A 144,179-nucleotide genomic window follows, 5' to 3' on the forward strand; every position below is an offset into this window, starting at 1 on the left:
TATGAAGTTAATTATTACTGTAGTATTGTTCTTTATTGTGTTGTTGTGCTTATTAATATGATTATTACACATCCTCCAGATGTGATATTTTAAAGGCACATGGGTGGGGCCCCAAAAGAAGGATTTTGCTGATCTCTGTTTATGAGGTTTCTACTAAAACATGCAAGCCAGGCTGTTATTGTTTATAAGCCTTACTCAGCTCTGAATGACCTTGTAGCAGATTAGCTTTCTATGTTTATTGCAATGTTATGTAATAGATTGCTTTCTATCTACTGCTCTGTATCTCTATGGAACTTGTGAGCAATGGCTGGTAGGTTGCATTGTGTAGATGCAGAAATTATAGCCACAACTGTAACCTCCGCTGCAGCATGGAACTTTCTACAGCAGCACCGACCTGATTTTAGTTATAGAATGAGGGGTGGAGGAGATAGACACTTACACTCTCTGTGATGCAATGTGATTTATCTCCTAGTCACTGTATAGTGCTATTTTATCATTCCTCCCACTCATGTGCACACCTGACTCATATAAGCAATGATCTTGGAAATATATGATCAGCATTCTCAAAATTAACATGACTGAGTATGTTCCATAGGGACATCCACCCTTTTCTGCATTTCACACTTCTGACATTATCAGAAGTAAACATTTATCAATCAAAATAAAAAAATCCATAACCTGCAGTTCATGAGATAAGAAAAACAAAGTTGCGTTAAGATATCTCTAGAGATTGTCTGTAATTGAAGCAGTTAAAATGTGGTTATTCTCTTGCGTTTGGTTAGGTTAAAAAGTATGCAGACATCTGGAGACCACACCCATATGTGATTATTGAATATTCATTTTAAAACCACACACTGTACAATAAATAAATAATACAACTTAAATGGTTATACATCTTGAATGTTTGAAGCACAGACTTAAGATTGGCCTCTTTTTAAAGAACAGACTTAAAAGTTCAAAGGTTATATAAGTTTATGTAAATTGTAAATATATACTTTTTTATATTTTATATAAAATATATACAGTCATGGCCAGAATTATTGGCACCCATGGTAAATATGATCAAAGATGGCTGTAAAAATAAATCTGCATTGTTTATCCTTTTCATCTTTCATTCAAAAAAATCGCAAAATGCAAACCTTTCATTGAAGTAAAAGAATTGAAAGTGGGGGGAGACTCACATTACGAAATACATGTTTTTCTCTAAAACACATTGGACACAATTATTGGCACCCCTAAAATTGTTTATATGTAAAATATATCTGAAGTGTATTCCCATTAATATTTAAATTTTTTAGCACATCGGGGTGAACATGAAATTGTCTAGCTATGACGTCTTGTTTCACAGGAGTATAAATAAAAAAAGAGCTTTTTGGCAGCAAACCCACCATATGGGTTTGGTGCAAACAGGGATAAAAAGTACCCCATACCTACGGTTAAAAATACCACTGGATCTGTGAAATTTTTGGCCTATTTTTTTGTTGGAGCTCCTGGACATCTTGTTCAGATACTTGGCATCATGGATTCTAGTAAATTCCAGCAGATAAAAAATCAAAACCTGACGGCCTCTGCTAGAAATCTTGGGCCGTGGTTGTATTGTCCATCAGGCCAATGTTCCAAAACAAACATCAAAATCAACACAAAAATGTGTCACTGAGCACAAAATGAAGCTTCTGCCATGGCCGCCCCAGTCCCCTAACCTGAACCCTATAGAAAATGAGTGGGGTGAACTGAAGAGAAGAAACACCAACATGGATCTGGGAATCTGAAGGATGTGGAGAGATTCTGTATGAAGGAATGGTCTCTATTCTCTTGCAGGTGTTCTCCAAACTCATCAGGCATTCGAAGATTTAGAGCTGTTATTTTGGCAAAAGGAGGTTGCAAAAAGTATTTAATAAAAGGGTGCCAATAATTATGCCAACATGTTTTCAAGAAAAACATTTATTTCATAATGCGACCCCCCCCCCAACACACACACACACACTTTCAATTCTTTTACTTCAATGAAAGGTTAGAATGTTGCGAATTTTTGGAATGAAAGATCAAAAGGATAAACAATGCAGATTTAATTTACAGCTATCTTTGATCACATTTACCAGGGGTGCCAATAATTCTGGCCATGACTGTATATATTTTACAAAACATGTCTGAAACTGCAAAACATTTCAAACCCAAAAATCTGAACAAGTTGTGTTCCAAATTTTAGGTTGATATCTCAAAAAAATTCGTTTTCAGTAAGATTTTGTTTGGGTGCGTATATTGGGCTTTTCCCCTAGATGATGTCCAGACTCCATTGGTAACCATAGGACTCTTCCATTTCCATACATGGTTTGAGTCATCTGAACCATATATTTCTATAGTTAGCATATCATTTATGAAGCAGACATCCTATTCAGAAGTATATGGACAGTTTGTCAGTATTTGTTTTGAATTAGACCTACATTTTTCAGTTGGCCAAATTGAATTTCTGTGAATTGATGCAATTTAATTCACAGAAATTCAATTTGGCCAATTAAAAAAATTTGATGTGATCAGTCATTAGAAAATTTTCAATTGGAGAACTGATTTTCTTTTACATTGCATAGCTCAAAATACTGTTAAATGTACAGTTTTTGAAAATACAAGTCATCGTATATAGGCTTTAATTTATAGTGACGAAAATCATAAATTGATATTTACAGAATTCCCTGTGTGACACTACACATTTGATTGTATTTCATTTATTTCTTATTATTAAAAGTATTTCTTATCAGTTGTGTACTGTGTGTTACCATAGTGGTGTTTGTATTTGTGCGCATGACAGTGTGCACCTTCTATATATTATTTTTTAACTCAGTTCGTGGAACAGCTACTTGTGTTGAACTTTGATACTTCGTGCAGCTTTATCTTTTTCACCTGTGTTATTATGGTATTTGTAAGTAGCCTATATGTTAAAGGTACGAGTATGTTTTAGTAGCAGCATGGTCAATTTTGTTGAATATTGACAAGGAGATAACATATGCTTTTATTTAGGCTATTTATTTATTTATTTTTTATTTGATGTGTGTATGTGCTTGGTTTTATACACCTGTTAGTAATTAGTGGCAAACCTGTAAATTAGAATATGTCAATACTTTTGGCCATGCAGTGTATTTTTTTTTACCAAGTTTTCATTTCATTAGATGTTGAGTATTTAATATCATAAGAAATATAATGTACTAGATGATTAAAAGCTTTGGACCATCCTTTAAAGGGACATCAACTGCAAAAGTGGAGCCCCAACATTAGATAATGCGCCCCTGAAAGATAATGACTTTCCTCACTGTAATCAATGGTCATCACCACTACAGCCTTTCCTGTCACACTGTCATGCCAACCAGATAAGGACTGGCTGGTTAGTGTTTTTTGCATTTGGCTAATCAATCATACAGCAATGTGATATCAAAGGGCACAATAGGTGCTGATGTACTGCAAGAATAGGAAAGATTTCTAAAGCTGCTCTTTCTTACTTTAAACTTCAAACCATTACACAGGAGCTCTTTGATCATTGTAAAAGGATGGTTCCACCAATACAAGCAATGGTATTGTACAGATTTGTACTGTCAGCCATCTCTTGGTTTAATGGATAACAATATCAAAGTGACATGCTATTCCTTCTCTTGCTTTAGTACACACATAAATTCAAGAGCAAAGTGTTGTTTGGATATTTTTTATAGCTTACTTGGAAGACTGTTCAACGATTGCTCTTTAAACTGTATGCAAGTAAAATAATGATACCCTGAAGGTGCACCTTACATTTAATCAAGCATAGAGGTTTTTAAAAACGGTCTAACTTACAGATAATTTTGAATCATTTTTAATGTGTATTTTGATTCAGATATGAAAAAGTAATGATGAGTTGTTTACTTGTTAGTCACCAGTTTGAGGACCATTTGCTGATATGAGGTGGGCATTATCTCTATGACAGAGTATTCAGCCAATCAAAGTGCAGTAAGGGCATTGACTCTTGTCAGGTGAGTTTTTGCCTGTATTTCACAGCTCCTCCCTCACATTTACACCCCTCTTTAGAACAGGGATGGGCAACTCTGGCCCTCAAGATCCACTTTCTTGCAGAGTTAGAAACACACCTGAACAAGCTAACTATGGTCGTCTAGAAAGCTACAACCAGGTGTGTTTTATCAGAGTTGGGGCTAAACTCTGCAGGGAAGTGGATCATGAGGTCAGGAGTTGCCCAGCCCTGCTTTAGAAGCTCAATGAAAATACAATGAGCTTTACGGAGGAAAAAGAGAAATCCAGTAATGTCACTGTTGGACAGACTGTTACAGATTACAGAATTTTTTTATATATATATATTTTTTTATAAATTTATTCAGAATTTTACATATATTTTTTGTTCTTAATTATTTTCTTATCTATTTTTTCATCTGCAAAACACCCTGGATATATAGCAGAGGATGAGAACACAACATGAGGGGCAAAAATAGAAAAAGAAAAAAAAGACACACACACACACACACACACACACACACACACACACACACACACACACACACACACACACACACACACACACACACACACACACACACACACACACACACACACACACACACACACACACACACACACACACACACACACACATGTTGGGTTTTCATGTTTTATGGGGACTTTCCATAGGCGTAATGGTTTTTATACTGTATAAACTGTATATTCTATCCCCCTACACTGCCCCTGCCCCTAAACCTAGCCATCACAGGAGACATTCTGCATTTTTACATTTTCAAAAAACATCACTTAGTCTGATTTATAAGATGTTTTCCTCATGGGGACCAGCAAATGTCCCCACAAGGACGAGGATTTTGGATATTGCCATCTTTGTGGGGACATTTTGTCCCCATAACGTAGGGATTACCAGTCCACACACACACACACACACACACACACACACACACACACACACACACACACACACACACACACACACACACACACACACACACACACACACACACACACACACACACACACACACACACACACACACACACACACATTGTAACTAGCCAGAAGCGTTCTTACGAGCAGGTGAGGGATATTTGGGGAAGAAGGTCAAGCAGTTTAGCAGATGTTGGAATAAGGCTAACACATAGAGATACGTGTGTGCATGTGTGGTGCTCTGTATAAACCCTTTAGCTGTGCAATGATACTCTGTTTACATGGAACACATTTCAGTCTCAGTTTAGAGGCAAAACGAGGTCACTGTATAAATCGCTGTGTAATAGGTACAGCAATACCCAGCCTTTAAAGGGATGCATCTTCCCTGGAACACAGAAGATGTTTTGAAGAAAGTTTCACCAGCTTTTGTACAATATTACCAGTGACTTTCACTGCATGTTTGTACTGTATGTAACACAGTGTCTAGTGTTTAACTGTAAATAGACATTTTTCTAAATATATTATTTTGTGTTCAACAAGAAGAAACAAGTGATTGAAGTTTTACAATGACATGAGGGTGAGTATGACACAATGTTTTGTTTTATTTTTGAGCAACCAGTCCCTTTAGCACTTAGGGCCACAAGAAAGTAGAAGTATTAATTTTCCTGGTCATAGTTGGAGAAAGAGAGATAGCTGGAGTTAGGTTATGGTCCTACACCATTATATAAAGGATACCTTTAGACAAATAGAAAATAATTCCACAACAGCATCATTGTGATTAGTGGGAGGGATATCAGATATCAAGAAAATTGCTTAAAATTAGTATGTCAAATAAACTTTTGATCCCTTATTGCAGGTTAGAGACTTCAGAATAGCAATTTCTAAATAGCCTCTTGCTTGCATGGTCATGGTGATGCCTCCCCCTGGCCTCTAAAAGAACTCTATGACTTATGTGAAGTGTTAGGCTGTGGTTCAGTAAAAGTTATTTGATGTGCAGTGCATTGAGTAATCCTATGAAGATTAAAACAGCAATAGCCTCACAGGCAACAGCTGGGAATACATGAATGTGTGTAGGCCTAATGTGTGTGGGTAAAAGCGAGAGAGAAAGAGAAGGACATGGTGATTTTTTTCACATCAGCTGACCTGAAGTATCCCTGACAACAGAGCATTGTCCATGCACTAAACCCTTTACACACACACACACACACACACACACACACACACACACACGCACGCACGCACGCACGCACGCACGCACACACACACGCACACACACACACACACACACACACACACTGTTCGGTTCGACTTGAAAATGGACTCCTCACCACAAATGCTTACGTCACTTGTTTACCATTTTCCAGCTCAGTACACTCTCTCTAGCTCGGTTACCTTAGCACACACACATGTATATCTGCACAATCACACATGTGAAGTGTTATGTAATGAACAGTTTCTTACTGCGTGATGTGCCTTATTGTCATGCATGTAATTGTGTTTGATGTGACATGTAGTGTCTAGCCATTGGTAGCACTGATGTTGTCGTTCTGAGGGATGGAATAAAAGAGATTGGGAGGGTTGGCGGGGGAGGCACTGTCCCTTCAATGGTCCCTTCTACTGCTGCGGGACTGATGTAAACAAGCCAGGGTGGCTATGACACAGTTCCAGCAGTGCAGTTTCATCTCTGTGTTTTTAGGGAAAGTACTCCCCTCTAGTGGGGAATAAATAAGTTGCAAATGTAAAATTCCACTGCTGGCATGTTGACATATTTGCATTCTGCCTACCTCAGCCCATATTCCAGTGTTTGAGGTCATGGGTTTATTTTCGCACATGCCATTATTTCGTTATTTTAAGGGCACAGGATTTTTTTTTTCTTCTCAAAATATATTCCCTGAGCAAAGCAGGATTCCTGAAAGCATGGAAACAATGCTTGAATAGGCAAGGACATGAGCGATTTCTCTCTTTTTGATTATTTGTTTTAGTAAAACACTTTTTATTATCTATCTGTGTCTAAAACGCATATCAAACTTTGGTTGTTTATGTGGAATATATTCATAAAAAAAGCTGCATCATATTTTGTAATAGACCTTAATTAGCTGTTCTGGTATGTTTAAATGGGATTGGAACTAAACTCTGGAGGAAAGTGTCCCTTCAGAAGCAAGATTGGACACCCCTGTTTTACCCCCCCCCCCCCCCCCAAGAGTAACATTGGAAAAATTTGCAGACCATGTGCTTAGGTGTGCTTTGGGAGAAGAATATTAGCATCTCCTACTCTCATAGAATTTGTCATGGTTTAGCAATGCCATAATATTTACATGCCAAAAGACTAATGTCCAGGTTACTAGAACATTCCAACCTTATTAGTGCATTTGACTGTTTAGGAAACTATTGATAGACATGCACTCAGAGGTTCTGACGCCACTGCTAGCAAAGCAGTACACAGCATGCTGAAAACAACAAGTGTAATCTTTTTTGGATTTGTGTATTTTTAGCTAGTGATGATCCAGTTATCCAGTCACTCTCCCTCTTTCCCCCGGTTTCACAGACGAGACTTAAGCCCAGTCCCATTGCCATTTATTTGTCTCAAGAGATGCACACCAGTAATGTTTTTTTTCTTAGGCACGTTTATAAAAACTACTTAAATGTCTTAATTGAACTAAAGCCTAATCTTGGCTTAATCTAAATCCTGTCTGTGAAACCAAGATTTTGTGTTTTAGATACAAAGTGTAGCTGCTGTCTAGTTTTATGAAATCAAAAGCATCAGATCTTAAAATAGATGTGGGTACAGGAGCTGTTGAAAAACACCAATAAAACTGTCACTGTTTGAGAGTGTGAATGTGTGAGAGGGCTTTGGAATGTGGGATTAAGGCACCATTCCACTAGGCGGCTCGATAGAGCTCGATTTTGCTCACACCTCTCTGATTTCCATCATGATAATGCCGAAAAAAGATCAGGATCGCTGTGCAAACATATAGTAATGGATTGGATTAGGATGCAATTCAATAAAGGCATGCATAATTGGTTTAGGTCATTAGTTAAAATAAACCATACGGTTTTGTCATTCCAGTCACGTACTATTAAAAAAAAAAAAAAATTGTATTAACTTGTTTCATTCTTACTGCACAAAACTAAACTAATTGTGTGGTTTTCCTTAATTGTATTAGGTTCATTAAACACACACAAAGAATTGGTTCTTCAGCGGTTCTTCAGTTGTTCTTTGGGGTGGTTGAGGTGATAGCACCACTACTGTATAAAGAACCTGTTAAGCCCCCGTATAGTTCTTTAATGGATCTCTAACTCTCTCTACGTTTAGTAGGGGAAAGGATTAAAACAACATTAAAATACAGTGTATTTCCTGAAGTTAAAGGTGCACTATGTAAAAATTGTTTCAGTAAAATATCCAAAAAACACTAGGCCAGTGTTATATATTTTGTTCAGTTGAGTACTTACAATATCCCAAACATTTCCTACTATTTGTAAATTGTGAGAAATTGCTATTTTAACCAAGGAAACAGGACGTGTGAGGGAGTCGCCTGTCAATTGCGTCATATCTGCGTTACCCTCGGTTTCCGGTTTTATTTTGCAGAAACGCTTTACTATTACTGCAGTGTGCAACAAGTGTCATCAGGCGCCGAGCGAACGCACAGAGTAACGTCATAACTTAATTTTCAACACACTCAGATGTATATAAAATGATAAACAGAGCTGCGTTACCTCAGGAAAAGCGGAAGTGGCGCTGGCGACTGTGTCATAATAAAAGTCCCGGTGCTCGTGAGGCGTGTGTTGCCTTCATCTTATTAACAATCGCTCCAGCGGCCTTCAGCTCCACAACATTCAGTCCTGCTCTGCTTCATACTACAGTGACGTTAATAATCGCATCCATGGAAATGATTTCTGCCCGAGTCCTATCCTGATTCTTTTCCATTGGCTGTGAGGTGAAGACCACATCTCCCAAGATTCTGCGCTCAAACGTGGCGTCATCGAACTACGCCTTTGTTTTGAACAGGCGACCTCAAGTGGATGGAAAAGTTACATAGTACACCTTTAAGGGTGTTCTTAACCTTTTTGCCCCCAAGGCCCCCCTATAAGGAAATATTCCAGTGCCCCCACACAAGACTTTTTGACCACAGAAAAGCATAAAAGTGATTCAAAACAGCTTTTGCCATTGTTGTAAATTACCATTCTAGCAAACATATGATAGTGGAGTAACAGATTTAAAATCTAATGAGGAGAATGGGGTGGTGGTGGGATGCAACAAGAAATTATTTGGAAGAAGGAATACAATTGGAGGATGAGAGAAAGATAAGACATGGTGATTGACTGTATTCTTTGAATGAATGTACCTCTTATAGTTCTACATAGCACCATTTGACAAAGGTTCTGTATAGTCCCTTTAAAGATAGGTGCTGGTTCCCCTATGATTACAAGCCAATTAACCACTTTTAGTGCTATTTAGCAGCATTTTTATTTAGAGTGTCTGGTCTCAGAACTGACATAAGTTTAGTCATTATTAAGTGAGTGAAGTAGCATACTTTGACTGGCTCCTACGAATCTACACCCCCACTAGAAGCCTTCGCTCAGCTAAGTCTAGTCTCAATGTCCAACATAACTGAACATTAAACACTAACATCTCCTTTCCTTTACTGAAAAACACATAAAATAACACATAATATCTAAATTTACTTTCCCATTGCAGTCACGCAAAGCATATGCTAAACACTACAGATACACTGTCTAGCTAGTTATATCAACAAATTGAAAGCTCTGTAGACAAGGCACACATAGCAAGTAAACATGCATTTCACATGGCTCTTAGGAGCAGCAACAGTTTGTCTTGGCGATAGATCTACATTTTGGGGGACTGTATATTATATTTTGCTCATGCTTGTTTTGACATCTGCATTCTGAGGGCATGTTATGTATGTATATTGGTTCAGCCACAGCATTAGCATGTCTTATGAAGTTTCTATATTTGCTCTGCAGCATCAGCAATATCTCAATGCTGACATTTCACTGCAAGTGAAAACACGTCATGTAAACAGATACAGAAAATGTATCCACATGGAATTGTCCAAGCAAACCATGGGAGTATATAAATGTACATTTGGCTGGGCCATGTGAGGGGCATATGTACCTGGTTTATGGTAGATGCACATTCAAAGTGCCCAGAGGTGCAGTTAATGATATTAACAACACATCGACTCAGCTCCACATCACCCAGTGACCAATGGGCAGGCTGAAAGGTTTGTTGAGACATTGAAACAAACACTGAAGACCTGCAGGGGGTCATTTACTCTTCAGAGACAGCTTGAAACATTATTACTGACATTTTGCAACACACTACACCCAACAACAAAAGACCCCCCCTTCCCTCTTGGCTTTGAGGGTCTTTAGAAGTGCAGTCATTGGTGTACAGGGAGAAGAGCAGTGGGGAGAGAACACACCCCTGGGGGGCGCCAGTGCTGATAGTGAGAGTCCTGGATGTGAGTTTCCCCAGTGAAGACTGGGGCCAGGTGGTCAGCGTAGGCTTTCAAACAAGCAGATGAGATGCCGTCTGGGCCTGAAGCTTTCCTAGTCTTCTGTTTTTTGAAGACTTGGCTCACATCCTCCACACAGACCTTAAGCTCAGGATAGATTGCAGGAGAGGGGAGGAGAGGGGGTGCAGGAGGTGATGGTGAATGTGTGAGGTGCAGATCAGAGCAGGTGTGTGGTGTGAGACTGGGCTTTTCAAACCTGCAGGAGAATGCATTCAGATCCTCAGCCAGTTGTTGATTGTCTACAGAACGGGGGAATGGTGACTTGTAGTTGGTAATGTTCCTCAAGCCTGTCCAGACTGATGCCGAGTTGTTTGCTGTAACATTGATCAAACAATATTACCATTGATTATTTTTGTTAATTTCAGTGTTGATTCAACATCAGTGATGTAGAATCCATCATAGCGCAACATTGATTCAACAATATTACCAAAGATTATTTTTGACCATTTCAGTGTTGATTCAACATCAGTGATGTAGAATCAACATCGTAGTGTAACACTGATTCAACAATATTACCAAAGATTATTTTTGTTAATTTCAGTGTTGATTCAACATCAGTGATGTAGAATCCATCATAGCGCAACATTGATTCAACAATATTACCAAAGATTATTTTTGTTAATTTCAATATTAATTCAACATCAGTGATGTAGAATCCATCATAGTGTAACGTTGATACAATAGCATTACCATTACCATTTTTATATCACCATGGATTCAACATTAAATGCGGGTGCAAACGCGATATTGAACAGATATTGATCAGTTCCTAATGTTGATTCAATGATACAATTGATTTTTTGTTGAAATCTCAACATTGTTTCAACAGTAACTGCAAAAGTGATGTTTAAAAAATATTATGTAATGTTGAATCAATGATATTATCATTGATTTGTGGTTGAAATCTCAACATTGCTTCAACATTATCTGAGGGTGCAAAAGTGATGTTAAAAAATATCACTTTGTAATGTTGAATCTACGGTATTATCATTGATTTGTAGTTGAAATCTCACCATTGGTTCAACAGTGCTAAAGAGCTCTTGAAAAAAAAATCACTTTGTAATGTTGAATCAATGCTATTACCGTTGATTTACGGTTTAAATCTCAACATTATTTCAATATTATCTGAGGGTGCAAAAGTGATGTTGAAAAAATATCACTTTGTAATGTTGAATAAATATTATTAGGCCTACCATTGATTTGTGGTTAAAATATCAGTATTGCTTCAACATTAACTGAGGGTGCAAGAGTGATGCTAAAGCAACATCACTTCGTAACGTTAATTCAATGTAATTGCCATTGACGCATCAACACTGACTCAACATTGTTTCAATGATAACATGCTATCTGGGGACGGTTATAACATTTTTGACCTTTCTGTCTATATCTTGGAGTACTTTTTAGCCAGTGTTTTGCTGTTTTTAAAATGTGATGAAAACTAGTGTCTATTAAATGACATAGCCTAGCTATTTTTTCAAGGTAAATGTGCATAAAGTTTTCTGTGAGGGTTGTGTTTAGGGGTGGGTTAGGTGATAGAATATACAGTTTGTAGGCTACTGTATAAAAATATTTATTTATGGAAAGTCCCCATAAAACATGGAAACCCAATAACTTCAAGACCCTCAAGTAGGCCTAGCAAGCAAATATTTTTTTATGTGAGATGTAAACTATTTAGCCTACTGTGTGAAAAAAATAGTGTGATAGGCCTACCAGCCTACATTTTGTTGTTGTTTAAAAACTGTATCTTTAAGATCCTAGTTTTGTGTCTCGCTTGTTCAGGTTATGTTCAATAGGTGGCGGTAAAGTCCTAAAGGAGCGAGTGTCCATTAGATCAGAAGAAGTAACTTGCTTGTGTTACATCAAAAAACTTCCTGATAGTCGCTGTAGTTGGAATTTATTAGATTCGCTGCATTCATAATATTAACATTGCATGAACGAATAGCTAATTAAATCGCATTATATGTTAATAAAACTGGAATTGATTATCAAATAAACGGATGTCTCGGACACGGTTTAAACGTCCTGTAAATAACACGGAAGTTGACTTGAACTGACTCCCGTTTCAGAATTCTTCGTACACAGGTTAACCAAATTTTTTTGTATATTATGTTGTCTACTATGTAAATATTATGTTTATTTGCCAAACAATGCGCTTTACAAACTGTAGTAGAAATCCTTTAATAATTATTTTAGGAACAACAACAAAAAACACTGTTTGTTACTGTAACACATAATTTTAATAAATTACATCAGTAAAAGTGGTGTGTGTATCTAACCTACTATTGGCTATGATGTTTGTAATAGGCAAATGGTTGCATTTTGAGATTCTGTATAAATTGATTTGATTAATGTTCAGTATTGAATGAGTGTAATGATTTGCTCATGTTCTTAGGTTAGAAGGTTGCGTTACTGTTCCTCAAGGAAAATGCATATACATTAACATTACATATGCTTCAAATAATGTTTTACTAGCCCTAGTAAAAAAGGACATGAATTAAAACACCCTTGTATAAACTCTGATATTTCTTTTTTTCCCCCTCAAAGGTGTCCTCTGCAATGATGGAAGGTGCATCAAAAAGTGATGCCACATCACAGAGCTCTGTTGCTGCACAAGTTCCTTTCATACACCTCTGCACAGTTCTGGAGAAGATTCAAAAGACCAAACTCCGACCAGACAAAAGCAAAATCCTAAAGGAGTTTATAGATTCATGGAGGAATTTTCACACAGCGCTTCACAAGGACAATTCTGACACCACAGATTCATTTTATGCAGCAATGCGTCTTATTGTGCCTTCATTTGAGCGAGAGCGAATGGCTTACGGTATAAAAGAGAACATGCTTGCCAAACTGTATATTGAGGTTTTAGGCTTACCTAAAAATGGACCTGAGGCAAACAAACTTCTAAATTACAGAGCTCCAACCACATCTCAAGGAGAAACAGGTGACTTTGCCCTTACAGCCTACTTTGTCCTAAAAAAAAGATGTACAAGTCAGGGGAATTTAAGCATTAAAGAAGTCAATGACTTCTTGGATTCTGTAGCTATCAACAATGCCAGCAAACAGAAAGATCAAGTGAAGAAAAGCCTTCTGCATCTTATAACTCAGAGCTCAGCTTTGGAACAGAAGTGGCTCATTCGAATGATTCTAAAGGACATGAAACTTGGCATCAGCAAGGAGACAATTCTTCATGTTTTCCATCCAGATGCATCCGAACTCTACAATGTCACCACAGATCTGAATAAAGTGTGCCTAAAACTTCATGATCCATCTGTGTCCCTCAGTGAGGTCTCCATTGAAATGTTTTCTGCATTTAAACCAATGCTGGCAGCTGTTGCCAACATCAGACAGATAGAGAAGCAAATGGGCAACCGTCCATTCTATATTGAAACAAAGCTGGATGGTGAACGCATTCAGCTGCACAAAGCTGGAGATGTTTACAAATACTATACAAGGAACTCTTATGAGTACACGCAACAGTTTGGAGCCTCTCCACTAGAGGGCTCCCTCACACCATACATTCACAATGTCTTCAAACCTCATGTGGTGAACTGCATACTGGATGGAGAGATGATGGCTTATAACCCTACAACTGAGATTTTCATGCAGAAGGGCAGTAAGTTTGATATTAAAAAGCTGATGGATGACTCTGATTTGCAAACCTGCTTTTGTGTATTTGATGTCTTGTTAGTAAACAATCAGAAGTTTGGAAATGAACCTCTCAAGAAGCGCTACGAAACTCTTGAGACTGTCTTCACCCCCATAAAAGGACGCATCCAGCTGGTCACTAAATCTGAAGGCAAAACCATGCAAGAAGTAGTGAATTTCCTCAATGAAGCCATTGACAATCTGGAAGAGGGGATTATGGTTAAGGATCCCATGTCCATCTACAAACCGGATAAACGTGGTGAAGGATGGCTGAAAATTAAGCCTGAATATGTGGACGGTCTGATGGATGAACTCGATCTGCTGATAGTGGGAGGCTACTGGGGTAAAGGCAGGAGAAGCGGGATGCTCTCTCATTTTCTGTGTGCAGTAGCAGAGGTGCCAAGTCCCGGGGAGAAGCCCACAGTATTCCACACACTCTGCCGCATTGGATCAGGATACACTTTGAAAGAACTGTACGATCTTGGTCTGAAGTTAGCCAAACATTGGAAAGTTTACAACAAAAATAATCCTCCAGCAGCCATCTTGTGTGGAACAGAAAAACCAGAGGTTTACATAGAACCACGCAACTCAGTGATCTTACAAGTCAAAGCGGCAGAGATCGTTTCTAGTGAAATGTATAAAACCAACTGCACATTGCGTTTCCCCAGAATCGAAAGAATCAGAGAAGACAAAGAGTGGCATCAGTGCATGACCTTGACAGAACTGAGCCAGTTCCGCTCCAGAGCTTCTGGAAAGCTGGCATCCAAACATCTGCACATCCAAGAGGACCAACCTGAAAAAAAGAAGCGCAAATTCGTAGCCAAGCCCAAGAAGACAATCGGAGTCATTAGCCACTTTAAATCTCAGGATTTATCAGCAGTAGCCAAAGAGACCGATATGTTTGAAGATGTTGAGTTTTGCGTGATAAATGGCAATGACGAGCATCCCAAGGCAGAGCTTGAGAAAGGTGTGGCCCGTTGCGGAGGCATTGTTGTGCAGAACCCTGGAAAAGACACATACTGTGTGATTGCAGCTGTGCAGAACATGAGAGTGAAGAACCTCATCTCTTCAGACCAGCACGATGTGGTGTGGGCTGCTTGGCTTCTGGAGTGTCTGGAAAATAAGCAGGTTATACCATGGCAACCACGTCACATGATCCATATGTCACCCTCCACAAGGGACCACTTTGCTAAAGAGTATGATCAGTATGGAGACAGTTATTACGTTGACACGGATGAACAGCAGTTGATGGAAATCTTTGAAAGGATTGGCCCCTCAAAAGCTAAATGTCCTTCTGTGGCTCAGATAGAAACAGAGAATGCCTGGGATGACTTGCCCACTAGCATTTTTAGGCCTTACAGTGCATACTTTGAACGGTGTGCTGACTTAGAAGATCCAAAATCCATCATCTGGGGTACATGTTTGGACACGCGTGTCTTAGAATTCCGATTCCATGGTGGTACAGTTGTGGAAAAACTGAAGGAAGGAATCTCTCATGTCATAGTAGAAGGCGAGAGAAGGGCTCTGGACTTAAAGACACTGAGGCGACTTTATACTAAGAAGTTCAAAATTGTTCGGGAATCTTGGGTGACCGATTCCATCAAAGCAGGCCATGTAGAGGATGAGATCGGCTACCTAATATAATGATGAAGGCACAAAATGTTAAAACACTGAAAGATTACAGAATTTTAAGGTGTCATAACCATTACTGTGGCATTAAAGGTAACCATTAAAAAATTCAACTAATGATGGGACTGGAAGCATCACAATTTGAATTATGAGAAGTTTGTTATGAGCAGTGTAATTTTGCTGCTGAAAAATGCGTCTGTTGGTGCTTTTTAAAGTTTGTCAAATGTCTCTGGTTTAAAGCACTATGTAAGACTGAGAAAAAGCACTGAGAAAATGTTTACAGGTGAAAACAAGAATAAACCTTTTTGGAGGTAAATTAAATTTTTCTTATGCTGTTTTGTATTTTTTTTTTAAAAGGGCAATGTAACGTCATAGAATTTAGTGTACTTAATGGGGTGGTGATAACTTGCTTAGGAATGTTGGCCTTTATATTTTTCCCTTTAAATTACATTTGTGTTGCTGTTGCATAAGATGGAAATGTTATGCAAAATAAAGTGTAATTAAATTTAATTCTTAAAGAAGCATTCCGAATTTTAATTGAACCTGTCAAAAGTGTTTTTCTTGTACATTAACTTGACATGTTACAGTCAGACAAATTGAGCTTCTGACAAGCTTGAAGTTCCATTTGAACAGCTTGTCAAGCACACCAAATTTATTGTGCGAGAGCTGTAGCTCTCTAATTGTTTGGAATGTGAGTTACTGTAATGCTTTTAGAGAACTAATTTCCAGAGTGCTAATAGAATGATTCAGGCTTTACGCACAAACACAGTCGACTGTGTGTCTAGTTATTGTAAAGATAGATTTGCATTTGTATAATGTCGATATTACACTAGGTTATTGGCGTGAGTTTGTGATGAAGTGTGAGTGACGAAGCCATCCTTCTTTGAAAATGAAAGCGGAATGTGCTTGCGCTGAGTATGGAAGGTGCTTTGATGTGGAAATTTATGTTGCATAGCCATTCTAATGACAAAAATAGACAATATTGTGTTTTAGGGAGGACATCGTTTACTGTTTCACAGATGTGTAAAATTTTTGTGACATTGTGTTGTATGTATAGTCTTAAGGCCTGTTCACAGCAAGGGCGATAACAATAAAAATCATTCTAAATATAAAAGAATAACAGAGTCCACACCACAACAGCACAGAGAAACAATACTGTAGGAAATATATATATATATATATATATATATATATATATATATATATATATATATATATATATATATATATATATATATATATATATATATATTATTATTTTTTTTTTACAGCTCATGAACAATAACTACATTGACAGCCAATCAGAATCCATCCTGCTTTAAAGAGCTCAGGAAGCAGCAGACGGCATACCTGCAGGGTGCGAAAGGAATAAACAATACAGTATAGTCTGTTGGTGTGGATGCTAATATTGTTATCATTCTTGGTGTGAACAGGCCTTTACTGTCTCTCTTAGTGATGCTCTTTGTCTTATAGTTTAGACAAGAATCACTTGTCATATTGGATTGATATTACTCATTTTCATTATTAATATTAATCTTAACAAATGGACAAAATGTACACATACAGAAGTCATAACACACTTAGCGAAATATAAAGTGGGAATTCCTGGTTTATGTTATAGCCATTGAAAGACTGTGATAACTTGCATAACTCCAGATTGTCTGGTGAAAGACAATTACTCACTGAGAGGACACTTTTCGCAGACGACGTCCCACTAAGTGAATCAACTGGGAATGGCCTTAATTTGCATGTATTTACCTTTGCCCTGAATTTCCCCCATCATTTGGTTTCTCTTCAAGACAGACAGATGGGAGTGCGATTCAGTTTAAATTCCCTTTGTTATCATGTGTTTCCATTTGAAAGAGGTTTCGGTCTGGTCTGACTTACTTAAAGCGATGTAGCAGAAAGTTCGGGGTGCAATACTGTAACGAGGTTGGCCCGTACGTAATATACGTAATATTCAAAAGTCAGGTATCAATATCTTATTCTTTGCTACAGAGTATTTGATGATGTGTATGGATTATCTTTGAATTGAATTGGTAATTGGCATTATACATTTACCTGACTGTTAATAAATTGTTACATTTTTCTACATAATTCTCAAGTAGATTATGGCAACGAAGGGTTAAACGGAATGATTAAATGTGTGACTACTATTAAATATAAATGACCAACAACCAATTGGCATTCTATCCTAAATTCGAGATTATGATATAATGGAGTCCGATAAAGAATATTATAATTAAATCCATTCTGCTCAGCTGAAAAACACAGAACGCGCAGCGACCTTCAACCGCAGTTCGTGACCGCCCTTGGAACAAAATTTTAGCAGGCCTTACACCATAAACATCAATAACATTTAATGGGATGGTTCACTCAAAAAAGGAACATTGTCATCTAGTAGAACGTTTAAATAAAATTTGTTTTTCTGCAAGTATTGACTGGTTCTCTCAGGCTCAAAAATAATGACTGAGAAATATGACTTAGTTATATTTCTGCTTTTCACACAAACCAATTGCATAGCTTTAGAATAACCTACACAGATGACTATTGTCCTTTTTTTTTGTTTGATCATGCTATAATCACCTGCCTTTTTTATTGTGTGTAAAAAAGCATCCCAGATATTTTGCAGTATAACTGCTTCTGTGTTCAATTAAAAAAAAAGGTTTCAAGGGTGAGGAGACGGTTCTCCTTTTAAGATTAACTGTATGTTTAAGTCCTGTGATACATGGTCACAAATACTGGCTCAGGGGCGATGGGGTGAGGGGTGGGGAGTGAGAGCTAAAAATTGGCTTCTTTTGAAAATTAAAAACTCCCATGCAGACAGGACAGGGCTTAGATTAAACAGTAGGCCTTAGTTAAACAAGGACATTTAATAGCTTTTATAAACATGATGTATTATTAACAAAGTTCGAGGAGGAGCACATTCAGATAATTAACCTCGTTTACACGAGAGGAGCACATTCAGTTAATCAACTCAATTAACAAGATTAGAGGGATATATACAGCAGACTTACTTCTGTTCCATGACCGTTTTCTATCATCCCTCCACCACACCATCTCCTCACTTCGATTTATTCCTATCCCAACCTGGGACGGGGGAGTATTCTGGTTTTGGGCCAAATTCTGAGCTCAGAACCCTTACCTCGGACAGCACGCCAAATACGCACCTTTACTCGATTTAATTATATGCAAGTGTGAAATTGTGAAGTGCTGTAGAAAAAAAAAAGACTGGGGATCAAAAACAATGGCACTGGCATTTTATAAGATATGTGAGTGCAAGTTGCTTTCAGTTAAGACAGTTCAAACATGCATTTTAGTCTAGGACTAGCTTAAGCCTCGTCTGTGAAACTGGGCAGCAGTGTTTTAATGGCATAGTTATTGTTTAAATGGAGGGACGTTACCTCGATAATTAAAAAGGTACAGAATTTAGACTGACATAGTGTGTGATTTAAATAAAGACAAACTCTGATAAGCACTGAGAAAAAGAACTTTGTGGTTGCCAATGTTCAAATTAAAATTATTATTTTTATTTTTGTGTGTGTGTGTGTGTGTGTTTTGTCTTTCACACATATCCCGGGCTTCTAGTGTGAAATCACCCTGCTGTGATGATCTAGGGAGAGTGATGCACCCTATCGCAAGAAGGTTTGGACAAGGAAAGCAAGGACATTAGAAGGCAATATGAATCTGACCAAAGATGTGTCCCAGAGTGCCTGTAAGATGGTGTGCCCACAGTTGAAAGCTTCCTGTATGGAAAAGGTCAGGGAAGGTCAGGAAATTATCGTGGGTTTATAACAGCCTGCAGTAACTTTGACTGCGATGATAGAAGTTGGTCACTGATATTGATAAGATACAGGCGTAGCAATATAATTGTATTGAAATCAGGGTTTTTGGTAAGATTCATTCACCTTGGATTTGTGTTTTTGTTGTTGTTTATGATGTCCATATTCCGTTCTTCAAGACTGAAGCAACTCACGTTTTCTTACTGATGGCTAATCTCTCTTTGAGCAGCGAAATTAGTCAGTTAGCAGCAGTAATTGGATGTACTAGGTAGAAAAGAAAGGATCCATTACCCTGGGGCTTGCTGGAAATAAAGCGGTGGGAAATGGCATTATGCATTTTACAGAAATGCATTCCCCCCCATTGAGAGCCAGAAGACTTTACTCAAAAATGGTAGATTTGCCTTGCAAATGAGTGTGCTTTTTCTCTGGTGGCATGTTAGTTTAGAGCCAGTGGTCCAGAAAATTCTGCATGCCCAATGCTTCAAAATCTTTTAGTATACAGAAAATACTACAATGTCAAAATACATTTTACAGAGTTATTGGTCTGTTGCTTATCATACATGGAGTGACAAAACATTTTTTTTAGCCAACTCTCATTACCCACCGTTCTAATTTCTCCTGAATTAATTGGTGTGCTTGGACACGTCATGCCATGTGTATTTCCAACTGGCTTAATACACCTCTGTGTCCTGCCAGTTGTTTTTGTAAATACAATTTATCCTGTTGTCTGGAGCCATTTGTTTTTTTCAGAGAAAAGAGTAATTATTGGTTGTTTTTGTGATGAGAATATAGTTATGATGATGATGATGATGATGATGATGATAAATTATTGTTGTTGGTAGGCTAATAATGATGACTTTATAATAATAAGGAAATGGAACAGGAAACAAGCATAATACAGTGAGAAAGTAGGCCTACCGTTGTAAATTCTGCCATCATAACATATTCTTACACATGAGTCATACTGTATAATTTGAGGTCCTGGTGAATTATAGCCTTGCTTAGTGTGTTTTCTCAGCTTGAATACTATGGTTGTTTTAATGTCATGATCTCAGCACACATACGCACACCTGCTGTGGAAGTGACTTTTTCTAATGTATGAATGAAGTTTCTTAGATTCCCAGCCTAACATCCTCTAGATGAGTGTGATACTGCTCATTTTCAGATAAGGCGATCATTCAGAGTATTTTTCTCTGTCTGTTTCCTGTCTCAGGAGAAGGGAGGATAAATCAACATACTGAGGGATTATGTGTTGTCTTTGACCTGCTTCTGAATCTTCGCTTTGAAGTGATGAAACATTTTGAAAAGGGTTGTGGAGAAGAGAGAGGATTTACCTTGTACCTCTGTAAGGGCATGTTTTGATCTAAATGGCTTCGTATCAAATCCTTGTTCAGCTGTGTGTTTCTAGACCAGGATTGAAAACCACTGCAAAATATAACATAAACAGGGCAAAACCTGGCGCAAAGCACATTGAAAGCAGTTGTTAGCGTATGGTCATATGTCCTGTAGCTGACAAAATACTGCTGGACTGAGGAAGAGATAATTGCTACTTTAAAGTGAAATGCAGGTCTTAATTGTAGCTTGACTAATAATAGTTAATGACCAGAAATAAAAAACAAAATAACAGTGGAGTCAAATAAACCAAAAACAGTGTTCACAAGAAGCATTTTGAGAAGGTTTTTTTCCAACTTCCTTGTATACCTCCTTTTCCATTTTTTGAGATTAAACAGACTTGTTTCTGTCATCGAATTTTTAACATCTGGAAAACATTCAAACCACGTGACTCTGGACCACAAAACCAGTCATAAGTAGCACGGGTATATTTGTGGCAATAGCCAACAATATATAATTGTATGGTTCAAAATGATCGCCAATTATGCCAAAAATCATTAGGATATAAAAGCCCCGTTTCCACCGAAATTACCCGGAACAATTTGTACCAGGAACTTTTTTTACTGGAACTTTTTTCCCCCAGACCTGCTACTGTCTGCGTTTCCAATTAGTCCAGAGACGTGGGACTGCGCGCGACTGTTCCTCCCAGTCACCGATGGACAGTAGCCTAATCATTTTTGTGCTATACTGTCTGCAACAAAATAACAAGTATGCAGGAGATGCAATCAGCGCTGCTTTTGCTAGTTATGTATTGATTTACTAAAGAGGTAATTAACAAAATGGCGGAAAAGAGACAAGCACTGATACTAAAGCGTATTCTGAAAGCTTGTAAAGCTAGATTTAAAATAAGACAACGTATGTTATTATCAGCTATTACGGACATTGACTGTGCGATTGCTGAGACGAACGCGCGCCATCGGACAGAAAGAGCAAGACTGATATTTACTGAACGCAGAACGAACCTCGCAAAATACTTTTAAAAATACCGGTTGAAATAAAATGCTGCGTGAACTCAACCAATCAGCATGTTCAGCGCCCAAGTCCCACCCCCGAAAGTTCCTGAACTTTGAAAAAGTACTACCTTGCGAGCAGGGCCGTTTGGAGGGGGAAATATTTACCCGGAACTTCATTTAGACCCTGGTTCCTGCGGTCGAAACACACCGAGTACCACCCCAAAGTCCCTAATTCCTTGGGAAAGTTCCTGCGGTCTAAACGCGGCTAAAGATAATGAAGATGTTTTGTAAATGTCCTACCGTAAATATATCAAAATGTATTATTAGTAGTAATATGTATTGCTATCAGGCTTCATTTGGACAAATTTAAAGGTGATTTTCTCCAGATTCCAGATTTTCAAATTGCATCTCAGCCAAATATTGTCCTATTCTAACAAACCATACATCAATGGAAAGCTTATTTATTCAACTTTCATATGATTTATAAACCTTATGGTCCAGGGTCACATATAATAATGTATATTGAAAAAATGTGTACATTAGGCACATATTTTTCTGTCTTGCCTTTAGCACTTGAGGCTCAAACCGGCAAGAGCTGGCATGAATGTCACATGCCTGTCGTGTCTCGTGTGCACATGTGGTGTTTTGTTATTTTGGGCCATGTGCTCCTGTCTCTGTCTAGATCCCACCCCCCTTATCTCGTTATTGGTTTCATTTGCCCCACCTGTGTTCCCTCATTACCTGCTTGATTTGTCCCTTTTATAAGTCCCTTTGTGTTTGCAGTCTTTGTCGGATCGTTGTCTTGTCCATGTCTCCTGATTCCCTGTGGTTTTGAGTTTGTTTCTGTTGCTTTGTTTGTGTTTTGCCCCATCATGGGTTTTTCTTTGTATTTCTGTTTATTTTGTAAATAAATTCCCATTTCCTCTGCACATGAGTCCTTATCTAAGTTTCTCCAAGTGATACGTGTCAAAGAAATGCAAGCACACTAACAAGAAAGCTAAAGCAATGTGTATTATACAGGTTTTTACAGCGGATGCCATTGAAATCACGGTAAGTCTATCCCTCACAACCCATCATGGCGCTGCTCTGAATAAGGTCTATTAGTCTATTCTCATCACAACATGAAAGCTCATGCTGCTGATTAGAGAATAAAGGAGATGAAGGGACAAATGCATTTTGCAAACATGAACACATATCCCGTTGATTAGACAGCTCAAATCTATCAAACTTCAGGTCATTACATGCTGTGTGAGTGTTTGTCACTTTATGCAAATGTGACCGGTTCACACGTTACCATATGGCTGTCCACATAGAGACATAAAAAAAGGCTAACCACTAAGTAAAAATGAGAAGATTATTTATAGAGGTCCATGCATTTCACATAGAATAAATAGTTAATTGGGGGGGCTGTTTACAAACAAGCAATTTGGTTTATTTTATTTTTTTATTATATTAACTTTTTTTTATTCATGTTGCAAATTGAACTGAATTTAAAGATATAGTTCACACCTACCATCCTAAACATCATTATATCCCATTGACGCTCATAGTATAGACAAAGTAAAACAAACACTGACCCGTTTTTCAAGATACATTTTTTTGTTTTTTGTTTGTTTCACAGATCGAAAGAAAGTCTTACAGGTTTGCAATGACATTGGGTGACATTCATTTTTTGGGTGATCTATCCCTTAAAGAAAATAATATATTATTGCTCACATTCTTTTAAAACATTTTTTTTAAATTATTATTATTATTTTCATAAACATACTGGTTTCTTAGACCAGGAGTAGGCCTTATTTCAACTAAGACATTTAAGTAGCTTATGAAAAAAAATTGAAACCAAAGCATTGTTTTATCCTAAATATCCTAAAATGAAACTGGCATTTATCCATTATGTTGTTATTAATTACAAGAGTTCGTCCATTGTGTTTGGTCATTTCCGAGAATGTTCTTCATGTGGTAACATCTGGTTTTACAGTACAAAAGCTTATGTGCAGCTGTTCAACCTGTTGATGTAAACGTATTATACAGTATTCTAAGACGATGATTATGAGGTCTTATTTTCTTATACACCAACCATATATCTCTTGCGATGCTTTATCAGTTCAGCCTATGAACAGTTTGCAAATTGGCCGGGTCGCTATGATGGATCAATCACATTGCTTGAGCTGACGCAAATGACCCTGCTCTCTTTCAAGAACTCTTTCAAAACGAACATGGCGGCAACTTAACATTTGGCCAAAATGACTGTGGATCATTTCGCGAGAAAAGATCCCACCTTGTCGGACCGAAGAGGCGAAATTCGGCGTGTTAAAACGAGGAGTCCTTGCGCTTTTCACCAGAGAGCCCGGAATCAGAGCGAGCGGCCAGACAGTGGCTTTTCCGTCTTGTAGCGGCTCTGCGCAAAAGGGGAGAGCGGAACCCATGACAGACGAGCAGGGAGAGACATGTTGCTACAGATAGCTGGGGTTTTCTCCGGAGAAGCACGGGGAGAGGGGATTCGACAATGAAAGCAGTGAACACCGCAAATGATCGGGAATTGCAGTTAATCGCGGAGGTGAGCCATGACCGCTCGTTAGCCGTCGTTTAGTGGTCAAAACTCAAGACAGACCTCCCGTCAATGACTATTGTGGCAGAAAAGCCCCCACGGCGGAGTCAGCCAGCGCTGCGCTTTCCCAAAATATGACCAGCGGTGCTTGGAAGTGTCGGCAGCGAGATGACGGCTTAAAAATTTGGTGTGCTCCCCGCGAGAACGAGAAGCCATTCACCGACTCCGAGAGGGCCCAGCGATGGCGATTGTCCTTAGCGTCCCTCTTATTTCTAACCGTTTTGCTTTCTGATCATTTGTGGTTCTGCGCCGAGGCCAAACTGACAAGGACCCGAGACAAGTTAGCATCAATGGACATGAGCGCAAACCACAGACCCGACCTCCATTCAACACACAAAATACGCCTCAGAAGAAACGAAGATGCTATTTTTGTAGTCAATTCTACCAAACCTTTGTGGCAACTAGAAACTTGCCACCCTGATAGTTTGTCTGAAAGCTGCTTCACTTTTGTCGACGCTGACCACTTGTGCAGGGGCCTTTCGGAAACGGAGGGGACTCGGTGGATGAACATAAGCGATTTGTACCTTTCCTTTTGTAATTCGTATTCTCTTATGGATTTGCTTAACGGATCATTAAGTCCGGACAATTTGAACTGCAGCCTTGACGCGATTATGGACGGCGACCAAAACAGATGCAGTCTGTGCGTTCAGGCATACCAGCGTTATGACCTGCACGCGCAGGAGAAATATGAGGAATTTGAGATGATGGCAGACAAATACGAGACGGATGTGTACTCAGTAAGGACGTGCATGGAAGAATGCAAGGTAGGGTTTTATTATCTGGATCTCTCGCTTTTCATTGAATAGAGTTGGGTCTTCTTTCTCAGTCGTCATGGTAACTGGTGACAGTAACATGGTGATGTTTTAGTGAGGGAAAAGTGCATTTCGTATTGTACTCTATTTTTTTCCCGCATTTCGCATCAGCTGGTGATGCCAACTTTGCATTTAGGGGAGTGGGAATACAGGCTTTTAAACTTTACCTTCCTTCGTGCCTCCTTTTTATTCTTTGCTGGGCAGCGTGATCAACGTAAAACCCATTGTTCTGGTCTAATCTTACGGAGGAAATTAAATGTTGCTGCTGATCCAAGGTTACTGTGTCAAAGCACAAAACGCTGCAAAGCCAACCTTTCAACGTGTGTGCGTCATTCTACAGCGCGCAGGTGCGCTCGCGGAGCGGCGTCTCTGAACTGAATCGAACTGAATAGAGCTGCTCCGCCAGGTGTTCATTCACGTCCACCACACTGAGTACATTTAAATAACGCTATTAGGGCACCGGTGTTTTTTCAGATAACCTATCACAAGAGTCTTTTCCCTTGCTCATTCATTGGTCTTGTTTGCACAGCACTCTGCGCGCGCTGCAACAGGGTGCCCTCTTAACCGCCATAAACTTGACATTAAGGTTAATTTTCGAGCTCCCGCTGTCATCTTAAACGGATTACTCCTGGGCGACGGAGAAAAACCCACACATATAGCTCCTGTGTGCTGATAAGGAAGCGATCTTTTCCCGTTTTTTTTACGTTTGTGTTGCAGCGTGTAATTAATGGTCAAACATTTACCGAGAGCTTGTAAGCTGACGTTTAAATGAAGGATACACCGATAAGCTGATGAATAAGTGGGTGGCGTGTTTTGCTTATTCTCTGGTTCATTTGGCAAAGGACTCGATTCTTGCTCTCAGCACCGACGCACTTGAAGTCTGTGTTGCTGGGCTTTTCGCTGTCCGTGGTGCTGAAACACCAACTATAACGAAGGGGACAGACAGGCCCTTTGATGCAGGGGACATATTTATTACACTAGCAGTTTGCATTTTACTACATCATTATGCCAATGACGATGATGACAGACGTTTGCATCTGTTACAGCTGCTGCACTTACAAAAGGCATTCACTTCTGTATCTCAAAAGTTGCTCATTAATTATAATAAAGAATACTCAGGCTGTTTTAACTGTTAGACAAAATAATAATAATAATAATAATAATGTAGCCACTATCAACACAATTTGATAAAGGCTGCCAGAGAGACTGTGTGCTACCTTTTGACGAGTTACATTTGAACACAACAACTTACACCGCAACCTGTGTGTGCTGTTGTTTATTTATTAATTAGTCTATTTTTTTTAATTTTTACATTCTCCATTTCTCACCAAAGTGACAACCACTGAATTGCTATTCAGATTCCATATGCATAATCTCTCTGCAACAGCCTCTTTACAGAACAATTTTTTCTACTAAATGCTTGCAAAGTATTGTTTGAGGATATCAATTCTGGCCAGTAACCACAAATTACTCTTTTGTTTTTGTATTGTTTCTCTTCTGTGCACGTGAAGTAAGTGTTCATAATTTCTGGCCTTGCTGAAGATATTGAGTCATCATAGTGCATTTATTTTGAATGCATTTTAAACAAATCAATGGCTTCTGAAATGGAAATGTTATGGGAAACGTGGTATAATATTTTGACTGTTCTTTTTCTTACACTCAGACAACAGACATTTTAAGCGTTAACATAACTGTCGAACCATGTTACCGTAGCCTGATAAACTACTAGCGAGTGTGAATGAAGGCCGTAATGCAGAGGGAGGTGGCAGGAGTCAGTCAGAGCCTCTGGCAAGCAGCTGCAAGGGATAGCCAGTCCCAGCTGTGATTAAACAGCGAGAGATAGAGACAGAAAGATAGACAGCTCGAGACTGAGAGGATGGGTAATCACTGTGACACGGCGTCTCTGACAGCCGGATCAGCCTTCAGGTTGATTTAATTCGGCATCTTCCTTGTACTGCACTAGAGTGTGGGAGACACTGTTGAATTTGTCTGTGTCTAAATGTGCTAAAGATTCAGGACAATTGCTATGAACGTACTAGACATTATAAATAGGTATCAAACAAATGAATGGATGGAGGAGGTACCGATTAGAGAAATAAACTTAGAAGGTTTTACTCAATAGTGTGCTATTCTTAGCTACTGCATTGAGCTCTACACAGTTGCACTGGTGTTACAGGTTGGCTGTTCTGTGACAAAGAAATCACATCAATGATAACATGGACAACATTTAGTGTCCCGAAGAACAAAAGTGGACAGTATTTTTCTTCAAAGGTGCCTTTAATATTAGGACATATTCTTTTTTTCACTGCAGTGTGTTCACTTAGGTAAAGTATTCAATTAATCATTAAAAATGTTAAAGGGATAGTTCACCCAAAAATGAAAATTATCCCATAATTTACTCACCCTCAAGCCATCCTATACATTGTAAAAAAAAAAAAAATCAGGTCTCCAATTGAACATTTTCTATCTACATTTTTTAGTTGGCCAAATTGAATTTCTGTGAATTAAATTGCATCAATTCACAGAAATTCAATTTGGCCAACTGAAAAATTTAGATGTGATCGGTCACTAGAAAAATTTCAATTGGAAACCTGCTTTTTTTTTTTTTACAGTGTAGGTGTTTATGACATTCTTCTTCAGAATGCCTAGTAAATCATGGGGTAATTTACATTTTTGGGTGAACTATCCCTTTAAGTACGAGTAATACTAAAAGTTAATTTTATTACTTGCCTTGACTTTTCCACTCACAATGATTCAAAATAATTTGATTCAAGTTAATATCTGCTGTTTCTTGCCATAGCGCGTAAAAATGTGCTAGCTTCATTACATTTCAATTGGAAATGTGGATGAAAACCTCTTAATAGAGGCTGTGAATGTTTGATGTAGAGCTTTGATTTTCTCTGATTGGCTCTTATGCGCAATGGAAGAGCTTGTGGTATGGAATTGATAGCTATTTGGATTTATGAAACCCTATTTACTGAGAATAGATAAGACAAGTCTTACATTCCTCCAAGAGCATAGATAGTGTATTTGGCAGGGTTTGATCCCACAAGGGTTTAGTACAATTGCTTGTTCATCTCTTCCATAGATATCTCAGTTTTGGGACACGTCTTTATCACCCCTCTGTCTCTTTCACACACTTTTCTTTTATCTCTGATTGACCCGCCATTAATATATTGGTCTCTCCTCAAATAGATTTCCACATTTCCCTTTGTGTATATCGTCTATCCAGTATTGCTGAATTAAAGGAATAGTTTTCCTGTCATCATTTACTCACAGTCATGTTGTTACAAACACATCTGGCTTTCCTATTATTTTGAAGATATTTTAAAGAATGTTGACAGAATCAAAGGCCAACAACATTTTCATTTTTAGGGAGGACTATTCCTTCATCAGGGTGCTTTGCTATAACTCATTTGTCTCAACCAACTGTAAGTGGATTTAACATTTGCTTGTCACAGAATCTGAAATGCAAATGATACAAAACAGAAGCCCCTATGCTGTTATCATGTTTATGAATGGATGTTGTTTTTCCCCGCTTTCCCTGTCTTTTTATTTTAGAAAAAGCAGACAATGCTCCTCTGTGTCTCATTAATGCTATCACTGCTCACTGTGAATTGAAGAGCCACTGCACTCCTCTCTGTGTTGTTTAAACAGGGCTTTTATTAGTGTTGGCCAACAGAAGATGACTATCAGAAGGCTGTTTCTAGGAGTGTTTTTTTATCCAAATCCTGGCATGAAACACCAAAACTGATATAAAACAAGAGTTACAGAGGACTGGCTCTGTGGATGGATCAAATTCGTAAGATGTAATATTTTTGTCACTTAGAGGAGATAATTATTTGTGCCCAAAAATAAATAGCAATTGTGTAATGTTACAGATAGGACAACTTTATGTCTGAACCTTGTGTTGTTTTAAGTTCTGGAAAACTAAACCACTAAGACAGTTAAACCCTAAAAAACAACTTGTTGATTACATAACCTAATAATCAGGTGTTAATACCGTTCAAATCAGAATATAATACACTGCATCACAGTATTTTAAATAATAATGCATTAATGTTAAGGACAGACACATAATTAATTACAGATCTGTTACTATTATAATGCACATTAATCATTACACTAGAATCTTAATACCTAAAAGCTTAATAAAGAGACAAAGGCCTTTACACTTTAAACTTTACATTTCATTGATCTTTTGAAGTCAGGTCCTTTTAAAATCTTTTAATATTAAAATAACTAGGATGTTCAATCCCTCATTCCCGCATGAATAAATCTGTACATTCTGCAAAAAAGAAAAAAGCTGAACATTCTGAGAGTAAAAACTGTATAACTAGAACTAAAATTAACAAGATATAGAATACTAGATCTTTTTGCAAATAAAGAAAGGGAAATTGTGATTGTGAATGTTTGTAGTCTTTAAGCTAAGCACACAAATTGCCAGACACAAAGGATTCAACCTCCCATTCATTTCAAGCTTTGCATAATCAGACACTTTTTTTTTTAATCACCCTAATGGGTGGCGTCCAGCTTTTCAGGCTGGATAGTTATCCCCGTTCTAAAGATACACCTCACCATGGTGTTTGCAACCTTGAGTTCATGATAAAGTATAGTGAATATTAATTAATATAACAGTATGATTTAAATTTCTCCCATCAATGCGTTTTTTCTCTCTCTCCCTGTAACGCCAGTAACCAGGACAATTGTTTTGGTAGCAGTCACACACAGTATTTGAGTTCTTTACATGTCATAGCTAGTGTAATGCATTAATGTATATATCATTCAGATGAACTCATAGGCTGGAGATCAGACCTCCTGACACTCCAATTCATTAAAATAAAGCAGTGGATTGGCTGGGATTAGAGTGAGGGGAGGAGCCAAGAGGTTGAAGCTGTGGCTAGGGTCAGGTCTCCATGGTAGCATTAGAATTCTGAGCATGTTTGCTTATTCATAAAAGCCAGCCGTGGGCTGCTGCAGCCTTAGTGAGGGACACAACCGCAATCAAGGTCAGTGTCCCAGAGCTCCATTACTTCACTGCCACTGCAAAGACCAACACGCACATGCCAACACCAATGGAGACATTTTTTTTTTTTAGATTATTTGAATCATTTTGACAGACTAAGATATATATATTTACTATAGTAATTTAAAAGGATTTCTTGAAATAAAGGAAGACTGATTGTAGCACATGCTCGCTTCTTGGGTTTTGTGAGGAAGGTCAGGACACCTCTGTATGGGTCATCATTTCCTTTGAGGATAGGTTGTCAAGGAGACTGTACAGTGACTTAATGAGTGTCAACGTGAGTTTGACATCATTCAACAATAAGAGTCTTTGAGAATTCATGCAGATTCACCTTCTTTAATCCCCAAGGAAGGACTGTAAAGTACCACAGGGAAGCCACACTTCCACATGTCCATCCCAGGCTGTGGTTCCTCATTGGGTATCCATAACACGTAATCAGTACAGTGTTTCCGAGGACACAAAAACATTTAGAGTGATATAGACTGACAGTATAGTTCAACAAAAAATGAAAATTCTGTCATCCTTTTACTCACCGTGATCTCTTTCCAAACCTGTATGACTTTATTACTTCTGCAGAACACAAACAAGATTTGTTTCAACTGTTTTTGTCCATACAATAAAAGTCAGTGGGGTCCAAAATAACACTGGCCACTTTAACTCTGTAAAACACATTATTAACATGATGACAACTTTGCTGAAACAAATCTTCTACATTCCTAAATTCTGCACTCTGACTGATAGTTCATACTTTTTTTGAGGCCAGCAGGGGGTGCTCACCCTGTGGTCTGTGTGGTGTCCTAACACCCAAGTATAGTGATGGGGACACTATACTGTAACAGGCACCTTCTTTCGGATGAGACGTTAAACCGAGGTCCTGACTCTCTGTGGTCATTAAAAAAAATCCCAGGATGTCTTTCGATAAAGAGTAGGAGTGTAACCCCGGCATCCTGGCCAAATTTGCCCATTGGCCCCTGTCCATCATGGCCTCCTAATCATCCCCATATATATATATATATATATATATATATGATTGGCTTGGTGTGTGTTGGGCGTTCTGGCGCAATATGGCTGCTGCATCCAGGTGGATGCTGCACATTGGGGGTGGATGAGGAAATTTCCCCCTTCTATGTAAAGTGCTTTGAGTGCCTAGAAAAGCGCTATATAAATGTAACAAATTATGAATTATTATTATTATTTAAAGGTGCAGTGTGTAGTATTTATGAAGATCTATTGAAATAAATGCAATATATTATACATAACTATCGTCGCTGTCCGATGAAAACCACGTATGTCCATTTTGCCGATTTTGAGTTTTTTTGACGGATTGAATGTCCAGGTTCATTTCCGTATACAGTATGCTTCACATATCTAAATGGCCAATGAAAAGTTGTGAAATCATGTCATCTGATTTTCACGTATATCTATTTGGTGTCAAAGCTGTCAATCACGCCGCGTATCTCCCGCCCTGTGGAAGCATCTCGCCGGTCTCGCCGGTCTCGTGAATTTTCATTGAAGCTCAGCACTGGATAGCCGAAAGTACGACATTGAAGCTCTCCACAGTTTAGTTCTAATCTAGTTCTTCACAGATTAGTTTGCTTGCTAGTATGTAAATAAACTCGGTCTCATTGATAAGAATCAAACTTTTTTTTTCTTAGTCAAACTGATCAAATTATAGCCTGTAATGCTACTGTCATGATTGTCACTAGAACATGCCTCACTCATACTGCGATCAGCGCTTGCCAGAGGCTGAGAATGTCCAGCACGTATTCCTCTGTCAATATGAAACGCGACTTGGCCATTCTAATTAATGATCGGAAGAACTCGTATCGACCACCGTTACTGTAAAATATGCACGTATGTCCATTTAAACTCAATTTTGGTGTCAATTTTATACACCACTGAATGTTTTCAGTGGTGTATAAAGACCTTACATAATGTACAGTTATGTTTTTATTACCTTAGAATGAGCCATTTCTATCTACATGCACCGTGGATCCCCTTACAGTTAAATCCCCATTTTGCACCACAATGTTTCTACAGTAGCCCTAAACGGACAAACTTCTCTACAGAGCGCTAGTCACTCTCTAACATTCTCACGACATTTTTGTCTTGTGTCGGCCCCCGTAGCTTCTCTATGTGCTTTGAAAGAGAGGGGGGAGCGCTGAGTTTGCGATTGCAAATCACAACCTCACCTCAACATGCCGCTAAAATTCACACACTGTACCTTTGAAAAAAAATATTTTACTGACTATTATTTCCAATGTAAGGCTTTACAGGGTTAACTGGTCAAAAACAGATTCCTCTCATATACAATAGAGCTACATTGCCCTGCAAAAGCCTTATGATCTTTTAAAGTATCAGCAATGCTTTTTCACATCCTAAACTCTTCAAAGTCCCCCAGTGTGAAGTGTACAGGCACATGGTAAAGAAAAAGCGCATTAAACATCATGGTTCATAATGCTGTGAAAGCTATAAGCAACGTGTGTACTGTACATTTCCTGAAAAGGTGACATTGACATTATATTTTATAGAATATTATAGTATTGGTGACTATACAACTGCTGTAAACATCATCCATGGAGGCTTGACAACCTCCAACAGAGCTCACATTTATTAGATAATGATCAATTTCACACTTTCCATCCACTACACAGTGATGACTCATAGAACCTCACTGCATGATCATCCAGCTGGGGCTAAAACAGGGTGAGATATATTTAAGTCTACTTAACTATTATAGTGGCTTGTACTTTAATGGAGAGCTCAATATAGGTTTCCAGACCACGTGTTTTGTCTAGAGACTAAGGAAAAGGTGTGGAAGACGAAGCCAGTATGGTACAGTGTGATAATTCCTGGATCTATCTATGAGATTATTCAAGAGCAAATGTGTACATGTGCATCTCAACTGTCCTCAGAGGGCATTAATGGAAAGCTTATTTATTGATTGGAAAGATTAAAGAGTGCAAAGGAGAGATGAGAGATGTGTTAGAAACATCTAGATGGGGCACAACAGAACTAAACACGTGATCAGAAAGAGGCTTGAGGGGGACCTGAATCTGTGCTTAATAACCAGCAATAATTAACCAGATAATTAACCAATAAGCAATAATTAACCAGATTTTAGGGTAGGAATAGATATAGGAGTGGATACTCCTTTAATGCACAGTTGCATTTTAGTTGAGTAGAGCACTGGTCAGTGTTAAATTTGTGAAAGCCAATGGTATTTCACATTCTTGGCTCCCTAAAAGACATTTAATTTGGTGCAGACATGCTTTGAAAGAAACAGTATATATGGCGCCTCCCGGGTGAAGGGAACATGATTCACGCTCCTCCCTCCATTGATCTTTTCACTGACAGGAGACACCCATAATAAAGATGAAGTCAACCAGTCTGGGAATCTTTTGGCCTTGCGCTAATCAAGTAGTTAATCAATAGTCAACCTTAATCTTCATATGTTTCCAGTGTATTGGGGCAGGGGAGTCAATTGGCATGGCAGGGTATGGCGGTTGCACTTACAATGGATTTAAATGTGAAGATTGTTTTATTAGTTTATTTGCATTATTTGCATGCATTTTTAACTTCATTTTAGCTGTATTGTTGGTCTTTTTAAAGCTACTTTCCATAGGAGAAAATCATTTAAAGTGCCCCTATTATGCTTTTCCAAATATTATGCAATGTGTAATATAGCTGTCTGTGAATGTAAACGATCCCAATTTGTTACGACTACACTTCACTGGGTAACACATTTGCATACTGCCCACCTATGGTCTTCTGCATACAATGCTTACTTTGACCCGCCCTCAAATGCTGTAGCTGTGTTGTGTCGAGAAGTAGCTGTTTTCTGCTCTGCAAAAGCAAATTCTCTTTGTAAACATTTCCAAAGGATGAGGATGTGAAGAGTCAGTGGTTAAAATTACTACAGCGATACAACAGCAGTATAATCTTTTGATGTTTTCTTCTCAAATCTCTGTGAGGTCCAAATGGGATTTACAAAGGGCTTATCCATTAAAGATGGGACAGTACCCACTTTATTTGGATCAACTTGTTCCTCAGAATCACAATCTATAAGTATGATTAATTGTTGATGTTTATACAATATTTTCTACCAGGTGTTCAAAATACGTAGTTTTGTGTTTTATATTGTGTAGGTCTCTGGCTAACCGGCTGACATTATTACTATCTTAGTGAAATACTTCTGCTTCTTCAGCTGCTATATACATCATCTATTACCTAAAATTGTGTCAATTAATGCAGATTGCCTGTTGTTCTTACTAATTTGAGTAAAGATAAAGATTGGAGCAAGATTTCTTGTACAATCTTTAATGTTACGTCATTCATGCTAGTACTCGACTAATGTTAGCACCATTATTGATAAGGTTAATAATACAGTTCCCACTTGTGCACCGCAATACATTAGAAATATACACATTGGTTTGTTGATGGACGTGCCCTTGTTAATGCTGATGGTTTGAATTACAGCTGCAAAATCTCATATTGTACATCAAACTGAGTAGCGTATCACTAAGAAACCTCCTGCTGAGCTTTAGGAAGCCTCCGGAGCTGATATTCAGTCATGGTATTTGCCATCGAACAGACTGGGCCATCTGACCAATCAGAGCTCGGAAAGGAGGGATTTAGAGAGACTGAATCATCAGACGAGTACTTTCAGAATAATCAAAAAAATGTGGTGATGTGCAATGTATATTATGAGAAAAGGAACGTTTTTTTTGTTTTTTTTTACCTTTGATACATGTAAACCTGTTTTAGGAGACTCCAAAACAAAATGAGGAGCCTTTAAAATAGCGTAATAGGGGCACTTTCCTTGTGTGGAGTCAATAGTGCTTTATGAATAGCTCATCCTGTCTATTCCACATCTCTTCCTGCAATCATCCAGATTTATTTTTAGCATTGTGAATGCATCCTAATTATTTTACAATAAGAATTCAATTAGAATTAATGCATCACAAATCATATACATTAAAAACAGTATGACAAAGGTGGTAAGGATTTTTGAAGTGTGCATCCATATAATTTTTCAGCAAATGTTTCATGAAAATCTCCACCGTTTTGATTGCATCAGTAAAATTCAGAAAAACATTTAATTTAGTATAGAACTTAGTACTTACAACACAAGTATTAATAAATGGACAGCTTTTTTACTTTTACTCTTTTACTTTTAAATTTGTGGTTCGAGTAAAATGCCTTACAGTAACCATAATTTAACTTATCTACAATTTCTCTGTACTTTTAACTGTACAGAAAAATTATATTTCTCCGTCAATGGTCATTCAAAATGAAGTGTGATGATCCCACTAATCAATGTTTCTCATCATGATCACCAATACTGAAACAAAAGCACCATAAGAGAAGCTACCTGAATCTCATATCAAAGCTCTAATAATCTTAAGAAATCATGGCTTCTGCTGTGTTGTTTCGTGTCATTATTTTACAGAGGGTTTAGAGCCTCTAATGGTTGGTATTGTGGAGTTCAATGAGAAAATATGTGACAGACGTAGAACAGGTCCATACTGATTTATGAGAAGTAATAACTGATCATGCACCCCCAGTACAGACTCTTAAGCAGGTTTACAGGATATTGCTGGTAATGCTGAGGGCAGCTGTTATGGGATATTGGTACACATTTCTCATAGGTACATCTGAATGATTTCAGTTGTGTTTAGCCTAACCACTGCTTCAAACAAACTAATTATATACACATTCAGAGACAGAGTGAGAGCTAAGAACCAGCCATGAGTATGTGTGCACCTGGTTATGTTGCACCAGCCAATCCTTTGTATAAAAATGTTTCCACCTTAATTTGCCTCATGTAACTGTAACTGAGAATTGTATTTTCCTTTTAGCATAACAGGAAATGTAAATGTTAACCTTAAATTTGTTTAATCATTATTTCACTATTTGTTAATACATTTTTTTAATTTGAAAAAAGGATGTTAAAACACTAATAATATATTCAGAAATGTTTTATATATATTTTTATTCATCTTGAGAAATGTATATTGTGCCCTTGCCCCTTTAGGCAGGACATGTAGGGGGAAAATAAAAAATAAAAAGACAAGAAAGTTTTATGTAGATATGTCACAATACCAAAATTCCAGTAGTCAGTACCAGTACCATTAACATTTTACGGTTCTCTGTACCAATTTCGGTACCAAAGCAAAATCTGTTGGAAATATTTTCATATTTTATTTAACTATTTGATAAAAATATTAAATTCAATTCAATGAGTTTATTATTTATGATGGTGATCATTATAAGTAAATAATTCATATAAACATTTGAAGATGTTTAAAAGTAAACATTGTTAATAAAAAGATCAAGTGAAAAGGAAGCAACCCTCTACACACGCCTAATAATAATAATAATAATAATAATAAATAGTATTTGGTCAAATGTGGATTATATCATTACACTGGCAAGAATATGGTTACATGTAAAGATGCCGTACCAAGTATGACAACGCTACATTCAACTGCTTTTGAAATACAGTGTTTTTTTCACTTCCTGAAAAGTAACCGTTTTGGACATACGTGAGTTTCATCGGGCAGCGACGCTATGTTTTCAGTGGTATATATAGTATTATTATCATTATTATTATTGGTGTTAGTATTATTATTACATTGAGTTGTAGCTAAATCTACTGTACAACAATAACCTAATATATTTCTGTCAATTTCTTCAAGTTAAATGTGAAGTTCCTAAACGTAATTTAGGGAGGAGCGAGCCCATCTAATCTTCAAATCAACAGCCAACAAACTGAGTATATAAACAGCAGCTTACCTCTCCTCAGTCTCAGCTGTTCCAGCTTCCACCACCTCCCCAAACTCCACCTTTATCTTAGTTAATTTGCCCTACATAATCATATCCTATATTTAGTCACTGTGAGGGGTTTATCAGAGCTCGAGTTGAAGCTGCTTCATCGAGCCCCTCATCAGTGGACAGCAGTGTTAATTTTGACAGCAAATTTTGTTTTTAGTTTTAGTCGACTAAATATCATAAGAATCTAATGAGTTTAGTTAAATTGTAATACATTAAGCATTTAAGCATTACATAACCGACTGTCATTTGAACTGACATTTTGACATAATTTTGTTTTTTACATTAAAAATACACGAAAGAGAGCACAATTCACTTTTTTGTTTGTTTTTTAAAAACATCTATATAGTTTTTATAACTTTGTATTTCTGTTTTAGTTAGTAGGCCATATCAGGTTAAGCTAAAGCTTCAAATAAGTTTGTTTATTTATTTTTTTAATTTCAGTTAACATTTATTTAATTTCAAGTAATGAAGATTTTTTTTAATGGTTTTAGTTAACTATTATAACTCTGATACCTTATTGAATATGTGTCAAATACTGGTCTTTCCTCATGACTATGAATTAAATTGAATACAGTTTATTGTGCAAGCAAAAACGAATATATAATGCGTGACTTTTAATTATAAACAAGCTCGAAATACACATTGACTCTTATTTTGAAATGTCTGCGCCTTACTATTGCAGTTGCAGGAGCTCATTCAAGTTCAGATGAGGGAGATAAAATATGCATTGTTACAACCGTCTAAAACATATTACTATATAAACATCGTAAACTAAACATTGTCATCAGCTTTAGTTCATAAACAATTGCCTGGCATAAATGTGTGTAATTCATTGATTGTGAACCGCTCTGGAGCGCTGTATTGGGGATGCGTGAGCCTGTAGAAGCGCAACAGCACCATGTTTTCCAGCGGTTAGATCAGCACGTTCAAATCAAATGTGCGCATCTGTTACACAGGATTTCAGTTCTGACTGGATTTCTTCCCTAATCGTCCCTCCCTAACATTTTCGTCTCGTTTTTATTTGTTGACGAAAATGACAGTTGATTTTCGTAACAGTTTTTGTCATCCAACACTAGTTTTTATTTAGTTATCGTCTCGTTTTCGTCAGTGAAAAAAGGTTGTTGACGAAAATTATGACGAAAATGATTCGTCAACAAAATTAACACTGGTGGACAGAAAGCCAAATAAGTTTAACCTAATATTTCAAGATTATATGGGCAAACAATGAACTTGTTAAACCAAACTATTATTTTGATGGGTTGCCTTGAAGACCTTTGAGTTTTTGTGGGTGGGGTGTATGACATATGATATGACGATAGTTTTTCTCAAATGAAAAGGTAAAATGCTCATGAAGATACTTCCAAAGCAGGTTTGGATACAGTGAGTCGGCAGAGGCTGAAACTGCGCTGTGCCATTCACTCACACAGAGACACGCAGAACATGCAGGAGGATTCATATTTAAATTGTCTTTTTGCTGTTAGTTAGTCTGGGGCCCTGCACTTAGATAAACACAGAAGCAACTGAAAGCAGCTGCCTATTAGTAGGTAACGAATATACCTAGTACTACCGGTACTACAGAAATGCTGGTATCGTCACATTTTCAAAATTTCAGTACCGACTTGGTACCCGTTCTTTTGACCTGTACTCTCAGCTGTTCATGCTGTTATGCCGATGCTTCCAACTTTTGTAACCAAAGTTTTATTTAGGTTACCCACGGTGAAGAGATTAGTGTTTGGCAAACGGCATCAAGAAATAAGGGTGACTGGTGACTGCGGGTTTAAGAGTTTCTGGAAATTTTGCGGCAGTAGCATTTAACTAAGACGGCACAGTTTTTAATGCACCGCAATGCGTAGGGGTGAGTGAACCTTGATAAGACATTTTTGGTCTGTTTAAAGAGACAATTTCATCATTCGCTCTGTTCGAAATTGAACAGTATCCAAATCAACGGTAAAAATGTGTGAATAGTGATGACGAATTAGACATTCGGCTAATCACTCTACAAAGATGCTGCACTTTAAATTCGATCTTCCACCTTGTTTTCATGGGGACTGCAGGGATTAGAGCCCTGCATTTTAGCCTGAGCCCGACCTGGGTGCCTCTAGGGCTGGGCTTCGAGCCAATTTTCACGTCATAGCTCACACGCAGGCCGGGCATTGGGCCTGTTTTAGGCTCATGGGCGTCACTAGGCTATAAAAAATGTGTGATTAACCTTTATAACATATAAAACTTGCGGGAGGCTTTGCCTTCGTTCCCGTCTTTTAATCAGCGTTAATCAGCGTGTTCTTCAATCCACAGCGGCGTCGAATAGAGCACACATCAGAAGCAGAGGTGTGTGCGTTGATCTGAGCCTCATTGGTCTGTCACCGCTTGTCAATGTCAAAATATTTGAGAAAACCAATCAAATCAGAGTAACGTTAGGCGGGCTTTATGTACGCACAGAATCTGCTGAGGCTGAGCGCAAATTTTTAGCAGCACGACTCGACGTCAAGTGCAAGATATGTAAGTAGCTAAACTAAACATTTCATATTTGACAGCTGCTTCTTTAAGTCAGAAATGTTAAACAAATGACAAAACTATTCAGGCAAATTAATAAACTTTGGTCTAATTTTGCCATTTTGAATTGAAATAGGCCTATGTAATGTCATTTATGAACAAGAAATATTAACAAAGCCGTTTTCTTCAGATTATAGGCATAAGATTAATAGTAATGAATGTTTGCATATTGTAAATTAATATAATTCCATTTGTAGCATTCAGTAAATAAAAAAGCTCAGCTTTTTTCAGCCTGTTTTGGGCATACGATTATAATAAATGTGTGCATATTGTGAATTAATTTAATACATTTAGTTACCTAGCTTTCCTGTTAGCCTTCAGTAAATTAACATGTCTACAAAAATGATTCATAAAACATATAAATGTCAGTTAAACATATGTTTTACTGTCTTCACTGACTAAAATGGAAAAAACTTTATTTATTTATTAAATTAGTCATATCTGCCCACTGACATGGTTTTCAAGCTATTGTTATCAAATTTTTTGGCGGTCAGACCATCTTAAAATGCACATATGTAGATCATGGAAATCAACATTTTCTCGGGGGAGCAAGCCCCCGAACCCCCCTAACTACTGCACATAGCCTATGGGATCTCAGTGATTATATTATTTTACGGTCTGTTATAAACATGTAATCATACATTGTATGATTAAGGGATGTACAATATGGTCATGCAGAATAAGGCGTTTTAATATTTGCTTTATAAGTAATAATAAACAGCCAATATCCTAATATGCATACTAATAAGCTACTAGTTAAAGGTGAACTATGTAGGATTTTTGCAGTAAAATATCCAGAAACCACTAGGCCAGTGTTATATATTTTGTTCAGTTGAGTACTTAGAATATCCCAAATGTTTTAAACTATTTGTAAATCGTGAGAAAATTGCTATTTTAACCAAGGAGCCGGGACGTGTGAGCTATGGGTGTGAGGGAGTCGCCTGTCGATTGCGTCATATCTGCGTCACCCTCGGTCTCCGGTTTTATTCAGTGAAACACTTTACTCTCACTGCAGTGTGAACAAGTGTCATAGCAGCCGCCGAGCGAACGTCATAACTTCCTTTTCAACACACTCAGATATATCTAATACGATAAACAGAGTTGGGTTACCTCAGACTCATGACTGGAAAAGAGGAAGTAGCGCCGGCAACCGTGTCATAATAAAAGTCCCGCCAGCGACTATGCCATAATAACAGTCCCGCTCTTCAATCGCTCCTGCAGCCTTGCTCAGCTCCACAACACTCGCTCCTGCTCTGCTTCAGACTACAGTAATGTTAATAATCGCATCCATGAACATGATTTCTGCCCGAGTCCTGTCCTGACTGTTTTCCACCGGCTGTGAGGTGAAGACCACATGTCCCGAGATTCTGCGCTCAAACGTGGCGTCATCAAACTACGCCTTTGTTTTGAACAGGCGACCTCTAGTGGACGGAAAAGTTACATAGTGTAGCTTTAATAGTGAGAATTGGACCCTAAACTTAAGTGTTACCATTTTTTCCCCATACCCTCACTGGGGGCTGAGCCCCCCTAAAATGAAAATCCTAGAAACGCCCCTGTTTAGGCTTCTCCTTCTTTTTAATATTTTAGACATTAATTAAAAGAAACTATGAGATATGCTGCGCTGGTGGAAACAACACGAGACCATGATATCGCGACTGTCAAGACCTGCTTGCACAGTCTTTAATGTCCCCGCCTGCCCTGTAAGAGACGGCTCATCAGGCTGTAGCCATGTTAGGAATCTGTCTCATTTTTTATTTGGGATTGGGCTTTTTTTTCATTAGTCTAACTGTTGGAAACTAGTGTCAAGTGTTGATTTACCAACTTCAAAGATTTAGACGATTCATAGCCGGTCTTGACCATGTTCTCCAAGCAAAATGTCATGAAAATGGTACTACTAACCTAGAAGACGCTTTAGCCATTGCTTGTAATTGCGAACGGGCACAAGAAGTTCTTAGGCTTGCACCCCTTTCCTATCTCAGTCAAAAGACCAGCCTGACACCACACTCATTTACAACCTTATCCAGTGCAGAATTGCTTTGAGATATGGTGTCCTCAAAGACAGCATCACCTGGGGACATTTCTTCTGAAATCATGACTACGGTAAAGTAACTAACTGCTGATGTTAAGACTCTCAGGATGGAAGTCAGTCAATTAAAGAGACAGCATGAGCACAGTTTTCAACATACGACCTCCAGACAGAGGCTACTCACCTGAATGTGGTAGAGATAAGCATTGTTACTCTCCACTCTCATCTCCAAGGAGATACCCATCGTCACCTGCATAATCTACACATCGTCGAGATAAGCCTTACTCCTTCATCCACCAAAATGGTGACAGACATCTATGAAGATTGTCTAGTCAGCCCATCTCCACATCATCAAGATCATCACGTCAGCCTGCCTCCACATTATGGTACTCAACATGCCAGCCCTACTTCTCTTCGTCGTAACCAACATGTCAGTCCAACTGTACATCATCGTGATTGTTATGTCAGCCCAACTTGTGATCATCAAGATTATCACTTACATCATGCTTCCCATCATCAGGATCATCATACAACAGAATGGCCCTCCAACAAGTTCTCTGGTGAGAGATATGGCCTATGATCTTCGAGTGACCATCTACCCTCATCTGGTGGTCATCATGTCAGTTTCGTTGATGGGGATGTTGGCCAGGGATCTGCTATGAGTGGACCAAAACAAACTGAACTGGTAACTTCTGTCATTCCCACACCTTTTTGCTATCGTTGACATTGCCATGCAAGCTTTTGTAGACACAGGCTCGGAAATATCTTTGATCAGTGAAACACTGAGATCGTCATTTCCCTCTCTCATGAAAAAGCCTATTCAGAAATCCTCCAGTCAAAAAGTGACTGGTGACTATCTTTGCACTCTTGATATGTTGCCTATTACTATTAGGCTGGGTGAGGAAGTGTTCTCCCATAAAGTGTGGTTAGAAATCCTACACAGCCAGTTATCCTTGGTTGGGATTTTCTTCACAAACATCACACTGCAATTGACCTAAGAGAGAATAATTTAAAATGATGGAACTATACTGTTCCTCTCTTTTGTTCACAGCACATAGTGCTGTTACTTCAGAGCCCATTCTGATCCCTGCAGGTCAAAGGTGAACATTTTGGCAAAAATTCAGCCCATTATTGGGGAAAAAGAGTTCACATGCAATTATGTTGGACTTTCAGACCCTGAAATTGTGTAGCACATACAATAACCTTTGTAAAAAACTGATTTTCAAATAATTCAGATGTCTTCAGTGCAAATGATTATGATTATGGTTGTACAGATTTGCTAAAGCATACCATCCATACTAGGGATGCACAGCCCATCAGGCAGAGGGCTTACTGAACATTGTCACACAATCAAACTGAGATAGACAGGCAGGTTCAGCAGCTCCATTCCCATGATGTCATTGAAGAAAGTTGTAGTCCCTGGGCTTCCCCTGTCATTTTAGTAAAAAAGACAGATGGCAGTTACAGATTATGCATTGATTTCGGAAAGTTTAATGCAGGCAGTGCTTTATATCAATATCACTATATATGTCTGTTATATCCTGTTTTTATGATGAGAAATGGTTACTGGTAGGGTTTGGTAGGTGTTAAGAAATTCTCTGAATAGAGTATAATGACAAAATTATACCCCAATATATCACTTCATGATGCAAAAATTCCCATGCCCTTTGCATCTGTGTATTGAAGCCAAATATTTGTCATTAAAAGTAATGGAGCTCTTAGTTTGTCGATATAGCAGCATAGGAGGTACCTTTAGTGTCTTAAAAGTGATGAGCAAGTAACTTGCTTCAGTTTTGAATGCCCTTGGAGTGAGCATAGGTTGCAACCTGGCATGTACAAGTTAATGAGATACTGAAATCTCTGGCACTGCTCTACATATAGTAGATTAGTAATTTTCTATACTGTCACACATTAAATTCTGCATGTAGCCGGTGGCAGTGTGACACACGAATAGGAGGCTCTGTAAAAAAATGTATGACTTATACTGCATCCAGTTACTGGATGGGGCGATCAAATGCTTTGGCTTCACTTTTCAGGACTTGTGTGGTACGCTTGTTCCACTCAATATTAATGGCTAGAGGTTCATGAAAAAAAGTCTCCTAGTTCTTTTGAGTTTAATGTGAGACCAAATATTAACTGTATGTTCAAATTTGGACTCTGACCAGGCCAAAACATGAGCGTGACAGACTTGTTCTCAAGCCACTTATTGGTTGTCTTTGCAATTTGGGCAGGAGCATCTGATCATTAATTTTTAGATAACAAATTTTCATTTGTGCTCAAATACCAACAGCTAAAAAGGCTACCCACACAATGACACCTCTTCCTCCGTGCTTCACTGTGATAGAGATGAATTTATTGTTATATTTCTTACCAGATTTTCGAAGACTCCGCTCTGAAGCATCACCATGCAACTCGTGTTTCATTGTGTTTTACCACTCCAAACACATCTTCCCATATTCTGCCAAAAACTTTTTATTAAACAGCAATGGCTTTTTAAGTAGTGCATTTGCTTACATTTAGCTAATTTTCTGAACAAAAAATTGTGATTAAGACAATTAAAAGCTTTGGTCAAGCTTAAAAGCCATTTTGGGCTTGGCCCATTTTTATTTGCCCATGAGTGTATATTACACTTTCCCCACCAGTACTGACAGAATTTTCCATAATTTATGAGACAACGCTCCACCATTGATGGAATTTTCCAGCTTTTTGTGTTTTCACTGTTATACGGTAAGGTGATTATTACGCAACTTCTGAAAGAGTAATGAATCTCTGGGCCAAAACACATTCAAAAAAAGCATGTGGTTGTTTTTATATTTTTTTTAATGAAACTTTTCCACATTCAAGTGCTGATAAAAAAAGAATGCATGAAGCTTGAATAAAATAGGCTCTGTTCTTTATTTTGATGTTGCATGTTCAGATAGGCCTGTTCATTCAACAAATAGATCTAGCAACTTTTTTTTTTAAATGCTAGAGGAGAAAAAGTAAAAAAAAAAATGCTTTGTAATAATGTTTAATTAGCAGCTTTACTTTAAAGTACATTTTAAATCATTATGTTTTAATAATAATTTGTCATTCTTTTAAGAAGTATACTTTTTTAATGTGTTGACTAACATTGAAGCACACTTGATCATCATTTTGAGTGTAGTGTGTTATTTGATATTACATTTAGGGTTAATATTTTAAATGTTCTAAATTGCAACTTCATTGTCGGACTGTAGAAAGATTTGTGGAAGTGCTGATGCTCTGACGTAGATCGAACGCTTTAAACTTTATTTAAAGGGGCCAAAGCAAACAATCATGTTGATCTGCATTTGTGCTGACTGAGCACAATTAGGGTATAACCGTATAAGTTAACCTCATGAAATAATTTAAATGTGACAGTAAAAAACTAAAAACAGATCAATGGAAAGAATTTAACATTTATAATTACATGTTCGCTAACGAAATAAACCAATCACTGCCGGGTGGGGCACTGCCGTATGAGAAATATTTTGATGCAGTTGGTCATAGTCCAACACAGCAGAAATGCAATAAAAAAGCAAAACACTTTTTATTATTATTACTATTATTATATTAATCAGGCACGGCGCCAGGATTCCAGTTTTGGATGGGCCAGAGCCAGACGAATTGTGGGTGGGCCTTAAATTAAAAAAGTTATCAAATCAAATAGAGATTTTAATAGCTTGATGCTCTTTAAATATTTTGTTGCATTGTAAAAATTTTCGGTGCATAGGACAGACCTGTCCGCGATCGCTCTCCGTGGTTCTGACCAAAGAAGAGCACTTTGGAATCTCCATTACGCACCAGGCTGTGCTTTAGCGCATCTCTCTAGAAGGCCAATAGACTGTAAAAGTGGTCAGGAATCTACACTGTAAAAAAAAATCAGGTCTCCAATTGAAAATTTTCTAGTGACTGATCACATCTAAATTTTTTAGTTGGCCAGATTGAATTTCTGTGAATTAAATTGCATCAATTCACAGAAATTCAATTTGGCCAACTGAAAAATGTAGATGTGATCGGTCACTAGAAAATTTTCAATTGGAGACCTGATTTTTGTTACAGTGTAATATATCCCCAAAATAAAGTTTAGTTTTGCTCATATAACATGAGCCCGAATATTTGACAATTCTGTTTAATTGTGTTAAGGAAACAGGAAAACGTAGGCTACGCATGTCAATCCATTCCCGACGATCTTGGTTTGCTTCTTATTTATTGAATATACAGACAATTAGTTAATTAAAAAATAATGTTATATGCTAATATTTAAACATAGCCTAACTATGAAACTAAATAGACCCTCTGTTCGACGAAAGCGCCCGCGCATTTTTTCCGCGTTATTTTTAGCCATACAGGGGTGCATTTCCCGAAAGCATCGTTAGCCAACTATGGTCGCAAGTTACATCGTTATCAGCATGGTTCAATGAGGAGGTGTTTCCCGAAACCATCGTTCCAACGAACATTCGCAAATAGCATCGCAAAGTTGCGTGCTTGCAACGACAGCTCTCAACCTGTGGTTAGAAGCATAGTTTATTGTTTGCATAACGTGGACTTAAAAAATACTTATCTTGAGCAAAATAAGCAATCTGACATTCAGTGCAACCTATATATATTTTATTTAGAATACATACAAATGTCATTTACGTCTTTTAGTTTGTCAAGAGATTTAAAGCACTGTTTTTTAAGAGTGCGCATGTGCGTACGTGCTCTAGTATGTATGGACGAGCCAATGATTGAATCTGAAAATAAAGCAAAATAACTGAGAAAAATTTGAATTAGTCCTCAGATGCCATGTTCATAATTTATAGCAAAAAATCTAGCATTAATTCAACCTTAAACGGATTCATTAAAATACGTTATTACTCCACCATCTGAGTGACATCATTAACCAACGCGGTTGAATGACAAATTTGCAACAATGCGGTTTCGGGAAACAGTCGTGACTAGCTAGTTGATTTCTTCAACGATCCATCGTGCTATGGTAGTTAAGCAGTGAGTTACGTATAACTTATAACAGATAAGTGCAAGACATAATTATAAACTATAAACTGTCTACTTTTATTTGTGTACACTCACAACACCAACAAAGGCCGTGGACTCAGGGAACAGATTATTTTGCACTCCACTCCAAACGCTGTCTTCATTTCAAAAAAATATTTTGTTTATTAAACGCAAAGTTTTTCATTTCTAAAGCATTTCAAAATTAACTTCATATTTCAAACAAACGAAATTCTGAGCCAAAATAACGAAGTGGTAAAAAACCCCAAAAATCTTTGAGTTAGCCTACCACCATGCAAATGAAACATTTCGCCCTTCTCTCCTGGTGACTACCCGACAAGGGAACGGTAGCCTAATTAACTAAATGTTCTAAATAAATACTATGCACATAGCCTATTAATAATAATAACAAACAAATACACAACTTATAATAAATAAACTCAAATATTCTACAACACATTGCATACTACAATCTATACTACAATACCATAAATGACGGAAAAATCCAAACTTCACAGTCTATTTTAATGACATATCTCGTTATTACAACAAAATTGGGAAAAAATAATATATATGATGTGGCAGATGTGCATCACCGTATCGATCATTCCGACGCAGACAGAAGACAACGTGTTCGTTAATAAACTCATAAAAGACAACAGAATTACAGGAATACTGGATTCTAAACTAAGAAATGCCACAATTTATCAAGACCTTGAAGCAGATATGAGGGAGAAACACACAAACACCTCATACGTGCCGCTCAAGTGGCTATAAGGTGCTTTCCTTACAGCCTTAATGTGTCCGACGCAGTGGCTGGGATACATAAACCTACCAACATCCGTGGCATAATATTTGGAATGACTTCTTGCGAGAGGAAAAAAAAAGTTCCCTTTCGAAAGGGAACCCGCGCTGCGTCAGCTTGACGCTACGGGGAACGCCTCCAGCGTGACAGGTGTCTGAATCACAATCGAACCACGTCAATCCTATTGACCGGCGACAGCCCATGACGTCATCAAGATGCGACCAGGAAGTATATAAGGGCGCCTTACCAACATGACACCGCCTCTTCGTCTGAAGGGACTGTTCGGCAGGCAGGCCCTGAGGCATGGCAAAGCGACGCAGCGTCTCGTTCCCTGTTCTCAGGGAACCTACATACGTAACCGGAGACGTTTTAGTCGCATAACATCGTTTAATGGAAACTGTCATTTCACAATGATTTTTGTTGAAATTTAGAAAATAATCGCAAAAGTTTTTGCGCAAATCTGTAATGGAAACGCGGCTACTGTTATTAAAAGAATAACCAAAAGGGATATTTTTTGGGCCACATGCCATGGTCTGTGGTAGAAGGGGCATCAATGACCGCTAGGGGGGGCACTGCCCTCGAATGCCCAACCACAGCGCCGACACTGCCTCGACGCCCAAATTGTCCAAGACGCGCTGCGCTGCTCTCGCCAGAGCTCGCCGCCAGAGCTCGCCGCCAGCTCACATTGAAAATGAATGACTTCTGCCCACTTTGACGCTCTCGCCACCAGCGGTGTGAACGCACAGTAACAAGTTAACAGTAGCAGCCATTGACAGCATGCATAGAATTTGCCCCTCTAAAACAGTCCAGCTCTACAGGTCCATATGAGTAAAGCTTATAATATGCTGGCAAACCACCATCAGTGCCTGGCACCCCCTCAGTGAAGCGTATGCCACAGAAGACCAGTGCTGTGTACCCCCCTCTGGGTCAATGGGAAAACACATATGGTTATATTCTGGTGCTCAGCACTTTCCCCCGTACTGTGTATTATTGGTTGCTGAAACTTGGCATGGTCGATCAGCTAATCCGTGACTGGCTGCTTCCCAGAGCATTCAATAAGTATAGCCACCAGCTAGCCTGGGGGCAACAACGCTACTCACTGTTGTGGTCAAGTTTAATGTGAGCTCTTCCTTATGTTCTTACAAGTCAAATCATCAACCAGTCTTGAGACACAGCAAGTTTCTAAATTACCTCTTGTTTTTTTCCACCATGAAATAAAAGCCAAAGGGAGAAAATAGCAGATCACAGCAGTTTATTAACTAATCTTTCAGAAAAGATTGGAAAACCTTTTCTCCTCTTCACATTCTCAACTTTCCTTTTTTAAAATGTATCTTCTAACACATATTCAGAAGTTGTTTCAATAATTTGAAGGTTTAGGTGATTTGAAGGTTTAGGTGTTGCACAAGCTCTTTACATTAATTATATTGTTTTGTGTTGTTGTGAATGCTCATTAGATAAAAAACCTTCAGTATTCAATTTATCTAAAGCAAGTTAGACTCAAGCAAACTATTGTCCCAGTATAATGAGCACAAAACATACCACAACAAACTTTCATGAAAATACTATTACAGATACAATATGTCAGTCGTTTCCTCTTTTTTTATTTTGTACTTTTTTCTCCTTCCCTAACTCTTCCCTACCTCTTTTCTTGTATGACAGTAGATATTTAAAGTTTATCAGTTTATCATGCATCACAGTCTTCAATGTGATTTGGAGAATTAAAAAAGAAAGGCTCTTTTTGTTAACGCGTCACATTCACAAGATCTCTTCGTATACTGTTTGTCTTTATCCTTCACACTCTGTGGCAGTCAACAGAAAAAAAATATATATATATTACAAAATTCTGTAAAACCATTCTACAAAAAAGAAAACAAGAGCACAAATTAATCAATGTTGAAGTATGTGTTGGTGATCTATAGACACCATCTTTGAATGGATGTGAATGCAAACCAATGGGTCAAAGTTTGGTTGAAAACCAATAAATAGCTAAGATTTCACTATAATAGATGTTTTGCTAGGTTTTTTTTTAATTATTCGTTTTTCGCTCATGGTGCAGATGGACATTTTTCTCTTGTCTGTTTCCTTTTATGCCATAGCTCAGGCTAGTGGTTAGTCAAGGGCTTGGGACTGCATGCGCTGTTATGGTGTCATCAGCCATCAGCTTTGTCATGACATAAATTACTGTAGCATTTACAGTAAAAGTGACTCAATCAATCAATCTATATATATATATATATATATATATATATATATATATATATATATATATATATATATATATATATATATATATATATATATATATATATATATATATATACACACACAGTGCATGTGTGTTTGGATAAGTGTTCTGATCACTTTATGGTACTTTTTTATCTTTTTGTCTCAAATACATTTTCAGCATTTCCCCATTTGTGTTCCACAGCAAGTCATACAGGTGTGGGATGACATGAGGATGGGTAAATAATTACTTTTTGGGTGAATCGTTCCTTATAGTAATAGTTCCTAATTAATTCCTTCAAGTCAACAAAAATTGGCTAAAATGTGTGGTTAAAAAAAAGGAAATTAGCTACACCCCTTTCCTTTTAAATATGTGTCTCCTACCATAGAGAAGCTGCAAGAAGCTGTTTTTAAATTGATTTGAGGTAATGTTTGTGGTTTGGGTGAAATTTAATCCGGTGAATGAGGATGTGATGCAGATTAAATGCGGGGTATGAGAATTAACGTGCACATTGCACACAGCCTCTCTCAGTCTACTCAGTATCTTGGTGTCCCCAGCAAACAGAGATAATGTGGATTTGTAATTTACATTATCTTACCAGTATCTCACAAAATGGGGGATATTTTTGGTGTTGTGATACTGCCAGATTTGTTATTAACTGTGGAAGCAAAAGGCATTTCAACTCTCATTGTCAAATTACTTTTTGGCACTGGACTACAATTACTGTAGCCACACATCCACACACACACACTTATTGCCCTATTGCTTAATTTCCTGGACATTTGCGTCAATGCCTTAATGAAGCCTCGTGGACAAACTAAATGGGCCTCTACACCATGTTAAATCAAATATCTATTGTCACTACTCCAGAGAGCAAATCACTAACAGCCTCTTTGGAACAACAGAGGCCTTGGTTCAGTCAGGGAACCACCATACGGAAATGTAATATATGTGAATATATGAAATATCAATATATGCAATATATGTGAATATAAAGTAAAAACATATATGAAACATATTAGAAATTGGAACAATTCCATATATTGACATATACATTTATCCCATATATTATATATATGTTTATGTATGTATAGTTCATATTTTGACATAATGTCTCATAAGAAATATCCTTATATGCTCAATTAGAGTAAAAGCATAAATACACATATGTGCACAGCTATGAAACCTATCAGAAATTTTATTATAATTTTAACCTATCCATATATTATTGTTACTGGTGTATGGTGCAGCAGAGAAGAGCAGATTCTGGACTTCCACAAAGACAGGCTTTATTCAAATTAACGTCAGACAGCACACCAAACAGCATAAACATAACGTAGACCGGACAAAGCAAGGGTGAACAAGAGGGAACTAAATACAAACACTGATGACTGACGAGGGGCATAGGTGACACAGATGAGGAAAACTAAACACAGCTGAACAGAACTAGACTAACCAGGGAAACCATAGTAACAAAAAGGAGGCGGGAAACTGAGACAAATGAACATGTGATACATGAAAAGAAACGCAACTGAAACAGACCGACATATAACATAACTCCCCCCTCCCGGTAGGCGCGTCCTCGCGCCGTAGAAGTCCAAAAATCACCCTGGAGTCCTGGGAGCACTGGGGTCTGACAGGCTGGGAGGCCTCCAGGGTGGAGCCTTGGGCGGAGCAGGAGACCCGGGCGGGTCTGGAGCCTTGGGCGGAGCAGGAGACCCGGGCGGGTCTGGAGCCTTGGGCGGAGCAGGAGACCCGGGCGGGTCTGGAGCCTTGGGCGGAGCAGGAGACCTGGACGGGTCGGGAGCCATGGGCGGCCACATGTGCCCCACCCACATGTTCCCCACCCACTGGCTTATAGCCCCCCCCCCCCAACATTTATTTGGGGAATTCAGGGGTGGGGTGGAGAGCTCATGGAATGGGGTGGCCTCGTGGGTAGGAGTGGCCTCGTGAAAGCCTGGAGCGGCTTCGTGGAAGGCTGGAGCGGGCTCGTGAAGACATGGAGCGGGCACAGGAGATTCTGGAGCGGAAACCAGGAAACCCGAAGCGGGCACAGGAGAGTCTGGAGTGGAATCCAGGAGACACGGAGCGGGCACATGAGAGTCTGGAGCGGAATCCAGGAGACACGGAGCGAGCACATGAGAGTCTGGAGCGGAATCCAGGAGACACGGAGCTGTAGGATCGCTCCCAAAGTCTATTAACCACCGCTCCAGTGGATCTTCCGTGGTCGAGGCCATCACGACAGGAATCGATGGCTTTGCGGCAGACCTCCTCGTCCGCCTGGGCTTAGGGGCAGGTTGGACCTTACCGGCAGATTCACTGGAGGAATATGCGGAGGAAACTGGCTGAGGGTGAACTGACCAGGCAGCGTGCTTTTCTGAGGGGACTGGACGAGGAAGACATGTATTCTTAGGAACCTCTTCTACAATCTCGAAATCGGAACAATTTAGGAACAATATCAGATTGATTGTCTCGACTAGGGAAAAGGAACAGGCAGGTTCCAGGAAACGAATAGTGTCCTCGTCCAGGCCCATCAGAAAAAACGCATTAAGCGGTGCATCTGGTCAGTTCACCAGATAAGCAAGCTCAGAAAATTCCTCCACATACCTCTCCAGTGGGCGACCGTCCTGCCGAAGCACACACAGGCGATCCTCTGCAGATGCCTCAGTCCTTGGAGGCGTTGGAGAGACGGGGAAGAGGAAAAGGCCCATCTTTAATTAGAAGTCCTTTCTGTTTTGGGTCCGGTCTTCTGTTACAGGTGTATGGTGCAGCAGAGAAGAGCAGATTCTGGACTTCCACAACAGAAACAGACCGACATGTAACAATTATATATGTTCAAATTATATATATGACAAATTACTGTCACTGATAAATGTCGTATAGTCTTAGTACACTGTAAAAAAAAATCCGGTCTCCAATTGAAAATTTTCTAGTGACCGATCACATCTACATTTTTTTGTTGGCCAAATTGATTTTCTTGAATTTTAATTGAATTAAATTGCATCAAATTCACAGAAATTCAATTTGGCCAACTGAAAAATTTAGATGTGATCGGTCGCTAGAAAATTTTCAATTGGAGACCTGATTTTTTTTTACAGTGTATATATATTTTATGTATAAAACAAATTACATTTAAAGGAACTGTATGTAAGAAATGTATTTCAATTAATCATAAAATGACCCTGATATGTCACTAGACATTAAGAAATCATGTTAATTTCAAATATTTATATCACTGACAACGGTTGTCCGGCCAAGATATTGTCATTTTAAAAGTGAAGTTGCAGCCCTCAACTGATGTTGATGTTGACATGTTGTGTTTTGGCCTGAAGCGCCACCCTCCACCTATCTACCAATCACGAAGTCAGTAGTGTTTCTGCATTCGGGTTGCCAGCTCTGCTCTAGTTAACACAGCTGCAGCTACAAACTTTTTGGATAAACAATGTCTAACTTTACGAAACCTAAACGACCTCGTTATGAATCAGAAAAACGTTGTGACAGTGTCCGAAATAAAACAAGGATTTGAGATGCCTTTGAAAGATGGAGACGGCTGAAAACTGAGAATAATTTGAAGACTGATGCCAACGTTGCTAATTTTCTCCTGGACAGGTAACTTAAGGTTCATCTATGTTTGGCTAACTTGTACTTAATGTAAATGGACATTTCAAATATTCATGACAGTCGAACAAAGTTATGCATGTTCGTGCAAAGTAACGTTAGGTTAGCGCAGATGGAGGAGGTGGGTCATTGAATTGAAAAGGTAACGTTAAGGAATTGTTTGGTAAATAAAAACGGCGAGTCGTCATTGCTAACATTAGTAATGCATTATCAGAGCCCGTTTCTCTGTCATTATGCTGGGACGCTGAGGAAAACAACATTAGCACGCCTATTAGCACTGTGTAAACGTATTTGAGACAGTAGCCTAACGTTACCTCAGTAAAAATGATTCCTCATTCGTTCTTCGCATATATAGTGGACAAAACATGCTGCAAGTTGACCTGTATGACCATTGCTAATGTTATTTAGCTTTGCAGTAATTTTACTATAGTATTTTTTCATGTGGGAATGTACTGTCACATACGAGCGTTCATATTTACGATTATATTTGGCTAATCGCCATTAGTAAATTTTTGCGATTCATAATTACTTCACAAAACATCGCTCTTGAAGCATAAACATAATTAACAGAAAGAAAAAAAACTTACTGTGTACGACTCATCACTTGCCATTGAAAGCTCCGTGTAGCAGCCTACGTTCCTGCTGCCTCCTGCAGCCTATCTGGCAACCTCGAGTCAGGGGGAGGGGGAGAGGGGATACACCGGTCTACAGTAATTTGAAAGTGATTATAGTACCAGTTTTGGCCACAGTCCTACACTCAGCTCCTTTAAAATATAAAATAATGTTAATGTTACTTATTGTCTGGTGATGCACGGGATGAAGAAGTTGTCAAGGATGCAGAGGTTAATGGGCTTTTTGTTAGACTTAAAAAATAAACAAACAAAACACAAACAAACCCTTTCATATACACAGAACAAAACATGAAAGTACGCGGTTGATGATGAGCACGAGCTGTGGGCTAAACAAACACACAAGTGTATATTGCCCGAGCAAAACTACATGCTCACACGAGACCAAGCGAATGCTCATACTGTATGCTTACAATGGGGGGGACAACACATGGAGCATTAATGTCCGAAGCCTGAACCAAAACCCAACTAGAATGAAATGCCAGGATCCAAACACCACACAAAGCAATTCACACATACAGAAGAGCACATCTCTTGTTTCATGCAAGGTTGCAGTTTGTTTTCTTTGTTTCTAGTTCCAGTCATTTATTTCTTGTATTGATCTAGCTTCTCTTATTTGTTATAGTTTATTTAGAAAATCATATTTATTTCTCTTTTTCTTTTTTTTTAGATTCAAAATACTTTGTTTGCATTTTCCCTATTCATAGTTTTTTATTTTTGCTCTTGTTTATCTCTTGTTGTCTTGTCTAGAGTCTTGTCTTGTGGTGGTTCCTGTCCTGCATCCGGTTCCATCCTGGTCATTGAGTCTGGGTCTACGACTAGTCTCTAGTCTCTAGTATTGGACTAGTCTCCAATTTCAAACAAAATGAAAAACAATTTAACAGTGTAGACTGCCCAAAATTAATAAGAGAATTCTATGAGCATACAGTATGTTTGCATATATGTTTAAATAAACTTTTTACAAATAGAAATTATTACAAATATATATTGTTTACATATATAATCTTAACATTGCACAAGTACCATATAGAATTTCATTATATAAATATCTGTAATATATGCATATATACAAATTTTACTATAGATATTTTATATGTGGTATACAACTATATAAATCCATATAAAATCCTATATGAGCATACTGAATGTTTGCATATATATACAGTATATTGTTTAAATAAACTTATATATAAGCATATATAAATTATTATCTTTGTATATCGTGAGGATGTATATATGTGCTAATAACGACATCACTACTCGGATATAGGGACATATATGTACAAATATTACATTTCTGTATGGGCCGTGAGGATGGTAAACAAAGACAAGAAAGAGAACCTGGGATTTTTAGTATTAGGTATAATATTTTAGCTATATACAGGATTGCACTGGGGATAGATCTGTGTTTTTTTCTGGCATCTGTTGAAGATATTCTTACAGCTTTCTGTGTAACGTCACTGTGGTTGGTGCTGTGTTTTTACTTACTATCACTACAGTCTCGCATTTTACAGTTTGGATGTTGTCCATACTTAGCACAGGTGCCTTTTATGCTTTTCTTCTCTGTTTATTGCTGTATTGTCTCAGACTGATTGTACAGTCTGTACCTTAGCAGTTGTCAGCCGCCTCTGTTGTCATGATTACCCATGGTGGAGCTTGTTCTAGCAGTCACCTCATGTTATACTTCCTCCTCATCCATTCTTCCCATCTGCCATTGTCTATGGTATCTTTTGGCAGTTCGTCATTGGGAGTCATTTGTCTGATATATCATGTTTCATCCAGAATGGTAGTCAGAACTCAGTCTCAGTCTCGTCTCACCCTAATTCAGTTGTCGAGGCACTGACCAAGGAGTCTGCCATTTTAAGGGCTGTCTCAATTGTAATATTTTGTCATTTTTACTTTTTTGATAAATCATTACTATTGGTAACCCTTTACATATGTCTGTGCAAATATTTAACCAATGAAAAGCATTAAAAAGAGCTTGTGACTAAACCTTGTAACTCCATTGGATACTCAAACTGTTGGTAAAGCCTTATAGGACCCCCTTTATATTAGGTGGCCTACTATGTAATAACATTTAAATTAATAATTAAATTAATGTTTTTACATTGTACTTACATTTTAAAAATTACCATGTAATTACATCTGTAATTAATTTCTGTAGTTACACTTATAATTTCACTCTTGACACTTCCCTTACACCTAATCCTACCCTTAAACTTACCCATACCATCACACCCATCCCTAACTTTACCCATATCCCACCTCAATATCAGCAAAAGTGTTTTGCCATACAATATGAACACAATAAGTACATTGTACTTATTTTTTGATGTAATAAAACATAGTATAGTACATAGTAGTTAAGGCCACCTAATTAAAGTGGGACTGCAGTGCAGGGGTTGATGAAGAACTGATTCTTTGAATAAGTAAAGCGTTTTCTAGACTCAATAAACACATTTTTGGGGACGATCTTTCGCTCAGGCCCACGCTCTGGCACTGGTATCGTAGAAGAGTCAGGCTCTGTGTCTGCGGTGGGCTTAGGCTTGTCTATCTCTAAAGTTGTGGCTGTGGCTGCACTGTTCCTTTTCAAAAGCTACTTTCAATGCAGCGTACTCATACGCAATGGGAACCTTCTTTGTTCGACTGGTTGACTGGCTGGTCGACTCTTGTTTGGCTTCTTCCTCTTGTTCCTCTTCGTTTTCTTTCTTGCCACAGATGAATGAAGAAGGAATCCCATATCTTTTCTTTCTGTATTATGTATTAAAATAACTATCACTTGCGGATGCATGAGAGGATTGACTTCATGTATGGTATAACTTAAAGCATGACCTAAATGCGCCAAGATACTCACGCAGATGTCTAATGCAACGCCAGTTCTCGTGTGATTTTCACACAAAATACGCGCGAGAACGTAATGAAAGCTTGAAGCTTCACGTTGCTCTTTACTTATGCACATGCTGGTGACAGTTGTTTGGAAGTGAAAAGATGAGTAAATTATGAGAACATTTCTGGGTGTACTGTATTTTCTTTTAATACATAATACAGAATAGCAAAAGACATTGGATTCCTTCTTAAGATCCATCAGTGGAAAGAATGAAAAAGAAGAAGAGGAACAAGAGGAGGAGGAGAAGGAGCCAAGCAAGAGAAACAAAAAAAGGGACAAAACATGGTACTTTCTGTCAGGACTTTAGTATTTGAAATGTAAAAGTTGATTTAAAAAATCAATAAGAAGTGTTGTAAATATGTTTGGAATTAAGTTGTTTTTCAAATACATGTTTCCGAGTCAGTGATATCAGACTGTGTATGTATTTTCTTACCCTGAAACTTCATGAAACAAGAGGGTAACAAGCAACACTTTAATGTACAGCCTGCAGATGTCACACTTACACTGTAACTACATGGAACAAGAGTATATTTCCCCAGTATTTAAAAAAAGTTGCAATAGATATTTTCCCAGTAATTAAAAAAAAACCTTTTTGTATTACACTATTTGTACACTATTATTACAAAAAGGTAAGCAGTGCATGTTCTCGCTAAATTGTTCATAATAGTAGAATAAGTACCCCTTAGTTCTAAAATACTTACAGTATAAGTAAAATGTTAATTCTCCTGGTTGTTACCTCTTTATTCCCCAAATAAAGAGTTTTCCCCGAAGAGTTCAAGATAAATCTTTTCATTATTACTGGAGCTGCCAGTTTGCTACGTCTCAAATAATTATTAAACTGAAAGCAGAAACTATGCAAAATCAGCAGCCCTTCCGGCACTCAGTGTTCACGGCCCTTCCGAATTCACTCACTCACTCCTTCAAGTGGACTATATTAGTGGAGTAATGTAGGGAATAGTGAATGAGGGTATAGGGGGCGATTTCAAACACAGCACTTGTGTTCTCAGTCCTGTACCAGTTTGTTGTGGTTGTTTTCTGTTTTGGATGGTTTCCCAGTAGGTGCCATGTACTGTTCTGTACTGTTCTGCTGTGCCTTGCTATATGTGTTGCTTTACTGTGACTGTTTTTCCCCTTGGAGGTAGTTTTTGTTTGGATTTATTTTTGACATCTAATAAAAAGAGTCATATGTCACATAAACGATATACTACGCCATGTGTAATTTGCATATAACACATATAAAAACTTATACAGTATGTTATGTGTATGTTAAGTGACATTCATATATGAAATTAATAATTTCTGACTGGCATATAACTGAACAAGCCCAATGTAAGTCCATGGCTGCCCCTCATTGCTGCACTGGGGGCATGTCCAGATCGCTTCAGACAATGTGATAACCTGAAGGCACCCCTGTTTCACATCTATTTATAGCCTCACACAATAGTGCATTCCAATTACTTCAACGTCAGAGGTTATTTAAAGCCAAGTTCTTAGTGTGTTTGTTACACATGCTTCACCACCGGTCAAACAAAGAAGGTTCCCACTGCGCATAAGTACGTAGCATCTCGTTCCTGCTTTTTCAGGGAAAAGGGTTACAGTCAAGTAACCCGAGACGTTTTTCTCCTTACTCTCGCAGATGGTGAAGGGGGAACCGTTGTGGAGGAGTACCCGGTCCACATTCTTCTTAAATGTCCCTTGAGGTCCGTCTCCACTCTCATCTCAGTGTTCAGGCTGGCCCGGAAAAACACACGTAGGCTGTCATCATCATAGTGGACGAGGTGGTATAAGTCCAAGAACGCCTGCATGCGCCTCTCTAAGGACTGTTCCCTCTGCGAGAGGAGGAGAATTTTCACTGCTGCTAAATCCATTTAGTTGATCCATTCTTTTGTCACATTAGGTTGAAAACACAACAACACAATGGAATAAACTAAAACATGTTCAAAACACACCCAAAACAGCAAAGAACACAGATCAACCATGACACATAGCTACAGTAAATGTTATGTACTGTCAGTTGATGAAGAAGTAATGTGATGCACTTACTACCTCAGATACGGCCGTTCTGATGGCCAGAACACGTTTGTTCGAAATTCTCAGAATTTCACTGGTCAAAAACTTCACTTCAAGTCCATCTGAGCTTGATTTTGGAGATGCAAGGCTTCCGGCTAACAGCGATGACTAATAATTAATTTACGGCTGTAATTTTGCAGGAACAATCAAATAATTTATCATAATGTTCTTGAAATAGCATATAATTTCTGCTGTTGTTCATAAATACTAGTAGTGGCATTGTCTAATGAGGACGTTGTCATGTCACCATCAGTGTCCCAGCGTGTGATGATCCAGGGTCATTACTATCCATACCAGTGCCCCAAATAGTAACAATAGAATTGTCAAAAATATTACGATATGTATCAATACTGAAATATCTGAAACGATACCAATACTCCTTTCTACAGTATCGATACACCAATACCAGCTCTCCTACTGACAGCGATTTGATATGCACCCGCCTCCTCTCATTCAAATTAGCTCCTTTTCCCAGCTTATTAATGGTCAAATACACTCAAAAATAATGTCACAATGCCCATCTTGGTGAGTATTAACATAAACACAGTCGTAACAGTTCAGGAAGAATGTGTAACAGGGACAGTATTTTGTATCCATGTGTGCGTCAGGTCTTAAAGGGACAGCAGCCGAATAAACGTGCCAAACGTGCTCTCCATGTTGTTAATGTTATTCAAAGTACAAAAAGACAAACAATCACTTACTGCTCTTGACTGATTAACTTGTGTAACTTTAATGGATTCATCGGTGTTTAATTTTTTATAATTAAGATTTTCCAACATTATTTTAAATTTGATTACTTTTTTATTTTTATTTTTTATTCAGTTTCTTACCTTAATACGACCTACCTGAAAAAATAAAGCACTCTATTTCATTTGTATCTTTATTCTATTGTATTTATTTGTGCTATTGATAGTAATTAGTTTATTTGTTCTTATTTTATACTGTTAACTTCAATTTACCATTTGAAATTAAGCGTTCTTGTGTTGTGTGTAAGTTATTGCAACAAAATTACCCCATTGTAAAATATACATTGAGTTAGCAAATATTTGTGAGATATTTGTAATGGTAATTGATCGTTTATATATGAAAAAGCTTAAAAGCTTGATCCCATAAAGTGATCTCTTCATAAGAAATATTTGATTGCCTACTTGCAAGAGATGGACAAACAAATAAATATTATAAAAAAGTATCTATTTGACAGTATACGCAGCGTCTGGTATCGAAAATGGTATTGATAGTTTTCCAAGTAACTTATCGAAGTTAGAAATTCCAGTATCATGACAACACTAGCCCCAAATATACTGATTTTCGACCCAGGGAGCTACAGAGAGCTGATTGAGACGTACCTGTCTTTATGCTTATTAAGCACTGACAGGCTTTCTGACTTCAAATGAAATATAAAGCACTCAAAATGTATTATTATAATTGTGATGTTATGTTAGAAACTATTGTCAGAAAAAAATAAACTGATAAAAGTTTTAACCTATTTGGATGAGATATTTAATTATGCTGAAATATCTGATTAAATTTGATAACAAAATACACCTGTGCTCATTTCAAGTCCATCTGTTGCATCAGTTGCTTAATTACAAGATAAATATCACAGACTCACGCTGTGTCTACACTGGGCGCAACAGTTGTCGCATCGCATGCAAATCCATTTGTTCTGCGTGTCTGAAGTAGCACGAGCGCATGAAATAGGCCTATGTCAGAAATAGAACGGGGCATCAGTTTACTGTCAGGAATTTGTATCATGTCACACCGCATCCAGTGTAGACAGCATTACTGATTATAATGGGTTCTATTTGCTTTTGTCGCATCGTATTGCATCACTCACTTCCCGTGTAGACAGCAGGGATCAGTCCTATTTTTTTACTTTTAACAATGAAATCTTAAAATCGTCCTTGAAGCAAAATGAAGTTCAATGTAACAAAAGTGCAACACAACTAAGATCATGCTGTCCTATTAAAATTGAGAGAGCAATTGAGAGAGAGAGAGAGAGAGAGAGAGAGAGAGAGAGAGAGAGAGAGAGAGAGAGAGAGAGAGAGAATAGAGACAGAAGCCAGTTGCTGAGTTACAAAACTGAAATAGCAGAAGCTGTCCAGAAATTAACAATCTCTTCAGCGTCTCACAGACCGAGAATCAGAATGAAGTCACTTGAGTTGCTAGAAGTCATTTGGAAGAAAAAAAACTTTTGGAAGGGAAATTTTGTGGTCTGATCCTGATGTTAAGCTCTTAGAAAGCAAAGTGCTATGTTTGCTTTAAACTGTGTTCCAACGTCCATATACGTTATTGTGACAGATTGTTTTGGGCAATGATGGAAACATACCCACCTGGCATTGTGTTGGCTATACCTGTGATGCTGGCAAGCTCTTAAACTTCCAAAATATGTGAATATGTCCCCTTATGTTTTTTCTCTCTTCCTCTAATGCTGAGCAGAGTGTGTGAGCGGAGATGCAAAAACCATTTACAATATATCCTAGCCTACAATCGGTGCTGTACCAAGTGCATGTGATGCTGCTGCTAAGCTTTAATCTAAGTTAAGAAGATATACTTTTAATCAGAAGGATCTTTGTTGTGCCTCCTGTCCCATGCACTTGCCGCAAATGAGTTTCAATAATTATGTTTTAACATGCTGGTTGATGAAGGCCTCCTTATCCCAGTGGTATTTACAGTAAACACATTTAAGATGTCGATTATAATTTCCAAGCTGTTTGCTTCCTCATAGCCTTTTAGGTTTATAAAACTGTCTTTCTTTGCAGTTGAAACTTTGTAGTGATGTTGTTTTAAAATTATATTGTGACACCTTTAAGTGCATTTGAGGAGTTATAATTAGATTTAATATTTTTTAACTTTGCAAGGATGTTTTAAATAATATTGTGGCAGTTGCAGTGTATCCTTCTTTCACCTCGAATTTAGGTTGGTTGGAAACAGTGGTACAAGATTATTTTTTAATTTTAATTGATGTACAAATGCTTGTATGCACATTATTAATACCACCTATAGCTGGTGTGTGGTGAACGCACTGGCGCCGTTGTACGGTGTCTGCCGTCATACAAGTGGATTATGCACACTGGTGGTGGTTGAGAAGAGACCCCCTGATATGATTATAAGGCGTTTTAGGTGTACAGTAGTACATAGTACTAGTGCTATATAAATGCCTCATTAATTCATTCATTAATTTATTCATCATTTATTTCCACATTAATACGCAGACACTCATAAACCTCATCATTTAACACAAAACAGCTCCACGGGGTAAAATGCTCCTTTGATTTTATTTTCCTCCAAAACAAGTGCATCTCAAACCTGTCCTGGCAACCCACTACCACCACACTTTTTTGATGTCTCCTTCATATGACACACCTGATTCAACTCATCAGCTTATTAGTAGAGACTGCAAGCAAAACCACTAGATGACAAGCCTGCAACTATTAGCCAAAAAAGCGTAATGGCTAACGCTAATGCTGGTATGCAGGAAAGGAGACCAGAGACCAGTTTTTTTAATGGATTTCAATGGAGAAGAGCTTCACTACACTGAACAAACTGCTTTCGTGAGGAAACAGCTTATTGTTTAATGAATCAACTGCCTGTCTACTAATCTAAAACATGTTTTACGCTAAACAATATGTTTATTGGGAAAGATATGTAGATTTTACTATGATAAAAAGGTTATTTTATAAGAGAAAGCAGAGAAGGGAATGTCTCATTTACGGCATTACCATAGTATTTCATAGTAATATTGAGTGATAGTCTATATTGTCTAAAGAAAGTAGAAAATACAGATGGTTACTTTTTTATTTGGCTTTCATGTTTTACCAGTTGAATGGTGATGACATTATTATTATAACTGCATGTATGCACATGACGCTGATATTATGCATTTTAATGAATAAAGATTTTAATTATTGTGTTATATTGTATGTTGTTTAATGAAAATAACAAAAAATTAAGTATTCCTTCTATCAATGCCTGGTTAGTCTTGTGTTGTAATGATTTATGACTCTGCTGTGTGCCTAATGATGATGTAAAGTTTTTTTTAATGAATGAAGGTAAAACAATACATATAAATAATGAATTAAATATGTAATAAATTACAATTAAGTTTTTAGTGTACTCTTAAATGTGGTTTAATGCGCCCTGCAGTGAACTTTGCTGTTAATAGAGATTTGTGCTCTTTTTTCTGCTCAGTAAAGCACATTCCACAAACAATGCAGTCCTACTGTGCCTTTATGATATAACACCAAATATAGAACATTTATTCACAAGACCAGTGCACTAATCCAATCAGTTTTGTTCAAGGTAATTAAAGCAACAGTTTTTGAATAACAGAAGAATATGTAAAAGTATTGTATTTGGGGTAAAAGGCACCCCTGCTGTTTGGGCAAAAGGCACCATATTTAACATGATAATAAATAGTTCGCTGACTTTTCCATTTGTTGACTTGACATGGTTAGATTCAGATGGTAAATATAATATATTAAGTTGGGTGTCCATATTAGAGATAATCACCAAATCTATAATTAAACCATCATACAGTATTTAAAAATATGATATTAATCATATCTAATAATAAAATATAACTTGTTGTCACTACTGTAAATCTATATTAAATCACTATGGGATCTCCTTCAATGCTTTTAGAATCTTTACATTTTAAAATTATCATTGTTTCTATATTTTAAATATATATTTCTATATTAACACATTTATTTAATAGCATATTTATTGAACAAAAAATAATTATTGTATTTATCAAAATAAACTAGTTCAAACATTCACATTTAATATAACTTTTTATGTTGAATCACCATGTGACACCATACACTGTTTCTCGCTTACATTAACACATACACACACACACACACACACACACACACACACACACACACACACACACACACACACACACACACACACACACACACACACACACACACACACACACACACACACACACACACACACACACACACACACACACACACACACACACACACACACACACACACACACACACACACACACACACACACACACACACACACACACACACACACACACACACACACACACACACACCATCATTGTAATCGAGCATATCCGGGATTATTCCTACGTAATTATAATTGATTATTTCTGAATACAGGAATTTATTGCATGGCCAGACATAAGCAGTTGCCATTTAGCCAGCGCTTCTCTTCAGTAACTTACACAGTCCATTTATTTGTGTAAGGCACTCTAATGTATCAGAAGAGTATCCATGTTTTGTTACACCAAGTAATCAGGTACATTGTTGTGACTGTGAGAGGGGTTTCAGGACCCTTGCTTCCATACTCCCCCACAATCCTTTCTGTCATATTTACGTATAGTGAAGTATAGAAGTTTTAAATGGCACACGACAGCCTATGGAACCGCATGCTAGACTGGCATTAATAACAAATATGAAATGTTACCTGCTGACTTATGACATTAAAGCCCTCCTGCCCAGAACATTTGTCTCTCTCCACTCACCTAAGCAGCACTCACAAACTTTCATATGGATTTTTTGGCCACCTAGGGTGAGTGTGTAGATTTCTAATGTTGGGAAGCCTCATGAACAATTTTAATTTATGACTGGTATGACATACTCTTATGCGTGCAGTAATGTTGTTATAGCATAAGAGTGAAAGTTAAAAAACACAACATAAAGCTGTTTAGGGGTTTGGCAATTGTTTTCCAGAACATTCCAATCTTTGCATTATTATTACGTATATTATTTGTACAACAGTTACTTTCATTCCTTAGATTTGACTGTCTAAGCAATGAGTTCTGATATAGAGCACGATATCACTGCAATTTTTCACTTATCACTCCACTTGCCTGTGTTTGTGATGTTCTAGACAGGCTGTCAGTCCTCTGTACATTAGTGGTGGGGATTTTTCAGTGACTTCTGCAGGTTCTATCAATATGCCAGTAGTTGATGACAAGTGACTTGTCTTTACGAATCCTTCACTCATCCAAAAATACTGATTTAGAAAATAAATACTTACTATGTCCTTGTGGTTAGTAAAGAACTTACTTTCTGACCTTTAAAAAAGTATGTTCCATCGATTATGCGCTGTACTATATGTTGAATACTTTGTATTGACTACTCATTTCACACTTTGTGCATTCTACAATAAAATAAGTAACTAGGTATTCAGAGACTGGTACTGTGTCTGTATTCATGAGAGAGTTATTGAATCATTTACTCAACTGATTTGTTCAGAAGGACTAAATTCAGAACAACATACTAACATACTATTCTTACTATTGTACATAGGGCAGAAATACTTTAGTAAAAAATAGTATGCTAGTATGTGTACACAGTAGGGCCTACCTTTGCTGTGTGTTGCTCTGAGGTATGTAACGGTTCAGAGCCGGCCCAAAGCATAAGCGAACTAAGCGGCTGCTTAGGGCCCCCTTGCCCACCAGGGGCTCCCAAGAGCACATGAAATGCCTTTTTGCTGTATGTTATTTCATGATGATTGAAATCACGAAATGGCCTTAAAAAATGACTAAATAAACTACAAAATGTTAAGTTTTCTAATATATGCACGGATTGATTCTAACAGCACTGCACGAGCTCTCGGCGCCATCGGCCAGGCACTATTTGCTTGTTAGCCAGGGTTCAAAGTCCAAAGTGCGAGAAAACAGCGCTAAAACGTAACGTTACTCGTCAGTTGCCCGGTAACCTTTTTGTGAATGGATGGATTTGAGAATGCGCTATGGTTTAGTGCAAATAATATTTTGTCTGACGTGCTGCATGTCTTGGAGTACAGCATAGCGTCCAGTTTCTCAGTAAATGTTTTTCTGCAAGTGCTATATCGTCCCCTTGGAATTATAAATAGTGTAGCCTACATTTTGGAAGGTTTTATTTAGAAGATAAAAAGGTTTTTATACACAGTCAAATGGAATCCAAAAAATTATATTATTTCTGCCAAAATAAAAGCTCTGTTCAGTGTTAGTAAGAAATCAACATCTGAAAACATCAACAGCTGTTTTCTATGTGAATATATAGTAAAGTGTAATTTATTCCTGTGATCAAAGCTGAATTTATCATCATTACTCCTGTCTTCAGTGTCACATGATCCTTCACAAATCATTCGAATATGATGATTTGATGCTTAACAAACATTTATGATTATCAGTGTTGAAAACAGTTGTGTACAATATTTTTAGGATTTTTTTTGAAAGCTTTCTATTTCAGAGAAATGCTGTTCTTTTGAACCTTCTATTCATCAAAGAATCCTTGGGAAAAGTGAGCATGGAGATGACTTAAAAGAAGATAAATGACATATCCCAGTCTGAACTGTAGTAGGGCTTTGAATATTAACACCTGGACACTCATTGTGGGTTGCTACTGTTACAATTAAAAACCGTACAAGAGTAAAAACATGACAGGCAGACATGATGTAAGCAACACAGCTACAACTACTAACATTGATACTGGGTGTGCGCATTATCAAGAATTGCCAATAGTCAATCGTATTGGTGGCACAGAGGGGCCTCCAAATAAAATTCTGCTTAGGGCCCCATAAGGGCTTGGGCCGGCCCTGTAAGGGTTGATCCTGCTTTGCATTTAGTTTGGAACACACATTCAAAATCTTGCTGATGGTCTGAATATCAGCACAGATTATATTTGACTAGAGATTAAAACGGCTTGCTTGTGTGATATTACTTAAGTAATGTGTATTATAAGAAGATCCTAGAATTCAGAAGTCTAGCAGCTTACACTGGATATGTGATGTGAAGTGGATGAGGAATGCTCCTATCTGTCTTCACACTGTGCGCATGTGTGTGAAAAGATCCATAATTGAATACAGCTGATATCTCACTATCATGACTTGCCATCTTATAGTGGCAGAATACTTTTTTCTGAACCCTCACAACCAAAACACAAGGGCATTAAATGAAGAGGGAGATGCATTTCAGGCTAAATCTTTAACAAAAGAACTCTGATTTGTTGGCACAATAGAGCCTTGATCTGTCGGTTAGCCTTGATCTGTCAGAATTGCCATCTCTTATAAAGCAAAACTAGGATCCAAGCAGTTCATTTGAACCGTTTCTTATACTGCAGCTTTAAATGCTACATTTATTACACAGCCCTTTGCTTAAAAAAACACTACTGCAGAGAAAACCAGACTGGATATACGCCTCAATTCTTTATTTATTTGAATTGGTTCTCCTCTGTCTGCCATTGGATCTAAAATTATGATCTTTATTCTTCTTCTCTTTATACTATCTTCCTCAGGGAGTGTGTTCTGATTTTGTCTCTGCTGTCGTGTGACAGGCTGGAAAAAAGATGGGAGGAGAGAAAAAGTCTGTCAAATAAACATGTAAAACAGAATTGAGAAGGAGATGCTTTTGAAGAAGTGGATCTGTGGAAATAGGCTTAGATCTCAGGGTTGTCAGTCTACAGCAATGAGTCCCCTTTGATGTGGCAATGGGAAAGAGTCGCTGATGTGTTTGTTCAAATGGAGATATCCCCTCTGTCTGTCTGTCTGTCTGTCTGTCTGTCTGTCTGTCTGTCTGTCTGACTGAATGTATGTCTTTGTGCAGGAGTGTCACACCTGCTCATTGGAACAGCATGATTCTGGAACTCACAGTTTGTGGAACAGCATGTGCTATATAGCACATTCACATAAAGACAGACAGATGGATATACAGTATTGAATGTGCAGGAAACTTCACATACACTCCAGGTTTATATCATTCAGAATTGAATTTCCAATTCATATTCATAGTTTGCTACCTGTAGCTGAGGGGCAAAGGACTATAAGGTTCTAGTTTTTGCTAACGCTAAGGAGGTGGAGTTGGTCTGGGTGTGCCGGTTAGAACACCGAAGTCGGAGAAGGAATCCAGTTCAACCAATTTATTGGTACAAAGCATATGCAGAGGGGGAGCCAGGGTATAGTGGTTTGTATTAATCAGTGTTCTCTGTTCACATACAGGAGATGAACATGAATACTAGTGCAGAATGGTATCGTCTGTTGCTTTATGTCCATAGAATTGTATCAGCATATGTGTGGGGTCTGTAACAAACAAATAAATGATATGTTCTAACAAACAATGCTTCTTCTTATCACGATTACACTCATAACAACAACATAAATGGCATTAATAAGCTACTGGCTTCTCTCAAACATAAAGACAATGTGTCACTTGTATATAACAAAATAGGGCATTATCAAACATTATAAAAAGCTTGCGTTATTACCCTACACTGGATGAGCACAAGTGCTGCTATATTTCACATTAGCGTCCATTTTGTATCATTATTCCTTTAACATCTCTATTCAGAGAACAGCAATCAACTTAGCTTGAGTAACAGTGAAATCTACAATACTCACTTTCTCACTGGACGCACACAACTTTAAACACTCAAAGGTACCTAATGATGACCATATAACTGCCGTCTGTCACATCATCTGCATGTCTTGTTCTCGCTGAATACAGGCGATAGCGGATACGAGACTGATCGCCTGCGCACAGCGCTGTGAAGTCCCCCACAGAATGCGCTGCGTTCCACCAAAATAAAAGTCCCCACGATCGGGAGGAAAGTGCTATTGTGCATATACGTCATATACTGTCCACTATTAATGAGACTTTCGCATACCCGCCCCCAAATTGTTTGCAATTTGTTCCTGTGAAAAAGGCTCACTGCTCATCTTCTTCTGTAGGCACTACGACGAAATCCATTTCCCCATCTGAGTCTGGGATAGCTGGCAGGGCGATGCCAACTTAGAGGGTTGATTCAGACAGACCGGTGTCATCACGTGAGAACCACCTTGCTTCCTTCGGCAGATGTTCGATGACACTTCGATGTTACATTCCCACTGGCGGATCTTGAACCCACCCGATGCCAGAATATCCCTGACTTTATCCACCAACCTTGTGGCTTCAGCTGCCGTTGGCACGCTCTGAAGGCAGTTATCAACGTAGAAACAGCATTCTACTGAGTCTCTGACACCTTCCTCTGGAACACTGTTATCTCTGACATACCGTTGAAGAGCGAATGTGGCACAACAAGGTGGACAGGTGGTGCCAAAGGGCAGGAATTGTCCCTCGAAGGTATCAGGGGGATCCTCTTGCCTCATATCTCTCCACACAAACCTGAGAAGTGGCCGGTCTTCTGGCAGGAGCTGGACCTGGTGGAACATACCCCTAATATTTCCACTGATTGCTACAGCTTGTTGTCTAAAGCACAGCAGAACACCAAGAAGAGATGCACCCAATATCGGTCCAGGAAGAAGGGCTCCATTAAGATTCAGCCCACGGAACTGATAGGAACAGTTGAAGACAAGCCGTTTCTTCCCATTATGGCAAACTAGGCGATGAGGTATATACCACGATTCGACGTCGTCGAGACCAAGCTTCTTGACAGCTCCTGATTGTACTAGCTGGTGGATTGCCTCACAGTAAGCCTTGGCATGTTAAGGGGCCTTGTACAATCGCTTCTCTGTACTCTTCAAACTCGGTAGAGCAGCCTCATGTGACGCCTTGGAAAGTGTCTAGGTGGAGGCCCAGATTCGGTCCATTCCTTGACAGGAAGAGTGCTGGGGCCTCATTTATAAACGCTGCGTACGCACAAAAGAAGGCGTATGCCGCTCTCTACGCAATAATTGGTATTTCTAAAAAGCAAACTTGACGGGAAAATGTGCGCTCCTTCACGCAAGCTCTGACCCAGGCGTACGCACAAAAACGGGTGAAATGAAAAATTGGCGACACCGTCGGCAGATGGAAGAAACACATGAAAGTGTGTGAAACTGTAGACTGTTGTGTAAAAGAAATGGCAATACTGCCTCTCATAAATAACACTAAGACTTCACAAAGCAAGTCTTACAATTAACAGCCAACACGAACACCCGTTTGATCGATCTGCAGTTTAAAACAAACAAAATCAAACGAAAATTGCAAAAGAAAGGCAAATTAACACATTTTTGCAAAAAGAAAAGTGAAATATGTTCTGCAATAATATTGGCATGTTATGCAATTCATCCTCATAAATAATATGGTAAACAGAATTAAATAATGTGCAAAACTGATATTCTCTTCAATGTGTCCGTCTGGCGGAGCAGATATAGATGCAATTAGATAGACAGATAGATAGATAATAAATGAGATATATAGATAGATATATAAATACACTCACCTAAAGGATTATTAGGAACACCATACTAATACTGTGTTTGACCCCCTTTCACCTTAAGAACTGCCTTAATTCTACGTGGCATTGATTCAACAAGGTGCTGAAAGCATTCTTTAGAAATGTCGGCCCATATTGATAGGATAGCATCTTGCAGTTGATGGAGATTTGTGGGATGCACATCCAGGGCACGAAGCTCCCGTTCCACCACATCCCAAAGATGCTCTATTGGGTTGAGATCTGGTGACTGTGGGGGCCATTTTAGTACAGTGAACTCATTGTTATGTTCAAGAAACCAATTTAAAATGATTCGAGCTTTGTGACATGGTGCATTATCCTGCTGGAAGTAGCCATCAGAGGATGGGCACATGCTGGTCATAAAGGGATAGACATGGTCAGAAACAATGCTCAGGTAGGCCGTGGCATTTAAACGACACCCAATTGGCACTAAGGGGCCTAAAGTGTGCCAAGAAAACATCCCCCACACCATTACACCACCACCACCAGCCTGCACAGTGGTAACAAGGCATGATGGATCCATGTTTTCATTCTGTTTACGCCGAATTCTGACTCTACCATCTGAATGTCTCAACAGAAATCGAGAAGTCTTCAACTGTCCAATTTTGGTGAGCTCGTGCAAATTGTAGCCTCTTTTTCCTATTTGTAGTGGAGATGAGTGTTACCCGGTGGGGTCTTCTGCTGTTGTAGCCCATCCGCCTCAAGGTTGTACGTGTTGTGGCTTCACAAATGCTTTTCTGCATACCTCGGTTGTTACGAGTGGTTATTTCAGTCAAAGTTGCTCTTCTATCAGCTTGAATCAGTCGGCCCATTCTCCTCTGACCTCTAGCATCAACAAGGCATTTTCACCCACAGGACTGCTGCATACTGGATGTTTTTCCATTTTCACACCATTCTTTGTAAACCCTAGAAATGGTTGTGTGTGAAAAACCGAGTAACTGAGGAGATTGTAAAATACTCAGACCGGCCCGTCTGGCACCAACAACCATGCCAAGCTCAAAATTGCTTAAATCACCTTTCTTTCCCATTCTGAGATTCAGTTTGGAGTTCAGGAGATTGTCTTGACCAGGACCACACCTCTAAATGCATTGAAGTAACTGCCATGTGATTGGTTGATTAGATAATTGCATTAATGAGAAATTGAACAGGTGTTCCTAATAATCCTTTAGGTGAGTGTAGATAGATAGATGTATTAATTGTCCACTGGGGAAAGTTGTTTTCATAGTACTGAATGAGATTCGTTCGCCCGGGAAGGGGTGAGAACACGTCCGCAAAATCTGCTTGCAACTTGGCCACATCAGTGAGCTGAGACGGTGAAAGGTGATCTCCCCCCGGGGCCAGAGCGATAGATTTTGTATTAGCAGTCACTTCTGGCCCGAGATCCTCCTCTGTCCCGACTACCGTCACCAGCATCACTGATTCCGCCTCACTCCATTTTTTTAGGAGGTTAAGGTGGTAAATTTGACGTGCCCTGCTCCTGTCTGTGAGCACCACCTCATAATTGAGATCCCCGACTCGCTGTGTAACCTCAAAGGGTCCTTGCCACTTTGCCAGTAATTTAGAGCTTGATGTGGGCAGCAATACAAGGACTTTCTCTCCCGGTGTAAATTCTCGCAGTTTAGTACCCTTGTTGTACAGCCGGGTCTGTTTGTCCTGAGCCTGTAACAAATTCTCCATTGAAAGCCGCCCAAAGTGTGGAGTTTTGTTCTCAGATCCAGGGCATACTGAATTTCGTTTCGACCATCAGAAGGTCCCTCCTCCCAAGTTTCCTTCAGGACATCTAGCACCCCACGTGGTTGACGCCCATAAAGTAGCTCGAAGGGGGAAAACCCAGTGGAGGCTTGCGGGACTTCGCGCACAGCGAACAACAGGGGTTCTAACCATTTATCCCAATTTTTGGCGTCCTCGTAGACGAACTTACAAATCATGGTTTTCAACGTGCGGTTAAACTGCTCCACCAGCCCATCTGTTTGTGGGTGATAGACGCTGGTGCGAATCGATTTAATGCCCAATAATTCATACAGTTCGCGTAAAGTACGTGACATAAATGCCGTGCCCTGATCCGTGAGGATCTCCTTCGGGATCCCCACGCGGGAGATTAAACGAAACAGAGCGTCCGCAACACTTTTTGCCGAGATGCTACGGAGCGCTACTGCCTCCAGGTATCATGTTGCATAGTCCACTATCACTAATGCAAAGCGATGCCACCGTGCAGATCATTCTAATGGCCATCACTAATGCAAAGCGATGCCACCGTGCAGATCATTCTAATGGCCAGATGAGGTCCATACCAATTCTCTCGAAGGGGACCTGCATTAATGGAAGAGGGCGCAATGGTGCTTTTGGAGCGGCCGGCGGATTTACCAGCTGGCATTCCCGACAAGAAGCGCACCACCTGCGCACATTCTCGTGAATGCCCGGCCAAAAGAAACAGGCCATGAGCCGATTTAATGTCGTTCCCTGTCCCAAATGTCCAGCCATGGGATTACAATGAGCCTCTTTGGATCTAACAACTGGGTTGTATTTTCTTTGGACTGAGTGTCTTGCATCACTCTATACAACCGGTCCTTTATAATAGCAAAATACGGAAAAGAGAGTGGCTGTTCAGGCTGGAGGGACTGGCCATCAATAGAACGGACCTGTTTAAAAGCGTGTTTCAATGATTCATCCTAAGACTGCTCCAGGGGAAAGTCATCGCGCTCCGAGAGGATCAGCCTCTCAATAGCGCTCGGTTCCCTGGATGCAGTGCTCAGTGGTCCCGGTTCAGCCTCTCCCACCTGCACAATCGCTGCCCTTTCCGGCTCCCTTTTATAACACGAGACATCCGCACACAAATACCCCAGTAAATCTTTAAAAGCTGGTCAATTGGTTGCCAGAATCAGCGGATGCCTGAGGTGCCGATTAACGGCCACCTCTACATTATGCTTTTGACCTCGAAATTTAATCACAACAGACACTACAGGATATCTCACCACGTCCCCATGCACACACCGTACCTGAACCATACGGCTTGCATCCAATGCCTCGGGCTGAATCAGGCTTTGGTGGATCGAGGTTTGGTTACAACCTGAATCCACCAGAGCCGGATAGGTACCCCCTTAATTCTCACGGGTATCTGGTACCAGCCAGCCTGACCGGGGGCAGCCTGTGGGACATCCGGGACCCGGATCATTGTCCCCACCTCCATCATCGGACACCGGTCAATAAAATGGTCCGGGTCCCCGCAACGCCAACAGACCGGCCCAGACCTACCCGCCACCCCTGTGGTGGTAAGTGGGCCCAGCGATGGGCGTGGAGAGAGCGGGGATGAGGGCGCAGCATTGGTCCCACCGGAGCTCAGCCCCGTCCCCCTTGGCGGAGCTCGCAGAGCCCCGGCAAACTCCAGGCTGGATCCACCCCTCCCTCGGGGTGGAATTCTGGGCGGGCCGGAGGACGAGATCTGGGGAGAGGGATAGGTTTAGGGGAGGAAGGGGAGAGAGGAGAAGAAAAAGGGGAGAAGAGAGAGAGAGATGGTAAGGGTCTGCCACGTGGGTCGGTGGCACTGGACCCACTCAGCGGTTCTCCGGGGGAGCCGAGTGATGAACTGCTCCAGTGCCACTAGGTTGATGATTATCCCGACGTTGTTTCCGTCAGCCACCAGCCATTTGCGGCAGGAGTCCCGGAGCTGCTGGGCCATCACGTAGGGCTGGCCACTTTCGCCCAGTTCGACCGAAATCGCTGGCAATGTTGCTCTGGGCTGCGACCGACCCTCTGCAGGATGGCTCTCTTGAGATCGGCGAATACCAGGAGGTTCGGGACCGGTAGTTGTTGGGCTGCAGTCTGGGATTCCCCTGACAGCAGGGGGATCAGCCGCACTGACCATTGGTCCTGAGCCCATCCTGCCGCCGTGGCCGTCTTCTCGAAGAGGTCTAGGAAGACCTCCGGATCGTCCTGCGGCTCCATTTTGTTCAGCGGCAGGTGGGTGGTCGTACCCGGGACCGCTGGGGTTCCTGCCCGAACCTCCCGGTCCATCCAGCTCCGGAACCTCTCGCGGTCCACCTGCTGGCCCTGTACGATCGCCTGGAAGCGATGCTCTTGGTTGCCCCTCAGGTCCAGCAGGGCTTGATGTTGCTCCTGATGTAGGACCGCGAGGGATGAGATGACCTCCGCAAACGGCGATGATGGTGGCGGCGATTGCATGGCGGCTTCCTCCTTCCCGGGTTTCGGCACCACTGTAATGCGTTTGATCAGTATAAGGAAGGAAAAAGGCAGGGTCGGCTTGTTGGAGTCTCGCGTTTCTTTTATTATACTCTTTTTGTTACCAAACATAAGTCACGCCCACTGACGTTCACAGTAAACTCAAACTTTCTCAAGGCACAGTCCAACGCTCTCCTGAGCTTCAGCACACTCTCTCCGTGGTTTCCAGAGCCTCCAGACACTCTCTCTTCCTGAACACCTCTCCCGGGTGGTTCATATCCGGTCTCTCCAGCCCATTACTGAAACAAGACACAGGTGTTTAAGCTTTGCACTTAAGGCGCACCTGTCTCCCGGCTCTCTCTCCCATCACAGACCTCGCTAAACCACGCCCCCCCCGGCACAGTAAAATTTCTTCATCAGTTACGGAATCATGGTATTCATGCATATGCCTTTGGTTTTATTTTTGATAAAATAACGTATGACGTATGTCTTAACCATTCAGAAAGCTGCAAGACATTACATTTGCACTGAACTATTTCCCATTTCCACGTAGATTATAACCGACATCTGTAGCTTGTCAGATGCAATTAAATGGATGGAAATAAAATGCCCCATCACAATGTGTAATGACGCACAATGGCTGATCTTGCACTCTTAGAAGATGTGGCATATGGAAGGATTCGGAGTGAACACAACTTCAGTCAGCAAGAAGACTTGCTGGCAAACGAGGACACACTCTGGCAATGGAGCGCTAGACACTTTTTTGCCTCAAATTTGATGTCCGAGCATTTCTTTTTTATTTCGGCCATGGTCTGAGGTTGTGAGGCTACAGCATTTACGGCGTCTGCAACCTTTTGCCACTCAAGTGCCTTTTTGGCATTAGTAAGGCCCATACTGTGCCCTCCAAAACAACATTTTTCTCCTCTTTTCCACCTCGCCAACGATAACTTCTACATTCAGTGAAGTTACGTTTTTTTTATTTCCTCTCTGTGTTTGCCATGATTTCGCAATCGATGAATATTAACTTGTGGGCGTTTCACTGACTATTTATGGGCAACTATGGGCGTGACATGAAGCCGCAAAAGCTGCGCTACATTTAGAATTGATTGTGATTTATTAAGGGAAAACTGCATAGGATGTGCGTGTGGTACAAGTAGAGCTCTCAGAAAATTCCCATCTTACAAGCTGTAATTACGAGCTCTAGTGGGACGTGAACGCTTTTTTACAAGTTGAAATCTCTTAATTATGGTAATTACAACTGGCAAAAAAATGGTAAATGCACCTTTAAGGTACAACCATGAGCATACTCACCTGCCTCTATATTTTTAGTAATCCTGAAGACCTTGATTAGCTTCTTCAGGTGTGTTTGATCAGGTTTGAAGCAAAACTAAAAACCTCAATACTTTTATAAATTATTTTTAGAAACCATTAGAAAAGGGTGAATAATGACTGAGAGTCAATGATCAGAAATTAAATATTATCATTATGTTTTGAACTATGCTGTATAGCTGTATTTAACAATGTGTTTGTTGTCAGACTCAAGAATTTTAATATTTTTAATGATTAAAAAATGCCATTATTTTATTTTAAAAAGTTAATGATTGTATTTTATTGACAAAATATTTTAGTTTGTCTTGGATATATATTTTGTATTATATCAGGTAACATTTTAAGATGTCATTTGGTCATGTTACATTGTGCCCCTCACATGTTACAATGTACCCCACTTATGGGGCATGTTGTCACATTTCACTTCCATTCTTTCGAGGTAAATCAAGAAAAAAGTATACACTGTATTAATGAAACAAGACCACATAATTGTACTAGATATTAGACACTAGACTAGTGAAATTAATGTGGGAAAAAATACACCCGTTGTATATATACCGTTGTAATACAAAAGTTGGGACAGTATAGAAAACGGCAAAAAAAAAATAAATAAGTGATTTCTAAATTTACTTTGACTTTGACAATATGAACACAAAAATATTTCATGTTTTGTCTGGTTAACTTCATGTCATTTGTAAATATGCATCCTTTCCTGTCATTCAGACCTGCAACACATTTCAAAAAAAGGTTGGGACAGGAGCAATTTGGGGCTAGTAATGAGGTAAAATGGTTAAATAATGATGTGATTTGAAACAGGTGATGTCAACAGGTGATTGTAATTATGATTTGGTACAAAAGCAGCATCCAAGAAAGGTCTAATCCTTTAGGAGCAAAGATGGGCAGAGGATCGCCAGTTTGCCAACAAATACGTGAGAAAATTATTGAAATGTTTAAAAACAATGTTCCTCAAAGAAAGATAGGAAGATATTTGGATATTTCACATTCAACAGTGCATAACATAATTAAAAGATTCAAGGAATCTGGAGGAATTTCAGTGCGTAAAGGACAAGGGCGCAAGCCTAAGCTGAACAACCGTGATCTCCGATCCCTCAGGCGGCACTGCATCAAGAATCATCATTCATCTATAAGCGATATCACCACATGGGCTCAGGACTACTTTGGCAAACCTTTGTCAAGTACCACAATACGTAGTTACATCCACAAATGCCAGTTAAAACTGTACTGTGCCAAAAGGAAGCCCTATGTTAAAAGTGTCCAGAAGCGCCGTCAACTTCTCTGGGCTCGGAGGCATCTGGGATGGACCATCACACTGTGGAAACGTGTACTGTGGTCAGATGAATCAGCATTTGAGGTATTGTTTGGGAGGAATGGACGCCGTGTGTTCCGGACCAAAGAAGAAAAGGATCATCCAGACTGTTACCGGCAACAAGTCCAAAAGCCAGGGTCTGTCATGGTATGGGGTTGTGTCAGTGCCCTTGGCAAAGGTAACTTGCACTTCTGTGAAGGCACCATTAATGCTGAAAAGTACATAGAGATTTTGGAGCATAATATGCTGCCTTCAAGAAGACATCTTTTCCAGGGACGTCCATGCATATTTCAACAAGACAATGCAAAACCACATTCTGCACACATTACAAAGTCCTGGCTGCGGAGGAAAAGGGTACGGGTACTTGACTGGCCTGCCTGCAGTCCCGACCTGTCTCCAATAGAGAATGTGTGGCGCATTTTGAAGAGCAAAATGCGACAACGAAGACCCCGTACTGTTGCCCACCTTAAGACTTGTTTGCAGGAAGAATGGGACAAAATTACACCTGAAACACTTCATCACTTGGTGTCTTCAGTCCCTAAATGTATTTTAAGTGTTGTGAAAAGGAATGGCAACATTACAAAGTGGTAAATGCTTTACTGTCCCAAATTTTTTTTAATTTGTTGCAGGTCTGAATGACAGGAAAGGATGCATATTTACAAATGACAAATGAAGTTGACCAGACAAAACATGAAATATTTTTTGTTCATATTGTCTGCAATGAAATACAAGTCAAAGTAAATTTAGAAATCACTTCTTTTTTTTTCTTTTTTTTTGCGTTTTCCATACTGTCCCAACTTTTTCTTATTTGGGGTTGTAAATACTCTGAACCCCAAGTGGATTCACACAAACTGAGAGTCAAAAAGCGTTAGGTTGTGCCCCGCTCTCCCCTATGTACGTATGTATGGATGTATGTATGTATGGATGGATGGATGGATGGATGGAATTTTGTGTAACCCCTATACATTTATTCGTAAAATTATGCCTCTGTGAACTTTTCAAAGCTTGATGGTTTGTGTTTCTCTCTAGGAATCATTCACGCACCAATACATTACCATATGCAACAGAACTTATACAATTCATGCAAGAAAGTGCGCATATCAAAAATTTGTTGACTTATTGCAGGGCCACATGGAATCTGCTGACTTTTTTGGGGATTTCTGTGCTGATTTTTTTGGGAAAAATCTGTGGAATTATGCGGAATGGTTTTTAATGTGTTAAAAAGATCTAAGAGTATTGGAACTGAAAACATTACAAATAAAATATTGTACTCAAGATTGACATGAGATTGACTGAAAATATTGCTTTATCAATTGTATTGTACATAAATCATTAAATTAACAATTTCATATCATTCAAAAATAGAGCAAAAGTAAATAAATAAAATATGAATACATTTTATTTTAGACATTTTAAAATATCACTCTCTAACTAAGATAAATGTCATGTCAATCAGTGGAGCCTACTACCCCTACCCCTACTACACGCGGGTTGTGTATGCTTATCAATGACAGGCACAATCTGCGAAAATCTGCGGAGTTTTCTGCAGACGTCTGCAGGCGCAGATTCCGTGTGGGCCTGCTTATAAGCCTAAATTCAATGCTTTTACTGAAACCTTTATTAAATATTATAATATCAATAACTACCTGATAACTTGACCTTTGTTGCCCACATCAGCTTGTGCTCAGAAAGAAAAACACTCCTGTTTAGTCCTGTTAGAGGTAAATAATTATTTGCAGAAAGTTTGTCACACATTTCTTAGGTAATATGTTGTCTGACTTGGCCCAGACACGAGGTGCTTTGTTAGACGTGTTAGTTTATTAAGGGTATCAGGCCCCCGACAGGAGGGGGTGAAGAAAGAATTTGCAGCACCCCTGCTTTCCTCATCATTGTAATTAGTGAATGTGTTTGCATGTGTGCCTGACTAAATCTTTATGTATTCTTTGTTTTATCTGGGTTTGTTGCCCCCCAAAAGGCATAATCGGTGTTGACTTTAGAGACCACTGAATCAGAAAATGAGGTGGCATATGTGAGAAAGTATTGGTGACGTTTGGGCCCAAACCACTCTCTGTGCTCTCATTTTCTTATTGTTTATTCAGGTATGTCTACATGTGCGCACATGGCAATAAACAGTAAAGTTTTATACGATTTAGAATACGTTTTTATTTTAAAGTCTCTGGACTCGGGATAGGAGACAGAGCCCTCTCTGGACGCTGGTCAGGGGCCGTCTCTGGACGCTGGTCAGGGGCTGGTGCCGTCTCTGGACCCTGGACGGGGACAGGAGACATCACTGGACTCTGGACGGTGACTATGACTATGACGGGATGAGACTCTGGACTGGCGGGCGCTGCAGGAGTGCAGTGTTCCTCTTCTGCGGCTCCCACAATGAATTCAAAACCGCTCAGTTGTAGTGCCAAGTCTATATACAATTCTAAAGTCCAAGAAGGATTGTGCAGTGGCATAACTGAACTGAGTAGCTCAGACAGTCCCCCATGAAAAAAAAAATCATAAGACATACCGAGTCCATAGTAGTTAAATGCGCCAGTTCAATAAAGTCCTTGACATAGTTCTCTACTGGGTGGTCTCCCTTACCATGACTGTGACTAATCTTCAAAATAAAAGACACGAAACATAAACATGAACCAAAACCCAAAAACAGATGTAACACCAGTCTTCACATTTCCTTCCTAAAAAAGGTCCTTTCTTCAAATCATTCTGGCCATTCATATGATTATTTGAGCCTCAAGTTCAATGCAAACTTGCATTGTCCACTCAGTCTTCTGCATTCCCCCAAACACTCACAATATAGTGGAGCAGATATGGTGTTGAATTATTTAAATATTTAAATAATTTTCGTATTGAATTATTTATAGTGACAAATAAAGACAAGGCAAGACAAGGCAAAGCTTTAAAGGCTGTAAAAAAACAAACAAACAGAATATTAAAAAGTGTCCTTGAATAAAAGGCTGGTCAAAAATAGTCTCTCTGATCAAATTGTTTTTATCTTTATAGAATCAATTAATAATACAAATTCTTACAAAAAAGCATTAGATGTTTATTCATAGACCTGTTATTCTCTGGTCCTGCACTCTAGAAGGGCCTTGTTTATAGCACTAATAATTCCTTCCCTAAAATAGCCAGAGACACAACAGGCTCTGTATGTGTAAAGAGAGACTTATCTAATCTAACACGGCGGCCTGTTTCCTGCCACCCCATCCCATAACTCAATCCAGCCCTAACACATCATCTCCTCTCTTTCTAGTGCGTGCTCACACACAGAGAGACACACACACACACACACACACCGCTGGGTCTCGAGCTCTTCATAGAAAGAAAGTCTCTCGCTTTCAAAATAGCTGCATATGCAAACAACCTGTACATATTTCCTTAGTAATATTCCTGGCTTTTAACACATATTTTAATCTTTTTTAAGAATGTTTTATGTGATGAAGATGACTCCCACTTTTGAGATTGACTGATGTATTTCAGGGGTGCTTCTGTGGTCAGTGGATTTTACAGACTGTGTAGGAGGTCATCCTTTGTGAAAATATTGGAATATTATATGAAGCCTCAACTTTGTTAAAGAATAAACTACAATATACCGTTATTGTAATAATTATGTTATTACAGTCCGGCCCAGACTCCGGCCCATTCAATCATTTCTGCCATAGAGAAATGGACAATAAGGCCCGTTGAAAGTTATAGCACATTTGAATTTCTGTTTTGAAGTAACTTAAACCCACAGCTTCACTATTGGTAAAGCGACGCCACATAGACTGGTTGTCAGGCTATGGACAGAGACAGAGACAGAGGATGAGGTGACTCAAAGTGATGTTTATTGATGTACAGAGACACGAACACAGTTTGAACTTGGTAATATAGGTGAGTATCAGATCAAGCACTTCAGAACAGTCACCTAGCTGTGGATAATGGAGTTTTTTGATTGCAGGAAATGGAGAACACAAGGAACAAAGAACTGAAGACGAGGAAGACGAGGAATCAGATGTTGGATGCTCAGGTGAGTAACGGGTAAGGAGTCCAGGTACGTATGACGAGACCAGACACTGTTGTGAAGGGAGTGAGTGTTCATATAGTGTCTGTGATGATGAGATTTAGGTGCAGGTGATTAGTATTCAGGGGATTGTGAATGAGTGGGCGGAGCGTGGAGATCTGGTGACGATGCATGTTCGTTGGTAGGTGTTGGTTGTAACTCTGTGACAGTACCCCCTCCTCCACGGGCGGCTCCTGACAACCAGATGGGGCGACGACGACGGGGTCTACCTCGACCCCGCGGAGCAAGACGGTCCGAATGTTCAGTATGGAATTGAGTGAGGAGCGAGGGGTCGTGAATGACGTTACGGTTGACCCAGGATCGTTCCTCTGGGCTGTAGTCCTCCCAGTCAACGAGGTTTTCAATACGGGGACCCCATCGTCGGGAGTCAAGGATCACCCGCACCCGGTAGATGACTTCGTCCTCCACGAAGTCAGGAGGAGGAGGGACCGCATCGTCACCAGGATCTGTGGAAGGAGAGGACAAGGGTTCAGTGTGGGGTTTCAACAATGACACATGGAATGAAGGTGAGATACGGTACTGTGCTGACTTCGTTGAGCTGCCTCTGTATCGTGAATGGACCTATGTATCGGGGACTCAGCTTACGTCAAGGTAGTCAGAGACGGATGTCCCGTGTTGAGAGCCACACCTTCTGGCCAGGTTGATAACAAGGAGTGGGACCCCTTCTGGTGTCAGCTTGTCTCTTGTGTCTCCGAACTGCCTGCTGGAGATGGACATGAGCTGAGTCCCTCACTCTCTCACTCTGCTGGAACCAGTGGTTGACAGCTGGAACCTCTGAGGGCTCACCCAACCAGGGGAGGAGAGGAGGTTGGTAGTCTACCGTATGCTCAGGTATCTCCCTATTTCCTGGATCTTGCGCTCAGTTTGGCCATTGGTCTGTGGGTGGTATCAAGATGACAGGCTGACTGACACTCATAGGAGCTTGAAGAAGGCCTGCCATACTTGGGAGATGAAGTATGGTCCACAGTTGGACACGATTTCTTCTGGAATGCCAAAATGACGGAACACATTATGGAATAGGGCTTCGGTGTCTTCGAACGCAGTGGGCAGGCTTTTGAGGGCTATGAGCTAACATGCCTTGGAGAAACGGTCCATGATGACCAGTACACAGGTGAAGTTATTGAATGGTGGCAAGACGGTCATGAAATCTATGCCCAGGTGTGTCCACGGTCTGCGAGGGATAGGTAAAGGGACCAGTTTACCTTCTGAGAGCCTCCTGGGAGTGTTGGCAACGGTGCAAACTGAGCAGCCTCTGATGTAGCGGGAGACATCCTGAGGCATAGAGGGCCACCAGTAGTATTGCCGCAAGAGCAAGAGGGTACGTGCCTGGGTGTCCAGAGCCCGGAGACGTGTGAGCCAAGTCCATGAGGGGCTGACGGCAGGCCAGTGGAACATAGAGAAGGAGAAACCTCCCGACGGAGCAGGTTCGGAGTGGTTGTCTTGAGCTGGACCATTGATCGACCATTGGGTATGGTTTACAATCATGGCTGGAGGGAGGACAGTTTCTGGTGAGGGGTGTACTGAGCAGAATATAGTTGTGGATGAAGCGACGATAGAAGTTTGCAAACCCCAGGAAACGTTGGAGCTCCTTCACGGTAGTGGGTTAGAGCCAGCTCTGGATGGTCTCAGCCTTCCTCTGGTCTATCTGGATGCCGTGTTGGTCGATGACATAACCCAGGAACTGCACGGAGGGGATATGGAACTCTGATGTCCGAGGTGGAGCCTTCCAGCACCATGAACGTTATATCTTTGGTGTATAGACAGCCTATGCAGAGCATCAGTGTGGGGGAGTAATGCCAAATGTGGCCACAACCCAGCAGTTTTCCTTGGATCGTAAGGACACAGAGATCCTTTTGGCAGCGTTTATGGCGGACGTTCATCTTTTGGAGAATTTGGGGGCTGATGAAGTTCCTTGCGGAGCCGGAATCGATGAGGGCTTATGCTGAAATACAGACGTGAGAATTAAGGAGATACACAGTGGTTCTGGTAAGAGATGCAATACGGGCAGGTAGTTACTCACCGCTGGGCGTGGTGGCCGGATGGGACAGGCGGTGATGAAATGACCACAGTACAGACAGAGATGGTGTAAGATTCTTCTCTGACGCTCCGCACGAGTCAGGCGATTAAAATACACTTGCATGGGTTCTAGTGCTGGAAGGGCGACAGATGGTGTGGCAGGCAGAGGATTGGCAGTGGGCATGTGAAGAGTGCATGCAGAATGACATTGAGCAACACGGATGGTTTTCTGTATAAGGTTATCCAGCCCCATAGTATCATCGTACACGACCATTAACTGTTTCACATGAGGATTAAGGCCATGTCGAAAGACTGTTATAAGCGCAGATTCATTCCAGCCATTAGGGGCCACTAGGGTACGAAATTGAAGGGCATACATACTCACAGTCTCTTCACCTTGGCGAATGTGGTAGAGTTGGTCATGTACAGCAAGATCGGTGGTGCTTTGACCGAACACTTCCCGGAAGTGACTGAAGAGGGCAGCGATGGTAGCGGTTATGGGAGCATTAGATTCCCATAGAGGTTGAGCCCATTGTACTGCTCATCCCGAGAGCAAGGAAATCACAAACGACACGCAGGCGCGTTCGGTTGGGAAGAGTTGAGACTGGGCTTCCAGATAGAGTGAGCACTGCAGAAGGAACCCACTGCAATCCTCCGCCACGGCTTTAGGGACTGTGGGAGAAGAGCTGGTGGATGGCGGTTGTAATGAGGCTCGCACAGCTTCGACCAGGGTGGCAAAGGGATCCGGTGGGCGATCTACGCCTGTGTCCGTGGCGCTCTGCATGAGGTCTGGTCTTCTGTCAGGTTATGGGCAGAGACAGAAGATGAGTTAAGTTAAAAGTGATGTTTATTGACAGAGACACGAACACAGGTTGAACTTGGGAATATAGGTGAGTATCAGATGAAGCACTTCAGAACAGTCACTTAGCTGTGGATCATGGAGTTTGTCAATTTCAGGAAATGGAGAACACAAGGAATGAGGAACTGAAGACAAGGAATCAGACGTTGGATGCTCAGGTGAGTAATGGGTAAGGAGTCCAGGTACGTATGACGAGACCAGACACTGTTGTGAAGGGAGTGAGTGTTTATATATAGTTTATATAGTGTCTGTGATCTAGCAGTGTGTTTTCATGGCAAAAATGTAGTGATGCTTTAGTGATTGTTGAACACAATTTAATAAATTCAAGGTGCACATTTTTATTATGCAAAGCTCTTTGTCTTTTACCATAAGCAAGTCTCTTTTGCAACAGCAACAGATAAAGGAACAAATTATCATCTAAATCAGAATGCACATTGCTATTTGGTGATCATTCAACATCAAACCATGATTACAGTATCAAACCAATGTGTCAGAGGTGAAAATATGCAGGTTATAAAGCGCTTTAGGTTTCTTAAAAGTATGTTATCACTTTGTGAAAACCAAGGACATTTTTTTAAATCTCTTAGTCCAGCATGGTTTTCGCTGAGCTTGGGATTCCAATCGGACGGAAAGAGACCTTTCTTTTGGGATAAAACCATGGGTCCAGCCCCATCCATTGAATTTCTAGGAATTAACTTGGATACAGTTAATTTCCAGGCCTCATTGCCTAAAGAAAATCGATATGATAGTTGCGTCCACTCTCCTAGACAGTCCAAACTGTTCTAAATGAGAACTGCTATCCTTGCTCGGCCACTTAAACTTTGCAATGTGCATAATCCAGCAAGGCTTTCCACTTTCATCTCACATCTCCTCTCCCTTGCGTCTTCGGTTCATGCGCTACACTGCAAAAAAATGCTCTTCTTACTTAGTATTTTTATCTTGTTTCTAGTTTAAATATCTAAAAATTCTTAAATCAAGATGCATTTACTAGATAAGTAAAAATGCATAAAATTTTTCTTGAAAATAAAATCAAAATGAAGTGAGTTTTTGCTTAAAACAAACAAAATTATATGCCAATGGTGTAAGAAAAATAATCTTGTTTCTGATTGAAATCTTGTTTCTTGTTTCTGTCCCAAACAGAAATAAGATTATTTTTCTCACCCCATTGGCAGATAATTTAGCTTGTTTTAAGCAAAAACTCACTTCATTTAGATTTTTTCCCCCAGAAAAATATCGGCCCCACTTTATATTAGGTGGCCTTAACTACCATGTACTTACATCAAAAAATAAGTACAATGTACTTATTGTGTTCATATTGTATTGCAAAACACTTTTGCTGATATTGAGGTGGGATACGGGTAAAGTTAGGGAAAGGTGTGGTGGTATGGGTACGTTTAAGGGTAGGGTTAGGAGTAAGGAAAGTGTCAACAGCGTAATCATAAATGTAGCTACAGAAATTAATTACAGATGTAATTACATGCCGCTAATTTAAAAAATATAAGTACAATGTAAAAGCATGTATGTACACAATAAGTGCCTTGTATCAAATGATTAATTAAAATGTTCGTTCATTTTTTTGCAGTGTAAAAGACCAAATCTCCCTAACTAGTTTTGTGCCGTAACGAGCTTAGTTTATGGATAACCCTCCGTTAAGGGGTCATGAATTGCATTGTTTTATAATGTTTCCTGGGGTGCACGTATAATGTTAGTATTATTTTTACATAAAAAATGATCATCATTTAAACATTAAAGGCATTGATTTTAGCCCTCTGATTTGAACGCTCTGTTTTAAGGGGTGTGTCTGTTGTGAGACTTCAGTGTAAATGCCCACCTCTGAGATTGGCTTACAACTTTGCATATGAAATAGCTAAGTATTACATGTGAAACTCTCTCAAAACTTTTAGCATGTTTTTTTTTCTATTGAAGCTCTCTAGGTTAAAGGGTTAGTTCACCCAAAAATGAAAATTCTGTCATTAATTACTCACCCTCATGTCGTTGGACACCCGTAAGACCTCCGTTCATATTCGGAACACAAATGAAGATATTTTAGTTGAAAGCTGATGGCTGAGAAAGGCTTCACACAGGCCTCCATTGGCATTCAGTACATTGACACTTCCAAGATCCATGAAAGGCACTTAAAACGTCGTTACAAAGTCTATCTCACCACAGTGGCTCTACAATAATCATACAATGCGACGACAATAGTTTTTGTGCGCAAAAAAAAATCAAAATAACACCTTTATCCAACTTGTTCTCGACTTCCGTGTGCGCCTCCACGACGCATGCGCGAGAATATGACGCAGATCCGGCGTTCGGACATATGACCCAGAAGCGATTTGTTTACGAGCAGAGGAAGACGCGCGTGTCTAAGCTGTTGGATTCTACATTGATCGTGCTTTAGGTCTCGGCGTAGTGCTCAAAATGGAGCTTAAGTGTGTATTTCATCGATTCCCGAACACCGGCGCTACGTCATATTCTCGCGCATGCGTCGTGGAGGCGCACACGGAAGACAAGAACAAGTTGGATAAAGGTGTTATTTTGATTTTTTTTTGCGCACAAAAACTATTGTCGTCGCATTGTATGATTATTGTAGAGCCACTGTGGTGAGATGGACTTTGTAACGACGTTTTAAGTGCCTTTCATGGATCTTGGAAGTGTCAATGTACTGAATGCCAATGGAGGCCTGTGTGAAGCCTTTCTCAGCCATCAGCTTTCAACTAAAATATCTTCATTTGTGTTCCGAATATGAACGGAGGTCTTACGGGTGTCCAACGACATGAGGGTGAGTAATTAATGACAGAATTTTCATTTTTGGGTGAACTAACCCTTTAACTAATTGTGAAAACTGTTGATTATAGCATTATATTTAGATCTATGGCATTATATTTAGATCATGGCATGAAATGTTGCAGTGATGAGCATTGTAGCCAATCACAGACATGTTGAGTGCATGAATGCAGTGATGAATGCTTTCATCATAACTAACAGTGCAAACACAATGTAAATAAGATATTCGTTGATTAAAAGGGGAGTTATGGTGAGAGTCCAGAACTCAGTCACTGATAAACTCACGCTGTTTGATTGACAGCTCCAGTGATTGTAAAGGGAGCGTTCTTTGATCGCTTTACATATATAATTTAAACACAGCTTAAATAACAGATTATTTTCATCCTACTGACTCACCCTGATTTACAAAAGAGTACACAGTGAAATGTACTGAATACAAATAAATAATACTCAACTGAGACAGTCACATTGTTGAAAATAAATAACAACATTCCCCGCCTTAGGATCCTTTAGACGGTAATGTTATTTTTAGTCCAGTGATCCTGTATTGCTCTTCATCTCACTAACATGCCAGTGGGCGGAGCCACAGTTGCAATTATAAAGTAGGCATTGATTTTCTTCTGCAGAGCCGGTCTGTCACATATCTATCATCATAGATAATCCACAATGAGCCGTTTACTGGGCTTGGTTACAATGAAAGCTAACAAGGAAGTTTTCAGTTCTGAAACTTACAGGATATACTTATAGTAGATTTTGCATTCTTTGGGGGAGTTCTGGGTTCTATTCTGGGTTCGGGCCAAATTCTAATCTCGGAGCCCTCACCTTGAACAGCATGCCAAATACGCATACTCTTTAATCTGATTATTTGTAAGTGTGAACTCGTAAAATTATGTTTTATAAACAAAGTTCGGGAACATGTTCAAATTGCCTATCCAATCAGTACGAGAGGAGGTATATACTATACTATAATATAGTGGAGGCTATACTCACCTCCACCTCCCTGTTGGGTCACACATAGAGCTATCACATGGATTCAGAACACTTAGAATATAATGTCATTGAATATAGTATTTTTTGGGTGTTGTTTTTATTTACATTTTTGCAACAGTTGTAATCATTATGAATTGTTGTATGTAAATGAGCTGCTTGATTCCTCAGAATGTCTTTTCAGTTCTACAGTCAACATAATTATTTTGCTCTGTTATTGATGCTTTGGTATATTAGAGTGTTTAGAGCTTGCTCCCTTAAATCACAACAATACATCTCTCCATCTGTCTTTTGGTATAGTCCCTCTCATAGTGTCCTCTGAATTCTTCAGAGTATGTGTGTGTGTGGTTTTATATTTCTGTCCTTTCGTAATGTGTATGTGTGTGTTTACATTCAGATCTGTCACTGAGGGTATGTGTGCTTGGAGTGGCTCAAGGAGACAGGATTGTTCTTTCTAAATTACCGTTATAGATCCAGCAGCAGGAGGCTGTCTTGTTTGGCCGCCTCCCAGGTTCTCCATCCTCTCTAGCGCTAGCTTTTCTCTGTATTCCTCACTGTCTGTCTCACATTGGGGGATAAACCTGCCATCACTGAGAATACACTCCTGCAGGACTGAGATTTAATTAGCGGGTCCTTGAAATCAGCCAAGACCGGAGATGCCCAGGCTGAAGCTAGCAGGTGCTGTGGAAGAGAATTCACACTGACGCTAGATAACACCAGCAAAGACACATTGTACACGCACAGTGCTGTGCTCCAACCTCAGGAAACAAATAAATTAACATTAATGGCAGTTAAAAAGGATGTATTCTAAAATTGTTACATCCGTGTACACAGATATCATATGGCCATTATGTGTCTTCCTACATGGTTGTTTAAGCAATGAAAAGCTACACTCCATCAATTAGGGTTAGAAGAACTGTTGCCAAACATACAGCATGCTGGAAACATAATAATCACTGCAATAATTATCCATTTATAGACTCTTAAGCATTTGCCTATTTAAATCAAAATAGCAAGTTTTTTTGGCCAGGCAGTTTTTTTCCACACATATAAACAGTACATAGCCTAGAGAACAGATTCAGTGATTCTGGCACAAATACGATGGGTCTTAATCTCCCTTGCATGCTTAAGACAGTGATATCTAATATCAGACAATTTATCTAATATACATTATAATTGATGTTATTCAATATAATTTCGGCAGGAGTACTGCCATCTAATCTTGTAATTTATCCCAGGGTATAAAAGCAGCCTTTTCTTCCTGGCATGAGTTATTTCGGCATTTGGGCCGCCCCAATCCTGCATCATGTCTGACTTTCAGGAAACTGAGCTTTTTCCTTCTGATGAACTCTCCAACTTTCCAGTAACACCAACTGGTCTTTCCCCAAACAGCACCACTAAAGCACTGAAGCAAATCATCACTTGGTGGCTCACCTCCAATCCTCCACAGCCGCTTATCCCAGCCGGCAGCCTACTGTGATCACAGGCAATAGTTCCACGGCCATCCCAACTGTGATTCTCGCCCTCATCAACAGGTTTGCAAAGTCCATGGTTTTCCCGTGGAATTGGGCTACATTTAAACTGTTGCAGCAGGTTGATTCCCCCCCTGCGGGTTAAAGGTTTGTCATATTGCATAAACAGGGCCGGCCCAGGCTCTGTTGGTGCTCTAGGTGAGATTTGAGTTTTGATATTTGGAAAATGGTTATTGGGCTACTTTTGGGCAATTTTTTATTGGCTATTGGGCTAGTTTTGTTACTCAGACCTGGCAAACCTGCTCATTAAACAAGTCCATCCCTTTCCTCCCTTTAAAGGGGTGGTAAAACACAATCTTTCGAAGGCTTGATTGTGTTTGTGGGGTTCACTGTAACATGTGTTCATGCTTCGTTTTTAAAAAATTGCATTATTTTTCATATATTTTTCCTTTATTCTACACTGCTCTGTCCCTCCTTGTAAAACGGTCTGATGGTTTCCGGGTTGTATGAAGCCAGTCCTTCAAAAATACGCAATGGGCTCAGATTGGTTAGCTGACCCAGTGTGTTGTGATTCGCTAACTGCCTAGTGCACGTTAACGGAAACGCCACGCCCCTTACCTTTACTGGTAGACTGTGCTTTGGGTAGTATTAGAAACAATGGCGTCAATAAAACCATACCAATTTGAGCCCGAATCGGACCCAGACAATTTTAGTGAAGATGATCGAGCAGAATCTGTTCAACCTGTTCAGTCCTCAAGAGTAAAAACTGCGGATCTATAGTGATCGCTACTGAATGGCACTGTTACTTTTGTATTTTTAGAACGATTATAGCCAGATATCTGTCGCAAGAACTATTAACCCAAAACAAACACTAAACATTGGCTTTACTATAGTAGCCAAATCAAACACAGAATCATGTTTAGCATGCCTGTAGATAAACAAGCATGTAGATAAACAATACATAAAAGCTCTAATCAAAGAATAATTTATACTAATGCCAAGTTCGCTGTTGAGATTTTAAAAAAGTTTGTAATGTTACGTTAGGTGTTTGTCGGATAACATTAAGTATGAATGAGCATTTAACAAACTGGTTTGCAGAGCCAAACAGCGTTGTCATCTGTTTACTTCCTTGCTACAACGTACAATTAACAATACGAACTATTACAGGAAAACACATCGACGATAAATAAATCATACTTAGAGGTTGTGGCCCGTAAACAGCTTCTGTTTTTAAATCCATCTTTCAGGACAAGCCGTTATGCGAATCCTTCATTGAACTTGCGAAGATTGTGGAAGTTTTCCTTCGTGAAATGTGCAGCGGGAGCCGCGCGCGCCCATTGTGCATTCATACTGGCAGTGTTTGTCTCCCTCAGCTGAACCGTGGCTCGTGTATTGCAAATACAGACGATTATTGTCCATTACAGACGAATATTGTCCATTATGTCACATTTTACGGTCTTCTCCTCCGACCCCTGTCTGTCTCGTGCTTTGATTTATGATGGGCAGCAAATCTGCTGCAAATGCGACCGTGTTCCCCTCTGTCTCATACACGCATATAACATGTTGTATGTTAAACGCACTGCAACGCACCCCGTCCCTAGGAAGGCTGAACAAAGTGGACCTGCAATCCGGATGAAAATGACAGCGTTTTGTCGGCATTGCGGCAACAACACTCCAGCCTACCAACGCTTCCCAGCAGCCATACAAAATGGCCTCACCCCCCCCCCCCCCCCCCCCACCTTATTTAATATTCTCGGAGGATTGGTTTACGTTTGCTGTAGTCCTTAGAAATTGATTTCTTTAAAAGCAAATATCTCCCTTTGCTTTAAACTTTGTAACTTTGCAGATGTTGTTTATGCTCAAACAGCAAAATTACATACTAGCTAAAGTTAGAAAAGTGAAATCGTGGTTTACCACCCCTTTAAGTTACTTAAATGCCGCTCTAAGACATAGCAGTCGCCTTGCAAATCTGAATACAATGTGGATTCTCTTGTTCGAATGCAGTGTTAGCTTTCACAATTCGATCGTGGGCTCTCCCATTCAAATGCAGTGACAGATCATTGGAAAGGGTTTAAACAATTATTTTCATGTTTGTTCAGTGAACTATAAAAAATTATTGCACATGGACCTGGGGAGTAGTCCTTAAGACGTTATCAGTTTACAGGTGGTAGATAATTAGGGTCAGTGTTACAATGACTCTGGCTATTGAATATGAAAAACACCAGGAGAAAGATTCCCAGGGTCCATGATTACCTGTGTGACCATAGTCCTGCTGCAGGGAGGCATGAGGCCTGCAAACAAACTTTCCAAAAAATCTTGCTGATCAGAAAAATTATCCGATCTGTGAAACCGTAAAAAAACGTAATATGATCCAAACGATAGTTTTGTGATCTGTTGAACAACAGTCAGGCCAATCAAGGGGTGCGTCTCAATCAGTTCCCTAGCTCAGCATCATTACTGGTATTTATGAACAACAGCAGCGCTTATATCTTTGTGACATTACTTGTAATGTTATTAAAAGTACATTATGATAAATACTTTGCTTGTAACATATACGTGCAATATTTCAGCCATAAATAAATTATAAATGTTAACTAGATTACTAGCTATTTACAGATTTTTTATATTATAGATTACTACTTAGGCGTTTCTTGTCTCTTCACACTCAGTTAGGAATGACATGAATCACACAAATGCATATTTTCAATTCAAAACAGCCATATTTTGAAAAAAAAAAAAATTAAATAGTTTCTTTCAACGTTAAACTGACGTTTCACGCTGGAATTTATGCTCTGCTTCTGTGACTGGAAAACCCCGCCTACTTTGATTTGATTGGCCATCTCAATCATTTTGAAATTAATGATCGCCGAGGCAGACCAGACTAAAAATTTGACTTTTAAACCTATTTGTTATCCTAACAACAACATACAGAGCGCTGCGTAATGAAGTGCAGCAGAGGAGTGCAAGAATTTCAATTATTGGGGGGGGGGGGCAATTTGGCCCTTTCTAATTATTGGAGGGGACTTGTCCCCCTCGATGTCTATGGTGGTTACGGCCCTGCTTTAATCTAGATTTAAACTGGAAAAATGTCTGAGTGAGAACCAAACATTATCAGGAAGGCTATTCTAGAGTTTAGGAGCCACATGTGAAAAGGCTTTACCTCATTTAGTGGACTTCTATCCTATGAACTACCAAAAGGTCAGAGTTTTGCGACCTCAAAAAGGGTGATGGATTGTAGTGTGATTAAAAAAAGGTTAAATACATGGTTTATATATATGAGATTTTAGCATTGTTTAAGCCACTGAACACTGGAGGATGAAGGAACAGTGGGTAGAAGGTATTATATTTAACATTATTTAACATCACAAAATAGATTTTATTACATAATATATATATATATATATATATATATATATATATATATATATATATATATATATATATATATATATATATATATATATATATATATATTATCATATTAAAACATTTAGCTAAATATCTTAATATTTAATTGCAGGCAGATATACAGTAACTTTCATACAGGGCTGCTATTCTTTCATTATTATTCAGTATATTACTGGTCAATTAGCACAACTCTAATAGACATGCCACTGCTTGTCAGGAAAAGCAGAAAAGTCTATGCACAACAATCTTCTTTCTTCCCTCTTGGCAAACAGCATGCACACTTCTGGTCCCACTGGATGGGGTGGAAAAGAATGAGACAGGGGTGGGAGGGTGTCAGCAAGTTTCAAGATGCACACCAAACTCCTTATTCCTAGAGGACAGCTCTCAAGAAAACAACGCGTGTGAGCATGCCTGGGACCTGAGCAGTGTAACACTCTCACACTTACATACTCACGAGAGAGTGGGGGGAGTCATCGGCTCTGCTTTTCAATCTAAATGCAAATGTGAAGAACAGGAACTCATGAGCAACAGGACAGAAGATAAAACAAAAGAGAAAAGCCTAAGATTAAGAAACACTTGTGTATCATCATGTATGTTTTAGAGTATGTGAGTGTGTGTGAGTGTGCATAGTTCATATGAGTTTATGTTGTGATAAAACACAGACTTAGTTGTTCCATGGATGTGTGCCTGCCGGCTTGTGGAATGTGGCTAATTCTTCTTTAATGAGCTGCTGATGTCATTAGTGTGAGGAGTATGCATCACTGCGTCTTCAATTGGCTGAAACCATAGTGATGAGGCAATCCACACGCACACAGCCATCACATCAGGCTGTGAAATGAAGATGCAGTTCTGTCAGAGCAAGAGTCATCTAGGCTGATCGGCCAGAGAAGGTTTAGAATGTTGCAATTTCAGGTTGTTGTTTTTTTTTTACCAATCTGTAAGCAAGTGTGTGTGTGTGTGTGTGTGTGTGTGTGTGTGTGTGTGTGTGTGTGTGTGTGTGTGTGTGTGTGTGTGTGTGTGTGTGTGTGTGTGTGTGTGTGTGTGTGTTGATGACTGACTGACATGACAAACTATTAAACTGATATGACAAATCAGCAGAAAAGAACCAATTATGATTAAGTATACAATAATCTAACCCCTAGTAAACCCTAAGTGACAATACAAAGCAACAGAAAGATTTGTTTACCCTTTGAGCTACAGAAAGATTTGTTTATAGTATGAACGAGTTGTATATGATGTAACACTCTCAGATACAGGCAGCTCTTTATCAGTAAAAGAGCTGTTCACTGATTCTGATTCTGAACCTTGAGTTCCTCTAATAAAATGAATATTTGAGGATTACTCATACTTATTGGCTGAATGTAGGGAGAGTTAAAAAAAAAAAAAAACAGTGAATAGTGGACGACATGCATTTAAGGGGGTAAATATAGGAGAAATATGGAAAAGTCACTTCGATGTGCCACACTTCCTGCAAGTGGCGCTTTGACTATAACTGAATATTGTTGTGTAGATGTCTTCAGGTCAGAATTATTATCAAACACGTGAAATTTGAAGCAGATTGGACATTTATGCCTGAGTTACAACAACTTTCTGTTTCATGGCGTTAATCGCATACTTTAGCACTTAGCTAAGTGTTGCATGATTTAACGTGTTTCTAGCGTGTTTCGCATATTTAAATGTGTTTCTGTCAGGATCACTATCGTCAAAGTGATAGACAATTAGCATATAGTTTAGATTGGCGGTATGGTTCTGTTCTGGGCAAGAACTCCCTGGGCATCCATGCAGCCTATCATGGATAAGAGCAGGGAGAGCAGTTATAAACCCCCCTAGGGGAAGCAACAGAAGCAACTATGTATTGCAGATAGCATTAATGTCAATATTAAAATGTACAACCTAATTCGGGAATTTAGTCTGATTCAGGGGGAATCAGATGCCAAATCCTGACTGACGAGTGGAGGAGCTGGGGATGTAGGAGAGTAATTAGCTCCGGAGAAAAACAATAGCAACTGATAATACTGAAGGAACTTATATATATGAATGTTGTGATAGGCATCGTATTCCTATAGGTAGACGTGATCAGCTGACAGTCAGCTAATGTGAGCTTGACTAACGTGACCTGCAAGAACTAACGCTATACGCTGGATTTCTGGGAGTGAATTATAGTGCAAAGCATGCCATTTCCTGTTGCCCGCAGGTGGCACTATGCAAACTGAATATTGGCATGGGCTCTTAACAACTTCCTGTTTCATAGTGAAACATAGAATTTTGTCAGGCCAACATGGATACGCCCTTCAGTGAAAACTTAAGATCTTCGCAATTTAACGTTGCAATGGCCTTTAGATTAGAAGACCAAATACGATGTTGATCTGGTTAAATCTCTAGAAGGAGGAATTTGTTAAAGTACAATGTCTGCAAATGGCAAAAACTGCTAAATATCCAAACCATTCTCACTCCCAAGGCGTCAAAATCTGAAGCGTGCTCAAGTGCTTTCCGCATCAAAATGAAGACGCTAAAGGTACCCCTAGGCGTCACTATATTGCAGGGTAGGCTACTCTATTGAATTCAGTTGTATGCTCAATTCGTCAGATCAAGACACATTTAATTCTTGGTATTTGTAAAAGCAGACATGATTTTATGAATTTGTATAGGCTACTTTTATATTTTGGAGCAACTAACCCAACTCCTACCCTAAACCTACCCACTTCTAAACAATATAAAACACCTAACAGGCAAATAAATGTACAGTCACAGGTTTTTTTTGCAAAAACTGACCAAAAACAATATACAAGTATTAACTCATGTTGCATTCCAAGTCTTCTGAAATCATATCTTCATGTAAAGAATAGAGTTGATGTTAATGTTTTAATCGCTGAAATGATAATCCCACGCAATTGGTCACAAGACACACGAGAGCCAATTACATTTTACGATAACACTTTACAATAAGGTTAATTAGTTAACATTAGTTAACTACATTAGTTAACATGAACTAATAATGAACTGCACTTATAAAGCATTTATTTATCTTTGTTTATGTTAATTTCAACATTTACTAATGCATTATTAAAATCTTGCTAACATTAGTCAATGCACTGTGAACTAACATGAACAAACCATGAACAGCTGGATTTGTATAAACTAACGTTATCAAAGATTAACTAATGCTGAACAGAGGTGTTGTTCATGATTAGTTCATGTTAACTAATGCATTAACTAATGTTAACTAAAACAACCTTATTGTAAAGTGTTACCCATTTTAGAATCAAATTTTACTCAAATGGTCACGAGACATACGAGAGCCAATGCAATCTCACTATGAAATTTGACGTAACGTTTCTTCGGGTGGCAATTTTTAAAATTTGAATGTGTGCATGAACTTTGGCAGATAGAGACGCTGATCGTTTTTGGGGACTTTCTTCACACAAATCAATCTTTGGCCTCAGAACACTTGGAATATGTGTACTTTTTGAATAAATTTTGCATGCAGTCGTATCTGCCTGTTATATCCTGTATTTTATATCATATAATACACAAATGGGTAGGTTTAGGGATGGGATGGGGTTGGGTTACATGTTCAAATGTGTCTAAATAGCGTAAATAAAATAAATGTAAATAAAATTATGCTGGCTGATTAAATTGAGAATCACACTCCAACATGTCATAATGGCAAAATCATAACCCAATATATAATTTCATCATGATGATAAGGTTCCCATGCCCAACATGTCTGTGTATGACGGCAAAGGTTTCTCATTTAAATTTATTGAGTACCCTGCGTGTCGATATACTAGGGGTACCTTTAGCGTCTTCATTGTGACGCGGAAGGCACTTGACCATGCTTCAGATTTTGACACCTTGGGAGTGAGAACGGGTTGAAATATCTCACTTCCTTTTGGGTTTTCAGATTTTGCTCCCATGGACTTTTTGTAGGTATTGGGCTGTTACATGTGTCTACCAAATTTCATACTTGCAGTGTTGGGGGTAACGCATTACAAATAACTTGAGTTACGTAATAATATTACTTTTTTCAAGTAACTAGTAAAGTAACGCATTACTTTTCAAATTTACAACAAAATATCTGAGTTACTTTTTAAAAAAAGTAACGCAAGTTACTTTTTCACATTAATTTGACTGACAGCTCTCCTGCCCCCATGTTGAGAAAAATAAGTGCAGAGGCGTTGTGTGTAAACATGATGGTTATCGTAGTTCTAGACTAAATGTGAGCATTTATTTATCTCACTTGCACAATAAAGATTCTGTACTCCTCAAAATGATTAAAATCAGTCAAATGCAAAATCAGAGAACTATGCAAACCTCCAATAATTAAATGTTAAATAAAACAACTATTTTTATGCATGATTTAATTTACCAATGTCTTGCTGCTGACCTTTGATGATGAAAATTACTAGATTTTTTGTTTTTATTGGTAAAACTTTTTTCTCCTGCATCCTATTCTACCATTATCCAGAATGGCAGCACAGCAGAGCTGCGCCCTCTACTGTTCATGCGGGAATTGGCATTTTTACCTCAGCCTGGGGCTTATTATTTCAATTTTGGTATGAAGATGTCTTTACCGTTGCACAAAAATATAACTTTTTTGTTATAAACAAAAACAAAAACAAGCCCAGCCCAGGTGAGAAAAAGTAATGCAAAAGTAACGTAACGCATTACTTTTCTTAAAAAGTAACTAAGTAACTCAATTATTTACTTTTTAAGGGAGTAACGCAATATTGTAATGCATTACTTTTCAAAGTAACTTTCCCCAACACTGCATGCTTGTACGTGAAACGTAGTGCGAACGGCGCTTATTTGAAATTTTCGAGGTGACAAGGAGCCATTTTGCCACACCTAATTCTGAAACCCATATCAGACGTTCACTTCTGACGCGTATGCAAGAGTTTTTGAGCATATTTAAAATAGAATTCATTTTGGAGAAGAATAATAGACTGAGCAATTCCAATAGGGTCCTCACACCTCACACCTGCTCTGGCCCTAAATATCCTACACACAGTAAAAAGCAAGAGATGGCTATATACTTGTAAAATAAAAACTTAAAAGGAAGTAAATAATATTTTGGTTTTCTATTTATATCCTCACATTGCTTTTTCCTAACACACTTTTGAGGAATCAAAGAGGCCAATGCATGATATAATCCATCATTTATTTTTGGCTTTATGAATGTGTGTGTGAGTACGTGTGTGCTGGAAAGAGAGGTAGAGAGATATGCTCTTTGGCAGATGGCTCATATTTCTCCACTCCAGTTGTAAATCTCGGCCCACAGCCGAAACACATAAGCAGCTTTCAGATTAATAAATAAGCAGGCAAATAATTGGCACCAATTAAATATTGAAATGCAGCGGTTATTTACAGACAAAATGACAGGAGCTACAAATTGGGACATTAAGCTCCACTATAAGACAGCATGATATCTCATTTTACAGATTCATTTGGCAAGCATCAATATTCTTCTATGTCTTTTCATGTGATTATCTTGTTACGGCCACTTCAGATTCTCAGCATATCATGGAATTGTCTTTACAATTACAGTAAATGGCTTACCAATGACCTTTCCTTTGGGAGAGGGCTCTTAAAAGCGTGAAGATCCTCTACTAGCAAAGCAACTACTATTGAAATAAATGGGAATGTTAATGAATAGCATTCTGCTATACTGTGCTTCTTGGGTTTTAGTTTGCTTTCAAATGCTTTAGTTGCTTAATTCAAATTGTTTTAGTTGGGTTATTGTTCAATTTCATCCTTAAGGGGTTTGTGAAAGGGAGATTTCGAGCAGCAATGGTATCCAATCCATTTAGAGCCAGCAGGGTTGTCCATGTGGTAGACTGAGAGACATAAGACAGAGTATTAAGGCAGTGTTTGGGTAATGCCTGCTGTCCTGTATGCCACTGTCTAATTGAAATTCATGAGGAAAACACCCTGTGAACACCACCTCTTGAACGTTTTGTTTTCCTTGAGAAGCAACTCAGCTGGGATCTGTGGGTACACATTTACAGTGCTTGAGACACAATACATTTCTGATAAATACTGAAAGACTATACTTTGCTTATTTGAGGTGTGTTGACTAGATGTGGCACTAGTCTGAACAGCCTAAATTGAAAGAGTGCAATGATCAAAGCTCAGAGAAGCAGTTGCAATAATTAAAGTGGGTGCTTTTGACATTCACAAATCTTTTTTAATGTTTCTGCTGTTGTGCACTTAAACAATATTTGTCAGCTTTATGGAAAGTGTTACAATTTATTTAAAATTCACATTATTGAGACATTATCAAACTTTAGAATATTCTTGAAATGTTTAGAGGAAGATACATTCGTATAGCTAACGCTTCAAAGTTTAAACACAGGGAAAATATAGTGCTTTGATCTTTGGTATTTATTATGGCCTAATTTAAGAATTTTAACACTACTGATGCTCTTTGAAGCTTACTTCCATTTAACAGTTCTTTGAATCTAGTCTTTAACCTTTATCTTCACATTTTTTGGCTTAAAAATAGGTACACATATCCAAGGCTGACAGTTTGTGAGAAGGGAAATTTCACAACTTGCCTGTTTGTTTGATTTGCAAACAGTCACCGTTGAAACTGTGGGAGGGTGCCAGTGTTTATCAGGCTTTCAGTGAAAAGTGATGGTGGTGACACTTTGGCAACACTGGAGCCTACAGTATGCAAGTGCAGGTTGCGGAAGGACACAAAGTCACTATTTTGAGAACATAGCAAGAAGCTTAGCCTTGGAGCTCTAAATATTCAGTGAGAGGAAGGTGTGTGTTATTGCCAGCCAATTTTTTGACAGCACCCGGGGCTGCAGCGTGAGTCAGCAGCGCAGATGTCTGCTGCTAGCGCTGCTCACATCTGGAGAGCCAAGGACACACAACAAATGTCATTAACATGTTACTTCATCTGGCTTCAAGGAGGCAGAAAAAAACATCCTGATTAGTGGATCTAAACCAGCAGGGCCATGTCAGAGGTTGTTAGTCATGACATGTAAGCAACCAAAAACTTTAAATACAATTAGGTATATGAAGGTTTTTTTTTTTTTTTGTATCAGAGGAAAGCATCAGAAATAAAGGCATGAACAAGATGCACAACAGTGCTATTATGTTCTTTTGCCTTACTGGCTTACACACTTATAAACATTAGCTCATGACAAGGGAGCATCTAATTTAATTTTACAGTTTATAATGTAGCTCTTAATGATATCAAACATTCAGGCACACTGTTTGCTTCTTTCTTGGGTTAAATTGGTATTTGCTTGCATTCATTAATATTCACTTGTTGTGTATGCTTTTCTGAGTATCACAAAATTACATTAGGATGTGAGTAATTCAACTTTTTATTTAATGTTTCAAAAAAATCATAACTTTTAAAAAATCTAGTGTTTGATAATACATAATACTGTTTTGAGCTACTAGACTTACAGCCCTGTATATAGATGTATATTTATTAAATAGCCATACAGGCATAGTGGGTAAATGATGGCATTACATATGAATATTATTTTTTTTTCAGCCAGATGCCTCTAATTTGCCTCTTTGCATTGACATTTAAAAACCCTTTCCTCTATTTTAACCTTAAAGGTCCCATGGCATGGATTGTTTTTAGAATTGTATAATGTTTCCTGATGTGTGCTTATATTGTTAGTATGGTTTTTACATCAAAAATATCATTATTTAGAAATAAAAAGCATTTTTTCTATACTGATATTAGCCCTCTGGCTTGAATGCTCTGTTTCAAAGGACGTGTCTGATGTGAGACTTCAGTGAAAACGCCCACTGTTGTGATTGGCTGACATCTTTGCATTTGAAATGAGTTTTAGATTATGTGGCGGAGAGGGCGTGGTTTAGCGAGGTCTGCAAGCGCTGCCAGAGAGAGACGGACTGCATGTGGACCAGAGAGACCTTAGACCTGGAGGAAGATTGCTGAGAAAGTTATATTGTACTGAGTTGTTGAGAGCGATGTGAGCGCAAGTTTATTTTGTTTGTATCTGAGAGTTCTGAATAAACACGAGTCCCAGTCACGCCGACCCTGTCTTCTCCCTCCTTATTCTACGAACTTTGTATCATGTGGAACCCCTCTTGACTACTTTTACTACGTATTTTTTACCATCACAGCCATCGAGATGAACGAATTGTCAAAGTGTTGATTATAGCATTATTTTTAGATCTTTTTCCATCACATGAAAGGCTGCAGTGATGAGCATTGAGTACACAGGCAGTCTGTTGATCACGTGAATGCAGTGATCTCGTCATTGCAGTGCTATTTCTCTCACAAAATGCTTTCACCACAACTAACAGCAAACACGACATCGACATGAATACAGTAAGAGCTTTGTGCAGTATAACAGCGTCATTCATTATAACAGCAGTTTGGACAAGTGTGCAGATACACTCGCAACGTGTGTTTGACAGATCCAAACATTATAAAGAGAGTGTTCTTTGATCGCTAATCTAACGTCTAATCAAAATTGAAATAACAGATTTGTTTCATGCTACTAACAGAAACCATGTGAAGTTTATCGTTTTAGTCACTGGCTTGATTCGCTGATGCATTACGCTTAGGGCATCAAGACAGCCAGCGGCGGGACTGACAGTATTAAATGATTTAGAAAGAAAGTCTGTGTGAACTTGAATGATTAGCTACACATCAGAAATCACTGATCACAGATCAGGCATTAATGAACACTGTTACTCACTGTTTGTGGCGGTGCTGTCGAATCCATATGGTAAAAGTCTGTTTGTAAAGCCTGTGCTGACGTCGCAACGGATAAACGGAATCCATTTTCTCCAAATTCTCTGGGCGTGCAAAGCAGAGGAAGGGAAGGTAACTGTTCCCCGTTTGACGACATACAGGGAAGATTCCAGATTGGCTCGTCTGAGCTCTCATTTTCTCAAAGGCAGAGCAGGACACCCAGAACTCGGTTTACACCCATCAAAATTTCTAGCCACTTGGGGACCATATACAGGCTAGGGGAACTCATATTAATGTTAAAAAACCTCATAAAATGAAAATTTCATGCCATGAGACCTTTAAATACTACACTAATTGTAATAAAAAAATATTAGAAAATATATTTTCATTAATGTATTATAATTATTGCACAAATATTATTTAGAACCAAAAAATCTCCTCAAAATATGAAATAGTATTGAACTAAAATTGACAATTAAGTCCCTAAATACATCAAATCTTGTTCACATAGAAGCACAAGAAAAATATGAATGCAATAATAAATCTTACATGCTTCCAAGATTTAGATTTCTGATACTCTTCAGTTAAGTAAGATTTAATTAATGGTCTGCACGCTCACGGGAAGAAATGTCACACAAAGTCATGTCCCAAAACTTCAATCTTTATTAAGCAGTTTACACAATTTATACTTTATATAGAAAGAAACATCCTCATCCTGTGTTTTGCACTCTACTATTTTATTACTCAACACAGTTGACTGGGGCAAGCAAGGTTGGGGTGAGAGCCGTGGGAATGGAGCGAGGCCAGTGGCGCAAGTGTTAATAAGCATCACCTGTGTGGCACAACAATCTTGAGTCCCATGGAGGATAAAAAGGATAAATAAGAAGAATAAAAAGAGGAGTAACAACAGTGAAGGACACGAGAGAAACAGGCCTGGGGGAGTATTACAGAAACTTTATATCTTAGGTCTAAACTTAAGATAAGTTAATTAAGTATTTTTCACAATTTCGCATAACAGAAGCAAATCTTAACTTGATTTTGGGTTCTTATCCTATCTTACAAAATCTCATCTGTAGTTGGGAAATCTTAAACCGCTCCATCGAGTTCGGTAATCAACTGTTAGGTCTGTTACCAAGCAACCAACAGTGCGCAAACTTCTTCTGAGCTGCTTCTGAGGTAAAACTAAAATTAAAATGGAGAACAATGGCGTGCTTTTAATTTCAGTGGGGCAGAGATTGACATTTTGATAAGCTCCGTTGAAAAGTTAAAGCCTGTTTTATAAATCGCCTTTTTTAGTCACTTAGAATGGTTAGGACACAAGAATGGTAATGCTCTGTGTCACGGCTTGTTGGCCTCTGTAATATTGGTCGCAATTCGTCAACTAACTGCAAAATCATGTGTCGTGGGAGTCTGTAATTATTTACGAGTATTTTATCATCAAAGCACAGCACATCCTCTGGGTCCTCCAAAAGTCTCTCCACCATTAAACATTGCTGCTCTTTGTCTTGTATAATCAATAAATGTAACGCCATTCTCGGAAAAGGCATTTTGTACTGTGATTTTTACCATTGGATTTAAAAAAGGTTTGAAGTTAGGACACCATGGGGTTGTCCTAAAGTTAAGACAACTTTTAGGATTTTTTATCGAGTTAGGATGCTTCTGTAATACCGGTCTCCTATCCATAGTTAAGATAAGATTATGCACTTAAGAAATGTCATTCTGTAATAGCTTTTGTTCTAAATGAGGTCCTAACTGAAATTTCCATGGTTACCAAACAGATAAGATAGGATAGTTAAGATGTTTCTGTAATACACCCCCTTGACTTCATGTTGGTGTTTTATTTTAGTTTATGTGGCAGTCATCCATAAGGGGCTGCCGCTTTACTTAAATTTTGTTCTTTATATTTATTTTATTATTAAAGTTATGGTTAACGTTCGCCGGTTCCCATCTTGCTATAGTAATATAACCTTGAACAAAGAAAAACAGATTCATGTTTTTCTCTATAACTTCCCATAAAAACTACTATAAATGTAGTAAACAAAGTAATCAATTAATATTTTGTTAATATTTGCCAAAATGCTGCAAATAGCCGCTGTTGCCATCTGTTCTGATTGAACCCATTTCAAACAGGTTGACAGCACTAGTTTTTTTGGAACGATCGAGAGCTCCATGAACCATGTGACCGCATGGTGGCGAGATAAAAGCATGTTGCAACTCTATTTTTCAATGCCTCTGGTTCACTCAAAAATGAAAATTCTGTCATCATTCTTCTTTGGATCAATTAGCAATTTATTTTTTACATATTTGTACTTTTTACTTAAAATATCTTCCTTTATGTTCCACAGAAGAAAGATAGTCGTATAGGTTTCAAATGACTAGGATAAGAAATGAGGTAATGATGACACATTTTTTTTTAGTGAACTATCCCTTTAACAGCAAGCAAGCGATTAAATAACACTGGGTGCCTCTCAATCAGCTTCCTAGCTCAGTAGTCAGGGCACTGATCAGCAAGTCAACCATTTTAATGGCTGTCTCAATCGCAAAATTGCACTCAATGCTCAATTTTCCCTTAACAGAAGTTCTGAAGCATGAAACATCACATAATGTTTTGATAAATACTTTGATTGTTACAGACCTGAAGCATTTCAGACGTAAATTAATGTAATTAAAGAAAAAAAATTTTTTCATCTATCAATAAAAAAAAAAAGTTATTTAATTACATTCCATTAAATTCACTGTCGTTGATTAACTTCACATATTTCATAGAACATTTGTCGACCGGGGAGAAAAGAGAAAAATATTTTAAATGTTTTTTTTATTTTTTTTATTGTTTAATATTTTTTATATAATTAATATTTAATGTTACTTTTAAATGTATCTTTCTAAAGAATATTTTAAAGGGGTCCTATTATGCTTTTTCACTTTTTCAACTTCTGTTAGTGTGTAATGTTGCTGTTTGAGCATAACAAATATCTGCAAGGTTACAAAGCTCAAAGTCCACTTCAAAGGGAGATATTTTATTTAACAGGATCCACTTTTCAAGAACTACCACAAACAGCTTGTTTGGACTACAATGCATTTTTTCCGGATCTTGTGAAGTCATAATGTTCCTCATTTAAATAATATGCGCCCACGGAATACATAAAAAAAGGTGTCACTTACTGTTTGGATTACCATAGTTTTCCAACAAATATCACAAACAAATGATGTATAAAATTGTAAACAAATGATGTATAAAAATCTAAAGTGTATTAGAAAATTACAAAAACAAAACAAAACATTCCACTCTGAAACGTCCTGTGAAAGCCGTGCTTGCATAGTCCGTGAATGAAATCTGTTCTGCACAATCCTCTTGTTTGTTGACATTATTATTATTATTATAAATCAGGCTTGAATTAGCATGACATTGACCATCCTTTGCTCACTGTTCCGAAGGGGCGGGACATTTCCTGAAAACAAACTAAGCGGTGTCAATCAAAGCACACTGGGCCAGCATTTCACTATTTGTATTCATTTTGAGAATACTAAATCTGTTTTTATGAGTGAGATGAGTAAATACATCCTCACATTTAGACTAGAACTACAATAACCATCATGTTTACACAGCACGCACATCTCCCGATTTATCTCAACATGGGGACAGATGTGTCAGACAATAAAAGGGGAAACAAAGTAATTTGCGTTACTTATTTGAAAAAGTAACTCAGATATTTTGTTTTGTTACTTCTTACTTGAAAAAGTAATCTGATTACGTAATGTTATTTGTAATGTGTTACCCCCAACACTGTTTAAAAATGTCTAATTTTTAAAGGCTGGTTGAAAATTATGAGACTAATCATGTTGAAAAGGGAAAAAGACTGCTAGGCTCTGTTTCGGTCAGGTGTCAGTCAGTACACAAAAAATGAGGAACTGGAGCTTCTTTCCAAAGTGTATTGAATAGTAGTCTAAAAAATAACATGGAAACATATTAAATTAGAATAAACATACATATTCACAAATTAATCTGTCACTGCTCAATCCGGAATGCTAACATATTCAGTATCACCTTTAAATAGCATTCAAAGTGTTAAATACAAAAGAACATGCAATTGGAGATGCTGTAACTATTGGTTTGGTCATGACTTTGGCATAAATATATTATTAATAAATACGGCTGCATTTACAAACATACCAATTATCCGTGACATAATCAAATTTATTAATCCTTATTAATGATCCAGTATCATTAGTTAAAACATTTCAGCCAGATTACAACATAAACTTGAGGGTTTCTTTAACTTAGTATTTAGCACAAATCATGTTACACATTTTAATTATATATCAAGCGATCTCCGTGGAAGCGCACAAAGTCAAATAATACACTTAGGCCTAACACATGATTACATAAAAGAAATCAAAGAAAACTTACTTTAGGGTCATGTACTAACACTTTGAACACCAAATTGGCAACAAACATCCAAATAACAGGCCGGAAGACACTTCTAGGTGCACAGCTGCATTCTAAAATGCCTTGATCGAAGTTTTTATATTATTATACTTCCTGAATTGACTAAAATCACAATGTGACATATTAGCATAATGCAAAGAAAGAAGGCGAGGCTTCAGTGGTTTTTAGTGTTGTCGCCATCTCGCGGTTATATTTATTTATATAACACTGTTTCTGAGCAAGTTAGGTTGTCTACACTGTACAGGGCTTTTGCGGAGGACAGCTTCCCAAACCTGGGAGAGTACAAACATGTGAAAAATTTAAGTTTCTACATAAAGCCTGCATTCTTACATGGCTTGAACACACAGCAAAAAAACATAGTAGCTGAATAGCTGTCACCGCTAATGTAAGGCTCAATGTAATTACCTTATGAATTGATCTCTCAAACACTAAAATCATTAGGCTAAACAATATTATTGTTTGGAGTTGGGGAAGGTGGAAGGTTTCTGAAAGCATGCTGCACTGCTAAGGCAAATGCTACCCGAGGATTTGAAGGTTGAGCATGCAAGCTCATTGGCTACTGTTACAGCAGGAACCAATCAGCTGTGTCCTAAAGATCACGATGTGATTACGAACAGGTAGTTAAAGCTGCACTATGTAACTTTTCCGTCCACTAGAGGTCGCCTATTCAAAACAAAGGTGTAGTTTGATGAAGAAATCATGTCCATGGATCTGATTATTAATGTTACTGTAGTATGAAGCAGAAGCAGGAGCGATTGTTAATAAGAAGAGCGCAACACAAGCCTCGCGAGCAGCGGGACCTTTATTATGGCATAGTCGCCGGCGGGACTTTTATTATGCCACAGTCGCCGGCGCCATTTCCGCTTTTCCGGCCATTAGTATGAGGTAACGCAGCTCTGTTTATCATATTAGATACATCTGAGTGTGTTGAAAATGATGTTATGACGTTACTCTGTGCGTTCGCTCGGCGCCTGATGACACTTGTTGCACACTGCTGTAATAGTAAAGCGTTTCTGCAAAATAAAACCGGAAACCGAGGGTAACGCAGATATGACGCAATTGACAGGCGACTCCCTCACACGTCCCGGTTCCTTGGTTAAAATAGCAATTTTCTCATGATTTACAAATAGTTGGAAACATTTGGGATATTGTAAGTACTCAACTGAACAAAATATATAACACTGGCCTAGTGGTTTTGGATATTTTACTGAATTTTTTTTAAATAGTGCACCTTTAAAGGACCTATTAGCCTGCGCCATCTAGAGTTTCATGACAGAACTTTGTATTTATTATTTTAAATTTAGGCTGTTCTTGTAAAAAAAGCATCAGTGCCTGGGACAAACTTCTAATATCTAATAAGAATCACTGGCTTATATTACAGACTCCAGTTTGCAGATTATATGAAAGAGGGCACTGGGCAAGATGTGGAATATCTGGTTAATCAAAGTGGGCCTAATTAACATATTTTGATATTGTCATATCCCTGATTCTTTTTTTCTTTTTCTTTTTTTTAAACTTGCATAGTTGCATGTGTGTAATAAACTTGAATAGGAGAAACTATTTTAACATCACCTTTAAGCTCATCTGCTGCTGATTTGACAAGATCTTTGGGTGCTATGTACACTCACTGGTTCAGAATCAGTAGGCTATTGCACAAACTCCAGGTTCCTTAATCTAATCGTGTTCTGTAATAACGTGGCAAGTCTTTTTTATGTAATTAGTTACCATTGATGCATTATAATGATCCTCGGAAGCACTTTAATTAGATTTGAATCATTAATGAGAAACTCATGGTTAATGAAGTTTGATTGGACATGTGAGTGTGCAGAGACAGACCCACAAGCACGCTTACACAATACACACACATCATGTTAAATGAAGGGCTTTAGATTAGTAAAACATTTTTAAAAAGATTTATTAAAAAAAAAAATCGGTGCAAAGTTTATGTGTGTCTGTGTGGTTCAGGTATACCCTAAGTAATGGTAACACAAATGTCCCCACATAGATGACAATATCTGAAATCCTTGTCCTTGCAGGGACATTTTTTCATCCCAAAAGAAAAACAGCTTATAAATCATAAGTGATGTTTTTTGAAAATGTAAAAGTGCAGAAAGTGATGGGTAGGTTTAGGGGTAGTTTTAGGGTTAGGGGATAGAATATATAGTTTGTACCATATAAAAATCATTAGAATGTCCCCATAAAAGATGAAAACCATGTTAGGGTTAGGTTATAGTGTTTGCAGTAACAGGGTGAAGGCTTATTTTGAAAGTTTCCTGTCAAATTATATCTGGTTGCATTTTTTTTGTGATTATGCTTTGTAAACAACATATGTTTATCTTAAAATCTCTTCATTTTAAAGGAAATAATTGATGAAGTCAATGATTTTTCCTCCATTCTTCTAGAATGTTTGGAGATTCCTTGCAAACTTGCTGTCATTTTGTTTGCATATTGAATCAATGTCTTTCTCTTAGTCAAACAGTAATAATTGCATGTTAACAGATATTGGTGTAACCAACAAGGTCAAAGTCAACCTATTTAGAACAAACATACACAGGTAGTTCAGGTTCAGGTAGTGTGCTGCTAATCCATACACAATAACGTCTTTTTTCTAATGTTCTCCTTTTATATGAATCAGTCAAATTTGCAAAACTGCAGTGCTTGTTAAGCTTCACCGAGCCATAATACCTTGATGAGAAAACTACTTCTTCTTTTATGGCATTCATTTGTTTCTTCTAAAACTTGACTGATGCTGTTCACTTCATGCATGACCATGCCTTTCCTAATAACTACTGCATAACCCTTAACCTGGCTCATGGCTATATGGTCATAAGAATTCCCTTGAGGCCTTGCAGTGGATACTCACAGTGGTCTTTACCCTCTCAGTGCCCGAGGCTGTTGTAAGCTTTAACCTTTTGACCTCTTTGTACCACTGTATGTGATGTGGGAGGATTCGTATTAGTTCATAGCCCTGGAACATTGGCAGTTGCAGAGATTATAGTTTTTTTTTTTTTTTTTTTTTTTTAAGAATTAAATTGTTGCTCTTTTCTATGCAATTGGGACTGGGGTTTTTAAGAATTCAAAGGACCATAAAAGTATCATAAACTCTATAAATAAAGTTTTTTGAAGCCACATAGCTTTTTGGAGGAGGAGACCAACATTTAATTTGTTATTCACTAGTTCTGCCTGCTGAGTTCATGAGAGATGTCAAATTCAATAAACAAATTGAGTTTCCATTTACCACTTTTGATGTGCTCTGTGTATGTGAACTGATCAATGTTATTATGTGAATAAATGCCTATATTACATATTTTCAGCATATAAAGTGATTGTGTCAAGTCACATTTATTTATATAGTGCTTTATCCACCTTTTTTCTACGCCCATGACATTTTGCACAAATGTTTACAGTTCCGTTAAACTGTAAACAACCAGTGAAAGCTTTGCACTATGAACGCAATAATTTATTTATTTGTGTATTTAAACTGGGTATAATGAAGTGGTACTATTCTACTCACCCTTCAACCATAGAACATTAAAAGGAAATTTTAAAGTGTAAAATCATTAAAAAATTAAAAACTACATTAAAAACTACAACGGACGATGAATAACCCCAAAAGCTTATTTCCACAGCTATATTACGGATGTGTTAAATATACACTGTAGTAATATTTGTCTATATTATAACATACGTTACCTTAATAAAAAATATTCATAAATTTTCATTAATATTTCAAAGTGCTTTCTGTCATTTTGACAAATAACAAATGCTGTATTTATCTGCCTTTGAAATGTTCCAGTAAACACTGCTAATAGGGATAAAAAGCGAAAAGGAGAGTTAAAATTACATTTTAAAGCATCCATGTGAAAATAAACCTGGAAACACATGAGGATTTGGGGAGAAAAACAAGAGATTCTTAGTGCATTCCTGGAAAGTATTAATTGGATATATCATAAATTAATTCGGGAGAGCAGACAACAAATGTGTTTTTTTTGTGTGTTTTTTTATACTGTTACAGTGGAATACAACAAAAAAACTGAACTGAAAAGAGCTCTTGCCACATATATGCTTGTAATATCATATCACATTAAAACACCAAGTGTTCTGTTATTCTTCTGATGTTTTGAAATAAAACATGAAAGGGAAATTGACAGCTCATTCAGTCAAAGCGGCTGATAATAATTATTTGTAGCGCAACCTTATTTAAAATGATTTGTTTCAGTCTTTTTTAAATGTGGAAGTTCCCCAAACCGGAAGTGCCACTCTGCTTGAGCTCCCTGGACCGCCCCCTCTGTTGGAGCAGAAGTCAGGGCTCTAAGCAGAGAAAGTTAGTCACTGCTGTTCTGCAAGATCCACTCAGTATGACTATTGGAAAGCGTGCCCGACTCGAAAAAGGGGAACGCTGCCCCAGGAGCCTCTGAAATAATTTCAGTGGGACCGCTGTCCTGCCATTGAACGATTTCAAGCCGTTCAACACCGACCGGACTCGCTACTCGCGCAGCCAACCGAAATCCAACTCCATACCGAGATAAGAGATCCTCTGCGTGGGGCAGAGTTTGCTCTTCTCCCAGTTGACCCGAAGACCCGACAGGCTGAGGTGACTCAGCACCATGCCCCTGTGTTCGCACAACTGATCCTGAGACTGAGCCAGTATGAGCCAGTCATCGAGATAGTTGAGGATGCAAACGCTGCGTTCTCTGAGCAGAACAATGGCTGCCTCCGTGACTTTCGTAAAGACGCGAGGCGACAAGAACAGCCCGAATGGGAGGACTCTGTACTGATATGCCCGACCTTCGAACGCAAAGCATAGAAACAGTCTGTGTCGAGGGAGAATCGAGACATGAAAGTACACGTCCTTCAGGTCGATCACTGCAAACCAATCTTGGGGACAGATGCATTTGAAAATGTGTTTCTGTGTTAACATCTTGAACGGGAACAAACAAACACACTTGCAGAACTCTGTTGCTGCTCCGGAAAAACAAACTGCATCCACTGTTCCCTTAACACTGGGTTATTTGGGAAGCTGAACAAGGTTATATTTCCCTCACAACCAAAAACACACTTCTTTAGTTACATTTTTTATTTTGTGGTCTAAAAACAAATACTCCATCATACGTCCAACTCGTTTTTAGTTTTTTTGGCCTTGTTTAGAATGAGAATCCGACTCTTTAATAGTGTAAATAAGTCAGAATGCATGAAATAGCATTAGAAAAAATGTTAAAATTTGATTTTAAAGATGTATGGTTTTGGTAAACTATTAATTTAAAACCAGTCTAAATGATTTGTTCATGTATCAGACTGATCCAGTTCTCGGTTTCATCTCACTGACTCTGTGAAATGAAATTGTCTGTCAGAAATTTTTATGACAGTTTTAAGTGTTTTATGATGTGACAGTAATCCAAACATTGTTTTTTCACCTCCATCTGGCATGCGATGGGTGAGATGGGGGTCAGAAGCCCCCAATAGCATGTAATTTCCTGTTATTCTGTTATTCTATTGTTTTTCTATTTAGAAGGCAGAGCGAACTGAAGAGAGAATCCTCTTAGAAACCTTCACAAGAAGGTCTTCACAAATCAGACTGCAGTTCTAGATTCTCTGACAGCCAGACAGTGCTAATGACGACCTGGTTTTCTATTCCTCATGTTCTCTTTTTCAACACACACACACACACACACACACACACACACACACACACACACACACACACACACACACACACACACACACACACACACACACACACACACACACACACACACACACACACACACACACACACACACACACACACACACACACACACACACACACACACACACACACACACACACACACACACACACACACACACACACACACACACACACACACACACACACACACACACACACACACGGATGCTCTGGCATCTTCCTTTCCCTTTCCTCAACAGCAGGCTGTGCTGTGCGCTATGTAGGGCAAAATAAATGAGCAAATTCTATTCTTATAGTGCCATGGAGTCCTCTGCCCACCCTTGCACTGCCCACTGTGCTCCTTTGCTCTTAACTCACTTCATATATAACATTTTGTCAAAGTAATGCTGCAGTAGATGTATTGGGTTAGATGATCAAAGATAGACCATAAAGCAACAATGTTTTTATGAGGTCTACATGACCTGGTTGTGAGGCTCTGTGTATGTCACTGAGGCAGCACAAGCAACTGAGCGGTTGTGACTGCGAGACAGAATCGAGCAAACAGGTCTGGTGTGCAACCCTCCCATCTGCTGGTCACTGTGTGTACTGCACAACTGATTGATTGGGATATTAGTGTAAGAGTAATTTGCTATAATTTGTCACTGCATTGAATATCAAGTAGAAAATGACACTCTACCTCTAACAATAGTGTGGTTTTTGATTTTAAAGATGTATGGTTTTGGTAAACTATTCATTTAAAACCAGTCTAAATGATTTGTTCATGTTCATGTACAATAGTGTGGTAAAAACTCTGTATATGTATAAATAATGTATGAAATCCAACCCAAGAATTATGGTTTGAAAGTGTAATGGTATACATTAATTCCCTCTATTTGTTAATTTGTTTCTTTCTTGTTCTCTCTGCAGATTGTCTACAAGCCCTGGCTCTGTGCTCAGTATTTCCAGGGCCCTCAGTCAGGCTGCAGTCATAAGATTCCCTGTGAGCAGTACTGTCTTGAAGTCCAGCAGAGGTGTCCATTTATATTGCCTGACAATGATGACCTTATACATGGTGGCACTCCCAGTTTTATATGTACAGGTTGGTATGCAAGTATTTGAGGACTCAGTACAGTACAGCCAATCCTACAAAAAAAAAAAATTTTTTTTTAGGATTGTTAACATTGCACTATATATAATGTTATTTGTCATTTAAGTGTTGTTGCTGATTATTATCATTTTTTTTGTGGCAAGCAGAATTCTAATGTTGCCAATAAAGCAATTAAAACTAAAAATGTAACCATTAAAATATTTAATTCTTTAATGAATATTTGAATCCGTAACAAGATATGTGAAGTAAAAATAAAGTCGCAGGCAGGTAATGTTTTTAATTTTCAAGGTTTTTATCTTATGGAACCACATAAAGTTATTTGTTGAGTACCATCAGTTTGGAGTGGTTGAAACGTACAGTAGTACACTACTAACCATGATAAACAGCATCAATAGAGCAAAAAAAAAAAGTAAACGCATCAAGGAGCTCAAAAGCAGCGAGATCAGCAGCAACCCCAGTTTGTGTAAAAAAAAAAAAGAATAATTAAAAAGCATGTTATTGTTTCACAGACCAAAGCTAAATTTAAGGTTTTAAACAGCGTTTTCCAGCAAAATGTCAGCACATCTTTAAAGAAATTACGTAATTATACTGAAATGAAACACTCACAATTGGTATCACACAGCTTTTTGGTGACATCTATTGGACATTTGGTGAAACTGTTAGTCTTTGCTCACAAACCAAACCAAAAAACTCAATAAGCAATATTATTAGTAATTTAACTCAACATTTAACATTTAAGAAACATTAACATTTAACAATTGATGTAAAATTGTTTGTTCAGATAACTGGAAAGTTGGGACAACAATTTGACAAGTTTTGGACAAGTACTTGAGAATTTAAGTAAAGTCAACAAAACTTGACTTAAATAGTATTTTTTTTCTACTTAATGTTTTCTACTTAAATAGAAAACATTCTACTAAATAGGATGAGTTTTAGACTAATTTTACCAAATAATCTTTGTTTAAATAATTTTTTATATTTGTAAGAAGAACATTTTGCTGATACTTACCCAATTTTCCAGATATGGCGTAAACCTATCCAAGACTAAAATGCACTATTCTGACATATCATAAAATATATCAGTTCCATTGTTTTGCTCAGATACACCAGTAATGTTTTTTTTTTCTAAGGCACATTTTTTAAAGCTACTTAAGAATCCTAATTGAACGACTGCCTAATCCTGGCTTAAAGGGTTAGTTCACCCAAAAATGAAAATTCTGTCATTAATTACTCACCCTCATGTCGTTCGAGACCCGTAAGACCTCCGTTCATATTCGGAACACAAATGAAGATATTTTAGTTGAAAGCTGATGGCTGAGAAAGGCTTCAGATAGGCCTCCATTGGCATTCAGTACACTTACACTCACAAGACCCATAAAAGGCACTTAAAACGTCGTTACAAAGTCCATCTCACCACAGTGGCTCTACAATCATTTTACGATGCGACGACAATAGTTTTTGTGCGCAAAAAAAAATCAAAATAACACCTTTATCCAGCTTGTTCTTGTCTTCCGTGTGTGCCTCCACGACGCATGTGCGAGAATATGACGTAGCGCCAGCATTCGGGAATCCATGAAATGCACACTTAAGCCCCATTTTGAGAACTACGCTGAGACCTAAAGCACGATCAATGTAGAATCCAACAGCTTAGACACGCGCGTCTTCCTCTGCTCGTAAACAAATCGCTTCTGGGTCATGTGTCCGAACGCCGGATCTGCGTCATATTCTCGCGCATGCGTCGTGGAGGCACACACGGAAGACAATAAAAAGCTGGATAAAGGTGTTATTTTGATTTTTTTTTGCGCACAAAAACTATTGTCGTCGCATCGTAAAATTATTGTAGAGCCACTGTGGTGAGATGGACTTTGTAACGACGTTTTAAGTGCCTTTTATGGGTCTTGGAAGTGTCAATGTACTGAATGCCAATGGAGGCCTATCTGAAGCCTTTCTCAGCCATCAGCTTTCAACAAAAATATCTTCATTTGTGTTCCGAATATGAACGGAGGTCTTACGGGTGTCGAACGACATGAGGGTGAGTAATTAATGACAGAATTTTCATTTTTGGGTGAACTAACCCTTTAATCTAAGCCCTGTCAGTGAAACCATGCCCCTAATCCAACTTGCAAAATGTTCTTCTAGCAAATGTAAAAAAAAAGTGGCTTGTAAATGTAAAAAAAAATTCTAGCTTGATTTATGCTGCTGCTTAGTGTTGTAGTCAAGACCACCTAATTCGAGACCGTGTCGAGACCAAGACCAATGTGAGTTAAGACCAAGACAAGACCAAGACCAAGTAGGGCGAGACCAAGTCAAGACCAAGACCAGACCAGACCAGACTGGTGGTGGTACAGAAGATGCATCTGAATTGATCAATTACAAATGCATAAATAATGTTGAGAATAATGTTTTTATTTTTATTTGTAATGTTTGTATAAAAGCAATATAATATTTGCAGTCATGCTTAAATTTGTGAAAACAGCTTTCTTGCTCTTGTGATATTGTTTAATTTTATCACGTTATAATATAAGAATACAGATCTCATACAAATACTTTTTTGCAACAATATCTTGAATTTTGTGAGCATTTGTATTAATTTTTGGTGTAAGTTTTGACACAATCCCTCATTTCTGAACCAGCACAATAAATAAAATAAGTTATTGATTGCATATGAAGTAACAAGTTTTACATCCAATCACATTAATGATGTTAATAATTAAATCAGACAATGCACCGGCAATTTAGTAATATCCCAGCAGTTGTGGTCTTGACCGGTCTTCTAAGTCTGAGACCGAGACAAGACAGAGTACAAATGTGGTCGAAACCGAGACAAGACCAAGACCTTCAAAAAATGCTCTTAAGACCAGTCTCGAGTACTTCAACACTACTGCTGCTGCTGCTGCTGCTGTTGTCACAGTTATTTAGCTGTCGTATGTTTCAGAGTTCATTTGAGTTAAATGCGACACCAGGCATAACGCAAGTGTTTTTGTTAGTTTCAGCCCATTGCATTTTCATGTCCAGCGCCACATTGTTTAAATAGCAAATACTCACGCCCATCTGTTCGCCCATGGGCTTGCTGGTCTGAAAACGAATTGTGTTCAGGTGTATTGTTGGCGCATTACAATTTAGAGGCAACTGAAAACGACTGTGCCATTGACCAACAAAAACCTGGTGTAAAGTCAATAGCGCAGTATTTTTATAATAATACTATAATATGTAATAGTAATATGCGCCTATAGGCGAGTGCACAACGCGTGTACACACTGCTTATTACACATATAGGGACATGCAGCAGAACACAAACATTTTAAAATATTAAAAATAAAAGGATTCCACTCTGGAGAAGAGTTCAGTCTTTCCGGTCACAAATTCTGTGATGTAAATAGCGAATCCGCCATGGTGCAAGCACAACTGGCTTTTAAAGGGAATGGGAAATGACACTCTGATTGGTTTATTGCACGTTACACCCAAAACACAATCATGACTCATTAAGCAACTACGTACAGCCCTTTTGGACCGACCGTTTTTTCCCTGTTATTATGGTGTACTATTTCCTATTATTTTCCTATTATATACTATTTCCGGTAGAGCTTTCGAAGTGTGGATCCGTGCACACTCTAAAACGGCTAATATTGCCCTAATATTGTGCTTTGGAGGGGTCACCGCAATTTTGCCAAGTAAGAAATATATTGTTGATCTATCATAAAATTTAGTCCTAACCCTATTTCTACCCATAAACCTAACCCTACTGTTAATTTATTTTTAAAATCAGAGGGAAATAATAGGTGAATAACACTGATGTAGAAACACCTAACCCTGGTTGTAAGCCTAAACACAACATACTCTGTAAACTTGTCCCTCAAATCTGATTGGTTGATTAGAATGTTATTCCAGGACAAAGATGTTGATCCAGAAACATGTTCTACTTGGTCAAATCACCCTTTGGAGGAGGATTCGGCCTCAAACTACAAACATGAATAAAAGTTTTAAAAAACTACAAACACGACAATGTGCATGAGTGGCAGTTAAGTAGAAAGGTTTGGAACTTTCATAAAGATCTGTTTGGCCATCAACTTTTAAATGCATCATTATTAAAAAATATGAGGAGAGTCACGCCTTAGCTCCACCCCCTTAAGAGGATAAACACCCGTGTATCCTCAGTCATGACTCCTCAGGAAGCTTCCTCACTCCTCATTCCTTGCCACCTTGCGGTGCAATGGCTGAATTTGATCGGTTTCCGGGTCACAGACTGGCGGACGAGGAAATAGGGAAGCATCAATTTTAGTATTGAGAAGCACCCTTGAGTGAATCAAACTTCTAGAAATTCCAGAAGTCATTGCGGTCAGACAACGTGTGGAAGCTTGTACGTTTTTAACTTGTTCTTACTTACTTACTTAGATTACAGCTGCAAGCCTGCAAATGTTTAAGAGTAAGAGTAAACATTTGTTGAAATTGGCATCATTTTAATAAAGCTATAAAGACATGAAGAAAGCCTGTAGTACTCGTTAACTAATCTTTACATTGACAAGGCATAGGTAACATTAGGGGCCCTATTTTAATGATTTGAGCACATGGTCTGAAGCACATGTCGCAGGTGCAATATGAACGCAATAACATTGTATTTTTTATTTTTCGATGCAAGTACATAGTAGTTAAGGCCACCTGATATAAAGTGGTACCATACTCATTTATACACAAATATGCGGTAAAATATAAAGGATATAAAATAACATAAAAATAATGTATCTAAATCTTTTAATAGGTTATAACTTGTGTGATATATATTATATTTATTGTCTGTTAGGTGGTGCTGTTCCACTACTTAAAATGTGCTGGGACGGTCAGTTGAGCGACAGGAATAACCAGTTCTCGTAAATATGCGTTCTGTGTCCTTCCGAGTTCGTTCTTTCAAGGTAGCCTGGCAAGACCTGTCTCCAAAGAATGTACTTGTATTAATGGAATTGAGAAACAGCCAAGGATTGTAGCTGCTTGCATTGCTAAATGCTAAACATTCTTTAGTTGCCTTGACAAGAATTTGTAAGTTTAAAAGACATGTTGAGATGTTACTCATTAAATAAACAAATATATTTAAGTTGACTTCAATTGGAGCAAATGGAAAAGTTAACTTAAAAAGTTCCAAGTCATTTTTATTGTTATTTTTTTTACAGTGTACAAAGACATGCACTTTAGGACTGCATAACAATCTGGTGACCACTTCATGCACATCACTCTATTCTCAAATACTCATCAATACTACTGCTGCTATTACTACTACTACTACTACTACTACTACTACTAATAATAATAATAATAGTATAATAATAATAATAATATCAATCGTTGTAAGCTAATACAATTTTATAATAATAAACATAATTTACATGTCATTTAGCAAATGGTTTTATAAATAAGGAAACACTGTTTATGATATTGGAGCCAACAATATTAGCAGTGGTGCAGTATTGTATTTTTAAGGTTAAATCAAAGACAAAAGCTTATTTGTTGTCAGCATTAAACTTTTTTTTAAAGCTTTTTTTGCGAGCACCTTGGGCTTAGAAGTAGTCATTTGAAACCTCTTTCATCTTTCCTAATTACTTATGAGCTGATCATTTAAGTCCGTTTATATTCAGCTTTAATCTGCACATGATGTCGCAGGAATGTCAGCACCATGGGAAGCAATTAATGAGCACATAGAAGTCTCTTTTTCTTCAACACTGCAGCCTTGTACATTTCTTTAATTAATGATGAAGCAGCCAAATGCTTTCAAAGCACGACAAACCCTATACATAGTGAAGTATTTAAGCAGCTTTAATAACCTGCTTTAATTGTTTAGTGTATGATGAACCAGTTAGCACCTAAAAACTGTACACAAACTTTTTAGAACATGATGGAACAACAAAATGTCTTTAACAATATCCATATGACTAACCACTCTACTTTTAATTCAAAATGGAACTGTAACATTTTATGAATATTCCGTTAATAAAAAAATATCGGTATCAATTTATTTTACAGTACATAATTTGTATTTATTGTAGTGATAACAATAACTGGATAATAACTTGGTAATGGCCCTGAACCTGCCCCTAAACCTAATCTTAACCCATGTAGTTACCTTATATTACTCAGTACTTTCTTGCGTAAGTACACTGTAAGTACATTGAAAGTGCACATACTGTAAAATAAATGGTTTGAAGTAATTTTTTTAGTGCATCTTTTTTTTCATAAATACAGTCAGATAGGCATATTGTTCTGTCATACAATGTGAGAGAGATTTCCAAATCAAAACATGGATGTCTGTTTTTGCATACACCCCAGGGCTTTCAAAGAAATTAGACATCAGCCAGGAGCCACAGTGCTGTGATGTGAGGTGGGACCAGAAGTCCAACAACCGTTCCCGCGGCACTTTAAAAAGAACTCACCCTTCCTGCCAGCACACATCCGTGACCTCCTCGGGGACTCCACGGCTCGGGCAGGGCCGGCTGAAACTTTGCTTGCTGGTCCTAGTTCTTCTCCACACTGTGGCTACCATGACGGCCAATCAGAACTCAACCTGCCTGACTGCCATCTTTCCACTGGATGACAACGCCCCCAGAGAAGAGTGATTGGACAAGGCTGGGCTGGACAACTCTTGCATATCTGCATGCTCCAACACATCTGCCTTCGGGCTTGTCAGTAAAGAAGCCCTTCACTCAGAGAGAAGCTGAGTGTACTGGGTCTAAGTGTGTACATTCTCAACCAGAGAACACTTAACCGCACTTGTCATCAGCACCTTGTGGGGTTTGGGAAAATAGCGAACAGAACACAGGAATAGTAGCAGACAAAAGATGAGTGTAATAGGAAGAGTCAGAACATGCCCCCACAGAGACTTCTCACTCTCTTCTGGAACACACATTGTGGCACACACACACACACACACACACACACACACACACACACACACACACACACACACACACACACACACACACACACACACACACACACACACACACACACACACACACACACACACACACACACACACACACACACACACACACACACACACACACACACACACACACACACACACACACACACACACACACATGCAAACACACAATATCATTTCACTTTGCACTAGAAGATTATCTGACTTTTCCCTTTTAGTTACAGCTGTTATTTTCACTTCAAGATGGTTTTGACTTCTGTTCAGTGGTTTCAGAGCAACCTGGAAAGTGATTTGGGTGTCCATGTTCTTGTCAAATTCTCCATTTATTTGTTGTATGCCCTTATTTTGTCTATTTTGAAAGTCATATAACAAAGTCATCATCATTAACTACTTTATTCAGACAGGCTACAGGTTGAAGATTCACATCTCTCTATAAAATGCATACATTTTCTCCCATCCTGAATAATATAAAATAATAAAAATTACTATTTTGAAACTAGATGTACTCAAAGCCAAATCTTAGAAGAGCCTCAAATCAAAGCAGCACTTCTGTTCAAACAGAGCCATTGGCATCTCATCTAATCGGTAAATATTGTTTTTCTTCTCCACCTTCCAAAAAAACACATTATTTTAGAAACTGACAATTATTTGTCAAATCCTCACGCTTGGTGCAGTTTGCTGTTTCCGAAGTCTCAGCTACCATGTTATGAGACAGATTTAATTATTATTAGGTCTGCATCAAAATATCATATACATGACTCACAATTGGGTCTCTCATTTAAATACACATGTATCCTATAGCTTGTCAGAATAAACAATTTAACAGGGCTTTGGTACACAACTGTAAAGAAAGAGGATGATAAGTATTGTCATATACATTATATTAAACGTTTATTATGCACTTTATTCATTTGACAATGAATGTGCTAAAACCCTTCAGCCTTTCTGCATTAATTGCATCTTAGATGTTCTGTGAAAGCATCATTTTTCAGTATGTGGTCCTTGCATAATCCTTAGCAGCAAAATGTTTATATCTTCATTCATTGCATGTCATGATCTGAAACCATTTACATTACACCATGCATTTAACATATATGCTAAGATTGTATGTGAAGCTGGTTTAACTGAAGGCCAAAGTATACTTCAATTTTTACGCATACTCGAGGGTCAACGTAGCGTGACACGAATTTCGTCATCAGAAGTGTACGCTCGTGCTAAATAAGCACCACCAAATTTTTGTAACTGCGCATACTTTGTACGCTCAGGTTGCACATGCACATTTAAATTTTTTTTTCAGTATTTACATGGGTTGTTAAGGCCAAAGTATACTTCACTTTTTATGCGTACGCGAGGATCAACGTACGCAAGCGTGACGCAAATTTCGTCATCAGAAGAGTATGCACGTACTGAACGCGCACCGCCAGATTTTTTACTTTGTACGTGCTGGTTGCACATGCGCATTTCATTTGTTTGCAGAATTTACATGGGTTGTAACTCGCGGTGAGAGATTGCTCAAAACTGCGCATGCGCCAAACACCTGTGTACGCGTACGAGTCAAAAGAACTATACTTTGCAAGGCTGTGCGTTCGACTGTGCGCATACGCTCACTTAAGTGTAAAAAAACTAAGTATACTTTGGGCTTTAGGTTAACTACTACAGTTCATGTACGAATGGAATTGAAATAGCTGAACAGAATGTGCTGTTCCATCATAATCATACACAATCACACTGTAATTTTACCATCATTTCCCTGTCAAAAATATCTATCTATTGTGTAAAGGGCTTAGCAAATAATAGTGTGTGGAGAAGGAGTCAAGGGCTTACTCTACATTTCTCCTTCTGTGTGGTTGTTGTCTTCAGTGTTGACTTCTTGAGTGTAATGGCTAATAGGGATTATGTGCTGTTTTGCCTTTGTAAGGCCCTTATTTTCTGACTATCCTCGTACCTGTGCATCAAACACGTTCCTTTGGCCGTTACTTTCTTGTGTGTTCACAGAGTAAATTCACTAGCTTTAAAAGAATTCTTGTACAGTTAAACTGTAATTACTAGTTTAACTTTAAGAGCAGAGACATGCAGAGTAGCTAGTGACTTTGGCCCAAATGCTCTGTTTTAGACAATTCTTAACTATTGCCTCTATTGGGATACTATAAATAGATTAATATCTTTTTTTTTCTTTCATAAACTACCTTAAACTTAATAAAACTAGTCAATGAAAAAAAAATTTATTCAAGGAATATCAATTTATAATAATAGAGAAGTCACACAGAGATGTCTTGCTAAAACATGTAAAGCAACACAAGCTTAGCACTGTTTTTTTGTACAGAAAAAGTAATCCTGCCCTGAAGAGTGCGTGTTCTCTGTTTTTGAGCCATTGTCCACCAAAACTGTTCTGTATGTCTCTGCTTCAAAGTAAATTTAACTGTGCAGGTGAGTAAATGCTCTTGGGTTTACTCTATAACTTCTCTGTCAGTGTTATCAAGTTGTTTCTGGGAATCTGTCTCTCTTTATTCAACATAATTTTGTTCTATAGTGTTCTTAAATATGGCCTTTATCCACTGTTTTCACCATCAAATGATGTGCAATGCTATCGTAAATAATAATGACACAATATCTGTCACACTGCTATACAAAGGCAACACACAGCAACAGCTATTACTGAAATGGGGTCTTATAGACTGACAGAACAGATGTATTAACTGTGCTAAAATGTACATTTTGAGAAAAAAAGGAAAAAAAATCTGTTAGAATTGATATAAAATCAATTAATATTTTAAATAACAAAACAGTCGCAATGTCGCAATGTTGCTATAGTTACTGTGTTGTGCCTTTGTATAGGATTATGATATCATATATGGAAGTGAAGATATCAGGCCGAGAATGATTACAGATCATCAAGAGACTGAAAATATATGAATGTCCAGCTTGGAAGAGCTGTATAGAACATATTGTAGTCCATCTGATGCTGTAGGGCATCTGTTAATTTCTGTTTCATGCTGACTTCAGGATCAGATATTTCCTTTTTTAGTAATCCCAAATCTATTCTCCATTACTGTGCTGTATTTCCATGGTAACGTCAAAGACTGCTCACATATAATCTAAACCTGAATCTGGCGTTCCTGTATCCAGTTTATCATCTAACATCAGTCAGTATTTCCCAGATCTCTCTCTCTTTTCTTTTTAATGACCCATGATCTTTCTATCAATTGAATTCCCTCATTTCATAAATCACATGCCTGATCATCTATGTCTAAATCCTCTGTTGTTCTTATTCAGATTGTAAGATTTTTTTTTAATGTAGCCTGTCCTCTTTGAGGTTTTTCTGTGCTTTAATTATTGTTTCTGTTGTTATGATGCTTTCGTTTATCATGTTTAAAAGATTTTAATCACTGTTCAACACTTGACAAAAGTGTTACTTACACAGATGAATGCTCTCCTCCTCTGGGATGGTTGTAACTGGAACCTGCGGTTTACAGAGTTTCAACACAAAGAAACAGACAGACATACAGTATATAGAAATAACAATTATTATGGTGTCATATTGTCATACAATAGATGCTTAAGGTCAGCGATTCTCTTTGGATTTGTTTTTTTGTTTTTTTTTTACACAAAGAGTTTGATTAATATTTATAAATCAGTCTCACTGGTCATAACCTTTTTTGAAGGTAAGATGAAAATACTGCTACATTTATTAAAGTTCTGTTCTAAGGGAAAATAAATAGAGATATAAACTATTACGAAATGCTGTCTGGTCTTTTAAAAGCTATCTGCCTAATGCAAACTGCTTGATATGAGAAATCATGCAAATGCTTGATGTAATGGGCTATCCCACAAATTTGGTTTGTAGAATCAACTCATTAAGAGTTAAAAGTGCAGTACAGTGATGTTTCTTATTCACAGTCTGCAACATAGCAACACTGCACTGTTCTGAACATAACATGCTCAAAATTTCAGACTGTGCTTGCGTGAGAGCTAAAAGAAATAATTTAGCAAAACAAAGTCACTGCTTTAGAATGACTCTAGCTGTAATGTTCTGTAACGTAGTCGACTGAATGCGAGCAGAGTTTAAGTGAACCTAAGTGCAGTTTTAATGAATTTTATGAATCTTTTGTTTTCGAATCAGTGGTTTGAAACGTGTATCAAACCGCCAAAGTCACGTGATTTCAGTAAATGAGGCTTCGGTATACTTCATTACTGTGTGAACCCGTGAATCATGCGGATTCACTGAGATCGCCCCCAGCAGTGAAGAACAAGTGTCTATGGGTTTTACCAGATGTCTGAACAGTTTTATATATTTGTACACGTTTTCATTAGACATTAGTATAATTAAAAGGAATACTCGTAGTTAATAGTCTCGTATTGGTCTGTTTAGCTGAGACATGCATGGAGCAAACAAAACAAGCCCTGACATTTTTTAAAAGAACACATATTACACAGACACTTGATATTTAATCTTATTAAATGATTTGTTAATTGCATTTTATAGATTTTACTTTCAATAAAACGTTTACAATGTGTTTGTAAAAGGTGTTTTTATGCAATTTTGAGTTTTTGTTGTATTTCCACTGTTCTTTTTTTACAGTCTATGGTTCTAGCAGGGGTCATCAGTGTGTGGCGTTTTGAACGCTTCGAAACAGTGAATCATTTTGCGAAGCAATTGGTTCGATTGATTTGAAGCTTTGAAAAGCTTCATTTTTCCCATCACTACTATAAACAAACTTGACAAACTCACCAACAGAAGGATTACAAGATTACAAAGCTAGACCAGGGACAAATGAACACGAGTGCTATAAATACACATGGACAAAACACATAACACCTGAGAGTAATCAAACAATGAGCTATTGACCAACAGAACATAGATCTAGAATAAACCAATAACAACATAACACATTGAGCAAAGAGGCACATGATATGATCACATGAGAACCAGGGGAATCACATGACATTACCAGGAATATCATAGGAACAGAGATGTGACAATTACAAAATAAAAGACATGAAATTAAAACCTAAACATGATTCAAAACCAAACGTAACATATTCCTCCCTCAAAACACCATAGCCAAACACCCACCCCAAACCCAAAACAGTTTAGGAGAGTGGTGGATTGGTGGAGGTCGAGGGGTAAGGATGGTGGGCCAGGCCCATGAAGAGGACAAGGGCCTAGATGATAGCTTGGAACATGGAGCATTGGCGGACCTGGACACTGGGATAGAAGACTACACCATGGATAAACAGGTGGACAGCGGAGATAGATACCACCAGGGTGGAGCTTGCAGATGAGATGACCACCTCAGCAGAGGACATGACCTGACATAAGTGGACAGCGCTGTCTCAGGAGGAGCTGGAGCGGACGCCACAACCTCACAAGGCACTGTAGTGGACGCCGCCACCTTGGGAGGAGTTGTAGCGGTTGTTGCCATCGCCTCAGGAGGAGCAGTAGAGCAGTGTGTGGCTGAAGCTGCGGGCTCTGATGTTGTGGCCATGATGTGACGAGACTCTGGCATGGTTGGTGCTGTGGAATTGCAGGGTTCCCAATCTACGTCTCCCACATGATGAGCCACTCAGCAATAAGGCATAGTCAATGTACTGAGCAATGTACCCCTGGCAGCTTTGAACAAATAGGTTAGCTTAATCCATAGCAAAAAACATCCTTGAGGTGGTGCAGAAGGCTAACAGCAGGGTTCATTGTAGGGGTCTAGCTTTCTATAATGTAACGTATAGTCCACTAAAGGTGAGCAGAGTTGAAGTGAACCCAAGTGCATATTTATTTAAGTCTTTGTCTGCAGCCGGTACTAATTCCGATTGAAAATCAGCCAAATCTGTATGGTGCCTTGTGGCCTGTATACAGCATCCAGTACAAATGACAAACGGGATTTATCACTTGCACTAGATAACATTACATAAAGCATCATTACTTGAAACTAGACTTCTGAGTAATACTGGAAATATTACTATTACATATTAATATTACAATTAATATGGAAATATTAATATTACAGTGTGTAACGTATAGTAAGTTTTGGTTTGGTGTTCATAGTGTTCAGTTCCTGATTACTTTTGCTAGTTTGTCTCCATGGTCATTGATTGAGTTATGCAGGGGTTCCTTGTTACATTTATTATCACTGTGTGTATATTGGCCCTCAGTTCATTCAGTTCTTTGTTCTATGTCATCGTATTCTTATGTGGTTGTGTTTGCTTACTCTCTTGAGTTCTCCTGTGATTTCCAAAGAGTTATATTAAGGATTGTTGCCATTTCCTTCGTAACCCTCAAACTGAGTAGAAGAGAAATACCATGGACTTGCTTGCAGTCCAGCTGCTTTGTTTGGTACAGGAGCAGCAGTGCCTCAAAGCTGGCCACTTGCTTGTCACTTTAAAAACAAAAACTTTAATATAACCCTTTAAGCCCTGATTACACACAGTTACATACACAAAATGATAGCAAGGAGAGTCAAAAGATAGGTATCGTAAATTTTTTGAAAATATATATTTTCATTACATTTGGACATTCCTAAGCTGAGAAACTGCTGATAAAAGACAAAAAAAGTGCCCAAGGGAAATTTTACATATATTACTTGTTTGGCATGCAATAACTAAGGAAGGAAATAAGGTATTTTCATCATAGTACACTTCAACTATGAGAGACAGAATGAGAAAAAAAATCCAGAAAATCACATTGTCTGATTTTTAAAGAATTTATTTGCAAATTATGGTGGAAAATAAGTATTTGGTCAATAAGAAAAGTTCATCTCAATACTTTGTTATATACCCTTTGTTGGCAATGACAGAGGTCAAACGTTTTCTTTAAGTCTCCACAAGGTTTTTACACACTGTTGCTGGTAGTTTGGCCCATTCCTCCATGCAGATCTCCTCTAGAGCAGTGATGTTTTGGGGCTGTCGCTGGGCAACACGGATGTTACTGATGGTAGCCTTTGTTACTTTTGTCCCAGCTCTCTGCAGGTCATTCACTAGGTCCCCCCGTGTGGTTCTGGGATTTTTGCTCACCGTTCTTGTGATCATTTTGACCCCACGGGGTGAGATCTTGCGTGGAGCCCCAGATCGAGGGAGATTATCAGTGGTCTTGTATGTCTTCTATTTTCTAATAATTGCTCCCACAGTTGATTTCTTCACACCAAGCTGCTTACCTATTGCAGATTCAGTCTTCCCAGCCTGGTGCAGGTCTACAATTTTGTTTCTGGTGTCCTTTGACAGCTCTTTGGTCTTGGCCATAGTGGAGTTTGGAGTCTGACTGTTTGAGGTTGTGGACAGGTGTCTTTTATACTGATAACGAGTACAAACAGGTGCCATTAATACAGGTAACGAGTGGAGGACAGAGGAGCCTCTTAAAGAAGAAGTTACAGGTCTGTGAGAGCCAGAAATCTTGCTTTTTTTTAGGTGACCAAATATTTATTTTCCACCATAATTTGCAAATAAATTCTTTAAAAATCAGACAATATGATTTTCTGGATTTGTTTTTCTCTCATTCTGTCTCTCATAGTTGAAGTGTACCTATGATGAAAATTACAGGCCTCTCTCATCTTTTTAAGTGGGAGAACTTGCACAATTGGTGGCTGACTAAATACTTTTTTGCCCCACTGTATAAGCTCCTTCAGTATTATCAGCCGCTATCGCGTTTCTCCAGAGCTAATTACCCTTCTCCATCCCCAGCTCCTCCCCTCATCAGTCAGGATTTTGCATCTGATTCCCCCTGAATCAGACTAAATTCCCTAATTAGGTTGCATATCCATGCTAGGCTGCATGGATGTGCAGGTAGTTCTTGCCCAGAACAGAACCATACTGCCAATCTAAACTATATGCTAATTGTCTATCACTTTGACGATAGTGATCCTGACAGAACCGTATATTATTTACATAAGGGTCACATACAAAAACATTCTTTACTCCATGAGACCTTTCAAATGACATGACACATGTCTGATGTGTTTGACATATTACAGTACATAGTATATGTACATTTTGTACACTTCGGGTTTAAAGTTTATTTTCACATGTATTTATTTTGACATTTCTTTGTCTGTATGCTATAATGAGGAGGGCGTTTTACCTCAGACATAGCAATCGAGTGGCAATGCTGAAGCTTTGAGGCCACAGTGACAGTGGCGAGACCAAACGAAATGCGGACATGCCGTTGCAAGTGTGAATGATGCAATATATGAATGATGCAATATATCCAAAATCTTATATCACAGTTTAAGTCATTTATTATCACCCTAACTGTATGCAGGGTTGCACACTCTTTATTCCGGGCATGGCCATAAAACATCACCTGGTCAGGATTTCTAAAATGTCTTGGCAGTTGGCACACATGAACAGAAGCCTTCAATAGATCTGATAACAGACAAATTGACACAGAAGCACGTACACGTACAATTATACAGTATTACAGTTTTCAGTTGCTTAACTACACCAAATGACTGCACTTCTAAAGACCCCTCTGTGAAGCTCCTGAAATTTGCAGACGACACCACTGTCATTGGCCTCATCCAAAACGGTGACGAGTCTGCTTACAGACTGGAGGTTGAACAGCTGGCTGTCTGGTGCAGTTATAACAACCTTGAGCTCAACACACTCAAAACGGTGGAGATGATTGTGGACTTCAGGAGGAACAGCCTAGCTCTCCCCCCACTCACCATCAAGAATAGCACTGTGGAAGCAGTGGAGTCATTCAGGTTCCTGGGCACTACCATCTCTCAGGACCTGAAGTTGGACAATCACATTGACTCCATTGTGAAAAAGGCCCAGCAGAGACTGTACTTCCTTCGTCAGCTGAGGAAGTTCAACCTCCCACAGGAGCTGCTGATTCAGTTCTACTCGGCTGTCATTGAGTCTGTTTTATGCACTTCCATCACTGTCTGGTTTGGTTCAGCTACCAAATCTGACATCAGGAGACTACAACGCACAATCCGGACTGCAAAAAGAATTATTGGTGCCCCCCTGCCCACCCTCCAGGACCTGTACTCTTCCAGAGTGAGGAAGAGAGCAGGTAAAATCATCACAGACTCCACTCACCCTGGACATCGCCTGTTTGAACTGTTACCGTCAGGACGGCGACTCCGATCACTGGCCACTAGAACATCTAGGCACAGGAACAATTTCTTCCCACAGGCCATTTCCATCTTGAACAGTTAAAATACACCCCCCCCTCCCCCAAGGCATATGCCTGTAAGTGCAATACTCCCACTGTTTAGTGCATTATCTTCTAAACTCAAGAGATATTTATATTTATTCATACTACTCACATACTGTAAATATGTTTATAATCTGTAAATGTTTATTCTGACTAAACGTAACTGTGACCTAATATTTTTTTTAATGCTATTTTCATATTTTTATTCTTAGAATTTGTATTACTATGTTCTTGTGTTTGTATGGTATATGTGCACTGGAAGCTTCAGCACCAAGAAAAATTCCTTGTATTTTAAAATACACATTTAAGGGGTGTATTTTAACTGTGCAAGCACACTTGGCAATAAAGCTCTTTCTGATTCTGATTCAGCACAATTTTTAAAACAGGGCCCAGTTTTTCAAACCCCTTAACACAATTAGCACAAGACTACACCAAAGTAGCACAACACCTCAGATCTTTTGCAAAATGGGACACGTTTGTCAAAACTATACTATGGAGCCCCGCACATGACACGCAGGAAAAAACTAGTAGGCTAAATCGTGCGCACAATTTATTAATTCGTTCCCTCGAGGGATCAAATTTGTCAATCGTGTGGACTGTTTATCAAGTTGAGGAAACGGAGTAGTAAATCGCCCTCACGAATTAGCAAATTGAGAGAACTAAATAGTAAAGCATGCGCATGATTTATAAATCTAGGGAACGAATTAGTAAATTGTGCGAACAATTTACTTTTTTTTTCTTGCACGTCATGTGCAGGGCTCCGTACTATACAATGTCTTATAAAAACCTTATTTTGTTGTTATAACATAAACACAACTATCGTATGGTCTGATTCTGTTTGAATTAGTTAAACACTCCTGTGCTCAACCTAAAACACTTTTAGCATTTACACAGAGAAAGTGTAAAAATAAATTTACCAACACCACCACACCAAGTGTGCGGACTACTGAAAATATTTATTTCTTTTCATGTACTCAAGTCAGTCAATACTGAACATTTCAACAAAACATTCATAACAAAACATTTTCAATTTTTCATACAGTATTACTGAACATACCGTTGTACTTTAAGCTTACAGTAATACTGTAACATAAATGACATATCCAGTTCAGTACCGAAAAAAAAAAAAAAAAAAACAACATCTCTCCGCCTATGGATCTGGCCACAGGGCCTCGTCAACATCACAGGCTATTTTTAGCGAATTCAGAGAAATATTTTTGACGAATCTACCCTTGTATGGATGCTGCTTCAATTTGATAACACATGCTTCCTCCACAGCTTGAATGAGGGGCATCTGGACATAGGGCCGGAGATCATAAACCTTCCACTGCCATGCTGAGAAGAACTCCTCAATGGGGTTTAGGAAAGGGGGAGTATGGTGGAAGGTATTTAACTGTAAATTGTGGGTGTTGATGAAACCAGTATTGGGCCAGAGCAGAACGAAGCAAAGCTACATTGTCCCAGAAGACCATGTATTGCATCTGGTCCCTTTGGTTTGCTGCTGTGATAATACTGTGTAATCTGTCTAAAAGAATGAGGTCAGTTTTGTAAGGACCCAAGTTGGCGTGGCAGTGGAGGACCCCATTCTGTGTAATGGCAGCACAAAGGGTAATGTTACCCCCACGTTGCACTGGTACACTGACAATAGCCCTGTGGCCAATGATGCTTCTTCCCCTTCTTCTCACTGTTGTCAGGTAAAATCCAGTCTCATCAATGTATATAAACCCATGCGGGACTTCCTCCGCATCCATTTGCAAAACTCTCTGAAATACAGCAAAAGATCACATTGTGTAGATCAATATACTGTAGGTCTGCTATACAGTAAAATTACATGTAAGGTAAAAAGGTTATGTGTGCAGTACAGAGTACTACAGTCAGTGAACAAAACGTACCACCACATAATCATGCCGCAGAACTTTCACCCTGTCTGAATTTCTTTCAAATGGCACTTTATACAGTCGTTTCATCAGAACCTGATGTTTTTTAAGGATACGGGCTATTGTTGACAGAGACCTGTTGGACATTATTGAAGATTGGCTGATCATTGACAATATGGGCTTGAATTTCTCTAAGTCTGATTGCATTATTGGTCAAAACGAGGTTTACGATCTCTCTCTCTCTCTCTCTCTCTCTCTCTCTCTCTCTCTCTCTCTCTCTCTCTCTCTCTCTCTCTCTCTCTCTCTCTCTCTCTCTCTCTCTCTCTCTCTCTCTCTCTCTCTCTCTCTCTCTCTCTCTCTCTCTCCTGTGTGAATATGGGGCCCCTCCCTCCTTGGTGTTCTTGACGTTCAATCCTATGTTGGCCAAACAAAATACATGTAGCTTACTGTACAAGGATACAGGAATAGATCCCAAAACTGTTGATAGTTCATGCAGTAAACTGTGGATTTTCTTTCGACAGAAGATAAGTTTCTCATCTGTGCTCTTGACAAAATGTCCGAACTATGGATGCCACCATACCTGCTTGGGTTAGGCTGTGCTCTCAGTCCAGCCTCCCTCAGTGTTAGTCCGTGGTTTATTACATGGTCCACAATTGTAGCACTAATTTCGTTACACAGATTTGGTTGTCTTCTTTGTGCATGTCCTACCCCTCCTCCAGGTCTCCCTCTCCCTCCAACTTGTTCTCTCCAGATTCTCCCTCTCATCCACCCTCTCCCTCTTCCACCATCCATTTTTGTTGAAGACGGGTGAATTTACCTGTTGCCTTTTTATAGTGCTTAAAGGGGCTATATGCGTTTTTCTGAAATTTAAACTCGCGACTGACACCTGTGGCCAAAAAACAGAACTGCTCTCATTTTCTGCTCGCTCTCGCAGTGGTGGTGACGTCACATCCGCAGACAGCACGGGAAAAGACGACCCGCCAGAAAATAGGAAAAATAGGATACAGGCTTATAGGTGCACCCACTGTGAGCGGACAAGGTGTCAGTATGCTCATCAGGAGATGTTTGAGTCATAAATGGTAAAATAAAAAGGCTATTGTTACGTTTATTTTGGGGAAAAAGTTGCATATAGCCCCTTTAAACCTGATTTGTGTGTCTACAATTAAGCACCTGTGTGTCTGTGCACACCTGGTGGCTGTGTTTAACCAATTGGTTCATGGGTGTGTTCATTTGAAAGCCTTTGCGTTGAAATTGCAAGGGAAATTACATCATGATACATTTCTGTGTCAAATGCATACAAGTGTGTTTATTGTTTTGCAAAACACTGTGTAATGCTTTGCAAAAAGTGTGAAGCTGACAGTGTGCTTACAGTTGTGCAAATCTAGGTTTTGCTCCTTGAGTGTCTGGTTTTGCTAATTGTGGGAAAGTTTTAATTTTAGTGTGTAAGCAATTGAACAAAAATGCACTGTGTAAATGCACTGGATGAGGCTGATAAGAGCTTGCGTTAATTGTCAATGAGACACACACCAGCTCATAATGCAGAGAGGGTGCTCATGTAAATGTAGTTAGGAACACGCATCTCACAACATTGTGGATACTTACACAGAAGCATCATGCCCATTCAAACAGCATCTGTTGTGCCCCCTCAGATTTTTGAGGCAAGGAGCATTTTAAATGTAAATTCCAAAAACAAGGTTGACAGTGACAGAAACAAACAGTTTCATTAAGAGGTGATATTTCCCCCTTAACCTGTTAGCCTTCACTTTTGAAAAAATCCTAAGAAATGGCATAATCAGACTAAAACTGTTACAGTTAATGATTCCTTTGCACTAAAATCATAAGTATGGCGTCATTTGAAAGCAGACACTTGGCAGTTACTGTAAATTCAAAATTATAATTATTTTCATAATCAAAAATAGCTATAATAAGCTTCAAAGTTTTGTAAAGTTATTAGAAATATATTTATGTATATATATATATATTTGTAATCGTGTCAAAGTAACATCCGCATGGACGGCAGGACCCAAGGTTTCCCAGCAGAACATTGCCCAAAACATCACACTGCCTCAGCCGGCTTGCCTTCTTCCCATAGTGCATCCTGGTGTCATGTGTTCCCCAGGTAAGCGACGCACACGCACTCAACCATCCACTTGATGTAAAAGAAAATGTAATTCATTAGACCAGGCCACCTTCTTCCATTGCTCCAGTTCTGAAGCTCACATGCTCACTGTTGCCGCTTTCGGTGATGGACACACTGTAAAAAAAAAAGTCCGGTCTCCAATTGAAAATTTTCTAGTGACTGATCACATCTAATTTTTTTAGGTGGCCAAATTGAATGTCTCTGAATTAAATTGCATCAATTCACAGAAATTCAATTTGGCCAACTGAAAAATTCAGATGTGATTAGTCACTAGAAAATGTTCAACTCGAGACCTGATTTTTTTTACAGTGCAGGGGTCAGCAGTCCCGTTTTCTTGTCAGTTTCTTTTGGTGCCCCCCTCAGCACTTGATGCCCTACGCGCTGCGCGTGATGCGCGTGGTGGGAGCGGCGGCACTGGGGGTCAGCATGGGCATCTTGACTGGTGTGCGGCTATGCAGCCCCATACGCAACAAACGGCGATGCACTGTGTATTCTGACACCTTTCTATCAGAACCAGCATTAACTTCTTGAGCAATTTGAGCTACAGTAGCTTGTCTGTTTGATCGGACCACACAGGCCAGCCTTTGCTTCCCTCGTGCATCAATGAGCCTTGGACGCCCATGACCCTGTCCCCGGGTTCACCACTTTTCCTTCCTTGGACCACTTTTGATAGATACCGACCACTACAGACTGGGAACACCCCACAAGAGCTGCAGTTTTGGAGATACTCTGATCTAGTCGTCTAGCCATCCCAATTTGGCCCATGTCAAACTCACTCAAATCCTTACGCTTGCCCATTGTTCCTGCTTATAACACATCAACTTTGAGGACAAAATGTTCACTTGTTGTCTAATATATCCCACCCACCCACTGAAAATCTTGTTTTTAATAACTTAACTTGAATTAAATAACTTAACTCCCTAAAGCGTGCTCTCCCAAATGGAAAACAGAAACATTTGTTGTAATTTATTTTTTTCTCCACTAGATGCCAGCAAATTTCTTTAGTGTAAGAGCACAAGAAAAATACTGTTCACAGACAACCCCTCAGAAAAGTCTCTTTAACCAAAGGTCAGTAAAATCCAGAGATGTGGTAATTGTGAATGATTGTTACATTTAAGCATATGGGATGAAGACTCACAATTGGAACACACTAAAATGCCTCAGGACGAGTGGCAACACCATGAGTTTGACTATTAGAAATTAAAATTAATAGAAAAAAAAATACTATATTTAATCACCACCATGACATTCTTTATACATCCTTTTCCAGATGCCAGGCAATGAAAATGTAGCGGAGCCTTCAAGTCTATCTCAAAAATTCATGACTAAGCAGCTAAAGGTAATGCAAATAAAATAATCAAACAGGACCAAAGTGGTTTCATATCATTTTTTTAATGAAAATTATAAATTTGTATGAATTGTAATGTGTCCATTTTCCAGAGAGTTAATTCTCTTTTATTACTGAATTGCTCCGTTTTTTTTGGGATGTGACAACGATGGAATGTCTTTTCCTTACAGGTGCAGGGACTCGTGGGATTCAGGTGAAGAGGAAACCAGGTTGGATACACAAGCCTCTGTTTGTGACGGATGAACATGAAGAGTGAAGGTAAGACTTGAAGGTAATCGCTGGAGAACAGGTAGTGATGTTACATCTGACACCGACGCTCCGAAGCTTGCTTCAAACTCCTTGCAATGAACCACTGCTTCGGAGCTTGTATCATTACGTCATTAGTCATGAGAAAATGACTTCTGAAGCAAACACACTGTAGTGAACCACCTGACTGCTTTGACAGCTCGATCCAGTGTTGACAGGTTTGAAACCTGGCGGCTGAATTTCTTATAAAAGTGAAGCCAAACCATGGCAACACCGTGGGTTGTGGTAGTCGGTGTTTGGATTGGCGTTATTGTTGAGGAGAGTGGATTGCGTTTATTTCAGTGTCACCCTCTGCCATATTTTTATTTATTTTTATTATTAATTATAGAACATACGAACATTGTTACATAAAAACACACATCAAAGACAGAAACTTCAAAAACCCTCTGCTACATTATACAAGTACAACCAGTTACACAAGCACATCCTTTTCAACATACAAAAATATCAGTCCCACCAGTTAACAAGTTATAGAGTTCTGCTTCCCACATAAACAAGATAAAGCTTTCACACATGATACTGCCCTGCTAAAAAAACTATAGAAACCATTACAGAAATTATTTTGGATTGAATGGTTTTCATGGGAATTTTATTGGTTGTAATGGGAATTATAGTGGTCTCTGTGGGTCTCTACTGATATGTGTTGGGTTCTATTGGTGGGGGCATTAAATCCTAATTGAATATGTCCCAAACACACTACAAAAAAGAATTATGTGGTTTAAATGGTAAAAGCCAATGGTTCCTATTGGTATTTTAATAGAAACCATTAGAATTTCTGTGATGGTTTCCACTTTTTTTAAGCTGGTCTGATCTTCTGTCCTTGTCTAAAGAAATAATTACACACACACACACACACACACACACACACACACACACACACACACACACACACACGCACACACACACGCACGCACGCACGCACGCACGCACACACACACACCATGCTTAATGTTTTATTATCAAGGTGAACACATGAAATTCATCAGTATTTGTAAAATTCACTTACATAAATGAGTTTCACAGCACTAACACTGTTTCAGCTTTGATCGCCTCGGTAAACACGTAATAAACGGGGCGTTAACATGAGCATTTTATGGTTGTCAGCTTTGTTGCATTACATTTACTTCACCAGGAGATGGTGCTGCAATTTCTATCTGAATGAAGCTTCGAGTAATGAACCATTTTCGACACAATTGTATCAGAAAGCAATAATGCTTCGAAACGCTTCATTTGGCCATCACTAAGAACAGGACGCTGGAGGAACAGGACGCTGCACTGTAAAATCCAATTAGTAAACCTTACTTAAAAAAAAAAAAAAAACAGCATGTAAACCGATTGCCTTGAAAAAACCAAGTAAAGTGAAATAGGCACTTGTTAGTTCTACATACTATTCCTGTCTAGTTTTGTACACTCACAAGAGAGTTCCAGTAACTTAATAATTTACTTAAGATGTACTTGTCTTAGTATAGACTACTCAGAATTACTATTTTTAAAAACTAAACATTTTCAAGTAAAATACACTTTGTGAGTATTCCTAACTCATTAATGCAAGTTGTGCTAAGGTGATGTTTCCTGCATACAACTTGGAATTACCTAGTTTACTTTACTTTAAAGGCAATCTAGTTTACTTGTTAAAACCTGCAAACCGATTGCCTTGAAAAAACCAAGTAAGCTTTACTCAAGTAACTTAAGTGCTAACGATCATCTATTCTAAATCATTGAGAATAGGTACACAATTTTTCAAAGATAACATTTACATATGGACAAATAAATTTAAGGCAATGATACAGTTCAAAGGTAAATTTATTGTATTTGTTTTCTTAACAACTGACACAAGGATGGTACACACAAGTTTGCACTGGGGTAAAACATTTTTAAAACAAAAACCTTTTACAGCACAATTTGATTACATCCTAACTCAACAGGAGATTTGTAGTTTCAGAAATTTTTGGTGACAGTTTGTTCTGTCCCAAACACTTCAAAATCACTTTCTGAATGAAGTTAAAAGTGTTAATCATGCCTTTTGGGCAATTCAAATTTAAAGCATAAGACAGACCAAACAAGGTGCAAATTGCCTGAGGCAGATTCTGCATATTATCCAGTACCATACCTCCCTCCACAATGATTGGGTCAAGGTACAGTTTATTTGGCATGAGAGGTTCTTCTTCATCAATAACAGTCATCACCCCAACGGACACTTGTGGCCAGCCATCAACATCACATGCCTGAATAAAACCAGACAATACAAATATTACAACAGGGGAATGTGAAAATCCAGTTTTACCTCACATATTTTATTGTGGTATTAAAAAGCACATGTCCATTTATAGTGCAAATTTAAGATGTCTACATGAGTTCTGGGTGGTCTACCATTATTGGGTAGTTTGGTCATGTGACCACATACATTTATTTCATTGTACTGCCATCTTAAAAGAACTTTGACGTCATTGTGTTAAGTTACTAACTAACTGTCTGTCTGTCCATCCGTCTGTCTATCCATCCATCCATGCATCCATGCATCCATCCATCCATCCATCCATCCATCCATCCATCTGTCTGTCTATCCGTCCGTCTGTCTGTCTGTCTATCCGTCTGTCTGTCTGTCTTGTCCGTCCGTCTATCCATGTGTCTGTCTACCATCTATCTATCTGTCTGTCACCTCTCCGTCTGTCTGTCTGTCTGTCTGTCACCTATCCGTCTGTCTGTCTGTCTCTCTGTCTATCATCTATCCGTCACCTATCCGTCTGTCTGTCTGTCTGTCTGTCTGTCTGTCCTTATTTATTTATTTACGTTTATTATGAAATTTATAATAATTACCTTCCATTTTCTTATAATTTGTCATTTTGTTATCATTTTATTTAATTATTTGTGCTGTACTGCTGCATATAAATGCTATTTTGTCCTTTTTGAAACTGAGCCAGACAATGTTTACTTACAGTTTTTCTCAGTCGCTTTGGTACATTTCTCAGATCAGAATTGAAATTCTCAAAACTACCTGTTCAATTCTCACATCATTGTGTCACTTGTGCACATCAAAAAAGCAGTTTCTCATTTCTTTGAACAAGTTGCAAATACTTGTGTACATCCATGCAAATGATTATGTACAATTTTCTGCTGTTTCCTACATTATCAGTAGCTTATGTCATGTTGATCAAAATGTATTATATTGGGTCTCTGTTGAATAGTCTCACCCCCCACAACATTTAGGCATTATTTCATAGCATAAGTCTTTACATGCAAAATGGTTGAACAAGTTGTCGTAATATGTCAAGCATATTTCTATGCATTTCCGTTAGACGTTCATTTTTCTACTTTTGTTTTTCAGTTTTTTTTCTCTTTGTGCTATGCAGTGCTGTCTTTTTCTCGCTGTATCGCAATGACATGGTCTATCAACAAATTACAGTACAAACAGTAAATGTGAATCTTGTCCAGTCTCTTACAATCAAACTCACACATACACTAAGGTGTAACCAACAATTTACAATAATTGTCATCAAAACTTTAGCCATAGTTTACATCAGAACATCCCTCCAGAGTACACTGTTATATTGACAACATGACTAAGCAATTTGACTGTCTTATCCATACACAATGACACAAGGACTTGTCACTCTGATGGCACTGACATGTTCATTGACACAGATATTTACTTTTGAGAGATGAACTAAGGATTTTGAGCAAGAGACTGGCTTTTGCAGGTAATCCATGGTGTTTTGCTATTTGTACGAATTGTTTTGAGAAATGCACTTACTGTTTTGCAAATGTCGAGGATGATTCGAGAAATGTACCAAAGCGACTGAGAAATACTGTAATGGAATAAAACATTAACAACGCATTTCATCTATTTAACACAAGCTGCGTATTCGTATTCTATCCGTACTAAATAGTATTTGAAAATAGAATTAGTATGTCCCAAATAGTAGCATGTTGAAAAGAGTATTCCAAAGACACCCGGATGGTCTACTATTTCTGCACACTCTAAAGGCTGATATTGCCCACAACCCATTGCAAGTTGGACGAGGTTTCGATTAGAACTACAAACGAGGATAAAAAAAAAGTGTTAAAAAAACTACAAACATGACAGATGTGCGAGTCCAACGGTTAAGTAGAGAGGTTTAGATAAAGGGGTTTGAGTGATCAATTATCAGTATTTAACCTGACAAAGATATTTATTCAATGTTATCCACATTATATTTCACTTGCAGCAGCATTTAGAACTTCTGTACTGATATGTTTGCAGTTTAAATATAATGATGCATTTAAGAGTTAATGGCCAATCACAACAGGCAGATCAACATGCAACTACATTTATCTCCGATACGGTAGGAAATTAAACTGAATGTGGAGGATTTGAACTGTGACGATGATTGACAGGGCAGTTTAAACGGTGACGGGATGCACGTTACTGCGAGTCCGTTAAAGATGACGAAGTAGTATGTCCCAAAACTGGCGTACTCATTTTCTAAACACACAAAAAGTACGGTATGTACTTTTTCCACACAAAAAGAGTACATACTTTTAGGTCGTAGTATAAGTAGGTGAATTGAGACGCAGCAACAGTCTTTAAACTAATTGCTGGAGGTTTGTAATTTTGTAAATGCATTAACACCATAGACCTAGACTCCCTGTGTTCTACTACTGGTCACAATTGTGACCAGACATAAGACCAATTTTTTCATGGATTTTTCAATATTTTTCTTACTTAATTGACGTTGATTGTTTAAAATCTTTACAAATACAATTCAAATTCATACATTTCATCACTGGGATTAAATCGGTTAATTGTCAGTTATCTGCCCTGCATACACTGCCTTTTATCCATGTCCCATTAAATATTTATCTTTTTTAATTTTTTTATCCCGACTCGTATCCAAGGTATATTCATTAAATAGTATAATAACTGAACGGAACAGTTTTCTCCAGAGCTGCTTTATAGCCAAATTAACCGTTTTCACAATTGATGATCTTTACGATTAAGTAATGAAGTCAACACTGAACAGATGATTTGTAAAATTACACTATTTTCTTTGGAGAAAAGTTTACATCACTGAATAACTTTCAGTGGAGCACAGAAGTGCAATTGATGACAATTTAAAATTTTTGGGAGACATAACCCTTATATATTTTTTTTTACAATGAGAACTTACGTTGCAGGTGTTGTATAAGTTACTGGCGTCATCACTAAGCAGGATAGGTAAGCCCCGGAGCACAAGAGTGTGCATTGCTGTCACATCTGCTTGTTTCTGGAAGTAGATGGGGAAAGAAAAAGAAAAAAGAGATCAAGTTCTAGATCATGAAACATTTAAGCTACAGTAAAAATAAGTTTGGTTATTTCAATTCTGTCACTAATTATATTAATTCTGTCACAGAATAATAAACAACATTAAGGCTGCAGTAAACTCACCCCTGCTGCATAAGCTCATCCAATTTCTCTCCAACTCTTCCTTTCTTGGACTTGAACATTGTGACAAAGCGTGGTGTGTAGCGATCCACAGCACCACAAAACTTACTCTGCAGATCTGTGGTGACTATCCTGTTAAACCCCGCAAACACCTACAACACATGCAAAAAAACCACAAAAACAACTTGGGACAGTGTGGACATTTGTTAATGCATGGTAAGGCTTGCAGGCCAATTCTAAAGCCAAACCTAAACAGAATGCGGTTTCTCGTGGTGGAAAAAGGAATAAGTACTTACTTGTCTCTCTGTAAAAGTCCATCAATGTTTTCACTGGAGTTTCTGCATCCACAAATCTCATGTCTTCACATTGAAAAGGTTTGGTCCATCTTTAATGCAATGAGTGCTCCACTAGGGTTCACTTTCCTCATTTCTTCAACCAGAAGCTGTCTCACAAAAATAATAGTATAGTGCTACAGTGAAATCACAAATAATCACAAACTTAATCTCTATAAGCTGCAGGTTACATATAACTTTAAATGTGCGCCATTTCAACAGATGTGTAATGTTAATAATTTATAAACCAATCCCAACAGAGGAGAATGCATCAGGGAAAAAGGGTAAAATAGAAAACCATAATTCATATTATATTTGGGACAGTTAAAATAAGTTTTCAGACAATACAGGAACCGTTGTGACACCTGATAGTTTTATGTGCAAAAAATAGGTCAAACCATTTATGAATAATATCAAAATTATTTGGTACACATTAAGAATATCAGCAAAAATTAGCGACAGAAAGTAAAAAAACATTCACACAAAAGTTGCACACTTGATTACTTACCTTATTGTTAATCTTCTTCCAAAAACGCAACAAAGCTCCGGATAAAAACGTAGGCAGCCTGTCAACGTCTTTCCACATCTGCAAAATTCAAATTGGCACCGAGATGGCCGAGATACGTACAGATTCTATTGCGCATGCTCTTACAAGTGCCGCTTCTTCTTCCTCGTTTTTTCTGCACATTAGACACGCTTTAATGCACTGCTACCTCTCACTGGTATAGTAACGTCATAGCATCCTTTGTTGCTACTTGCTTGTTTCAAGTAAGCGTTACTCAAACAATTGAGTAAACTGTTATTTTCACCCTGCAATTGACTGTAACTCAACAAAACCTAGTAAGAAGTATGTATTCTATATTACTGAGTAAAGTTTACTAAGTATATGTGAGTCAGGAAAGCTATTAGATTTTACAGTGTGGAGAACAGGACGCTGGAGAACAGGACGCTGGAGAAACAGTTAGGTAGTAGAAACAAGATCGGACAACTGACTGAGGTGAGGTGTATGCTTATGAAGTGAGCTGATGATGGTGCAGATGAGGTGTGCATGATTAGTGTGATTGGGTGCACTGTGGTTGACTGTTGAGAGAGCCTGGCAGATCTGTCACAGCCCCAGTGTGTGAGTGAGGATAAAGAGACTTGAAATCAATGGATCTATGTGACCTAATTAATGTCACAAGGGCTGTATGTTTGTAACGCCAACTTTGTCCTTCTCGAACCCTAAATTTTTACAATAATCATTGCAAATTATGTTCTACTAAAGTTCTACCAGATTCTGATCCTGCCTGAAGATGAAGGCAGGGGCAGAACCTACCCCCGACAGATGGACAGGGACCAACCTGGTGGTGGGGAGGATGGAGTGGAACGTCAGCATGGTATTAGAGTTCCCTTTCGAAAGGGAACTCGCGCTGCGTCAGCTGACGCTACGGGGAACGCCTCCAGCGTGACAGGTGCCTGAAATCACAATTACAAAACGTCAATCCTATTGACCGGCGACAGCCTATGACGTCATCAAGGTGCAACCAGGAAGTATAAAAGGGCGCCTTGGCAACATGACAGCATCTTTTCGTCTTCAGGGACTGTTTGCCGATTTTCACGTAAAGCGTCAAAAGAAAGTTACAATCAAAAGAGATGAAGTGTACACACACACTCTGTGTTTACTGTCTGGGTGAGGAGCATGCACGGGAAGTTCTCGAGGGAGCTTCCTGTGCAAACTGCGAGCATTTTCCCCTGAAGACGCTCCGCTCTCGTCTGGCTCTCTTCTCGAGGGGAGAGAGTTCAGCATCTGGGGACGGCCCCGCTCGAGCTGAGGCTGAGCGGCGTCTGAAGTCCTGGGGTTCTCAGATGGATCTGGCTCGTCGTCTGGAGACTGGTGTGGTGCTCGCAGATGACGGTCCAGATCGCGAGGGGCAGACATCAGAGGAGGAGCGGGATTTGAGCTCCTCCTCCTCGTCTGCGGCTCTTCCAACTGAGCAAAGGATGGATGAAGAGGTTGGTGAGTCAGCTGAGGCTGAAACCTCACATACATCCTGTCCCATGTACGGGGAGCTGGTGGAGGTCATGGAGCGCGCTGCAGGTAGACTGCAGCTGCCGTGGCAGCGTGCGAGGAGAGAGGTCGTGCGTCCAAATCGTTTGGATGACCGGTTTCTCTCCGCTCATGACCGCCCAGCTCCCGGGAGTCTTCCATTTCTTCCAGATCTCCATCAACAGATCTCGAAGGGATGGAAGAAGCCGTATTCAGCCCGCATCCATCGGCATCAGCAAGCTAACTTCGCTGATGTCGAGGGACTGGCTGAGGCTGGATATGTGTCGTTGCCGCCCGTGGACGAGACGTTTGCGAACTATCTCGCCTCTGGGCGGCCATCGACACCGAGGTCTCCCACCCTGCCGACCAAACCTCTTAGGACAACATCACGGTTGAACGGCAGGGCGTACATGTCAGCGGGTCACGCTGGGGCGGCTTTACACACCATGGCGGTGTTACAAGCCTACCAGGCGGACCTGCTGAGGGACCTCGATCAGGGGGAGGGACTAACCCCTGATGCGGTGACCGAGTTGCGCCGGACCACGGATCTCGCTCTCCGGGCTGCCAAACAAACCGCGTTTGCCATCGGTCGTTCGATGGCGGCGATGGTAGCCACGGAGAGACATCTGTGGTTGAACCTGGCGGACATCGGGGAGAAAGAGAAGTCCTTTCTCATGGATGCCCCGGTTTCGCCCTCTGAACTTTTCGGCACCTCCGTGGAGGCGGTGGTCGGAAAGTTCAGGGAGGCGAAGGCGCGCTCGGCGGCATTTAGAACATGCATCCCGCTGAGGTCCGGGACCGCGCCCAGGCAGCCGGGTGTCCCTGGCCCGTCACGATCTGAGGACTGGAGACGGGACCAGCGAACCAGCGTCGCCTCTCGAGCGCCCCCTCCGTGGAGGACTGGTGCGCAGAGAAGGCGGGACACCCGCAACAAGAAGAGGAAGGAAGCCGGTGCTGGTAACCGGAACCAGCGTAGGCAGCGGACTCCGCCTCCCAGGGCGCACAGATGAGCGCTGCCTTTTTCCCTTCCTCCTGTGCTTTCCCCTGGGGGCTTTACATCAGGCCGGTGGGCCAATGATGAGCAGAAAATGTAAGATTCTGACGGCCCGCCTGGTTTGTTTGGTAAAAGCGCCCCCCTCAGGATGGTGGTCGTATACTAGCTTGATGGCTGGTTTGAAGCGCCGAGAAGAGCGAGTGGTGAGTCCCCCTCGAGAAGGGTGAAACATTTTCTACTAATGTTTTCAGGACTCCGTTTTTCGCTCTCCTGAGAGGGCTCGGGGGATTATGGAACATCGCTGAAGATCTAGTGCAGGTTTAGCACCGCACCACTTGGCCTAGGCTTTGCTAAGGATGGGGGGCGCTTCCTTTAAAAGCAGGTTTGTCGCCCTAGGCCTGTCTTTAAGTATAAGAACAGTGCATGTTTTTCTGCATCCTTGATTCAGCCTCCTCTTATTACAGAGTAGTCCGGCCAAGGCCCGCCCCCTTCTCTGCGTTCTGGGGTTATTTAGTAATGCAGTATAGGTGTTGCAGCAGGGATAGCGACCTTGCCAGTGGTCGTGGGGCCGGGCTGAGCGTCTTTCGCTGTGTGCGTCTAAGACTTTAGTTTTGCTGTGCCCCGCCTTTCAGAGCTGGTGTGGCCACCACCTTCTGGTGGCCCCCGGCCTCATCCTGGAGGATGGTACGGCCGGTGGGTTACATTTTTGTATGATGTGTTTACCCTCTGCTCTATGTCCTCTGCTCCACCTTCTTTAGGGCTCGGGTCGAGCTGAACATCGCAACCTTCTGCAAAAAGTGGCGGTTTGATCGAATGCTCCCCTGAGGCCCGAGCATTACCTATGGCTGACGTCCTTGCACGAACGGCAGACCGCTGTATGAGAAAGTAAGGCGGCCGCCCTGAAGCAGGTGACGTAAGTTGTACTCCCCTCGCTTTAGAGGGTTCCTAAGCATTTGTTTGCTGAGTGCACTGCTGTTGGCAATGTGATTAGGTTCATGTCTGTAGGCACTGCCCTGTGAGACTGCGCTATCGCGGAGGCCCTTTAGCCTCTGGGATGGAGCCAGCCCCAGGTGCGGGCATATGAAGGCCAGCTGGTTGTGAGTAGCCAGCTTGGGCAGTCTGGGCAGCGGACTCCAGGACAAGGGAGTCTCGACGTCGTGGCCCATAGGTGGGCCCCCGAGGATTCTTTCCGTC

The 144,179-nt window shown here is 39.1% G+C and overlaps 2 protein-coding genes across 2 annotated transcripts; both read left to right on the top strand.

Moving 5' to 3' along the window:
• Positions 1 to 12,282: 12,282 nt before the first annotated feature.
• On the top strand, positions 12,283 to 16,243 carry lig4 (ligase IV, DNA, ATP-dependent). The gene is made up of 2 exons (XM_079812123.1): positions 12,283 to 12,536; positions 12,999 to 16,243. Exon 2 carries the CDS (start codon positions 13,011 to 13,013, stop codon positions 15,741 to 15,743), a length of 2,733 nt encoding a protein of 910 aa, XP_079668249.1. The 5' UTR covers positions 12,283 to 12,536; positions 12,999 to 13,010; the 3' UTR covers positions 15,744 to 16,243.
• An 8,294-nt stretch (positions 16,244 to 24,537) lies between these two features.
• Positions 24,538 to 119,084, top strand: nalf1a (NALCN channel auxiliary factor 1a; the record flags this gene model as incomplete). The annotated part of the gene is made up of 3 exons (XM_079811763.1): positions 24,538 to 25,227; positions 112,305 to 112,476; positions 118,798 to 119,084. The coding sequence occupies 3 exons, from the start codon at positions 24,538 to 24,540 to the stop codon at positions 119,082 to 119,084; spliced, it is 1,149 nt and encodes a 382-aa protein (XP_079667889.1).
• Between the last annotated feature and the right edge of the window lie 25,095 nt (positions 119,085 to 144,179).

Source organism: Gobio gobio (genome assembly GCF_949357685.1).
Source record: "Gobio gobio genome assembly, chromosome: 3".
NCBI lineage: Eukaryota > Metazoa > Chordata > Actinopteri > Cypriniformes > Gobionidae > Gobio > Gobio gobio.

Excerpts from the sequence above, each read along its gene's own strand:
- lig4 (XM_079812123.1), top strand. The coding sequence starts at position 13,011 with ATGATGGAAGGTGCATCAAAAAGTGATGCCACATCACAGAGCTCTGTT.